General features: G+C 41.3%; 3 protein-coding genes and 1 long non-coding RNA gene across 8 annotated transcripts; 3 read left to right on the plus strand and 1 right to left on the minus strand.

Annotated features, from left to right (window-relative positions):
• Positions 1–25,508: 25,508 nt before the first annotated feature.
• On the plus strand, positions 25,509–95,004 carry LOC134031211 (carbohydrate sulfotransferase 15-like). 3 transcript variants are annotated; one of them, XM_062474756.1, is made up of 8 exons: positions 25,509–25,760; positions 80,912–81,543; positions 82,904–83,243; positions 85,711–85,854; positions 89,114–89,270; positions 92,628–92,784; positions 93,769–93,916; positions 94,660–95,004. In XM_062474756.1, exons 2-8 carry the CDS (start codon positions 81,109–81,111, stop codon positions 94,860–94,862), a joined length of 1,584 nt encoding a protein of 527 aa, XP_062330740.1. In that variant the 5' UTR covers positions 25,509–25,760; positions 80,912–81,108; the 3' UTR covers positions 94,863–95,004. The 3 variants fall into 3 exon arrangements, with proteins under 3 accessions (XP_062330740.1, XP_062330741.1, XP_062330742.1); XM_062474757.1 differs by lacking the exon at positions 93,769–93,916 and having other exon boundaries at positions 89,114–89,317; XM_062474758.1 differs by lacking the exon at positions 94,660–95,004 and having other exon boundaries at positions 89,114–89,317; positions 93,769–93,817.
• LOC134031233 (uncharacterized) lies at positions 93,207–94,726 on the minus strand. Its single transcript, XR_009931858.1, has 2 exons — positions 93,651–94,726; positions 93,207–93,481 (listed from the first exon to the last, which is right to left on the minus strand). It is a non-coding gene; the product is annotated as an uncharacterized LOC134031233 (long non-coding RNA).
• A 7,186-nt stretch (positions 95,005–102,190) lies between the features above and the next one.
• On the plus strand, positions 102,191–120,649 carry zgc:174164 (uncharacterized protein LOC570656 homolog). Of its 3 annotated transcripts, none has more exons than XM_062474746.1 (23): positions 102,191–102,368; positions 102,564–102,667; positions 102,765–102,841; positions 102,932–103,010; positions 103,824–103,900; positions 104,019–104,211; positions 104,342–104,404; positions 104,557–104,628; positions 104,746–104,915; positions 105,048–105,138; positions 105,469–105,599; positions 105,692–105,863; positions 108,237–108,326; positions 108,470–108,665; positions 108,770–108,878; positions 109,128–109,308; positions 109,404–109,490; positions 109,792–109,897; positions 110,064–110,202; positions 114,509–114,602; positions 114,853–114,890; positions 115,051–115,198; positions 115,446–115,659. In XM_062474746.1, exons 1-22 carry the CDS (start codon positions 102,290–102,292, stop codon positions 115,163–115,165), a joined length of 2,463 nt encoding a protein of 820 aa, XP_062330730.1. In that variant the 5' UTR covers positions 102,191–102,289; the 3' UTR covers positions 115,166–115,198; positions 115,446–115,659. The 3 variants fall into 3 exon arrangements, with proteins under 3 accessions (XP_062330730.1, XP_062330729.1, XP_062330728.1); XM_062474745.1 differs by lacking the exon at positions 115,446–115,659 and adding an exon at positions 120,450–120,649 and having other exon boundaries at positions 102,192–102,368; XM_062474744.1 differs by lacking the exon at positions 115,446–115,659 and having other exon boundaries at positions 102,192–102,368; positions 115,051–115,400.
• Positions 120,650–129,623: 8,974 nt separating this feature from the next.
• On the plus strand, positions 129,624–138,142 carry LOC134031631 (uncharacterized). The gene is made up of 5 exons (XM_062475338.1): positions 129,624–129,632; positions 130,906–131,099; positions 131,251–131,398; positions 131,737–131,941; positions 132,212–138,142. Exons 1-5 carry the CDS (start codon positions 129,624–129,626, stop codon positions 132,508–132,510), a joined length of 855 nt encoding a protein of 284 aa, XP_062331322.1. The 3' UTR covers positions 132,511–138,142.
• The last annotated feature ends 1,123 nt before the right edge of the window (positions 138,143–139,265 follow it).

A 139,265-nucleotide genomic window follows, 5' to 3' on the forward strand; every position in this document is an offset into this window, starting at 1 on the left:
TGGACGTACAGTTTTGCGTCTCGGTTAACTTGTGTGAGGTGTGGATTCTAGCTACATTTCTGTTATTCTCTCGTATAATCGAGCTAGCGCGATGGCTCTCCATAACTAAAAACGGTTCGACTTTTTTTCCACAATCGACCAAATTGGCCAAACAAGGTATGTACATTGAGCTTAAAGTGTACATAATCTAGCTAGATCGTTTTTATTTTAGCAAGTTTCACAGAAATCTGCAAAAATCGAGGCTCAAGACTGTCATAGCTGACCGTCACGAACAGCCAAAAACCGGGGCTGGGGCATGTGTTTGCTGCAGCTGGCGTTAATCTTACGAACAAACGCTTCCTAACTGGAAGGTTTTTACTTTTAATTGACGATATTGAACACAGATGTTAAGTAAATTGTCTTTACTCTAAATATCTTCTCCGTTTTCAGTTTGAAGCAGTAAATCTAACACAGTAGGAATTCTCCCACGACATCCGCTCGCTCTGCTTTGACTAACGAATATGTTCTCAGTCCACCATACATTAGACAAGCTAATTTTCGAGCACTTTCGATACAAGATACAGGCCATGTTAGAGTTGAATTGTGTGGGCAATGTAGAACAGCAGACAGATTTGAAATATGATCTTTTGTTATGGCCATTCTAGTGACACTACGACTGTCATTATACGGCGAAACCAGGTCACATAGCTAGCTACGTTTTTCCAGACATAATATTCGTTACCTAGCTACAAACAAATGCTTCTTAACTGAAGAGTATTTACTTTTTATTGGCGATATTGACAACAGAGGTTAAGGAACTTGTCTTTAATCAAAAGATGGTCTCCGTTTTCAATTTGAAGCAGTAGGTATGGCTTACTGTAGAAAGTCTCCCATTGCATCCTCTCTCTAGCTTAGCTTCGGCTACAGATGGACGACAATCACTATGCATGCATTATTCACGCCTACGGTGTTAATACAGTCTGTAAAAATACCACTTTGACACACTTGCAAGATGATCCGCTGGTTAGATGTAGCATGATCTTATTATTTAAGTATAAAAAACTCACTAGGGACAACGACAACCTTGGCAACCCTGCACTATGAATTATTATTTTGATGTCATCTTAAATTAAGTGTCTGAACAGGACTGGGTGTGCAGGCACACATGATTAGTTTCTCCTCCGTCTTGAACCTGAAACCTAGATTCTAGGTTAGAAATGTTGCCAGTCTGTTGCCAATGACCAACAGTTGCTACGTTTTTCCAGCAAGTTCAAGTCATTCCAGTGTTGTCCTTTTACCTTCAAATTCGTTCAACCCAGACTTCAGCAACTGGTTTTCTGCTAAATTTTCACATTTTCCTGCAGCTCATCTTTCTGAATTTTTGCCCTTATTGTTTTGCATTTTTCTTCTTCTTTTCTTCTCTTTTCTTCTGTTTTCTGCCTTCATCTTGCTCCAGGTCCTTTCAAAAATACCTTTCACAGCAGTACCTTCCAACTGCCAGTACTTTTGCATTTTTCTTCCCTTCTTCTGTACTTTTCTGCCTTCATCTTGCTGCAGGTCCTTTCTAACATACATTTCAGGCCTTTTGAAACTCCAGCAAATAATTTTCTGCTAAATTTTCAAATTCTTCAGAATTAGTTCTCTTTTTGCATTTTTCTTCTCTTTTCTGTAGTTTTATACCTTCGTCCAGCTCCAGCCCCTTTCAAAAATACCTTTCAGGCGCTTCAGCTTATAACTTTCTACTAAATTTTCACAATTTTCCGTTACTAACGTCACAACGTCACGAAAACACGCGTGACTACCTGTAGCAGAACATTCGTTTCGCATCTGTTAACTTGGGGGATAGCTAGGCTAACTATAGCTTTACTGCAAGGCAGCTGCAGAAACGCCACAAGCAAAGAGGCCAGGGTGATAACTATTTACTCATTTTACTTTGTGATGTGAAACACAATTGTGAAATGTAATGTACAATATTATTAAGGAAGTAGGCCCACATCTACTTTCGGAAAAGGTAGTCTACTATTTCACTGAAGCATTAGCATCATGATATTAGCTTCTGTTGCCCGGGCAACACATACTACAGTGGTCTATGATGCATCTGTTTTCAATCGTTATAATAAACATTCCTCACAAATACATTTTCGTTGTAAGATTTATTATGACATTACATTACAAGTAAATGATTTGTTGGTGAAATTATCATTACCTGTGGTTTCAAACCAGTGTTGCTCACTGCAATGCTGTAGCCTACGCGAGACACACTACAAAAAAATCTACACAACTGTTTAGGAAGTCAAACGGCGACAACATGTTCGGCACTCCCCTTAAATCAAAAGTCTCTCAATAGGTGAAACTATCTGACTACTAACCTGAACTTCATTGCCACCGCCTAAACTTTGTCAATGTGTTCATGAAAATAATTAATTTCAGCCTAAACCGTACAACGGAACGTTATCCAATTCAACCAACGCAATCGCTACCAAGACGAACACAGCAGTAGTCTAGTACTGTACTGTAGTTATGGCGTGAAATTAGTGCCAGGAGAGCGAGCTCTGTAAAAACGATTTGTAACTTGCAAAAAAGATTTGTGTCTCTGTAGAAAATGATTTGTGTACTTGCAAAAAAAAGTTTTGTGTCTCCGTAGAAGAAGGCAAGATTTGTGTACTTGCAAAAAAGATTTGTGTACTTGTAAAAAAAAGTTGTGTCTCCATAGAAGAAAAAGATTTGTGTACTTGTAAAAAAAAGTTTTGTGTCTCCGTAGAAGAAAAAGATTTGTGTACTTGTAAAAAAAGGTTTTGTGTCTCCGTAGAAGAAGGCGGGAACACTGCTCCCAAAACCATCTAAGCCAATCAAATATAGCCATTTCTGTGTCTAGTATCATTGGACATTTTCGTCTGTCTATCACACAAAGAACGTCAGCGAATAAGAACAAAACTAGAATGCTGATGATTTCAATGGCGAGTCATTTCGTAAGTAGTTCAAAATATCCATGGGCATGTATCTTTAATGCAACATTTAAAGATTATTCGGTTAGCACACTCTTAACAGTATAAATTAATGGATAAGAGTCGTAGTAAGTTGAATAGTTTTTTAATGTAAATATGTATACGGATATTTAATTAGACGACCAGTCATTAAACCTAGCATTAGTTGGACAATGTGCAGCGAAATGGCAGGGAACTGCCGCAAAATCACTCAATATAGTTAGTGGTTTTTAAATAATAATAATAAAGGACATTTCAAACATGCTGTATTAATTATTGAAAACACTATGACAATCACTCATCATAAATTGAAATCATCAGCATTCTAGTTTTGTTCTTATTCGCTGACGTTCTTTGTGTGATAGACAGACGAAAATGTCCAAACTTTTTTTTACAAGTACACAAATCTTTTTCTTCTACGGAGACACAAAACTTTTTTTTACAAGTTACAAATCGTTTTTACAGAGCTCGCTCTCTAATTTCACGCCATATGTAGTAGTACAATTTACCGGGGCAGCTTCTCCACACAGGGCTGTATCGCATTTTGCGTTGTTACTGACAATGATCGCTACCAGTGAACTTTTTATGAATGAGCGATTTTCCACTAAGTAAATGTCAAGCTTATTTACGTTTTTGGGGGCATATTTTAGTTAGCAGATGGTACTGTTTGAATCGTGATTCCATCTTCTACTGCCTGGTAACGTTGTAGAATAATCTTCAAAGGGGGTTCTTTATTAATGAATGAATTCAATATGAGTAGGCTAAATGCCTGAAAATATCACGAGAAGGGAAAAACTTAAAAGGACGTTTAAATCATAGAGATTAGGTCAATTTTTACACCGGTCTGCCAAATGTATTCATTTTGATTCAGCTATGAGGCTGCCTCTTGCAGGGGAAATGAGAAGACATCTATTTCATTCTACACTTCACTCGTATTTTGAGTTGTAAATGAGCAGCAAAAAAAAGATGCTTTTAAATCTATGTAATCTTTATAAATTTACATTTAGTCATTTAGCAGACGCTCTTATCCAGAGCGACTTACATTACAGGGACAATCCCCCGAGGCAAGTAGGGTGAAGTGCCTTGCCCAAGGACACAACGTCAGTTGGCATGACCGGGAATCGAACTGGCAACCTTTGGATTACTAGCCCGATTCCCTCACCGCTCAGCCACCTGACTCCCATAATAAGTATTATTACCCGTAATAAGCCTTAGCTCACACGCTCGCAACCATATAAATCTATGCTCGCGACTGGCTGTCGCAAAGTATGACGTGTACAGCTAGTTGCAAGCGTGCACGAGGTCTCGGAGCTAGGGAAAAAAAGAGCCACTGTTTAAAGCTAGACCGGAAGAGTCGGAAGTGGAAAGATGGCGCGGTCCAGTTTCGCACTCTCGCTTGCCTCACTGCGCCACTGAGCACTTTTCATAGAAATGAATGGGGACGCCATCTTGGAAGACAAAAGTTGCTTCCTCTAGTTATATTAACTCTATGATTTGCAGGCGTCAGGGAGCCGCTATTGAAATTTGCGGGAGACTCACGGACCTTCCGGGAGACTTGGGATGGCTGAGGTTGGCTTGTACCTGCATCATCGTATTTGAAAGCACGTTATTAGGCTAGCCGCTAGCGTTTGTCCCTGTCTTAATGCGATGTTGTGCGAACCAAAACAACGTTTAAAAAAGAATCCCTGCCTTAAAACAGTTTTTCATTTGAGCACTACATTATGTTAAAATTTAGGCTTTCCTGGGTTATGATCAATTACCCTGCCACACAGACTTCATAACATCTGATCTGGTACTCACTCTATCTAAAACGTAAATTTACAAACACGTATGTTTAATTTCAAATGGATCTATTCCGCATAATGTATATCTTAAACTTTTAGATTCCATTATATATTCCACAATTATCACCCTAGTTCAACTTGACTTTGGTGTTCACTGAAATGAAAATAGACTAACAACAAAGTGATTTTATTTAGAATAGAGTACGTTTACAGCACATAATTAATTTACTGTAAATGAGTGACACCATATTAAACGGTCACTGTGATCCCTATGCAATAACAGACGACAACTTTCTGAATACTTCCGGTGTCTTACTGTGACAACCCACTTGGCTCACCTCCATTTAAACTGTGATTTTTTTATGGTCGCATGACTAATCTCAACATCATGGTGTTGTCAATTACTTATGCCGTGCAAGGTACAAATCTTGTGCATTACTTGATTATTTCTATTTCATCTTGGATTTAAAAAAAACTCACCACTGATGTGTTTGGGAAATTGGCTTTAAAGATCCTGTAAAGCAAATTCCATGATTTGCTTCTAAGTACATTATATACGTGTGAAATTAGTTCCTGAAAGCATGTGCAAAGCGCAAAAACTTTGTCGCACTGAAATGTGGAGTTAGACCGTTGAACAGTTTCTCTTCCGTTTTCATCTCAGGTTTTGATAGGCAGAGCCAAAACCCACCGATCTACGTCACAGCGACCGATCTAAATTACGTCAGATCACAGACGGTTGTATTTTGTTACACAGCTGGTACGATGCAAAGTAATTAACACATAAAACACTCAGAGACTGCAGGTATGGCTGTTCTGATATCTGCAATTGATTGGCTGGACCTGATGTTAGTTTCCTCCAGGATCACAATGTCTCTTATTGAGAGACTTGTTGCTTTTGTTGGTTTGTTGTCACTGTCTTAAAATGATTGTACTCGACGTGAAATATATTATTGTTGCTTGCTTTTTTCCACAGGTACACTCTTGCACTTTTGAGGTTCTTGCTGTTTAATTGTAACTTGTCTAACTACATGATCTTATTGTTCTTCCCTTTGGGACTTATTTGGTTTTCACAATGTATGCATCATGTTTACTGCAATGTTTGGGGCTATCTCGTTGTTATGATCAGTGACCTATGCACTTTTGTCAAACTGTCTTGGAAGTCGCTTTGGATAAAAGCGTCTGCTAAATGCATAAATGTAAATTCAATAAATCCAAGGGGGCGGAGCTTCAGCTCCTTCAGGCGACACGCAAGCCCAGTCAAGTCAACAGTCACTAGTTATTGGATAGATGACCTATGGACGGGTACACCTTAATAAACCAAAATGGGGAGGAGGGAGAGAGAGCTTCCACACCCTGTTGGAAACTAGGCAAGGTGGCCCTGTGGGGAATTTTAATTTTTCACTTTAAACATCTACAGCTGCAAAAAATCTATAAACTGCTTGAGCAGGGATTGTGGTTACTTTAACAGTACAATGACTGCTTCTGTGTATTTGTCAAATGTGAGCTGTGAGCTTAAAAAATAATATGAGCAAAAAAATCTACTGTAATAACTTGATCAGGACCTCGCAGAGTCTATCTGCTATACTTATACAATATTTCCAGTAACACTTTATAATAACTCAACACTTTTTGGCATTTACAAAGTGTTAGCTAATAGTTAGTCCTTTATTAAACATTAACAATACATTATAAAACATGAAAATAAATTATTAGGTAATTAATAAGCTTTTATTAATCACTGTTATTCATTAATAAACACCGTTCAAAATGATGTGTGTGTATCTGTGTACAAATTAGAATGGGCTTTTTGTAATCCGACAGAGTGCAGTGCCGCGATTGACGTCTGAATAAGCATTTCGTCATTTTCCGAGAATTTCCATTGCTGCCGGTTTTGTACTCTTGTTGACTGAGCTGCACTAAGCTAGCTCTCACACGCTGGAACCATATGGATAGCGAGCCGGAAACGGGCATCCGAAAGAAATAATATTATTTATGTCAGTGCGAAACAGAAAATCCAAGACAATTTTACTGAGGAAATACTGGCTAGCTAACTAACAAAAAGACAATATTTAAAGTGAATAGTTTATTTCAGTAGGTATAGCTGTAAGGTTATTAGCTACAATTAGTTTGCAGTGCTGCTTTCAAAGAGTACCCTTTATGGATGAAATGATGTAGCTAACAGAATGACAGTATTTCAGTCAAGACAATCACGTATTAGATTTGAGCATTTATTGTTACATGACATGGAAATGTAGGTTTAACTTTGGCGGAGTGCAATAGAGATATAATCCCCCTGATGGATAGAACATCATGACAGCATGGGGGAGAAGGGGATTGTGGAGGACGGCAGCAACATGATCATACAACAAAAGGGCTGAGTGTGTGCGTGTGTGTGCGTATCCGCGTGGCCTTTTAATGCCGTCTTATCGGACGTGGCCCAATGGGCTTGTGCTGGCTAACACAGGTGTGGTAATGAGCGGATGATGCGCGCTGCCCGATTGCCCTGCCTAAACTAGCTGCGCTTATTTCAGTCAAGACAATCACGTATTAGATTTGAGAATTTATTGTTACATGACATGGACATGTAGGTTTAACTTTGGCGGAGTGGATGATCTAAGGGAAGCACTCCTTGCCTCCTCGATGCAACACATACACACATGACATATGAGGCAGGGAGCAATAGAGATATAATCCCCCAACACGCCACCACTCCACCAGACTGTGTAGAGCGGAGCGCCGCTGCTCCTGAGCCACAGGAGGACCCCCTGACATCCCACTATGTACGTACTAGTGGTGAAAAACAAGCGTTTTCTGGATGCGCGGGTCATGCTAGCATTAACGATGACTAAAGGCCGGTTTATACTACTCCGTTTTCACGGACACAGGGAACGCCCTCTCTGACGTGGAATGCCCTCTCCGAGCCCCTCGGAGCACCTCCTGATTTTCCTGAATATCCGTCCGTCCGTAATTTTACGGATACCCCTTGGCTGTGATTGGTCCGTATTAAGAACCGCTTGCGTCAGGGGCGGGGTTGCAGTGACCAACAAGACGAACATAATCCTTTGACCGCCATTGCTTCCACTGCGCCACTGCATAAGTTTTTACAATTCATATTTCAGCTAAACAGTACATGTAAATCAGCATCTGAATTAAAATGTGACGAGAAATGGGCAGTGTAGTTGCTGAAAATGTGCTTATTTTATTGATGAAACGGCTAATTTGCAAATTTGCTCAGACTTTTCGATAACCTAGCTAGCATCGCAGTGCAGCGCCACCTACTCTTCTGGCGGTGAATTGTTTTCAGCACCCACAGCCTTTGGAGTACTATAAATTCAACGAATCCGTCCGATTCCGTCCGTCTGTCTGTCTGTAACGGAGTCGGAGTAGTATAATTCGGCCTTAAGACTATGTGTGCATATCCGTCGTGTTACATACCATCTGATGTGCGGTTTTCCGAGCCGTCCCACGCGCACATCCCGTCCAGACCCGGTGCTGGACGGAAGGTGAATCCGCGACTAAGCCAAATACACCGACCATCTACCCGGTAACCTTTTCATCCGACAACGGGCAGATAGCTACCTCTAGAGAGCTGCCCCTCTTGCGCCCGTCAACGAACTCATCAGGATGTACACAAAGGCAGCACGTACGCTGGAACACGAAGATATTTTATCTAGTGAGAATGACTAGTGTCAGCAGAGCACCTGCTGTTTCCTGGCCAGTATCCAGGGTGTCTCCGCAGATATCTTGACTCGGACGCTTGATTCTGATCGATTGCTACCGAATCAGAGCACGTCTGCGGATCTCCAGTGCTGAGCCAAGATCTACGGAGACATTCTACCATGATTGTGATCCGGTATCCTCTCATCCATACAGGGCAGAGTTACAGCTGTCTCTAGAGACCCATTCCTCTACCGCCCTTCGGCAACCCCAAAGATGTATGCGAGGCGTGCATGTACCATCAATGTCACTGTGAGAATGAATAAACAAATGTGTCGGCAGAGCACCCGCCGTTCCCTGGCCGGTATCCAGGGTATCTCCGCAGAGATCTTGACTCGGACGCTGGATTCTGATCGATTGCTACCGAAACGGAGCACGTCTGCGGATCACCTGTGCTGAGCCAAGATCTACGGAGACGTTCTACCCAGTGGCAGCCGGGACTTTGCAGAGGCCCCCCCGCAAAGTTGGAGCTCGAGGCCCCTCCCCTAAATCCACTCAAAATGTATCTCCATCCTATCTTATACATTGCTGTCTACCTTTAAATATAGCCTATATTCACCAATGTGAGAGAGAAATAAAAAAGTTTTAAAATAACAAAAGCACAACAGCAGCCTATTTGTGTGGCGTCCTGCGGAAACCCGTCGGATGTCGCGGCCGCTCATTGTTGGCTATAAGCCATAAGAGATCGAAAATTGTTTTCTGTCAAAATTTAGATTTTTGATGTTTTCTATAGTTAACACCCTAAACTTCATTGTAATGTAAAAAAAGTATATAATTGCTTCCAGTGGCGGCTGCTGGTCTTTCAAACAGGGGAAGCTCATTTTCGGCCTACATCATATACATTTTCAGTTCACTGGCTAGTTCACCCCTACTACACTAGCCTAGCCTACTGTATGAATGAATGAATGAACGAACGATCTAACCAAAAAATATTTAAAACTGAAACAAGGAATGTGATGCATAATTGTATGAAATGTATGATGAAAATTGGCTAGCAATTTCGCCAAGCAAATACCAAGAAATAGGTTGCAGCCGTTTGTCTTTCAACTACAGTTGCAAAATCTGTGATGGGACTGAGCTTGAATAGCTTCGGCGACTTTTTATAGTAGAAAAATCGCTGTCAATCAAAAGGAGATGCAGTCTTTCGACAGACCCTCCAATCATCCCGCGGAAGCCCAGCGTCCAGGCCAGCCCACTCCTCCATTCACCCCCAGAGACGCTGAGCGTCCAGGGCGGGACATAATCGCAGCATTTATCCAATGACCGTATAGTTTCGAAGCACTGAAAAAAACTGTTCAACGCAGCCCCATTGAAGTCCATGGAAGCTGAGCTTCAACAGGGAAATGCACTGTGACGCTACGGGAATGTATGAGAAGGAAATCAGTCAGTCGACCTGCTAATATATGTAGCCAGCGTCGGAAATACACGAGGGCAAAGGGCAAAAATGCCCCTAAGAAATATCATTTTGCCCCTGATATCACTAGGAGAGGGGCAAAAATTGCCCCCAAAACAAACGTTTTGTAATTGTTTTAATCGATTCAGTATTTGCTTCAAAAGCAACTTAAATGCGATGTTTGCTCCGGAGGCAGAAGCGCTCATTGCCACAGGCAGCAGCACTAGCTGCTCGCTTTGTGACGCGTTTGACGTCAAAAGCAAGGGACTCAACAGAGGAGAGCCCAGGCAGATAATCCGAGTGCACCAGCTGGGCGTAAAAAAAGTTGGTCTTAACTCCTACGTCGGTTTTAGCTACGTCCGACTTTGTGATTTGAATTTACACCAAGTGCACCAAGCTTGACAGACCACGGTCGTAGCTACGCCTGGTTTTAAGATGCACGTCCTTGTTGAAAATGCGAAAGCGTTGATCGTTGCCAAGCAACCCATTTAAGAGCCTATCCAAAACGCACTCCATAGCTGGCCTATCTCCCTTCAAAACAAGCCATGGATTAAAAAAACAAAACAAAAGAAAATACATTTCTGATAGAGAAATTAGAAAACTTCTAGAGTTGTTTACTCAGAATAGAAGCGTGCTCACGGGGAAATTTAATAATAGGCTATCAACACAAACAAACAGAAACAATCATCTTGAAAATCGATCACCAATAAAATTAACAGTGGATTTGTGCGATGACGGACGAATCTTTCTCGCCTTAATGCCCTATGCCCTTAATGATATGTTGCCTATAAACAAGACGCGCTGCATGTGCGATCAAACTGTTGTACATTATAATTACCATGTAGCCTATATTAGTCCGATTTTCCAACTTACTTCATTACTTATTACTTCTAAATATAATAAGTAATAAAAAATAATTATAACTTAATAGTTGTAAAAAAACAAAACAAATATGATTGTCAGATTTTTTCTTTGTAAAAAGAATCTAAGAAAACACTTTGAATCTGTAGACTACTGCTTAATAGTCTTATTTTTGCCATTTGGTGACAATTGCTCATATACTGTTAGCCTAAATAAGCATATTTATTATCTTGAACAAAGGTTAAATGTTATTTCACAATTTTCAAAAAGTGCCCCCAATTTTTTTTAAATGCCCCTGGATTTCAGTCAGTGGGGGCAAAAATTGCCCCCCCCCCAAATATGTAAATTTCCTACCCTGTATGTAGCTGATTCTGAACAAACTCGTCTTCGATATGAACATGTTCTAACGCATTTAAAATGTTAACACAATCGTAAATATTTGACCATTAATATTTTGAATGTAATATTTGAAATGTTAGGGGAAACTGAGTTTGAATAGCTTCGGTGACTTTTTATAATACAAAATCACTGTCAATCAAAAGGAGACGCAGTCTTGCGACAGACCCTCCAATCATCACGCGGAAGCCCAGCGTCCAGGCCAGCCCACTCCTCCATTCACCCCCAGAGACGCTGAGCGTCCAGGGCGGGACATAATCGCAGCATTTATCCAATGACCGTATAGTTTCGAAGCACTGAAAAAAACTGTTCAAAGCAGCCCCATTGAAGTCCATGGAAGCTGAGCTTCAACAGGGAAATGCACTGTGGCGCTACGGGAATGTATGAGATGGAAATCAGTCAGTCGACCTGCTAATATATGTAGCTGATTCTGAACGAACTCGTCTTCGATATGAACGTGTTCTAACGCATTTAAAATGTTAACACAATAGTAAATATTTGACCATGAATTTTTTGAAATGTTAGGGGAAGCTGAGCTTCCCTTGCAGTCTTAAATAAATCGCCACTGATTGCTTCTGAAAAACAAAAAAGATTTCCAAGCCATTTCAAATCAAATGCTCAGTTTGCCTGCTCTTTGAGTGCTGCAGCAGCCCCAAACAACTGATCAATTAAGTCAGGCTGTTAAACTTAAAAATAACTTCCTGAGAAGTTATTAATGTAGCCTATACTTAAACTGACATTTACATTCACAATGTGATTACGAACAAAAGGATATCCTTTCCATATTCGCCACAGAATTAGAATGAAACGGAGTGGAATGCAATTTTATCGCTTATCACTTTTTGACACAGGTCAACTTTAAAATTATGTAACTTCAGTTGTGATAAAGATATCTGAGTGATTTAAACCGATTTGTATTCAGGATAGTTTGTAGTTTCAAAATATGTATAATACCAAAATGTTCATGATGTGAAGGGTTTCCGCAGGCCGCCACACATTTGTCATTGTTCAAAACCAAAGACAGCACTAGCCTTCTGATAGTTCAGCACCAAGGATAGCATTGCCGAAATAACACACAATCAATGGAGGAAAGGAAAACATTCATTCTTGCCAATAAGTAGGCTAAGCAAGTATATTTATTGTTGGTTGCTGGTGAAGACGTGCAGGCCCGTAAAGATTACCCTCGCAGCCCCCGCAGGGATGGGGGGCCTCGCGTGGCAGGCCCCCCGTTTTTTTAAATTTTTTTATCCAATTTGAATTACATGGGATGTCTTATTGTCTTGTCTGTGTTTCCAGAGTTGATATAAAAGTAAAGGAAAGTATATTTAATTGTGCTTTCTTTGTTAGCTAGGTAAGTGACATGACGAAGTAGGTCAGATGGTCACACAGACCGGCGAGCCTGCTGCAAATAGGTAGCTAACTGTAGCGTAGCGTAGGAAACGCACATTTAAAAGCCGTGCCCAAAAGCGGCATTCAAAACAGAAAATTTCTGAATTAAATGCCAAACTTCCCAAAATTACAAATTTCTTTTTTGACCAGCCGGTGAAGGATGCACTCATCTGCCAGAAGAGACAGGTATTGTACTGTTTGCTATAGCTAACATTACTGTACCACGTAGGTAACGTTAGCCTATACTTTGACAGCTGTACTGCTCTGTCTGTGTTGTGCTTCCTAGCGTTAACAGTGCCTCCTTTCCAAGAGCCAGGAAAATTAGCCTTGTTCCTTTATTGACTTCCTATCAAGCTGACAACATTGAAATGGAGTGAAACTACAAAAAAAAGAAAAAGTGCTTAATTATAAAATATATTACATAACTGACATTATTAGCAAACATAACGTATGCGACAGTAGTATCGTGCAGTTGCAGCGATTGCGTTTGACTATTTAAACATACAAAAAACATTATCAAAGTTACAATAAGTCATTGTATTTCAGGTATATACATATTATGATCGTGTAAAACGTACAGTCATTGCTTTCTACACAGGGCCGGATCTAGAAAATATTCATGGGGTGGAAAGAGGGTGGCAGGAAATTTTGAGGGGTGGCATCCCGTGGCAAATGTGTGTGAGATCAAAATGAAAAAACTAAAGGCTGTGCAACATGTATGCATAGTCAGTGAACACTGAAATGAATTTGAGGATTATAGGTCACATGACCAAAAAGCTATTGAAGTTTTAAGATTTATTTTGAATAAAATATTTTTTAATAACCTGAGATGAAAATTAACAAAATAAAGGCTTTGCAGCATGAATGCATACATCTTCAACAGTTTAACATTATTTTGACGCTCCTAGTTCATGTTGTTGAAAAGCTATTGACTTTTGAAATGTGTAATTTGTTGACGGTCCCTAAACGTACGCGTTGTTTAGGCAGCCAAAATCTATTGGCTAAGCGGACGGTCGTAGCAGTGCTAAATACCGGTTAAAATAACACAATACTGGGCGTCCGAATATCTGTTGAATATCGAACTTCAAACTAACTTTACCACAGTCATCTTTGTTGTTGCTTTGTTGCCCAAAGAATTCACGAGTTAATGTTATTAACCTTAATTCAACAGGAAAAGTAACATTGCAACTCCGTATAGCCCTGCACTTTTGTAATTATTCTTAGTCATTAATAGATAATTGCTTAACACCTCATTCCTCGGTGTGGTCTGCTGTCCGTGCCGACGATTTCTTCCTTGAGTTGAAGCCTTCTATGGTCAGTTTGCGCCTTCCTTGTGTTCAAATGAAAGCAACTTCGGTGGCGGTGTGGGGAGGGTGGATGGAGTCGTTTTTGTGCTGCATTTACTTGCATTCGGATATTAGAAATTCGCTCTCGCAAATGTCCGATGAGCCACAACTTTTCTTTGTTTTCAAAGCTGCCAACTGGGGTGGCAGCTGGGGTGGCATTTGCCACCCCATGCCACCCCGGTAGATCCGCCCCTGTTTCTACAAGATTCACACGACAAAAAATGGCTCCATTTATGATTTAGCGAACACGCTAATAATAAAACACAACTCCATACTATCAAGTGTGCCTGATGTAGCCACGGCCATCAAATTATTTCTGACAATACCCGTGACTGTCGCAAGCGCTGAAAGGTCATTTTCCAAGCTGAAACTGATCAAAACATATCTCAGAAGCTCCATGTCACAAGAGAGGCTGTCAGGTCTGGCCATCCTTAGCAAAGAAAAAGAATGTGCGCGTAGTTTAGATGTAAAGAGTGTGGTAAAAGACTTAGCACACAAATTTGCTAAAAGACGCGCACATGTGTAGGCTATTCACCTGCAAACCGTTTGAGCCTTTTTTTCTTATTGAATTTCCCTTACAAGACAAGCTTGAGTTTTGATATCTTGCATTTATTACACGGCTCAGAATGTTCCAAAAAGTTCAGTTGATCGCGTCGGGGTCCTGTTCGTCCCGTCGGTATTTGTATTACATTATCCGTTACATATGTGGTGGTGGGGGGGGGGGGGCTCTCAGGCTTATTCTGCGGGGGGGGGGGGGCCTCATGTGTTTCCGTTACGGGCCTGCGTGCTGCTGCTAGATACCTGCAGCTGCGGTAGTGTTTCGTCTGTGGAGATGTTGATAATATTCCTCTCTGGCTGGTCTAAATAAGTGTGTAATCTTCGGGTGTTTTGCTCGAGCTTGTTCAGACAACAGTTTATTGCTGCGCTTTTGAGCACCGCGTGCATATTTTCTTTTACTCATGTCTCTACCGTCATCTAGCAGAACGTAATGATTAGCATTTTTTAAATGTGCGCGTTCAATGGGCGTAATGGCGAAACCCATTGTTGCCAGATTCAGGGATTTTGAGACTATTAAGCCTACTTAGATCTGTTACGTTGCCTACATTACGGAATTCCTTTACCTGGCAGTTGAAACTTGGGGCTCTCAATGAGCGCCCTCAAAGTGTTTTCCTTTTTTTTTAATTTTTTTTTTTTTATATAGGCCAGTCTGTTTTATATGCAGGGCGGGGCCCTTAGGGCGTGGGGGCCCCCCGCCTCGCGGGGGCTGCGGGGGCTTCCCAGCCGCCACTGGTTCTACCATGATTGTGATCCGGTATCCTCTCATCCATACAGGGCAGAGTTACGTTGTCTCTAGAGACCCATTCCTCTAGCGCCCGTCAGCAACCCCAATGATGTACGCGAGGCGCCTGTGCATGTCCTACCATCAATGTCACTATGTGATAATGAATAAACAAATGTGTCGGCAGAGCACCCGCCGTTCCCTGGAGTCCAGGGCATCTCTAGAGATATCTCGATTCAGACACTATGGATTCTGATTGATAGCTACCAGATCAGAGCACGTCTGCGGATCACCACGCCTAAACCGAGATCTAAAGAGATATTCTACTGTTAAGGGTTAACAAGCCGACCCAGCCACCATCTGTAATGCAGGCTCGTGTATTGACACACTGCGATTAGTAATTTGACCACGTGGCCGGAAAGCTCGTTCACATCAAGCTCATACATCTCTGGACTCCTACAATGTCCAGGGCATTGGGGCGTACATAGCGCTCGTAAGCCGAGGACGACCAGTCCCCGTCATCTCAGCATGGCTATGCACTTGAAGATGCCCAGGTGGCAGCCCCAATCCAGAAGCAGTGCGATGTAAACAGCTCCAGGGACAGCCCACAGCGAATCGTTGCACGAACCAGGATTTTGTCATGGCCTTGCCGGCATCGATGTCAAACAGATTCGGAAGGCGTGACCAAGAAGGCTCAAGAGAACTGAGTAGGGTGCAAAATATTTAAGGGTTTATTACTTACATGAAGGGGTTGAACACATTAACAAAGTAAATAAAACCGGGTTTGTAAGGATAAAACGATACATGATAAACCAACCAATGCCTCATATGCTCAGAGGTCTTCCTGCTAGGTTGGTTTTCCCTCCCCTCCTCTCCTTGCTCCACTTGGCACTTATATAAGAGTGGGCTGCCACAATAAATATAGGGAGGGGACACAATACCTCCTCCCACTTGATAATTTGAGCAAAATTGGAGCAAACACCCCTACAGTCCAGACAGGGATGGAAGCTTCCCACCTACTCTGGAACCCCATTTAGACCTCCTGTTTTCAGCCGGAAACCCTTTACTGGGACACGGCAGCCATGCTGCCCACATGAAGATGAAACAAAGAGGTAAAAACCCTGAACCTAAACTAACAAAGATTTGTTAAACCAAAGGCAATAAAGATGACATGAGAACTAAGGAACCAAAAGCTATGTGACGTGTGTTATTTATGTGAAGACAGTTGTATGGTGTTGCTGAATGTTAATATGCACATAAAGGAAATAAGGATGTTTAAGTCCCTGTGTAGGCCGTTGTTAGGCGTCCATCACACATAGCAGGTACCGCGACATAGAGGAGAGTCGACAAAACGCAGTTAGTTTGAGCAATCACAATAGAGGTACCTTTGCATAGTATCAGATTTGGAATGTTCAGGACACAGTAAACATTCACTGCCCAATAAGAGGTGAATTCCCCACACCGTAAAACATTAAAAGGTTGTGAAAACACAGTATTATCGCCGTAGGGCCCGAAGTACCCTTGTTCAGTTGGACACCAGTAATTCGAGGGTATTGCCCTATAACAAGTCTTAAGTATTTAAATGTAAGATGCACAGACAACACAGGGTCAGACTGGACACTGAAATTCTTAAGACAAGACAAGCACCTGGCATAACATAAAAGTACACAGAACATAGATTACACCTATGATAAGCAAAAATATAGTAAACCTCCTAATATACAATAATATACCATATTCAATACCGTATACTAAACCTAAATACGCATAATACACATAACCTTATAACCTATACTAACCTAAGAAAAGTGAAGTACAACAGTGCAATATTGCTGATAGCAATGTCAGAGGGCTCACGTACGCCCACAGAACTGCCCCTCAACCAACCTAAACCCTCAGTAGGCATATGTGCAAGATGGGTAGTGATAGTAGATGTAATCTTGATTCTGAATGCTGCTCTCTTGGCCTGTTCACCAGCAGCTTGCTGAGGGCTCCGAACACCTACATTAAATTGAATACCCGATACAGTGTTTAACATACAACTCGATTCTCTCCACAGGCGCTAACATGTCTGCGCTGTGCACTCCTTCGCCCCTGCTTAGAACCACAAAATTGCATCTTTCATCCACCAGTGTGGATTGAAAATACCTTCCTCCTGTATTCGCTGGCAGACAACATAGGCCTACATGTGCACCGTGCACGCACCCGGGCCTAAGGTCTAGCACCGTCTGAAAAATGACGGTATGCTTGCCTACCGGAACTCTTGAAATTGAAACAAGACAGTGCGCCACACAGTCTCTATAGCCTGAATGAATGCGGTGATCAATGTGAGATTCGGGCACGTTTGTCCACGTCGGCAGTCTGACTAGATTGATAAGCACAGAACCTCCTTATGATGATGTGGACCTTGCTTCGATGTCACAACACAGTAACCTTCTCAAGTGCCAGGAAGTTGACTCCGTGGGCTATATCCGGAGACCGCGATAAACCCCAGGGAGCGGAATCGTGATAGAAGATACCGTTCCAACGGCCGCACAGCCTACTCAGAAACGCAGATCCGACCGCAACCGTCGTCTACACTATCCCGAAGATTAGCCACGCGTCGAGAATTCCAACAGACAAGACACGAACCCTGGGGCATGATGCATAGCGGAAGTAGGTGCCCCCGGGCCCCGCAACGAAAGCAGGTCATGCACAGCCATAGAAGCGGCGCCCGAAGCGGCTCTCACGACGCCCGCATGAAACGCTATCAGCAAAAGCCGAGAAACTCAGGTGAACGGGCCTACGGTCTACTCAAAGGACAGCGAAATGTCCATGCGATCGAACGGGTCCGAACACCGGGATGCAGTGCGGGCGGACATCCAATACCAAATCGTCCAGCAGGTGCACGATGCCGACTGGTGCTCATTACCAGGATCCAACACGGAGCCACCGACAGCTTGTCGATGTGCGTGGGCCGCTGCTGCAGCCGAACACCAACTCCACGGAGAGTAAGCCACAGCTGCCGCCCCACCGACACCGATTAGGTGCCACAGAGAGGCATACAGCAGAAAGCACGGACCAGGGGTCGTTGACCTGCAGGCAGGCTGAGAAATAGCTGTCTGCTTGAGATGTGAATGCTCGAGTTTAGTCCGTTTCCTCCAGAACAAGATGACACCAAGAGGGACTGTTGCACTCGTTGGTTAGTCGTAACTGATTGACTATTGTAGGCTACTCGCTGCGAATCGAAATATTACTTGAATGAAGCGTCTGCTAAATGACTGAATGTATACGCAGTCATAATAACACTGATAATATTGAACGAGTTCAAGCATGTAAAGCAGGCAGACGTCCCTTCATGCGATGATTCAACAGTACCCACACGTTAGCATCGACCCACTACTAGCCAACAACGTAGGGGCACTCTGACGGCCCATTACACGTCAATTACACTCGCAACAATTTGCATTGCCACACTCGGCATAACTTAGATGCGTGAGTCCGAATAGCCCTACGCTCCCACAGCATGAGTTATCCGTAACCGTAGCTAGCTAGCTAGCTTTAGTCCCTTCTGGGCAAGTACCTAGCATAACACTCGTAGCGCATATAGCTGGAATAGTCTGTTTTGTCTTTTGAAACATTCAGGTCCGAAAGGTCCGAAATCACACATCCGTGATGGTAGCCTATACTTGTGGACCCACACTCGAAGCAACAACCGACAACGCAGGAACACGAACAACATCGGCAGCAACATGATCATACAACAAAAGGGCTGAGTGTGTGTGTGCGTATCCTTGCGGCCTTTTAATGCCGCCTTATCGGACGTGGCCCAATGGGCTTTTGGTGGCTAACACAGGTGTGGTAATTAGCGGATGATGCGCGCTGCCCGATTGCCCTGCCTGAATTAGCTGCGCTTATAAAGTGGATACTTTCAGGTTACAGAAAAGGTAAGAGGAAGATTCAAAGGCAATAACATTGTATATAGTTGACAAACAGTAAATATAATTTGACAGCATGTTTAACAAGAAGACTAGCTAGCTAACCAGCAATGTCACTGTCCCCAAATCAATATTAAGATTTTCACAAATAAATTACCGGCCATGCATTTGTGTACAATGGGCCGCAACCTGAAGTAGCGAGTTGAATAGCATATGGGATGTGAGATGAATGCTTCAAATTTGTCATCTGTCAAATTTGTCCCAACATTAAATATAAAATGTACTGTATGTTTAACAACAAATATAGCTAGCCTTGTTGTTAAACATACTGTATTTTATATTTACAGTTCAGAAAATGTATATTCCACAAATAGGTTAAAAGAAATGAAGTCACTCAATGTTGGAATTAGATGTTAGCTTGTTAGTCTAGTGTTTCAATAAATTGTAAACAGAGGCTTTGACTGTGTCCCTGTTGCTATGGTTACTCATTTTAGACACAGACTCACACTATGTAGCCAGCGCATTAATTTAAAACGGTGAAAAGACAGTTTTACTGGAACTACTTAGTAGGGGAGAGCGGGTTAATGTGAGACATTGGGTAATGTGAGACACCCCATGTATCTAGGCAACGGAACACATTTGTGGTCATGTGACCATTATGTTTTCAAGCCCCTCCCATTCCCCCCTTGCCATGAAGGTGAAGTTGGTGCTGGTGCTGTGGTAAGTATGTGTTTTTGTATGTAAAAGTAAATTTTCTTGCTGTGAACTTAATCAACTGTTGTGTCAAAACAAATTGATTCAGGTAGAAAAACTTATATCATACATGTCGATGAACTTCCAACATATAATGATGCAACATGTGATTGATGCAAGCTGAAGATTAGCCTGAATTGCTAAGAGATGTTGTTTTTTCTAAAATAGTGGCTGTGGGGTAAAGTGAGACAAATGCTATGGGGTAAAGTGAGACACCACAAAGCACAAGTTACATTTTGTCTTAATCATATTTTAGTGTAATATTACATTACATATGTTTTATTTTTAATGTCAAGCCATCTTGGCAAGAAACTACACCAGGAAGACAACCTGGGGCCAAACACCCCTTGCAGAGATGGAGAGTGCAGCCGCTGAGGTCATGCAAGGAAACAAGTCCTTAAGTTGGAAGGGATAGAAATATTGACAAGACAACCCTGAAAAGATTCATAAAGAAAAAAGAGAAAGGGCAAGTAAAATCAGTAGCCTGGGGTGCAGTAGCTGAGGCAAAGAGAATTATTCACAGATGAGATGGAGGAGGAGCTTGCCAAACACTTGAAACAACTAGCTGACCAGTTCCATGGCCTTGCTCCAGTTAAGTGCCGTGAACTGGCATTTGAATACGCAGAGAAAAACAATATCCTTGTCCCTGCCAATTGGACAGAGGAACAATGTGCAGGTAGGCTAGTGTATGCAATAGATCACATGATTCTGTAGGTTAACTTAGGCCAACTGATCTTGCCACAAAGCTAAATCTTATAATAATGAATACTCTACTCTTTAGGAGTAGAGTGGTTTGGCAGCTTCCTAGCACGTCGCCATCTCTCTGTCCAAACTCCAGAGGCAACATCACTGGGAAGAGCTACAGGTCTAGTCCTGTGTTCTGAGTCCCAGACTGTTCTAGCTGGTTCTGATTATGGTCCCATGACTGTGTTCTAATCTAACTGGTTCTATCTGTTATTTGAATGTTAATTAAAACATTTTGAATTATATTATTTTGTATATGATTTTGTTCTGAGTTACTTTCAAGTGTTTAAATAAATGTGCTTAATTGACCAATCCCCATGATTCTGTTACTAGTCCGATATTAGTTTTGGAATGTGTGGTTGTCAATCTAGCTGTCAGGATTTTAATTATTACAACATGTGTTGTTATGGTAGTTTTAAAGTGGAAAAAGTAAGTGGATCAGTTTACCCCCATGATTTATCTGGTCTGTCTCACTTTCGATTCCCGGTCATGCCAACTGATGTTGTGTCCTTGGGCAAGGCACTTCACCCTACTTGCCTCGGGGGAATGTCCCTGTACTTACTGTAAGTCGCTCTGGATAAGAGCGTCTGCTAAATGACTAAATGTAAATAATGGACAACCCTGCAGCCAATCAAAATCGAGTATTCACCCAGACCATGGGATAAATGTGTTTAAATCGGGTGTTCTGTTGGGTTTTAATACATTTTCTGAGCTTTTTTAATCAATGCCATAATTACATTACATTTTGAATTTTTCATTTAGTTTTTATCCAAAGCGAGATACAAATTGTGCATATAGAAAATGCAACAGAAGAACATGGATCAGAAGTGCATAGTTGTAACCAGGGGCGCCGTATAGGGGGGAAAAGTTAGGACGATTCTAAGGGCCCCTGACTGACAGGGGCCCCAAAAAATAGGTTAAAACTAATATGAAATTACATTATATTATATACCATATAAACCATCATCATTGAGTATGTATACATTTCAAATACAATAATACAATTAATTATGTCTTTGTTTTTGCTTGTGTTTGGCAATAAAAGTTAAATATCCCCATTGACCAAAAAGTAAACATCCATATTGACCGACCAACCCCCTGTATGGGCATGAAATGGTTTGTTCCTGCCTTAGCGCACTTATCACTGAAGGTGTTTAGTTGCAGTCAGTAGACTATGGTAGACACGCTAGTCGCCAGAAATAGTGATCACAATGTCGCCTAGTAAACATAAATTAGGTTTTCAAAGGTCAGAGAAAAAAGAGAAATAGGAAAGACAAAGGAGAGGTTTTCAATCTGTAACCCAGTTTTTCACCCAAAAAGGTGGGTAGCCAGTAGTCTGTGGTATTAACCTGTTGGCTTAATGTCCATAGTGAAATAACATAAATAGATACAGAACAGTGTTAGCCTACATTTCATCAACATTTAATCAGTACAGGGAAACGTTTAAATCAAATCAAATGTATTTGTATAGCCCTTTTTACACGCAAGCATGTCACAGAGGGCTTCACATACGCCCACAGAACTGCCCCTCAACCAACCCAAACCCCCAAGGAAGACAAGAAAAAACTCCCAGAAAAACTCCCAACAGGAGAAAAAATGGAAGAAACCTTGGGAGGAGCAATTCAGAGAGGGATCCCCTCCTCCAGAGACGGTTGGTGAGAGAGAGGAGCAGAACACAGGCTAAACATAGTCATACAGTGTCAATGGGTTTTGAAACACCAAAATCCGTTGTTCAACTTTATAGATGTAGGACAGGACCGGGAGACTCGCGACCAGGTCCAGCGTTGGCCGACCGACGACCAGGCAGGTGCTGACAGCTCAAACCCCCCACACCACAAGGGATGTGTGTGTGGGGGGGGGGGGGGACAGAGAGAGGAGAGCAGGGATTAGAGAATGCCAGGAGCAGCTAACAGTTACAGTCATAATAGAATGAGATCCCCACCGGTCAAGTGTGGACTGGAGCAGCAATTTAACAGAGCAAAAAAAGGGGTATTTGATGCAGCCCCACACACCAAGACAGCGACAGCTCCCCTCGGTTGGAACATGAAATCTGTTCCAGGGGAAAGAACTCTAAAATAAGTTATACTTATAGAATAAGGATGAAAAGAACCCGTCCCCCGTTGCCTCCAACAAGTAACAGAAACAATAACAGTAACAATATACAGCAACGGAAACTATAACAGTGACAATATACAGTAACAGATTTACTTTATTTGTAACATCTAGATGTAACATCCAGATGGGGCAATGTGAACATATAAGCTATAATTACAATTTAAAAGTTACATGTGATACACACATAGGCAAACACACACCCCAGATTTACATAGAAGTAAATACACACATACTTACCTTTAACAATCGTAGAATTGACTAAACAATAACGTTTTTAACCTAATTTTGAATGTCAAAACAGTATCAGCCTCCTTAATTGAGACAGGTAATTTGTTCCAGAGAAGAGGTGCTCTATATGAGACCGCCCTACCTCCAGCTGTTTTTTTCTTTATTTTGGGAACCACCAGATAGCCGGCATCTTGAGATCTAAGTGTCCTTGCGGGGCAATAGGGTGCAAGGAGACCGGAGAGGTACAGTGGTGCCAATCCATGCAGAGATTTGTAGGTTAGTAGTAGAACTTTATATTAGCAAGATATTCCTATTAAATCATTGTCCCGTCTCCCCATAACTGTACTCCTCCCTGTCCCAGTGAAAAAGGTGAGCAACATTGTGTTAACGACATGCCAGTTAGCATCATTCCAGGGAGTCTGTGTGGATTTCTCTGTCTCTCTTGCTCTTTTTACCATAACAAAAAAGACAAATAAATATTTATTAATGACAGAAATTCAAACTAATTATTTTTTCACATAATGATCATTATGAAAAAATGAACTACTGTCTGTACTGGATGATGGAGAGTTGGAAACAGTGAGTAGTTTACTTCAGCCTGCATGTAAGTTACAGACATTTAAAATAATCCAGTTTGATACGTTCATTTAGATTTATGACTTTTAAGAATTATGGCTGTTAAATGACATCTATAGATATAGATTATTCCCATCATGAAGGGCAATTCATTTGAGAAGCTTGCACACACACACCAAAAAACTATTGGATCTAATGTATGTAATCAAGTGGTGGTGATACAGAACTGTACGTAATTTGGGTCAATGTTCTGTAGTGTCAGTGTCATTTATTGGTATATGGCATATTTTTATATATACTGTATATATGCATATATCACATGCATTGTCTACAGAGCCAGGGCCCTCTCAGGTAGAGCTAGAAGGAGGAAGAAGTGTGGAAGCACGGGAAGAAGGGAAAAAAAGTTACAGTGATGATGAGGGTGAGAGATGCATGGTGGAAGAAGACAGAAGTCATAAAAAGGATGTTGACCCAGGTTTGTGGCCAGCAGGTTTGACTGACAGGGACAGGGAGGCTTTTGTGAGGGCCTGCAGAGATGATGATGATGTACGTACACATGCAGACTTGCATTTACAAATCACCAGCAGTAAATATTGTGCTAGTCCTAGTATTGAACTACAAGAAGCAAAACAGTTGCAAGCCTTTAATTAGAGTCATGTAAAGCTTTTGATGGGACAGTTAGGTCCTAGATTTGTGGTGACAACAGCTGCGCAGAGGGGGCCCAATTAGATTTTTTTGTGATTGGGCCCAAAATTCCTGGCAGTGCCCCTGGTTGTAACAGTATTTTGTTAGTCAGGGTCAAGGAACAGTCTGTATTTACTAGCTGCAGCTCAAAGTAACCACATCTCAGGTATCAGGCACAATGAACAATAATAACAATATATTAACTACAGTGCAACAATAACAGCTCAACTACAATAGGGCACATTACATTGCGACAAAATCAGTCTCATATAAGTGCAACATCAACTTATTTTGTGTGCGTAATCTCTTACCAGACATTGGTACAACAGGATCTTATATTTCAGAATATGGGTAGAGTTTCCATAGCTACTGTGTGGTGAGAAAGGTTGTCACCCAGTGACAGCACACTGGGATGACTGGATGCAGACACCAGGCAGACAGTAGACTGAGTCTGTGGCCACAAGAATGGAGCACTATCTGCAGGGTCACTGCCCACAGCTGTAACATATTATCTTGCTACTCATTGATTAGTGGGGATTACCAAAAAAGCAAAAATCTACTTACTGTTAATGGATTTGCTAAATCATTCAACTGTATTCACATTTAGTCTTTTCTTGTATGAGATGATACAATAAATTAATCAATGTTTCCTCATATAACTGAATATCTGGATGAAATTACAATGAGGCCATTGCCTAAATGCATGTGCCTGAAAGCCTTAATGACTAAAATAAATGAGTGTTTAAATTGTTTTAACTCCCCCATGTCTGTGTGGAGATAAATCATCAAACAAGATTTGCTGTTGCTCCCCAGACAAGTTGATTGTTTGTGTGCCAGCTAGACCAGGGAGCTGTGATATAAAAGGCGAGCTTGCCTACCACTCTGGACTTTCTAAAAAGAGATGTGGGGCCCCTACACAGAAAATGACAGGTGTGACAACTGGCCCTGACAGGTCATCGATGATTTGGCTACTTCTGTAACAAAACCTTACATTACTTGTCAGTTGTCACAGTAGGCCTAAGTAAAATTTGAAGATGGTTTGAATTATTTAACTAAAAAATATATTGTTCTATCTCCGTTTTGATCATTGTTAAGGTTGTGCTTACTATTAGGCTACCTTGGGAGACGTCAACACAAATAGGCTAGTTCTAAAAAATTATTAGCCTAACTGACCTGCAAATACGTTTTGGTATGATATTTTTTTTATTCACATTATACCAATGTATAGTTTATACATACAAGCTGTGAGCAGCTGTCCATTTTAGTTGCCCACAACCCCCCCCCCCCCCCCCCCTTTCAATCTAGCCGGTCTAGGCTTCAACTTGGAAAATCACCGAGCTACAGAAAGAGCCTCTCACTGATTCAGAATTTCACACACAGAGCGTGAGATAGAGGACAGTGCACGAGCTGTCACTGAAGAAAGACGCACATGTATCAGGAATCTGTTCTTCTGCTCGTGGACCGTTAACAGGAAAATTAACCATATTACTCGTACATGCCAGATCTTTATTTTATAGTGACTGTAAACCGACTGGTATGGAAGTATTTGTGCCGAACATTTTAAAACTTGACTAAGGTCGATTTGAGAGGGGTCGACTACAGGAGAAAACTCATGGTAGGCTATGTTTATTTTAGGTTCAATCCATCGTTTTTTACTTGTATAATTGTTGAGCTATTTATTTTGTCAAAATGAGCGAAAGCGGGGGTGGTTGGAATGCTACCTCCCTCAGTGTGGTTGTTTTATGTCGGCCTACATATCCGTTGTTTGAGATGTCGGTAATTACCACTTTTCCCTGGTAGCGCAGCGCAGATACCGTTTCGTACAGAAACGTTAGACGGTGTTATCGCCGCTGACTAACAGACAAGCCAGCAGAACGGGCTCCTTTCACAGGGGTACCCGCTGCTCGTTTGGGATGAATGAGTTACGTGTTCTGAAACTCCAGAGTTGGCTTTGGCTAGTTCTCTTCTAATCAACTGCTAGATTGCTTCTGAAATGTTCTGAAGTAACGACACGTGGGCTTTCCCCATTCTTTAAGTGCGAAATGAAACGCCTCGCGTTATGTTAAATATTTTTAAGACAACCTTTAATCGTAGTAATTCTGGCTCAGTTTGTTTTAACAAAGGCGATACTTAACGTAACAAGAGCATAGTCTAGTGATAGCCAGCACACACCAGGCTTGTTGGATCAACTCTAAAATAATAAAAGGTTTTTCTTCTCAATAAACGCGTACCAATAGAAACCACACAAGAGCCAAACAGACGAGGGGCGCATCTCTTTGTCCTTAACCTTGAGCCATATGCAGAACAAACACGCACACATTCTCAGTGAAACCAAAACCAAAAATACTACCAAAAATAGCAAAGCAATGTATTTATTTTTAGGACTGCTGGTATAGAGCGCCTATTACATGTGATTTGAGTCAGTGTCTTTCCCCATTGTTCTTATTTAATTTACCTTGGTCTTCTGTCTGACTTCTGTTGGAAGGAAAGGAAGTTTTTAGGAAAAATTGCCTTTCATTTTTTCATGCAAGGTTAGGGTCAATATAATTACCATTTGGTCAGTTGAGGAAGTATTTTAAATTTAGAAAAGTATGTAGGACTAAGCATTGGCTGTTTTGGCATTTAATCTGAATCCCTGAAGATATTGTTAGCAGTCCCCTGATACAGGGATAACAATCTGAACCAGCCCAATTTTAAGGTATTTTTAGGATATAGGGCTCATATAGATGGACTCTTGTGGTCACTTGTTGGCAATATTGTAGTCTGTTAACCTCCAGGTCTTGCCTCAGAACAACAGTCCTCTCTGATGCCCTCTCACAAGAGTTGAATTTCTTTCCTCCGTTGCGAGGATGATTTTTTTGGGGGAGAGAAATATGGATGTTGTCATGGAAGATTTAGGTAATGATGCTGAGGTGTACTTAACCCTAACCAAACACATCGGGTATCATTGTGTTTCCATTGCATGTGATTGGCTCGTTATTAAGGAACAATGCAAGATGTTAGGCGTAGGTGCCGACTGCTTAAGAACAATTGCGAAGGGACACAAAGTGATCTGACAACACACAGGGACCTTGGTTTCTTAAGTGATGCAGGTCAAGCAGGGGAAGCATGCTCAGAATGCAGTACTGGAGAGCTTGTGGGTACGCACACTGTAGCGGACTTGTTCTTGCAAAGGGAGCGGTGTCTTCAGGCACATTTTTCCTTCTAGACCTCATCAGTGTTGTCACAGTTACTTTGAAAAAGTAATCTGATTACTGATTAGTCCTTTAAAAAGTAACTTAGTTACTTAACAGATTACTTGATTTTAAAAGTAACTAAGTTAGATTACAAGTTACTTTATTAGTTACATTCAGCAGCTGCCTCAACATAAAAATGACAACCGGTTTTGCCAACACACACTTTATTCATGTTTCTTCAAATTTGACGTCATGTTTTTGTAGTTTGATAGCACTTTGTCGCCACCAGCACAGAGTGTACAACGAACCTTGATATTTCCATCTTTAGCTGACAAATACTCAAAATAGTGATTGTATTTCCAACTCGAAAATGTGCATCTTTCTCTCTCCTCTATTGTTTGTGTCGCTGCGTGGTAGGTCTATACACGTGAACCTCATGCTGAAAACGGGACTTAATTGTCGCATAGTCTACATGACTTAACTCCCAGAGACGCAAGAAGAAATCAAATATATATTTTACTATTAATGACAAAATAGTAACGCACAGTGACTTGGACAAGTAACTTTAATCTGATTACTGGTTTGGAAATAGTAACGCGTTACCGGCATCACTGGACCTCATGTAGGCTAGACCTCATGTTTATGTGCAATAGTTAGGTATGCCCATTTTGTCCACAACATTCCACAGTGGATATATTGGGGGGGGGGGGGGGGCGTGGGAGTGATAATTATACTGGGGATTCTATGCTCTGTGGAATATTTAAGCAATACGGTACGAGAGGCAGTACTTTATCGCCAATAAAGTACGTGTTCAAGGGTGTTGTTAGGCCCGACGCGCAGCGGAGGGCCGGCAAACCCTGGAACACGAGTACCTCGAGTACCTTATTGCTTTTATAATACGGTTGCCAGCGAAATTATAAATAGTAAATAAATAGTAAGCTGCCTTTCAGCACAAAATAGTTATAGACAACAAACATTGTGTATCGCATTTCAGTAGCCGAGAGAAAATAGTCCCTGTAAACAGTGGCTGTTGCTATGCAACGGACAAACAGCATTGTGAAGTTCACGTTTGTTAGCCTAGCTAGCTAGCTAGATCTCGCAATTGACTTTGCTCATTTCATAAAAGCTGCCTTTAAAATAACAACAATGACAATGGGACACTTTCAATAAAATAATATTTATTTTAAACATTAGGTCTAAACATGTTACGGTTTGCTTATATTGATTTGGATATTTCCACTAATTGTGCATCCATGGAAAACGTTTCTCATGTCCCCTTCGTCTCTGATGACATCGCTTTCGACCACTCTTGCTCACTCTTGCTCTCTCATCTTCGGCTAACCACTCATAAAAAGTTCTTCCCCCCAAAAGATCGAAGTTAACATGAAACATGTTTGCTTACTGTTAATCTTGAAATTACAACAAAATGACAACGACAACCAAGTGACAACGAAAATTACCAATGACAACCAAAAATGTAACCGTTATTTTGAGTGCGCACTAATATGGAACGCTCCATTTTAAGGCAAATGTAAACAGGCGTACTGTAAACACCTGTACACCGTACAGTACTTTATGCTCAATAAAGCACACCCCGTGACTCACTCTCAACCAATCAGAATGCTTGATTTCAACCACCCGTATTATAAATGCTAGTGGGTGGGTTTGCTGATTATGATGATTTTTATGCCAGCATCTGTTCTTGACTTCTTACAGGCTCTCTGTATCCTCTTCTGGGGTACTTTTATTACATCTTTCCTATTATCCTAGCAACTCTTTCAAAGTAAAGGCTCTTCTTTAATATGTCGGGAATATTTTTTTATCTGAATTGAAAGTGAAACTATTATTGTAAGCTGTTGTACTTCACCGTGTTTACATAAAGCATCATTTGGTGTGCGGAAATACACCACCAATCAAAAGCTCCAACAAGAGAGCAATAAACAATGAACCAAGCTGATTGCGCATTTCACAACATCAAATGTGATAGCACATCATCAAACATCTACCTATTAAGCAGTATTTTGTAGGCCTAATTATCTGCAGCAGGGAGACACTTAAATATTCACAGAGGACTGATCCATAAATTAGTCCATAACATGTATAAGTGATGACACCTCATGAATTATGAAAGAAAGCAATGTCTCTGTTTTTCAGCTGCAGTTGTATTTCATATGATGTCATCACTATGACCAGAGAGTTGTGTGATGTTCACTGACTGAGACATTGCAGAGATGCTTGTGATAAAGTCCCTTTCAGCTATGGGTGAAATCCAGCACTTCTAATTAGCCTACGTGCACAGATACGTGAACAAGGTAATGTTGTTATTGAAATTTCTGCTGGGGAATTCACTGTACAGACATAGTGATTTCCGTTTTTTTTTTTATGCCCTCTCTTAATGAAAAGCGTAAAGAAAGGTGGCCGCTTAGTACATGCAATGAACAGCTGGCCCTTCTGCCCTCATGACCACTGGTCATGAAAGCATTAAAGCTTGCCACCAAACACATCGAGCAGCCTGATACGCCTCAGGCAATGTGATTGTTTTGAAGTGGATAAAGGCATTACTATATTGCAATGAGGAGCATGCAGTGTTTCCAAGAAAGGAGTAATGCATAAAATGTCTAGATCATCTGGGATAATATAGCTTTGTGTAATTTCAACGTCACTGTGTTAAGGGAACTGTATGTCTTCTTGTTATTGACAATAGGCTGGACTGTACTTGATTCCTCAAGAGACTTTGGGTACAAATAAAGTATTTCATATGAATGATTCTGTATTGTCCCTTTTGGCCTCACATTGCTGTAGCATAACTGCAAAACAAATAATGTGCAATTTTTGGGGTCTTTGAATGAAATGAAAGGGGTCAGTATATTCCAGACAAAAGCTTTGGATATAAAAGGAAAACACTGCTATTGTTCCTGTCTATAACCCTGAAGAAATCAGGATTATTTGAGAATGGATTACACTCCCCCAGGCTCTGAGCATATTTGTATAGTGGCCCATCCACATTGGTTGGAATTCAAATCCACTAATAGTCATTGTGTTTCTATTACCATTATCTTGGATCTTGAGTGCCAAAAGCCATCCTGCGATGTCTCCCAATTTGACTTTGCAGTTGAACACAGGCCGGTCAGAAACACTTTGGAATCAGGCAGGGGATGGGAAGGGTGGAGTTGTTTGCCAGTGGCCTCTCCCAGCGGCATCCAAGCTTTGACACCTAAACTCTGCAGAAGGAATCAACATATCTGAATAGATCTTTAAATGTCCTGGATATCCTGAATCCCACACACATCCTCCTCTCACAACCCCTAACCCCAAGAGCAGGCTTTTTCTTTCTTCGCCTCCTGATGCATGTTCCCTTTTTTAGTCCAAGAATCAGTCCTGTGTGATTTCTAAATGATGCATTTGCCCTTGTTTTTTCTAGGCTCTAGACCTAGCCTTGGGAAGTCCCCCCCCCCACACACACACACACACACAAACCCCAAAATGTGCATCAGTGATCAATGAACACGGCTTTACAGATTTGGCCAAAGGCACGCAGCACACGGACCATTAACCTCAAGGAGTGAGAGGACATGATATATATTAAAATAAAGTCAAGCAATTTGTACAGATGGTAGTATACCAATAGATTACTGATTTTCACTACAACCATAACCGCTCTGTCTAACACATGAAATTCCCCAAACTGTGCTTTTCTAGATATCTTTCAAAACAGACAAAAACTCACTCTCAACCTGTCATCATGTCTAGAGTTTGTGACAATTACAGCGGACAAAGAAATGCATTTATAATTTGTGCTTGACCACACTAAACTATGTTGGACATGCTTGTTTTCCAGACAACCAGCTTGGTTTTAGAAAAGGGGTGTTTGCTTATCTTTAGGACTAGGCTACTCTTTTTGAGTAATCTTCCATGAGAACATACAGTTCTGTTTGTGCAGAGGTGAGATAGCAATCATGTTTCTACAAGTACAAGAAAGTACACCCTGGTTGGACAGCGATGCCACTTTTTCAGCTCAATACAGCTGGTTTCCTATTACCATAAATACAACGAGGAGAACTTGGTAGTTTCTTTCAAAACATGACAAGCCTTAAAAGGAGCTGCCTTTAGTTCTTGACTTATTGTCAAAAAAGTAAAAAATGTTTTCCATTGCACATATCTGCTGTGCACGTCTGTCTCCGTACAGCAGGCAGTGTATTCAGAGGAAGTGCTCTGTGGCAGAAACAACATTTGACAGTGATGCAGTGATGTACAGTCAGACGGGGACTGTGACTGCCAGAAAATAATTGTGCATGAAAGAGGTTTGTGATTGATAGGTCTTCTAACGACGTGGTGTTGTTTTTCTGATGAGAGTCGTAGATCACTACAGGCCTTAGTTTATGTAGACATGCGGGGGCCCTCTTCAGAAAGTGGTTTAAGTTTCTGCCTAATGCCACAATTCAAGGCCATTTGTCTACTTGATTGATGAACTTCCAGTGATTAAGTTAAAAGGCTGTTTCACGTTAATATGCTTCATCTCTTGAATGATCTGAGAGGGAGTCTTTTATTCAATGTAATGTGGTGCATACACAAGACAAAGCGTGATAGCATCCTCATCCTCATGTTTCATAATGGTATCTTACCCTTCAATCAAGGAACAGAGAGCAGAACAAGGAAAATTTCCTTTTTTGTGACCTTTTTACATACTTTTAGCTTCATAATAAAATCCCCCATGTATGTTTATAGAAAAAGATTTTAGATGAAAAGATTTGAGTAAGATGGTGGTAACCTTCCGTTCCCACATAGCACTGCCAAGTTATGTGTTATTACTTGAATTGATAAAAACCTGCTTAAAAATCTGTAATTTTGTTCCTTGCTAATATACATTTGTATTAACAAGGTCCCATTGAACCATGTGTCTAATGTAGTTTGACAAGAAGGGGAGTGGCTCTATTGTTAATTTACCCAAATACAGCACAGAGTTGATAATAAACATTGATATTTTAGTTGTCTGTATATTTGCTGTGGCATGTCAGGAATGCTTCTAACAGTGTAATGAGACCCATTATGAAAACCACTAAACTCTAGTTTAGGGGTGGCATGTGTTTCTCTGGCTGCTTTTTCTGTCTTAGCAGTGTCACATAGCCCTTAGCAGCACAGGATATGTGGGGTCCTAGAATTGTGCATCATGAAAGAGATGCACAATCCTCTTTCATGATGCACATTTCCATTTTCCAATTACCTTCAACACTGCCGTCATTTTTCTCTCACCCGAGTTCCCAGACGATCTACAAACTGTTGAGATTGTTCTTGACGCTTCTACACAGCTGACCCACTTTTTCATATTATCTGTGGAGAATCTCCATGAGAGCTTTGGAATCAGTATTTTTCTCTATCTTCTCCATGCTCCTTGACCTTTTTGTTGTTGGTTGTGTGAATCGTGGCACAAGGAGTGGCTGTAAAAGGACGAGTTTCTGTGTATCTTTTTTTCGTCCGGTAAACAAAGCAATGACGGGCACTTGCCAACCAGCCTCATGTCTGCAATGGGTCAGAGGTTAGCATTCAGTCCTGTTTACCAGACAGGCTCAGAATGTCCAGTCAGAGTGTCACACTTCCCGTGGGAATGTTTACGCTCTGCTGGGTGTAGAGTTTCAGGATAACATAATGTGACAGGGTTGTGTATGACTGTGTTTTTTCTCTTTGATCAAACAAATAATTTTATGGGATTAGCTCCACTAAGATCATGTGTTTCGGGCAGTTTGAGATCAACGCAGCTTGTGCCAGTCTGAACATTAGCAAACCAGTAAAGGGCATGCACTTCTAGATTCTACACTGGGAAAGATGTGCAGCTCCAGTCAAAACTTGTTCCCCCACCTCTTGTATCGTAAAGACTTGGCCAAGCGATTCAATTGCTCTTTGCTACAGTCTACCTCCAGAGCAAACCAAATTGATTGATGCGCTATTGTAATTTATGCTCTGCAATGTACGCAAATGACAATGTAAGTGATCCTTCCACAAGAGAGCTGGAAAATATTGGAAACCTTAATTGATATGCCAAATACAAATGCCATGGTAATATATCCTCCCTTTAAAAAGGGCCCCTCATAAGTCTGTCAGGGGCCCAGTGGTTATACACCAGAATGGTACCCGCAATCAATTTACCACTGGGTTAACAGGATCGGACAAGAAATCAGACTCTAATAAATTAACCGTGGCCTTGAATCAGCTGTTTTTTGAAGTTCCATTTTAAAGATGATAATCTACTGGTTCATGGCATGGGTAATACATTTTGTTTATCCACACACACAAATTTGTGTGCTCAGCCCAGTCAGTCTGGCAGGGGAGTAGGCACTTTGACGGTCTGAGCAAACACACCAAAAGCTAGATTTTTTACTAGAAGCTCAGTTACTCAGTATAGGCTGTCTGAGACATGAGCTGTGGAATGAACAGGTTTCTTGAGAACAGCGTCTCTAAATCTTTGATAAAATAAGTGAGGTCCATCATATTAACCATGATAACCTTTTTACTGCCACCTACAGCAGGGCCACTTTGTCTCTGGGTAGCACCTGCCAGACTAGTCTGAAGGTTGAGTGTGCTGAATGCGATACATTTCTGAGAACATTAGACCATACTCCTACTACCCTGGATGTCTTCCCTCATAGTGGTTTTAGAGAGTGGGAGGTCCATTATGAGCACATCAGCAGCACACACACTTTCACAGACACATATAGACGATAACTCACATCATAAAACCACTTTGGGCCTAAACTAACTCATATGTAACATGAAGAGTTTTGTACGTCCGTAACATGAGGTTCAAATGAGGGGTCAGTAAGATGTCTGACATTCCAAAGGTGAACCTGAGGTAGGGATGGGGATTTGAAATGATTTCACTATTCGAGTAGTATCCGAAAAGATTTTTGAATATCCAGATAATCTATTTTTATTAATGCGGTTCCGTTATGTAATTAGCCTGACATGACACAAAGCATACAGTAAACACATGAACCACCACACATTCTGGCAATAATTGTGACTGTCAAGCTATTAGATTAAATAAGGGTTAAATAAAGTAAACAAATGAAAGATCAATTTATTAACTTAAGACAATGAACTTGAAAACGCTGAGTCTTCAGGGTTTTTCTTGCATAGAGAAGTGAGAGTGTGGGTGATGCCGATGGAAGATAGCCTGTGGAGGAGGAGGGTGGTGTGACAGATGTAGGGCTGTCCCCGACTAAGATTTTCTTTGGTCGACCAAGACTCGACTAAAACGTCTGAAAATCGACTAATCGAAATTTGAAACGCTTAAAAAAATGTTTTCCCGATCTGACTCAATGGCTGCTGGACATTCCAGATTCAGCCGCTAATAGCCTACTAATAATAAGACTCGTATCACCAGTCCTGTTGTAACCGAATGTATCTCTTACAATGTACTACTCGTACAAACTACGAGTGCGGAACGGTGCAACAGAGAAAGATTTTGTTGTTTTGGCCGGAGAAGATGATGTCATTCAATTTGGATGTGATTCTTATAATAGGCATATTCATTTTTCAACCCAGCGCGTTAGCATGAGCGAAGTAGGGCTAGGCCAACTTACGTTTTTCAGGTGGTAGGCTACATCATGTTCGACGTCGAACTATGAAAAATAAACCGTAGTTTGCATTCAACGTTTTTCGAGTCACCCGGTACTTTGTATTTGTACTTTAATGAAATGCTGCCATACCACAGATTTCTTTGCCATTTTGACTAATAACACCGACAAAGTAGGCTATGGCAGAGTTTATAGTTCGGCAGCCAATTGTGCTTGTGCCGTGTGCAAAATACCAAAACAAAACAAAGCGCAGATTAACAAAAGGGAAAACAGTAACACCTTTTCTTTTAAATTATATATTTTTAGAGTTGCCCTTATTTGTCTTAAATAATATAATCTACAATTTCTGTAGAACATTTCGTTAATTCAGCAATGATGACACAAGCGGGAATCAGATCTCACACTGCCATACAGCAGCTCGACTAAAAAATCTTAGTCGACCAAGAGCATATCGACCAGAAAATTGACTAGTCGACTGAGTGGGGACAGCCCTAGACAGATGGCATCAAAGGCTGCACTCAGGTCGAGGAGGATGAGGATGGTTAGTAGTCCTGAATCAGCTGCCATATAAGATGCCATATTAACTTGGAACCGGAATCCAATAGGATACGGTGCGCCACCACACAATGCAACAATAAATAGCCGATTACGCTACATGGCTACTGGTAAAAAAAAAAAAAGAGCCACAACTGCATTAGCCCTACGCATTTTTATTCAGGAAAATGAGCATATAAACATGCTCAGGGGAGAGGCGAGTACGGAGTCGATTTACGAGCAGGCCGGCGTAGAAAAGACTCTGCAGGAACTGAGGTACTGCTTAGCAAGGACACTAAGCTTCTTGTAGAGCCAAATGAAATGAAAGGAGACTCGCAGCAGAACGCAGGGTCACGTAGCCTACCTTTTTTTATTATGTTTTCATAATTTATAATGTCACAGCTATTAGAATTCACAACACAACGGTTTTTCATTAAAAAAACTAACTTACTTTAGGGTATCCGAATATTCGATTAACCACGCCCATCCCTAACTTGAGAGCCTTATGATAGACAGTTTACTTGGATTTGTCTGGGCACTGGTCCTCAATTGAATAACATGCTACAATACAGTCACTAGCCATCACAGTATGGTGTGATGAGGCCAAATAGATATCCTGAAAGTGTAACTAAACACCAAAACCTCTGTTGAATCCTCTGTTAGCCGATTTCACAGCTTTTTTCTTTGCAATCAAAAAACAAAAAAATCTGCAACACAAATCGAGGCTTCAAAGCAAAAAAAATATTTTGCAATCAAATATTTTGTAGTGGCGTGCAACACTTTATGCACTTTATTTTTGTTTAATTATTTTTGCATTAGAAACTTTTTTTGCTTTTGAATATTTTGTTTTTGCATTTGAAACTTGATACAAACAACAGAATATTGCAGGGGATTTTGGGATTTTTTTTGGCCCACTACCCACACGGTTAGCTGTGTTGCTCATTTGACGAATGTACGATCCTTACAAGTTGTACGTCGTTGTAAAGGTGACTAATCAGGCTTTCCAACAGTATGAAATACAATACCAATTGGTATTATTGAAGGGGAGGAATAATGACTAAAGAAGGACTAAACTGACATGCACCAACTCAGAGAACTGAGTTTCAACATCCATTTACACATTTAGTCTCTATTTTTTACTCTACTCTTAAGGCATGACTATGTTTAACTTAAAGTCTGCACCTCTGTCACCAACTTTCTCTGGAGTGGGGGGTGGGGGCTTCACAGGGTGTTTACAGGTATAAACAAGTTAAATGTAAGACTTTTTACGACCTTTTAATACCACTTCCAAATGAAGTTAAAGACCAAACTTACGATGGAAATACAATTCAAAAGTGGAAATATACAGTAATCTTTCCAAGTAAACACTGATGTCTGTTCAATATTAACAGTATGGTACAATTACAATAATTGGTTGAGTTTCCGAACATTGAATAAATGTGTGTAATGGGAAAGGATGACACAAATTTAATTGCTGTCCTAAATTATATTTATTATTACACTACGGTGGAAATGGTGGAGCAGAAACTAGCAATTCCATGAATCCCATGCAAACAAAGGCAACTGTGTGAAATGTACTGATGTGGAGCACAAATCATCCAAGAAGCAGTAATTCTCTTGAGTGTTTTTTATTCAGATGAATAATCATTGGATTCAGGTCAAAAGTCTATCACTTGAACTGGTTTCATCACTTCAGACACTCAAAGTCAGCAGCTTGGCCTGCTGGGACATGCAAAGGATTAAACATTTAGACTTTCATCAAGGTAGAAAATGTTAGTTTGTCCTTTTTCATCAATGTCCTCAAAAAAGCAATCTGCAGAGCCAGTAGACATAGTAGTCTGTGGGGTGACTGTCTCTGGAGCGCGTGCAGGCAGAGCAGGCCAGCTGGATGAAGCGGTCTTGGGGTCAGGGCTGAAGAGAAGCTGTCCAGCTAGAGAGGGGGAAGTCCAGCAAGGGGTCTGTGTTGCTCTCAGCATCCTCTGTTGCACTCTGTTGAGTGCTCTAAACTTGTCAATATACACATCTGACCAAAGACCAGCTCGACCTTTGCCTGTAATCAGTGATTCTGACTGCCAGAGACCTTTAAATAGGATGACCGAGTGAAACTAGCCTGGCTAACGTAGGTCTCTTTCTCAGGTGAAGGAAAAGGATGAAGGAAACAGGATTGCTTTGAAAAATCCTAGATACTGGCTATCTTCAGCAGACTCTTGTCTAAAAAAGCAGTCCTTCCTGACGTTTTTGGAGTAGAATTGAGTGAAATACAGTCACTGCCAGTGAGCGAACCAAGTTTTCCACACACAAAAATAATAGGACCATCTGGCTAAAAGCACAATTCCCACATCTCTCGAGGCTGCCCTGCCCTTTTCGGGGGTAGAATTTACCAAACTGTAAATAAAATGGTGAACATGATGCAACCAAAACATGGCTGCCGCCTAAGCCTAAGCTACGGTGGCCGACATGTGCAAACGCGCTGCAAATTAAGAAAACACATGCAAATAAACAAAACACAAGCAAATTAAGAAAACATCTTCATTAATTTTACAACATATGCGCGGCATTCAGCAAACGCGCTGCAAATACACACAACACAACCAAATACATAAAACGCGCTTCAAAAACATAAACGCGTTGCAAAAACGAAAGCACGCAAACCAAAAACGCTGCAGTACATAAACGCGCTGCAAAAATGAAAGCACGCAAGCCAAAAACGCTGCATCCAGTTTTCACAAAGGAAGTTCTCCAGGCCTCTGGGGGAGCGCTAAATGGAACAGCTTTATTTTTGGCCCCACGGAGCGAGAGAGAGAGAGAGAGAGAGAGAGAACATATGAGAAGTTTGTTCAAAATCGAAGTTGCTCTTTTGAAAAACTTTAAAAGAGGAAGGCCACATGTAAAAATTAGTGCTGTCAGTTTAACGCGTTATTAACGGCGTTAACGCAAACCCATTTTAACGGCGTCAATTTCTTTATCGCGAGATTAATGTTCTTTTTGGACTAAAAAACGTTGTAGTTTTTTTCACATGCTGTTGTAACGGTTGCAACAAGTACTGACGTTAGAAAAACTACAACACCACACCGGACCTAGCTAGACCGGAAACAAAACAACAGGCACGCTGCACACACTTGTTTGGGCTTGCGAGCCGGCTAAAGAGTAGTAGCAGAGCCTGTTTAGACATATTAGACATTCTCTGGTAGTAGGCTAACGTTACGTTTTGAGTGGATGGTGAGCGCGAGACGCCGAAATGGATGCCAATAAGATTGTGAATGGAAAGTTTACTTTTAAAAAGTTGACAAATGGTTCCATTGACAAGACCAAAGTGATCTGTGTGTTTTGTCGTTGTGAACTGAGCTATCATCGCAGCACGTCCAGTCTGAAATACCACTTGATGGCCAAGCACACAGCTGATGCGAATTCTCCGCCCCCTTGTGAAAGCCAGGCAATTGCAATGCTGTTTTCAATTTAAAAAAAACATTTACACCAAGCAATCCGATCCACTTTTCAATGTTGATAAGAGCATTAAAATTAGAAAAAATAATGGGACAAAAAGAAATCAAGGGACATTTACAATAGTTAAAAATGTGCGATTAATCGCGAGTTAACTATGACATTAATGCAATTAATCGCGATTAAATATTTTAATCGTTTGACAGCACTAGTAAAAATGAATACTAACCTTTTTATGTCTCCTCTTTACTTCGATGCTGGTCCAAACTTCTCATATGCTCTCTCTCTCTCGCTCCGTGGGGCCGAAAATCAAGCTGTTCCACTAAGCGCTCCCCCTAGAGAACTTCCGTTGTGAAAACTGGATGCAGTGCTTTCGTTTTTGCAACGCGTTTATGTATTTGCAGCACGTTTATGTATTTGGTTGTGTTGTGTGTATTTGCAGCGCGTTTGCTGAATGCTGCACATGTGTTGTCAAATTAATGAAGATGTTTTCTTAATTTGCTTTTGTTTTGTCTATTTGCATGTGTTTTCTTAATTTGCAGCGCGTTTGCACGTGTCGGCCACCATACTAAGCGGGCTCCCTGGCGTCCGAACTCACTCCAATTACAAAGACTTTCACGACCCAAATCAAAATTCTGAGCCTACAGGTCTGTAGGGAATAGCTTTGTCTCCGAAAGGCTGCCCTCCTCAACCTTTTGGGTGAAGAATTCGCCAAGATGCAAAATGATTCACTAATTATAAACACAAAGGGGAAAAGCTAGCTACTTTTCAAGTTCGGTTTTCCGTCACTTCAAACTCACGATCTAAAGGTTTAAAAGTGCTCAAACCTTCACCATAATTCAAGAGTAGTGTACTTTCACAAACCCAATCATTGATTCTATCTTAACATGTGTAAAAATAGGACTTACCGAACGTGGCTGCCTCCAACACGGCTATCAGGCGACTCCAGTTGAAAACAACAATGGCCGCCGAAAATGAATTTATATTCGGAATGGCGAGCTGCGATTGCAAGCAAAATGAAACAGGAGCTAAAAACCGAGGGTGGGGTCTTGGTCAGCACACAATTTCCAGAAAGCCTGTGTGTGTGTCTCGCCAAGATCGCTCGTGTGTCAAGGGGCAGGATGAGTGTGCGCGTGCGCTGTGGAGCCATTCAATTGAATAATTCAATCATATATTAACATATCAAGGTAAAATTGCGTATGGTACTTCAGAATGATGTCAACTTGAAGGCACTAACGTTTGAAAAACCGTCAAAATTATATTTGATTTATTAACACAAAGATATTGTGGCAATGTGTACATTTACATAAATACACTTCTTTCAGCCATTTTGTAGTGCATCCTTTATTCAATTTGACCCTATAGAAAGACATGTATTCTACAAATCTGTAACAAATGTCAAGTCGATTGGATCTATGGTTCATGAGGAGAAGGGTTTTGAAGGTTGTACCAAATAGAACTAGAGAGGGTACAATTTCTGGGGAAATTGTAGGGTGTGCTTGCGTCGGTTGCACAGGGGTCCGTTTTTTAATGACATTTTTACAACTGATATTTCTGTATTTTATATAAAAATGCATACTTATTATTTATAAAGATTACATAGATTTAAAAGCATTTTTTTTTGCTGCTCATTTACAACTCAAAATACGAGTGAAGTGTAGAATGAAATATGATGTCTTCTTATTTCCCCTGCAAGAGGCAGCCTCATAGCTGAATCAAAACGAATACATTTGGCAGACCGGTGTAAAAATTGACCTAATCTCTATGACTTAAACGTCCTTTTAAGTTTTCCCTTCTCGTGATATTTTCAGGCATTTAGCCTACTCATATTGCATTCATTCATTAATAAAGAACCCCCTTTGAAGATTATTCTACGACGTTACCGGCAGTAGAAGATGGAATCGCGATTCAAACAGTACCATCTGCTAACTGAAAATATGCCCCCAAAAACGTAAATAAGCTTGACATTTATGTAGTGGAAAATCGCTCATTCATAAAAAGCTCACTGGTAGCGATCATTGTCAGTAACAACGCAAAATGCGATATAGCCCTGTGTGTAGAAGCTGCCCCGTAAATTCTACTACTACAGTACAGTACTAGACTACAGTACTGCTGTGTTCGTCTTGGTAGCGATTGCGTTGGTTGAATTCGATTCAACGTTCCGTTGTATGGTTTAGGCTGAAATTAATTATTTTCATGAAGTTTAGGCTGTGGCAATGAAGTTCAGGTTAGTAGTCAGATAGTTTCACCTATTGAAAGACTTTTGATTTAAGTAAGGGGAGTGCCGAACATGTTCTGTCGCCGTTTGACTTCCTAAACAGCTGTGTAGATGTTTTTGTGTCTCGCGTAGGCTACAGCGTTGCAGTGAGCAACACTGGTTTGAAACCACAGGTAATGATAATTTCACCAACAAATCGTTTACTTGTAATGTCATAATAAATCCTACAACGAAAATGTATTTGTGAGGAATGTTTATTTTAACGATTGAAAACAGATGCATCATAGACCACTGTAGTATGTGTTGCCCGGGCAACAGAGGCTAATGTAATGCTAATCATAGACATACATACATGTCTATGATGCTAATGCTTCAGTGAAATAGAAATAGACTACTGTTTCCGAAAGTAGATGTGGGCCTACGTCCTTAATAATATCAGCTAATTTTGTACATTACATTTCACAATTGTGTTTCACATCACAAAGTAAAATGAGTAAATAGTTATCACCCTCGCCTCTTTACTTGTGGCGTTTCTGCAGCTGCCTTGCAGTAAAGCTATAGTTAGCCTAGCTATCCCCCAAGTTAACAGATGCGAAACGAATGTTCTGCTACAGGTAGTCACGCGTGTTTTCGTGACGTTAGTAACGTCAGTGATTGTGGCTAGCAAATTAGCCACCGTTAGCTTCACTTTTCGCCACAAAAACTTAACTTGAGCCTAAACCATGCAACAGAACGTAAATAAAAATACAAGCAACTCAATTGCTACCAAGACGAAACTTTTGACACCTAGGTTGTCTATGTAGGCCAAATATTGACTGAGATTTAGGGGGGCAAAAATAAGTAATAACTAGAAACGGCTGTTCCTGCGAAACAGCAGTGAGAATGCTGAAAACCTGAATGGGGATAGCTGACCATGCTAAAAAAGCTGAAAATAGTGAAAATTTTGTAGAAAGTTATAAGCTGAAGCTTCAAAGCAACCGAAAGGTATTTTTGAAAGGGACTGGAGCAGCATTCCAACAATGATTTGAAAGGATTTACCATTACTTTTAAAGGGAGAATAATTTGCACAAAAACCTTAATATTTTAAAAAGTATAAAAGTGAGAAATGAGAAAATACCCGCAAGCTGAAATGAATTTCAAAAATGTGTGAGTCACACAAAAGAGGCAGTGTGGAAGCTGAACTGCATCATCTTAACAAAGCTAAGAGCTAAAATAGCCTACAATGTGGGAGAAGCTGAAAGCTGAACTGTTAAACAGAAGAAGAAGTAGGCTAGCTAGTCATAACAAGAATATTATCGTTTTAACAGATTAAATTATAGTTGGGATAGTATTAGCAGTAGCAGATGTAGCCTATGCGTTTACTCGGCTTTCTTAGTTGGATTCAATGTGTTGATGGAATGAAACATACAGCAGTAGGGCCGATACAGGAAGACACGGCGACACTTTGTTGCAGAAGGATGATGGTGCAAGTTTTGTCCGTGGAGCATACAACGATTAATAAAAAAGAATCATGTAGACGTGTTTATTGAGTAATCGCATAACTAATTACACATGTAAACGGAGTAATCGTATTATTGGCATAAACCGACAATTGCTAGTAATCGTGTTTCTCATGGTCAAGTAAACGTACCAATCACCTGTGTGAGAGACTGAGTGGTGCGTGTCTGTCGTTACGGTGATGGTGCAGCTATGATTGCTAATGCGCTGAGGGCAGAGAATAAGAGAAATGTAGCTATAATCCACACCTCAAACAAGATAACCTAGACGCAAAACTGTACGTCCAATCCAAAATATAAGGATATTTTCCGAGACCCAAGACTCTGCCGAAACCAGAGATATTCTTTATATATCTGTGCAGTCAGAAATACGACTCTACCTGCAGTTTCAAAAACGTGTTCCTTTTGCTTTCCTGGTGCTTGTTTGTTTGGTTGCCACGGTGATGGCGCAGCTGTGATAGCTAACGAGCTAGGCAGAGAGAAAAACGAACATTTACCTAGCATCCACACCTCAAACAAGTTGACCTAGACGCAAAACTATACGTCCAATCCAAAATATAAGGATATTTTCCGAGACCCAAGACTCTGCCGAAACCAGAGATGTCCTTTATATGTCTGTGCGGTCAGAAATACGACTCTATCGGCAGTTTCAACATCTTGTTCCTTCTTGCTTTCTCTGACTGATTTTACTCACCTCTCCATTGAAGTTAGTGAGAGAATTTGAAAGGCTGCTCTCATTTCAAGGCTCATAGCTGAAAATCTGTAAATGTGAGCTCTTTAGTAGTTACATTGGATGAAAGAGGACAATTTTTCCTACATTTTAAGGTATAAATTGTTTCTGTAAGTTAAACTATATGAACGTTAGAGGAATTTGTTTGACAAATTAGTTGAATATCAGAAAAAGAGCAGCAAGCAGTGTGTTACTCTGCTTGCTGCTCATTCATAAAAATCAAGAAGGAGCAAACATTTTAATGTATTTCAAACTGTCATAATTCAAAATTGGCTGAACATTTGAAAAAGCTGAATCATTTGGGAATAGCTGAATGTCTTGTGAACATTTTAAAGGTTGAATGGTGTCTCTAGCTGAAAGTAAGCTGAAGTAGTTACGTTTGAAAGAGGAGGAAGCTTTTTAATGATTTGAAAGGATTTACCATTACTTTTAATGGGAGAATAATTTGCACAAAAAAGTTAATGTCTTAAAAAGTATAAAAGTGAGAAATACCAAAAGTCATAGGCATCATCTCCTGAAGGAGCTGAACGTTTTGATACAAAAGTTGTAGGAATCGGTTAAAGTATGCAGAACGAGTTAAAGGCCAAAAAACGGCGGAAGAACTGAGAAGTTGAAAAGCAATAGTGAGAATGCTTAACAGCATTCTCACAACTAGAAAAGGCTGTTCCTGCGAAACACCAGTGAGAATGCTGAAAACCTGATTGGGGATAGCTGACCATGCTAAAAAAGCTGAAAATAGTGAAAATTTAGTAGAAAGTTATAAGCTGAAGCTTCAAAGCAACCGAAAGGTATTTTTGAAAGGGGCTGGAGCAGCATTCCAACAATGATTTGAAAGGATTTACCATTACTTTTAAAGGGAGAATAATTTGCACAAAAACCTTAATATTTTAAAAAGTATAAAATTGAGAAATGAGAAAATACCCGCAAGCTGAAAGCTGAAATGAATTTCAAAAATGTGTGAGTCACACAAAAGAGGCAGTGTGGAAGCTGAACCGCATCATCTTAACAAAGCTAAGAGCTTAAATAGCCTACAATGCGGGAGAAGCTTAAAGCTGAACTGTTGAACAGAAGAAGAAGTAGGCCTAGGCTAGCTAGTCATAAAAAGAATATTATAGTCTTAACAGCTGAAATTATAGTTGGGATAGTAATAGCAGTAGCAGATGTAGCCTATCATTGAGTGCGTTTACTCGGCTTTCTCAGTAGGATTCAATGTGTTGATTGAATGAAACATACAGCAGTAGGGCCGATACAGGAAGACACGGCGACACTGTTGCAGAAGGATGATGGTGCAAGTTTTGTCCGTGGAGCATACAACGATTAATAAACATAATCATGTAGACGCGTTTATTGAGTAATCGCATAACTAATTACACATGTAAATGGGGTAATCGTATTATTGGCATAAACCAACAATTGCTAGTAATCGGGTTTCTCATGGTCAAGTAAACGCACTCAGTGGCGTAAATAATAGAATAAAACAGTTCCATTAGCAATAGTAGTAAAAGAGATATTAGCAGCACTTTGCAGTCACCTCTTGTAAATTGTATTAGGTTGAAATACTATCAAACTCTGTCTTGTGACTCCACTAATCAGCTAATACCAATCACCTGTGTGAGAGACTGAGTGGTGCGTGTCTGTCGTTGCCACGGTGATGGTGCAGCTATGATTGCTAACGCACTGAGGGCAGAGAATAACAGAAATGTACCTAGCATCCACACCTCAAACAAGTTAACCTAGACGCAAAACTATACGTCCAATCAAAAAAAATGAGGATATTTTCCGAGACCCAAGACTCTGCTGAAACCAGAGATGTCCTTTATATGTCTGTGCGGTCAGAAATACGACTCTACCGGCAGTTTTAAAATCTTCTTCCTTCTCTGACGAATTTTACCCACCTCTCCATTGAAGTTAGTGAGAATTTGAAAGACTGCTCTCGCTTCAAGGATCATAGCTGAAAATCTGTAAATGTGAGCTCTTTAGTAGTTACATTGGCTGAAAGAGGACAATTTTTCCTACATTTTAAGGTATAACTTGTTTCTGTAAGTTAAACTATATGAAAGTTAGAGGAATTAGTTTGACAATTTAGTTGAATATCAGAAAAAGAGCAGGCAGCAGTGTGCCACTCGGCTTGCTGCTCATTCATAAAAATCAAGAAGGAGCAAACATTTTAATGTATTTCAAACTGTCATAATTCAAAATTGGCTGAATATTTGAAAAAGCTGAATAATTTGGGAATAGCTGAATGTCTTGTGAACATTTTAAAGGTTGAATGGTGTCTCTAGCTGAAAGTATGCTGAAGTAGTTACGTTTGAATTATTAACAGCATTCTCACAATAAGTAGCAGAATAACAATAGTCTTTTAGCTTGCAGCAAACACTAATAATATATATGTGAGAGAACAAAGGTTGTGCCCTTGCCGAAGGCAAAGCACACCCAATAAAACATAGGACTGGCACCAGGCATGTTACATGTCCATGGCAGAGGCCAGGGTTCTCTTAACCCTTGTGCTGCCTTCGGGTCACATGACCCAAAGGTTCATAACGAACCATCGTTGTGTTTACCCAATTTTACCCAATACAAAAACAAATAAAAATCATTTTCTTTTAACCTTCGCAATGTGGAGGGTCTGAGACAGCCCGACGGTTAAAAGAAAATGCTTCACTTTGTTTTTGTATGCGGTAAAGTTGTCACAATACGACGGTGGGTAACAATGACTGATGGGTCAGAATGACCCGAAGAGAACACAAGGGTTAATAACTGACTGAGACTAAAAAGGTGGGGGGAGTGGGGCATTCACACTGGATGGAGGGGTATTCCCCCCGGGGGAAGGGTCATAACTTTTCTCTGATCTCCAGTCAGCTCTGGTCAGAGTAGCTTGACCAGTACAACCAAAATGGTAGATGATTCAACCAGTAGTTTATGTTGAATGAGATGCTGAAACCACAGCCCCATTGGTTTGGACCAGGCATTAGCCAGGAGGAGGAAGTGGCACTGTTGTCAAGTCATAAGGGTTTGTCAATGTCATGCTTGACTGAATCTCATCCCTCTAAGTTGTATTTACACCAGCACATTTTGCTCTATAATACTCTCTTAATTCTAATTAGGCAGCTTAATGTCTGTTGGCCATGTGGTGGAAGAAGCTTTATGACCATCCAAATGTGAGGGGAGATAGTGGCACTAGAGAAGTGCCACTATTTTTCTGAGTTTCAGCAGCCATTAATCTTCTTGCCTGGACTATGGGAGCACTCAGTGGCAGCAGGGGAATATGCTCCAACTCCAGCGTGACCTCACACAGATCTTTAATTACCAAGAGTGTTCTGCAGAAAGACATTCTGTCTGGGCCTGACAGTCACAACCACACTCAGCCCTTTGTGCACTTTGTGCTTCTATCACACTCCAGACAAGGCCTGCTCTCTGCGCTTTGGGTCAATGTGACCAACACTCCATTTCAGGGCCTGGATAATATGTGTTTGTGTGAAGGAGTGCAGCTCAGAGGTCATTGTGCAGACTGTGGTTGCAGACACTCATTTGTTCAGTCAGATAAAGCAAATCATGACTATAAAATCAAGACGGAAGTGATTTTCCGCTTGCAGTTTGAGAGGCATCATTAGTTGCTTCCTCTTTCTGCTTTTTTAGCTTGTTTGTTTCGTTGGGTGGGTGGTGGTGGTGGGGGCAGGGTGGAGCGTTCTATAAGTGGTCCTTAAGAGGATTTGGCCTCATCATGCATTGGAAGAGGCATGCTTGTTTTCTTTGATAAAGCGTTTGTAAGGCAGCACGATGTTTGGGGTTGATTCTGCCTGCTGCAGAGAGCAAGATTACAAGTCCTCTTCAATGTTCACTCAGGAACAGTCTCTCTCTCTACATGGACAGGACAGACTTATCTACTTCCAATACCGATCAATACCAGAACAGTATTTCAATCCATCTCATTGTGATTTGTTCCATATTCTTTTGTCTCAATTAGACAAGTGAACCCAGATTGTCTGCGATGTTGCTTCACTCCTTATGCCTGGGACACACTGGCTGCGAAGCGCCTGGAAGCACCGCGCAGCGCCACAATCGGCTACGATCGGCTACGACTGGCTCAAAGCTGTTCACACCAGACGCGCATTTCTCCGCGCCGGTCACCAAGCCTTTCCTTTACGCTGACATGGTACATAAACATGGCATTGGCTATATCCCAGCATTGATCCTTATCTACGTTGTCCTTGTCAAATTGGTGCTGGGGGTCATACAGCTCCCTGTGCTTTTCAACTTCGAGAATTAATTTGATATTGTCCATGTCCTTGAATTTCTCGCTGATTTTAGAAATCGACTTGGGGGTTCTCTCTCGGTAGGCTATATCTGCACGCGTGTGTGTTGCGTACAACACGTGACAACTCGTTTCTCTCAAACAAATAAAACAACTACGGGCATCCTAGCTCAACAGGTCAATCCGTTTATTTTCATTTGTTTTCATCAGGGTAACCACATGGAAAGGCCGTTCGTTACCAACATTGTGTAGTTAGGTTTAATATAGGATGAATATTGGTAAAGTACTACGTAGGCCTCCTAAGTAATATTAAAAAAATTATTATAAAGTCTACAACTTTACAAATGTTCACCGTAGTCTACAATTAATGTAGCTAGTAAAATCTTAACGCGGGTTTTTATTCAAATATATCAACTAATATGGTGTATTTTATCATTCTGGTAGCACCAGCAAAAATGTAGGAGCACCCACCAAAAATGTACATATCTTTTCAGCTCTTTAAATTTGCAGCACGAGTTAGCTCCCTGTCCTGTGACAACGGAGCACAGTGACAAGGAATGATTGATGGCAAATTTGAATCTATAATCTATAATCTGCATTAAAATTAAGAACGTTAAGATTAAGTTTAACTGGTTATATCAGGTTGGATAGAACGGTAGACAGGTCACTGTATCAGCTCACAGTAGGCTGCGCAGTAGCGAACGTTTTGTAAAGATATTAAAACAGGTCGCACCATTACGATTATTTGCATTGCAAAATACAGCATTTTCAATAAATAAAATTATTCAATAAAGCCAAAACAAGATATCATGATTTAACATGTTCAATCAAAACAAGTCGTGTGCACAACGTACAGCATCCAGATGCTGTAATCAGTATCCAGATATTTACAACTGTAGCGTCGGCTAGCTGTACGAATTGGAGAAGAAGATTGCTCGCCGCACGTTTTTCTTATAATACATGTTAGATCGCCATCTAACTGGGGAGTCAGGTGGCTGAGCGGTTAGGGAATCGGGCTAGTAATCTGAAGGTTGCCAGTTCGATTCCCGGCCGTGCAAAATACATTGTGTCCTTGGGCAAGGTACTTCACCCTACTTGCCTCAGGGGAAATAGCCCTGTACTTACTGTAAGTCGCTCTGGGTAAGAGCGTCTGCTAAATGACTAAATGTAACTGGACAACATTTACACTCAGGGTGAACACTTAATTTATTCAAACTACAGACCATCACATTACACATATCAAAACAGAACGAACAAAACTCCAAACAATGCTTATCTAACTAAGCTCAACCCTTTAACTCTGTAGCTTTTCATCTTGCCGCGGGGAATTCTGGGTAACAGGAGCGTTGCCGCTACACAACTATCTAATCAACGTTCCTTTGTCCTACTCTGGAGTCTTTACATTTATTCATTTAGCAAACGCTTTTATCCAAAGCGACTTCCAAGAAAGAGTTTTACTAAAAGTGCATTGGTCAATGATCATAAACAACGAGATATAGGCTAGTGACAAATGATATAAAAGGGCTTTAGTTTTTGAGATACCCCTACCGGAGGTTGAACTAAACCCAACATTGCTTTTCGTCATCTCTAAGGTTTCCCATATATGAAATGGATTCTTGGCAAAAAATATTTTACTGCTAAGATTGTTAAATTAACAGATATTGTTATACACCCCAAAACCAAAAAAGGACTCAAATATAGCCTGTCCGTATGGGAGTTTAGGCATATAAACTAATGCAGATCAATCACACAAGCTCTGAGAGCTTTGAAACTTGGCATGTTCTTAGTTAGGAAGTTGCTTCACCTACTATAAAAGACTAGATGTGAATATCTTAATGTATGGAATAAATAGACATATAAACACATACCTAAAATAGGCGAACATGCCAAAAATCAAGATCTATGCTGAATGTTTTCATTTACTTTGTGGTTACTTTGCCAGGGATTATCATAGAAACACATACGGCCTATTGGAAAGGTGGGGTTGTGGTGAATCCAGCAATACCAAATATGTAAATATAGCATCACAAATCAGGGTGTTCTGTCACCCAATGTATGAGGTGTCCAAAATGAAAGAAAACGGAAAACTAACATAATTCTGTCCAAAGTCCAAAGCCCATTATCAGTGGTGAGAATAATGTTTAGAAATTCAAATATAAGATACATTTAATAATGAAACATTTCATATGGCACTTTGTACTACACAGTTCATATGGAAACAAAGATTGAAATTGAAAGATAACACCTTACCATAGCACAAACAGGAGACTATGAGTCAGGATTGCAGTTTGACCTTAATGAGCCTTTTAATAAAACTATGACTTTACATTTAGTTACATTTAGTCATTTTAGCAGACGCTCTTATCCAGAGCGACTTACAGTAAGTACAGGGACATTCCCCCGAGGCAAGTAGGGTGAAGTGCCTTGCCCAAGGACACAACGTCAGTTGGCATGACCGGGAATCGAACTGGCAACCTTCGGATTACTAGCCCAGTAAGTCCAGGGGCCTCATGTATAAAAGATTGCGTAGTTTTCATACCGGAAGATGGTGTACGGCCAAAACTTGAAAAAAAAACAACGCACAGAAATATTCACATGTATAAAACCGGTTGTACGCCAGGTCCTGCGCACCTTTCCTTTATAAATCACAATCAACGTGAGATTGACCGCACGTGAACAAGCCACTGACCCCGCCTTGCCTCCTCCCATAAATGAATATGCAGATGGCTTTCGGAGAACCGGACCATGGTAGAAATTAAGAAGAAATGGTCCGATGTAAAACTCAAAATTAAGAAACGAGTGGTGGAGCATCGTAACAGCATGGCAGCTATAGAGTTAGCGTGACATGCATTTCCTGAGTGATTTTGTCGTTCGTTTGACACCCTCAAGTTTAACAGAAGTTATTAAGTGGTGGCGGATTAAACAGTATATAGCATTGGCGGTTTGGGTTTTGGCTGTTTGATGTGATCATCTACATTAATGATCAAACTTTTATTTTATGTTTTTTGAATAGTAAACGTCATAGACGTATGACAGTAACTGTTGTAGAAAATTTATTTTGTAATGTTTGGTGAGTTTCGGCACTTTTCAGTTCGAATTCGCCACTGTACAGAGCCAGACAAGACTTTGCGGACGGTCCGCACATTCTCACGTCTGCTCAAAAGTTTCTGTGACGGCCTGCAAATTCTCACGTGAAAACCAGCGTACGCAAGCTTTTCGTGCATACGCAACGTTTATACATGAGGCCCCAGCTCTTTTAAGGCAGTTATTTCTAGCAGCAACCATTTTGAACATGAACTGCTTTTGGTAGCCATTCTGGGGGTTAGGCCGTCTCCAGTGGCCACTTTGGGGAGGTCAGCCCCCAATGATGTTACAACTGCAACAGACCACTGTTACTCATCCACATTGTCATCAGTGACAAAAATGGTCATATTTGGACAGTCTGGGAAAGGGCAAGAGCAAAACTCTGTGCAGGTCAAGCCCACTGAAAGACAATGGCATTTGGTGGCATTGTTGCAGTTCCCGTCTTTATAGTAGAGGTGGGTGATGTCTCTAACTTCTTTAAGTGCTGGTGCCTTCTGGAACATCACAGTTTCAATGCACCCATCTTCTCTGAGCCTCCATCCTCTACCAACTGGGTTCCAGAGAAGAGGTTTGACCAGGTGGCTGTGACGCCACACCGCAGTTTGGTACAAGGCTGTCAGCACATGTTGCTGGAAGGCATCTTCTGTTGGGGGTAGATTTGCTGCTGTTGAATCTGTCTAGATGCTAGTGTGTACTTCAGCTCATCCAGGTTGGTGCAAGGAAGCCCATCCACCTTTTTCTTTTGGCCATACAGGAGGAGGGCATACCTTCTAGCCACAGGCAAAGCCTCTTCCAGGCTACCAGAGTCCAAATTTGGTAATTTCCTGTAACTCACAAAGATTGGTCTTCAGTCTTGTGAGGGCAGTGGCCTTCCCAATTTGGTACAAACTGCTTGTGGTGTCACAACCTGTGAGGGCGTGGCATGCAGGTAAACACTCACAAAGCACTGCTCCAAGCTTCTGAGCGATCAAACTGATAGGGACAAATCTTTCCTTCCTAATCTTTCCAGAGTGCATAAGCACTGCTGAGGATATAAACATCCCTTTGTTTGAATAGTTCAGAAGCAAAACTACTACATCTGTATCATCACATTTGACAATTAGACGAGAATGTGACTGTGCAAGGTGTATTGCATGTAACACCAGCCTTGTGTCAGCCTCCTCCTGATCGCTGTAAAGATCTGTCAAGCAGTCAATGCCTGACTTGCTAACCCTCTTAACCTCCTGACCATTTTCAAAGCCACCTGCTAAGATGACAAGAAGATGTCTTCCCTGAAGAAATTCTTGTTGGCCCAGTACTGGCGATGTAGGTGATGACAAAGCTACTTAGAGCAGCCTTGTTTCCACTGATCCTGAGGTATTTTCTGTAGTTTGGAACACTTGTTTATCCTGTGATGATATGTAGGAATGGGTATCGGTTCTTGTTTAGAACCGGTTCCCAGTGAACCGATTCCTTGGAATCGTCAGCCAAATTCTTTAACGGTTCTCTGTGCCGTTGCGCATGCGCGAACTTTTATAGTGTATTCAGACTGCAGCAAACTAGGCAGAAGCATTCTAAAGTTTGGTTGTATTTCACACGACAAAATGACAACAACGCCACTTGTAACGCGTGTAAAAAGTCTATTTCGTCGAAGAGAGGAAATACAACAAATATGAAGAAGCATTTGAACACACAGCATTGAATGAAGTTACTGGAATGTCATGTGTTCGATGCAACGTTCGCGCTTCATCTCTAACTATTCAAGGGAGAGCTAAACTGCTCAAAAGTGATCACAACCACTTGTTACTGTGTGAAGCAATTTGCCTTTATTGTGTGTAGTTGATCAAGTTATCTTCTGTCCCGTCGTTTGAAGCATACATTTTAGCTCCGGCATTCGTCTCCCATTATTGATCACTTCACGTTATCGGAGGGCATGTGTTATCAGCAAACGTTTGCGTTGTCGTGTTAACCCATTATTAAACTCAGCATATCGATTTTTAATCCATTATTAAACTTAGCATTTTAATTGTTTAACAGAATGGCCGATGTTTGACACTGTCATATTATATGGTCAAATAGAAGTGTAGAAGAAGAGCAACGGAAACATTTAAATGTGTATGTATACATACTGTATATGGTATGCAGCATTATAGAATATTATATAAAAGCAAATTTATGTAAATAAACCTGTTTGTGCTCCCCCCCCCCCTTGCCCAATAAGAATCGATAAGATAATCGATAAGGAATCGAATCGATAAGCAGGAATTGATTAGGAATCGGAATTGTTAAAATCTTATCAATACTCATCCCTAATGATATGTAAGTAAGTAAGTAAGACTTTATTTATATAGCACATTTCATACAAGAATTGTAGCTCAAGGTGCTTTACATAAAATCAATAAAAACGATAATACAAGTGATAAAAGTAATAATTCAAATAGCAAATTATAAAAACAATAATATAACTAGTAAAAGTAGTAAAACCCTTCTGAGATAAAATTACTTAAATGCTTCGGTAAAAAGGTAGGTTTTAAGCTGTCTTTTAAAAATGTCTAGCGTATTTGCTTCCCTAATATTTATGGGTAATTTGTTCCATAGTTTTGGGGCGTAATTGACAAAGGCTGAATCACCAATCTTCTTATGACTGCTTCTGGTGACCTCTAATAGGCCTGCATTTGATGATCGCAGTGTTCTAGCTGGTGTGTAGTTTATAAGGGAGTTAGCAATGTAGCTAGGTCCTTGTCCGTGTAGAGCTTTGTATGTGAGGAAAAGGACCTTAAAGTCAATTCTGAAGGTAACGGGGAGCCAGTGTAAAGTAGCTAGGACAGGACTAATGTGTTCTCTCCTTTTAGTTTTGGTTAATAATCTAGTTGCAGAATTTTGAATGAGCTGTAGTCTTTCAGTGGTTTTCTTGGGAAGACCAGTGAAAAGTGCGTTACAGTCGTCCAGCTGGCTGGATATAAAAGCATGAATTAACTTCTCTGCATCATTTTGGTTTATGAATGGTCGTACCTTTGCTATATTCCTCAGGTGAAAGAAAGCTGTTTTGGTCACTTTATTAATGTGAGAGTTGAAATTCAAATCTGAGTCCAGGATTGCACCGAGACTCGTCACCTCTGGTTTAAGACAGGGGGTTAAGCCTCCTAGATTCTTAGTAAGCATCTCTCTTTTGGATTTGGGGCCACATAGTAGGACTTCGGTTTTGTCTTCATTTAATTTAAGAAAGTTATCATTCATCCATTTGTTTATTGCCAACAGGCAGTTCGTAATGGAATTGATGGCCGTTGCATCGTTGGGTTCAGTGGATATATATAGTTGTGTGTCATCCGCATAGCTATGGAAATCTATGTTATGTTCTCTGATTATGTCGCCGAGTGGTAACATATAAAGAGAAAAAAGTAATGGACCTAAGCAGCTTCCTTGAGCAACCCCGTAGCAGTTCTCATGTTTCTTGGACCTATGGTCTCCTAAACTAACATAAAACTTCCTTCCTGTGATATATGATTTCATCCAGTTCAATACACTATCCGTGAACCCAATAAGCTTTTCCAGTCTATTGATTAGGATGTCGTGATCAATGGTATCAAATGCTGCACTGAGATCTAACAGGATAAGGATAGAGACTTTATTTGCATCAGAGTTTAGTCTGAGGTCGCTAATTATTTTGGTGAGAGCAGTTTCAGTACTGTGATATTTCCTGAAACCTGACTGCGAGACTTCCAGGATGTTATTTTCTTCAAGAAAAGAATTTAATTGGACTAAAACTATCTTTTCCAGTACTTTACTAATAAATGGAAGGTTTGATATTGGTCTGTAATTTGCAAGTAGACTGTTATCCAATTTGGGTTTCTTTAATAGGGGCTTTACAACAGCTGTTTTGAAGGCATCTGGGAAGACGCCAGTTCTAAGGGATGTGTTTATAATATCTAGCACCGGACCTGAGACACTATCAAACACTCGCTTAAAGAATGTTGTGGGTATAGGATCAATATCTGAGGTTGTGGAGTTAGATTCGCTGACAATTTTGGAAAGTTCACTAAGTGTGATACAGGTAAATGTGCTCATGGTTATGTTGCAGAATCTACTGATGTCAGTTTTGACCCCACTATTAATAATACTAACTCTGATCAAAGTTATTTTGTTCTTGAAGAACAAAGCAAGCTCTTCACATTTAACTGCTGAGGATGGAGGTGGAGCAGGGACAGTGTTTAGCAGCTGGTCAATGGTGGAGAAAAGAACTCTGGAATTTCTGGCATTTTCTGTAATAATGTTGGAGAAATATTCTCTCCTTGCTAGACGGATGGTTTTGTTATAGGTGGTTAGTGTATCTTTGTAGATATTGTAGTGGATAGGGATCTTTGTTTTCCTCCATTTTCTCTGTGCTGCACAGCATTTTCTTTTCGTTTCACTAACATTTTTATTTCTCAGCCATGGGGAGGTTCTGCTTGTGCACTTCTTTTTGGTTTTCAGTGGTGCAACAGAGTCTAACACAGATAATAGTGCTTCATTGAGGTTCTCTACCATTTCATTCAGAGAGCAATTATGGTTAGTCGGCTCATATAGAGCAAATTGTTCAGAAAATGTCATCATAGCTGTATCGTATAAATATCTTCTATGGACTGAGAATTATTTTTTGTTTTTTGTTAGGATAATTTCCACATTAAAAAGTATATAATGATGGTCTGAGAGGGGTAGATCAGTTATTGAAATATTATTGATATTTAGTCCAGTTGTTATCACTAGATCTAGTGTGTTTTCGTGCCGGTGTGTTGGGTCTGTTATGTGTTGAGTTAGATTGAAACTGTCAAGGAGATTTAAGAGCTCAATAGTTCTTGGGTCTGCTTTTTTATTTACTTGGATATTTAAGTCTCTGTTTAAAACTACTTTGTCATATCTAGTGACACATAGTGATAATAATTCAGAGAATTCTTGTATGAATATTGGCGAGTGCTTGGGTGGCCGATATATAATAACAAAAAGTATTGATTCGGTTTTGAGCTCTATAGCAAGATATTCATATGATGTGAATTCACCTAGCTCAGTGATTTTGAACAACAGTTTAGAGGAGAAAATAGCTGCGACTCCTCCACCTTTTTTTGATTTCCTAGAAACTTGGTGAAAGCTGTAATCGAGCGGACACGCTTCTATCAAAGTTGCTGTTGCCGTGTCATTGTTTAGCCAGGTTTCTGTTAGACAGATGCAGTCTAAGTTGTTTTCTTTGACCAGATCATTAACTAGAAATGTTTTGTTATTTAGTGATCTAACATTTAGAAGGGCCAGTTTCATCTGTGGGGTATTAACAGATAAAACAGGGGTAGATAAATCTGTTGGAAGAATATGGATAGTTCTGTGACTTCTAACACTAGTTTCAGGTTTGTAACCTTGCATTTTACCATGCCATTGTCTGTTTGTGAAGATGACCGGTATGTCCAATGAAATAGCATGGTGGCTGTCCTAGCGTAGCTTTTCTTTGGGAAAGTTTATGTCACTGAGCTGTTCCATCACAAGGGAATTCATCCGGGGGGTGCAGACCTGTGCAGGGCCCATGTCCTTGCAGGAGGCTGTTTGAATGTTCTGTTCTGTTCCATGGGAGGTTGTTTGGGATGCGTCAGTCAGCTTAGACACAACAGGGATAGGGAGAGAAACTTGATTTGTGGTCAGGAGCACGTGATTGATGTTTGCTGTTAGTAGTCGAGATCCTCTACGGTTTGGGTGGAGTCCGTCAGCTTGAAAACGGTCTGCACAGTTCCAGAACACATTGAACTTATCGATAAATCTCAGTTTGTGTGTCAGACAGACAGATGCCAACCATGTGTTGAAAGATAGTAGTCGACTGAAGGCTTCTTTTCCTCTGCGAAAGCATGCAATTGGTCCACTGATGAATACATCTTGATATCTGTTGAGTGTGTTCAGTAGCTGGGTGAAATGTTTTTTAAGTATCTCAGTGCCAGTTTTCTTGTGTAGGATATCAAACGAGCCAGTGTGGATGATAATCTTAGGGTTGTTTGGTTTATTGTTGAGGATTGTTTGTACCTCTGACGACAGTTCCTCGACAGATGTGTTGCTAAGACAAATATTTTCTGTCTTTGCCAGTTTAACATGTGCTGTCATGGCATCTCCAATCAAGATATATGTGGTGTTGTGTTTGCATTTCTAACGTGTGCCTTATCAGTAGCTGCGGAGCCAGTTCTTATCTTATTTGGGTTAGCAATGATAGGACCTTGTGCTAGACCAAGGTTAGCCACTGCGTTAGTTCTAGCAGTAGATTCTATAGTGCTAGCAGTGTTAGCTCCTCTAAGTGTTGATGGGCTGTGGGTAGTCTTAGCATACCTTGGATCTTGATAATCCTGTGATATTGTTGTCTGATTAGGCTTGATAGGGGGTCGAACAGCGCCCCGAGTGGTCCGAGAGGGGCTTGGAGTGAAATGGGGGACTCCCGGTCGCAGCAGACGATGATGTGTTGGATTTGCATGTGTGTAGTAGCTACCATCATGGTGTGTCGGCGATCTGGGCCCTTCATGTTTGTTAGCTGCGTGGCTAGCACTCCTGTGCCTCTTCGCCTTGGATTCCACACACAAGGGAGAGAAAGTTCCCAGTGGTTCGAAACTGTTTCTGAGTGTGACAGGAGGAGAGGTGATGCGGGAAGAGTTTCTGCCTCGCTTTTTTTGCTGTTTATCCTTGGTGACAGTCCTATCTCCGATGAAGGTAGAAGCGGCGCTAGGCCTCTTTGGTTTAGTGCCGAGAGCAGGCCATGACTCATCCGGTCCAACAGCCGGTGGAGAGAAAGCTGGTTCCAAGGGTGGCTCATTGGCAGGTAGCTTAGCCTCCGGGCTAGGTAGCATGGAATCTATAAAGTCTTCGGTCTATCCTCCGAGTAAGTTGTTTGCAGTCATTACAAGCCATAGTTCTACAGGGAACAAGCTTTAGCTTGCTTGCCTGTGGTCAATCTTGGAGGGCAGCCCAAAATACTTCTGTTCTCCTTGGGCTTCAGTCCTCTCAGGTTGTTCCTTTTTGTGGTTGTAGTCGATCCACTTTGCCCCTGTCCGAAGTATTTGATTTTGAGTAATATCTTCAAAAACTATGGTTGGGAGCTGGTTAGGAGTGCGGTGACTGTGGTGGAGATAAGGAAGTGGGGCAGGCTCTTGGTCATCGTGGGCGCTGTCGGTCATCCCCTCCGCCATGTCCTGGCAGGACAGTCCAGCAGCCTCCGTAGCGTGCGGCTCAACACGTTCTCGGATTGGTCAGCGTCTTGGGAGGTCCTGTGCATGGGCTTATTGTGTTGTATTGTCTGTTTGTATTGTATCGTGTTGTCTGTACATGTTGTCTGTAACTGTAATTATTGTTAATATGGGAGCTGTGAGAGACACCTGAATTTCCCCACAGGATTAATAAAGTATATACAGTTAGGTCCATAAATATTTGGACATTGACACAATTTTCATCATTTTGGCTCTGTATACCACCACAATGGATTTGAAATGAAACAATCAAGATGTGCTTTAAGTGCAGACTTTCAGCTTTAATTTCAGGGTATTTACATCCAAATCAGGTGAACAGTGTAGGAATTACAACACATTTTATATGTGGCCCCCCTCTTTTTAAGGGACCAAAAATAATTGGACAAACTAACATAATCATAAATCTAATTGTTACTTTTAATACTTGGTTGCAAATCCTTTGCAGTCAATGACAGCCTGAAGTCTGGAACCCATAGACACCACCAGATGCTGGGTTTCGTCCCTGGTGATGCGCTGCCAGGCCTCTACTGCAACTGTCTTCAGTTCCTGCTTGTTCTTGGGGCATTTTCCCTTCAGTTTTGTCTTTAGCAAGTGAAATGCATGCTCAATTGGATTTAGGTCAGGTGATTGACTTGGCCATTGCAGAACATTCCACTTCTTTGCCTTAAAAAACTCTTTGGTTGCTTTCGCAGTATGCTTCGGGTCATTGTCCATCTGCACTGTGAAGCGCCGTCCTATGAGTTCTGAAGCATTTGGCTGAATCTGAGCAGATAATATTTCCAGAAACACTTCAGAATTCATCCTACTGCTTTTGTCAGCAGTCACATCATCGATAAATACAAGGGAACCAGTTCCATTGGCAGCCATACATGCTTACGCCATAACACTACCTCCACCATGCTTCACTGATGAGGTGGTATGCTTTGGATCATGAGCAGTTCCTTCCCTTCTCCATACTCTTCTCTTCCCATCATTCTGGTACAAGTTGATCTTGGTCTCATCTGTCCATAGGATGTTGTTCCAGAACTGTACAGGCTCTTTTAGATGTTTTTTGGCAAACTCTAATCTGGTCTTCCTGTTTTTGAGACTCACCAATGGCTTACATCTTGTGGTGAACCCTCTGTATTTACTCTGGTGAAGTCTTCTCTTAATTTTTGACTTTGACACAGATACGCCTACCTCCTGGAGAGTGTTCTTGATCTGGCCAACTGTTGTGAAGGGGTTTTTCTTCACCAGGGAAAGAATTCTTCTGTCATCCACCACAGTTGTTTTCCGTGGTCTTCCGGGTCTTTTGGTGTTGCTGAGCTCACCAGTGCGTTCTTTCTTTTTAAGAATGTACCAAACAGTTGATTTGGCCACACCTAATGTTTTTGCTATCTCTCTGATAGGTTTGTTTAGATTTTTCAGCCTAACGATGGCTTGCTTCACTGATGGTGACAGCTCTTTGGACTTCATATTGAGAGTTGACAGCAACAGATTCCAAACACAAATACCATACTTGAAATGAACTCTAGACCTTTTATCTGCTCCTTGTCAATTAAATAACGAACTCCCATGAGGGAATAACATACACCTGGCCATGGAACAGCTGAGCAGCCAATTGTCCAATTACTTTTGGTCCCTTAAAAAGGGGGGGGCCACATATAAAATGTGTTGTAATTCCTACACCGTTCACCTGATTTGGATGTAAATACCCTGAAATTAAAGCTGAAAGTCTGCACTTAAAGCACATCTTGATTGTACCACCACAAATCCATTGTGGTGGTATACAGAGCCAAAATGATGAAAATTGTGTCAATGTCCAAATATTTATGGACCTAACTGTATCTATCATTAAAGTTGCAATCTTTTTCCAGACACACACTCCCAGTTCATTGAACGTTTGAAAGGCTGAATCATTGAGACTGTAGAAGAGCCATGCCATCGATGATATATGCTGATGGTTCTTCAACATTTGGCAGCTGCTGTGTCTCTTCAACGACTCGGTCCATTCTGGATGCTCCTTGTGTGCTTTCGGGCTCTGATCATCAGTGTCACAAAGCTCTTTCATGGCATCCACATATGCTGTGGTCACATGTCTTGTGATCAACCATCTTGTGAGAGCTCCTTTTCGTAATGTGAAGCCAACAACTCCACCCTCACTCTTGCCTTCTCGATTAATGGTTTGCTCCAGTGCCTGATCAGTAGCCACACAGTTGAAGCTTCGATGCTCAGACCGGCGAACAACAAACCAACCTTGCTGCATGAATGTGTATGCTTCTGGTTGTTCTTGTTCAAGTGCTTTCATTTCTGCAACAGACTGGCATGTACTTGCCATAATTGGTCCTTCCAACAGCTCTGAACCACGGCATAACTTGACACATGCAATTCAGGTGAAGTTGAAAATCAGCTTCACGCTCCGAACGAAGAATCTTTAGCAATAGATCAGCACCATTGAGGAACATTAACCAGTATCCAAAGATTGCTGATTGCTTAACTCCCTCATTTGTGAACATCTGGATTCTCTTCTGGATCTCAGGAAGTTCAGTCTCCACCTCACCGATGAGCTGCTGAGCAGTGGCCCTGTCATTACCATGAAATGCATGCTGTACATCTCGTAGGATTTGTTCTTGTGCTTCAGTCATTGCACATTGGCCTTGTTTTTCAAGCCATGATTGCATGGCTTGCCAGAAGAGCCTGAACAGAGCCTCAGAGGCTAGCTTTATGCTTCTTACTCCTCTTGCCAGTTGTTTCCCTTGAAGCAACTGTCGAGCTGTTCCCTCTGCATACACATCTGACTCAGTTAGTATGTCAAAGAGTCCACCATCGCCATAGAGCTTTCCGATGTTTGTTAGGTAAGCCATTGTGATATGCATACCTCCCAGTCTCATTGTGATCTTTCCTTGTAAGGGTGATGGTTTGCTCCACAAGATCTGTTGTGCTTTACTATATAAATAGCAAGATCTGCTGTCACAAGAATGAAGCACAGAAAATGAAGCACAGAAGTATGATGCAAGGGAATGTGAAATCACCAACACGTGACTAAGTAAGGACACGATTTATTGTAAATGGCTAAAACGTCCATTCGCGTCATGAGATTGACTCCTGCCCATGCATTTACCTTTTTTTTTTAACAAACAGCTGGCAGGTTTATTCCACAATCATCAAGCAACACACTATTCAACGAAGTGCTTTATCTTGCATTAGAAAATCCCCCAAAATAAAATAGAGCTCTTTGATTAGAAAAATGTATGAAAACAAAATAGATTGTCCTTGGGCAAATGGAAAATCACTCTACCCGGGTAGTAAACCAAAATCACATTCAAGTGTTCCTTATCTGGAATCCAGAATTCGGTACCCGAGATCTGGATACAAATCTGTTCAGTCACTATAGGAAAGGATCCGACACAGCTGGCCACACTGTGTCCAAACGTTCCTCCTGTAGAATGTCGTTCACTGGGACAGGCTCGCCATCTAAGTCGTTATGGTTTGGAACCAACCTAAATCCAGGATCAAATAAAAACCAATCTGTACGTAGTAGTACAGAATGAATAAAATAATTACAATAATTTCTATTTCCTTTTCCATATATGTTTATTTTCTTTTCTCAATAAACAGTTACACATTTAAAACCATTTGCTATGGTTATACAAGAACGGTTCAGCTCACCCTACAACTATGCGCCAAGTCTGTTTGACCAGAGACCATAGTTTGCATTGGCAAAGCCAAAGCATAGAGACCATAGTTTGCATTGGCAAAGCCAAAGCATGGTACAAAATTAAACAATAACATTTCCACAGTTCTTATCCTAAATAAATTATATTCCTTACAGGATTAATGCATTTTCCTATCATAACTTAATTAACTGTATGCTATTTAACTATTAAACAACATGAAATAAGGGGAGTCAGGTGGCTGAGCGGTGAGGGAATCAGGCTAGTAATCCGAAGGTTGCCAGTTCGATTCCCGGCCGTGCAAACTGACGTTGTGTCCTTGGGCAAGGCACTTCACCCTACTTGCCTCGGGGGAATGTCCCTGTACTTACTGTAAGTCACTCTGGATAAGAGCGTCTGCTAAATGACTAAATGTAAATAACTACTCTATTTCTCCCATAGTAATTTTCCTTCCGTAACACATTTAGAAAAACAGTATTTAGCTGAATGCTCAGTTCAGCAAAACACAAAACTCACACATTATGAACCATATATATATGGTTATAACCATCTTACTATACTCTCATGGAACTCCGATTGGTTTTATTAAAATATCATGAGTTCTTAAAATCTACTATTGTCCATAGGTAGCATTACATCGTGTTAGCTAGCAATATGGTAAGCTAATGAGCACGTTGAAACAACTGAAACTCACCGGAGGTTTCGGCAAAGAAACGCGGCAAAGAAACAACACAAACGTGTCTCCCACAATGCAGTCCTCGGATTACTAATAGGTTATCTTATCCACACAATTCTTGATTAGAATTTACTAGATATTACACTGTTTTCTAATTTATTTTCGCCACATGAACTCGAGCTTCGTTCTAATGCAACTTGCTACAACGGAGAATCCCTCATCAAAAACCAATAAGAACCGCGCTAGCGAGCCCTCTACTGGTATCATGTAATTTGACACTTGACTAATTAAACCTTTAGTGACAGCATATTCTATGTGGGTTACACAGGCATTAATAAACTGAACTAATATACTCTTTATTTAGAACAGTGTATTCACATTACAGAAGACTTGTGTCAGTAAGCAACATAATTTTTCTCATGCGTAGACTACATGCGGCAATCCTTACAAAACATGACAACATTTTCATTGTCAAACACAAGCCATTCCCGACCCGCCAGCCGTTTGGCATTACATTTTCTTTTCTTCGTTTCTCTAGTGCTATCAATATCCTCATCCCCTGCCTCATTCCTCTTCTCACCCCCAGAAGTTTGTCCTAACCACCGCTGCATTAAGTTAACTTTTTACTTGACTTTACTACTCTAGCTAGCTCTTATTACCTCCTATGATCCGCTATGCTTCGTTTTACTTCTTCCTTGTGTTTTCTGGTGGATGCTCCGTTCGTTTCCACGGTTTCTAGCGCTGGTTTAATTTCAACTGGGTGCAGCCAATGGGCGTATAAAACGTTATCACGTAGCATTACGGCACAGTGTTCATGGGAAACTTAGGAAGTACTGCCAGGGGGATAAATGACCGAGAACCATGCCGAGAACAGAGCCTTATGTATCATTCATGTAATGCCTTATGTATCACCGGCCAAACTGGCTAGTGAGTTTTTATTATAACCCGCCAAAATGAATTTTAACCCGCATTTGGCGGGTTGGCGGGTGTTAATTTAGAACCCTGGATACGATACTCGCTGTGCAACAGCACATCAATCCATGCGTCGTTGCTAACATGTGCTGACGTGGTGACGTAGATAGCACTGAGTACCCTTCGTCGACTAAAGGCACTTTTTTGCCACAAAAACGTTGTAACCTCCTAAACCGTGAAACGGAACGTAAATAAAAATACAAGCAACGCAATTGAGACCAAGACAAACATTTTGACACAGGCGTTGTCTATGTAGTCCAAATATTGACTGATCCTTAGGGGGGCGAAAATAAACAATAAATATAGCTGCAAGCAGCGATGCGGATTCCTCCGCAAAATATTATAAACATGTACACTGTAGAAGATCGAGACTTGGACAACAAGAGAGCAAAATTACTTCATGTTTGGCCAACAACAATAGGCTGAACGGGGATTTGAACTCATGAGCATAAGACTACTAGTCAGTCTCTCTAGCCTCTCTGCCACACACCAACAGCTGAGATTTTATGATTAGTAAGGGCTAAGTAAAGAGTATTAACTTTTTATAGGATACTGAAACTCTTCTTGAGTTGATCTCTTTCCAGACTCTCAGTCAATGCACAACTAACTATATTCATGTGGGCAACTGGGCTAGGGCAGCACTCATATTCAGCTCCTTGCGAGAATAGCCTGTGACAGTACAGCAGCCAACTCTCTGGTCCCATTAAACTACACAACATGCACAATCAGGGTGACCAACAAGATTATATTAACTAACAAACAATAACATTACAAACATCTAACTGAACGAACACAACAACTGAAATCCCTCGCACGGCTGTTGTAACCAAACTATTTTCCACAAGTCTTTGTGTTTTTTGACATGCCGCACTGCATGCTGGGTACCCAAGGGTGCTGACGCTGATTATCTAGCTGTGCTCCGACTGCGTGATATGAGTATTAGTTTTTGGTCAGCTTTGGGACAAAGGTTAAGAAACGGTTGACATTTCAAGGTGAAATTGCATGAAATTGCGCATGGTATTTCAGAATGATGTCTGCCTGTTTAACTAAACAAGTAATAAAAATTATGACAGGCCAAAAGACTGTGCCTGGATTCAAACCTGTGACTTGCACTTTGTAGGACACCGTTTCAACCCATTGAGCTACCCTCAAGAATGAGAATACGTGGTCAGTTACTGTACAAAAAAAAGAAGCCGTTTCTCCTGTAGCACGGATTGTTCGATTCGGCCAAAGTTTAAACAGCTGTAATTCAATGATCTTTTGACATATCAAGGTGAAATTGCGCATGGTACTTCAGAACGATGTCATCCTGTTTAACTAAACAGATATTCAAATTTAAGACAGGCTCAACCACTGTGGCTGGATTCGAACCTACGACCTTATACTTAGCAGGTCACCGTCCCAGCCCATTGAGCTATTCTCAGTGTTGAATATTGTCATGTTCAATTACTGTATGAAAAAGTAAGCTGTTTCTCCTGTGGTAAGCATTGTTATATTCAGCCAAGGTTGAAACAGCTCTAATTCAATGATCTTTTGACATATCAAGGTGAAATTGCGCATGGTACTTCAGAACGATGTCATCCTGTTTAACTAAACAGATATTCAAATGAAAGACAGGCTCAACCACTGTGGCTGGATTCGAACCTACGACCTTATACTTAGCGGGTCACCGTCCCAGCCCATTGAGCTATTCTCAGTGTTGAATATTGTCATGTTCAGTTACTGTATGAAAAAGTAAGCTGTTTCTCCTGTGGTAAGCGTTGTTAGATTCAGCCAAGGTTGAAACAGCTCTAATTCAATCATATTTTGACATACCAAGGTGAAATTGTTTATGGTACTTCAGAGTGATGTCATCTTGAACCCTATTAGGTTTGAAAAAACATCATTCAAAATGACATTTGATTTAGTGACACAAACGTATTGAGGCAATGTGGACATTTACATAAGTACACCCCTTTCAGCCATTTTGTATTTGATTCAACTGTCTTAAGTGACGTTTTTAGATACATCCATGATACATATCTTTTCAAAATTTCAAGTCAATTAGAGCTTTGGTTCAAGAGAAGAGGAATTTTGAAGGTTTTCCCAAATTATCACTGTACGGGAAAATCCATCATGGCGGACCTTATGGGTCCTTGAGGCTTTTTTGTTCCTCATGAAAAATGAGCCATGCACACCAAGTTTCAGAAGAATTGGAGCAATGGGGTGGAAATGCCATCACTTTGAAAATTCGGACTTTAGGGCGTGGCCTGTGGCGCCCCCTACAGTCGAAGGTGTCCCATATTTGGTGTGGGGGTACCCACTTGGATGTAGTATCAATGTGCCAAATTAGAACATTTGTTACCAATAACATGTTGAGTTATTGTGGCGCAAGGAGAAGAAGATTAACTAGAGAGGGTACAATTTCTGGGGAAATTGTAGGGTGTGCTTGCTTGCGTCGGTTGCACAGGGGTCCGTTTTTGAATGACATTTTTACAACTGATATTTCTGTATATGTTATATAAAAATGCATACTTATTATTTATAAAGATTACATAGATTTAAAAGCATTTTTTTTTTGCTGCTCATTTACAACTGAAAATACGAGTGAAGTGTAGAATGAAATAGATGTCTTCTCATTTCCCCTGCAAGAGGCAGCCTCATCGTTGAATCAAAACTAATAAATTTGGCAGACCGGTGTAAAAATTGACCTAATCTCTATGATTTAAACGTCATTTTAAGTTTTTCCCTTCTCATGATATTTTCAGGCATTTAGCCTACTCATTGCATTCATTCATTAATAAAGAACCCCCTTTGAAGATTTTTCTACGACGTTACCCGGCAGTAGAAGATGGAATTGCGATTCAAACAGTACCATCTGCTAACTGAAAATATGCCCCCAAAACGTAAATAAGCTTGACATTTATTTAGTGGAAAATCGCTCATTTATAAAAAGCTCACTGGTAGCGATCATTGTCAGTAACAACGCAAAATGCGATATAGCCCTGTGTGGAGAAGCTGCCCCGGTAAATTGTACTACTACGGTACAGTACTAGACTACTGCTGTGTTCGTCTTGGTACTGTAGCGATTGCGTTGGTTGAATTGGATTTAACGTTCCGTTGTACGGTTTAAGCTGAAATTAATTATTTTCATGAACAGATTGACAACGTTTAGGCTGTGGCAATGAAGTTCAGGTTAGTAGTTAGATAGACTTTTGATTTAAGTAAGGGGAGTGCCGAACATGTTCTGTCGCCGTTTGACTTCCTAAACAGCTGTGTAAGTTAGATGTTTTTGTCGTGTGTCTCGCGTAAGCTACAGCGTTGCAGTGAGCTACACTGGTTTGAAACCACAGGTAATGGTAATTTCACCAACAAATCGTTTACTAATGTCAGAATAAATCCTACAACGAAAATGTTAACAGATGCGAAACGAATGTTCTGCCAAAGGTAGTCACGCGTGTTTTCGTGACGTTAGTGACGTAGTGACGTTAGTAACGTCAGTGACTGTGGCTAGCAAATTAGCCACCGTTAGCTTCACTTTTCGCCACAAAAACTTAACTTCAGCCTAAACCATGCAACGGAACGTAAATTCCAATAGAAGCAACTCAATCGCTACCAAGACGAAACTTTTGACACCTACATTGTCTATGTAGGCCAAATATTGACTGAGTTTTAGGGGGGCAAAAAGAAATAAAAATAATAATAATAATATATATGTGAGAGAACAAAGGTTGTGCTCTCGCCGAAGGCTTGAGCACACCCAATAATAATAATAAAACTAACGAATACAATAGGTTCCCTCCTACCGGAGGAACCCTAATAATAATAAAACTAACGAATACAATAGGTTCCCTCCTACCGGAGGAACCCTAATAAATATATATTTGAGAGAACAAAGGTTGTGCCCTTGCCGAAGGCAAAGCACACCCAATGAAAACATTCTGCATAGATCTTGATTTTTGGCATGTTCGCCTATTTTAGGTATGTGTTTATATGTCCGTCCGTCATCTGCTGCTTGTCCGGGGGTCGGGTCGCGGGTCGCAACCTAAGCAAGGAGGCCCAGACTTCCCTCTTCCCGGCCACTTCCACCAGCCCTTCCTGGGCGACCCCGAGGCGTTCCCAGGCCAGCCGAGAGACATAGTCCCTCCAGCGTCCTGGGTCTTCCCCGGGGCCTCTTCCCAGAACACCTCACCAGGGAGGCGTCCAGGAGGCATCCTTATCAGATGTCCGAGCCACCTCAACTGGCTCCTCTCGACGCGGAGGAGCAGCGGTTCTACTCTGAGCCCCTCCCGGATGACCGAGCTTCTCACCCTATCTCTAAGGGAGAGCCCGGACACGCTGCGGAGAAAACTCATTTTGGCCGCTTGTAGTCGCGATCTCGTTCTTTCAGTCAGTACCCACAGTTTGTGACCATAGGTGAGGGTAGGAACGTAGATCGACTGGTAAATAGAGAGCTTCGCCTTTTGACTCAGCTCTTTCTTCACCACGACGGACCGATGCAGAGCCCGCATCACTGCGGATGCCGCACTGATCCGCCTGTCGATCTCGCGCTCAATTCTTCCCTCACTCGTGAACAAGACCCCGACATACTTGAACTCCTCCGCTTGGGTCAAGATCTCCTCCCCGATTGCACTCCACCCTTTTCCGGTCGATAACCATTTCCTCAGATTTGGAGGTTCTGATTCCCATCCCAGCTGCTTCGCATTCGGTTGCGAACCGCTCCAGTGAGAGCTGAAGGTCACGGCCCAATGAAGCCAACAGGACCACATCATCTGCAAAAAGCAGCGACCTGATCCTGAGGTCACCAAACCGGACCCCCTCAACGCCCTGGCTGCGCCTAGAAATTCTGTCCATATAAATTATGAACAGAATCGGTGACAAAGGGCAGCCCTGGCGGAGTCCAACCCTCACCGGTAACAAGTTCGACTTACTGCCGGCAATGCGGACCAAACTCGGTCGTACAGGGACCGAACTGCCCCGATCAGGGAATCCGGTACCCCGTACTCCCGGAGCACCCCCCACATGAGCCCCCGAGGGACACGGTTGAATGCCTTTTCCAAATCCACAAAACATGTGTAGACTGGTTGTTCGCACTCCCATGCACCCTCCAGGACCCTGCCGAGGGTGCACAGCTGTTCCACAGTTCCATGACTAGGACAAAAACCACATTGCTCCTCCTGAGGTTCAACAATCCGACGGACCCTCCTCTCCAGAACCCCTGAATAGACTTTCCCAGGTAGCCTGAGTGTGATCCCCCTAAAGTTGGAGCACACCCTCCGGTCCCCCTTTTTAAGAGGGGAACCATCACCCCGGTCTGCCAGTCCAGAGGCACTGTCCCCGATGTTCACGCGATGTTGCAGAGTCGTGTCAACCAAGACAGCCCTACAACATCCAGAACCTTAAGGAACTCCGGACAGACCTCATCCACCCCAGGGGCCCTGCCACCACGGAGCTTTTTAACCACTTCGGCGACCTCAGCCCCAGAGATAGAATGGCCTTAATTGGTGGAATTAAGGAGGTCTTCAAAGTATTCCTTCCACCGATCCAGGACGTCCCCCGTCGAGGTCAGCAGCGCACCATCCCATGTGTTTATATGTCTTTATTTATTCCATACATCAAGATATTCACATTCAGTCTGTTCTAGTAGGTAAAGCAACTTCCTAACTTCAAACATGCCAAGTTTCAAAGCTCTCAGAGCTTGTGTGATGGATCTGCATTAGTTTATATGCCTTAACTCCCATACGGACAGGCTATATTTTAGTCCTTTTTTTGTTTTGGGGTGTATAACAACATATGTTCATTTAACAATCTTAACAGTAAAATATTTTTTGCCAAGAATCCATTTCATATATGGGAGACCTTTATACACAAGTTTATGTAAACATAGCAAACACCTCTTAGGCAGAACTGTACATGCAAGCGCTGTATGGTGAATTAGGCCTACAATCATGACAACTGGCTAAACCATTGTGCATGTAATGACTTCTGTTATTAACTAAATGTCTTGATGTTTGTGGTGGTAAGACGATTTAACAGAGCCAATATAATACATTTTGATCAACATAACATAAGCAATTGATAACATAAGAAACAGCAGACAAATGAAGGCTATGTTATCATTTGCATGAATGTGGTTCAATGACATGACATGCATATTTTTGTGTCCAAGTGCATTATTTCCTATTTTTTTATGTAATCAATTCATGACATGTATCAATGTATTTTATAAAACGTAATCAGTTTTAATACATTTTCAGTACATTCAAATAATAAAAAACGTTGGCATTAAGTTATGTTTGAAACCTTTTAAATGAACCAAATTTAAAAAACACCAATAGTTTTAAAGCCGTTGAGATAACTGAAGAACTTTTGTCCGGTCATTTGTATGTCCTCAAATGTCAGGGTGGCACAACCCGTAAACGTGGGATTTTTTATGGGGAAGTAAACAGTTAAAACAGTAAACTGGAAATTGCATCATCAAGAGGACCTCAAATGACATTGAGTGAAAAGGTTTTTTGAGCTCTCTCAAATATTGATAAAAAGAGCTACTTTCACCCCATAGGTCGGCTGGTAGGCCTACACTTTCCATGTCAGGTGGTACAACCAATGTACCTGGAATATAAATGTTCTCTAAGCCAGAGCCTGTTAATTCACGGCACACACAGCTAACTCATGCAGACTGGGACTGCTTTTGTAAGCACACCTGAAATGGGATATTTGCGCTCTACCATTGTTTAACAAATATTAAAAAATAATAATAATTATGAGTTGTCAAACATGACTTCATTGTTGTCAAATCACAATAAAAAAAATTGTATGTAGTTATTACATAGTATTCCTATCCAGTTACCATGAATTTAATAAAAAAAATCTAGGAATACTTTTTATGATGCTTATTTGAAATGTTTTCTTTCAATTAACTGAAGCTGATTTTATTTTCCAGTGAATCAAACTGTCAAAATCATACTGTTTTTTGAGCTTCATGTTATATTGTTTTTATGTTTTAGTCAAAATAAGATGATCGGTAGGCCTATCATGTAGAAACTTTCTTTAGTTTTGTAATGTTTTCTTAGCCTACCTCAATTCTGACTTGTTTTCCGAGTCCGACACCTGGACTTCTGTGTGCGTGCTGTTGTGGCTATTTGGCAAGCTCAGAAGAGCGCGCTGACATGGAATTCTGCAGGCATCAGTTTGTGTTTTCGGTTAAACTGCTTTGATTTTACAAGTGTTGATTGGGATACTTTGTTTATTTTTTCTGTGATTATCAATCTAAATGAATGCACTTACTAATAAAGTAAATTGTTAAAACTCAAACTTTTGATTTTACTGGGGCACAGCAGTTTTTTACTGGAGCAGGTGCCCCAGTAAAAAACTGGTCTAACGACTCCCCTGACTATAGCCTATTCGCCTAATGTGATCTCAAGTGATGTATCCCGTTTCTGATCAATTTACTACTTTTACTTTAATAGAAACATTTTTTTTGTGTTTGAAATATATATATATATATTATTCAGCACATTTGATGTCATTACTAATATTGTCAGGTGGCACAACTGATAATCGTCAGGTGGTGCAACCATGTAAAATACTAAATTCAACCAATAAATAATAGGTTGTAATGAACAAATGGTTGATAATATGATGTGAATATCTATTGTATTGAATGCATTCATTTGTAGAATTATATTTATTTCTTTAAATGTAAAATCGGACGCTAAATATACTAAATACCTGCCCACTAGAATGCAATGATCTTAAATTGTTATAAATACAAAACAACCAACTCAAAATAGTAATGTGTTAGGGGCTGTAGACACTAAGGGATACTTGTAAAAAAAAATCACTTCAAATAAATAGTGGGAAGATAAATATATATTAACAAATATTTGGTTGCGCCACCTGACCTGATATTTTTGGTGGTGAAGTAAAAAATACAGTAAAAAAATTATTTAAACACTTTGAAATGTTATTTAAGTAACGGAAGTTCCTTAAACACACTGTTCCAGATGTAAAAATATGCATTAAATCCATTTTGAAAATACTTTATAAAAATGCTTTTTTAGAAACCTTATTTGTCATTGACCCAGGTACTACAGCATTGGCAATTTGTTTAAAATAATGAGAAATTGCTTTTATGACGTGCATAAGTGAATAGATTAGGTTGAAAAAGTACTTCAGAGATGACAGAGAATTTCAGTTGTGATCATCACTGTGCAATCTCTGGGCCTCTTTCTTGACAGAAATACAGTCACAGAGTGAGTGTTTCTGGATTTAGACAAATGATGCCAAACCCATATCTGAATTAGATTTTTCCCGGCCGTAGAAATGTGTGACTGAAGCTAAACACACACTCAGTTTTTATACCAGCATTGCCAAGGCAGATGGCAGGATCTGACAATAGATTGGATGGCACGCTTGGAAAAAAATTACCTATCTACAACAAGCACAAGACAAAAGCAATTTTGCTCACAAAGGACAAGATGTCTGCATCTTGTGATTTAACCCTCGTGCTGCCTTCGGGTCACATGACCCAAAGGTTCATAACGAACCATCGTTGTGTTTACCCAATTTTACCCAATACAAAAACAAATTAAAATAATTTTCTTTTAACCTTTGCAATGTGGGGGGTCTGAGACAGCCCAACGGTTAAAAGAAAATGCTTCACTTTGTCTTTGTATGCGGTAAATCTGTCGCAATACGACGGTGGGTCACAATGACTGATGGGTCAGAATGACCCGAAGATAACACAAGGGTTAAGCAGATAATTTAATTGACAAGGGGGGCAGTGTGTGGGTGATGGGGAGCTTATGAGAGACTGGCAATTAGCTGCTAGTGATTGGTTTTTATGTGAAACCGCTCCCTTCGCTGAAGGCTGAGCGGAGGGCAGTGAATATACAAAGCCATCTGATTCACTATCCATTGGTTTGATAAATGAGAGAGTGGTTTTACATGACTGGATCTTTCTGTCGCCTGGAACACACTGGCAGCGAAGCGCCCGGAAGCGTCACAATCGGCTACGACTGGCTCAAGGCTGTTCACACCAGATGCACATTTATTATTGCCGGTCACCAAGCCTTTCAGCTACTCTGAGCTTTCCTTTTTCAGATGTTACGCTGATGGTACATAAACATGGCATAGGCTATATTTAGAAAACGTGTTATTCCAACAGCCGCCCCAACAGCATCCCAGCATTGATCCTTCTCTACGTTGTCCTTGTAAAATTGGTGCTGGGGGTCATACAACTCCCTGTGCTTTTCAACTTCGAGAATTCATTTGATGTCGTCCATCTCCTTGAATTTCTCGCTGATTTTCTAAATCGACTTAGGGGTTCTCTCTCGGTGGGCTATGTCTGCATCGTGTGTGTTGTGTGCAACGCGTGACAACTGGTTTCTCTCAAACAAACAAAACAACTACGGTAATGCTGGCTCAACAGACCAATTATTTTCATTCGTCTTTATCAGGGTATACCACATGGAACGGCCGTTCGTTACCAACATTGTGTAGTTAGGTTTTATATAGGGTGAATATTGGTAAAGTGCGTAGGCCTCCAAAGTAATATAGAAAACATAATTAGTTAGTCAAATCTTAATAACATGTTTTTTTTTTATAAAATATATAAACGAATATGGTGTGTTTTATCATCCTGCAGCCGATTTCCCAAGCGTCTCGCAAAAAAATCGACCAGCTGCCGAAACGATTGCTGCAGAGCGCGAGCAATTGCGGCGCTTCGCAGCCCTTCGCAGCGCCGTGTTTGAATTGAAACACAGGTTATTTATTTGAATGAAACACAGTCAGGAACATGAAATAACATTAGCCCCATTGCCAATAAACTAGGCTAAATCATCACACATTCAACCTATGCTCTTGCGTTACAGTCTAGGTGTTTTCGTTATCTAGCTGTTCTTGCATTCCTTGCAAATCACCGTTAATAAAAAGCAGATGAGCTGGAGTAGTTAACATTGAATAGACGGGCATGGCTGATGTTTGTCTATACCGTAGCGTAGAAGATCTCTGTGCAGTTCGACCCTGGACACATTTGCGCGAACCATTTCACCAAGGACGATTTTGAAAACCTGGGAAAATGTAAAGTGGGATTTGCTATGAAGCTGTTGCTGAAAAGAGGTGCGTTCTGACCTTATGTTCACCACAACCGCAAGCTGTAGTATGATTTTGTCGGTAACAGTTATTAGCAATGCATTCAAGGCCGAAATATGCCCGCCCATCCGTTTACAGATGGGCGGGCGGACGGATACGGAGGGATACAGACTGATAGACTTTGTTGATGGTTCTCCATAGGCTGTGGGTGCTGAAATAAATTTACCGCCAGAAGAGTAGGTGGCGCTGCACTGCGATGCTTGCTAGGTTATCGAAAAGTCGAAGTAAATTTACAAATTAGCCGTTTCATCAATAAAATAAGCACATTTTCAGCAACTACACTGCCCATTTCACATTTTAATTCAGATGCTGATTTACTGTTTAGCTGAAATATGAAAAACAGAAATATGATTGCTGTAAAAACTTACAGCAATGGCGGTCAAATGAGTCTGTTCGTCTTGTTGATCACGGCAACCCCGCCCCTGATGCAAGCGGTTCTTAATACTGACCAATCACAGCCAAGGGGGTATCTGTAACTATCCGAAATTACGACGGATAGTTAGGAAATTCAGGAGGTGCACGTTGAGCTCTACGGGGCTCTCCGAGGGCTCTCGAGTCTGACTCTGAGGCTAACGTCAAAACAATGTACCCCTGGTTTTCCACAAATCACAAAAATACTCTCAGCATCTGGCTAAAAGCACAATTCCCAAATCTCCTAAAGGCTGCCCTCCTCAACCTTTTTGGTGAAGATTTCGTTGAGATGCAAAATGATTCACTAATTATAAACACAGAGGGAAAAAGCTAGCTACTTTTCAAGTTTGGTTTTCCGTCACTTTAGACTCACGATCTAAAGTTCTAAAAGTGCTCAAACCTTCACCATAATTCAAGAGTAGTGTACTTTCATGAACCCAATCATTGATTCTATCTTAAAATGTGTAAAAATAGGTGACTTGACTTACCGAACGTGGCTGCCTCGGCTGTCAGGCGACTCCAGTTGAAAACAACAATGGCCGCCAAAAAATAATTTATATTCGTACCGGCGAGCTGCGATTGGAAGCTAAATGAAACAGGGGCTAAAAACCGGTGGGGGCTTGGTCAGCACACAATTTCCAGAAAGGATGTGAGTGCGTCTCGCCAAGATGGCGCGTGTGTCAAGTAGGGCAGGGGTTCTCAAACTTTTCAGCCCACGACCCGTAAAATAATGGTGCCAGTGACTCGCGACCCCCGCATCCACGGACGTGGTTTACGTATACGAGTAAAAATAGGCCCTGGACTTTGATCCAGACCGGCCCAGCAGAACCGGCCCACGCCACCACAGCTAACCTGTTAATGCATGCACATTCTGAGTTTGATGTGATGCTAGTTCGGGAGTTCCATAGTTAATGCAAGCACGCATAGCGCGCAAGGCACATTTTTGGGCCTTTATTTGAGCGCAAATATTTTTTGAGCTTTGTGTAAAATAAACATAGCCGTTTTTCAATTGGTAAAACCTTGTCTAGTGAAGGTGATGTCTTTTTGTCTCTTCAGCCCCACCCTTACGTTTCTTAGCCTGGTTTTCCATTGTTATTCTTCTCCCGGTGCTCCCGATGGCCAGTCCGCTGCTGCGGGGCTGTGCCGAGGTGGTGGATTTTCAAGTCATATTATTTTAAATTCTCGTGCTGTCAGGGGGTGTTGCAGCACTCTCAGCACCCATAGTTCCCGCGGCCATGGGTATTCCCTCTCCACTGAAATCCAAAAATTCAGCCAATGTCGTGGCTGAGAACGCTGCCTTTAACGTTAGGTCCCTTGACAGTTCAACTAATGCGTCCTCCTGGTTGGATGTCAGATGCTTTGCCGTACTTACAGTGAATGGAAAATCAAAAGGCTGATGGATTTTTTATTTGCATGCATTAATTTAACTACTATTTTTTACTTGTTAAAATCTTGGCTAAAATATGCTATTTCTAATTGTTTTAAAATGTTCCTTGATTTCTGGAAATCATCTTGCGACCCCCCCTCGCTGTCTCACGACCCCCACTTTGAGAACCACTGAAGTAGGGTGACCACCTGTCCAGTTTTGCGCTGTATCGCACAGCATTTTCAATATGAGACGTGCGGGACAAGGGGTGAAAATGCTGTGCGACACATCGCAAAGCGGGACAGGTGGTCACCCTAGTGTCAAGGGGCAGGATGAGTCTGTGAGAATTTGGAGCGCGTGCTGTGGAGCAATTAAATTGAATTCAATCATATATTGACATACCAAGGTGAAATTGTTTATGGTACTTCAGAGTGATGTCATCTTGAACCCTATTAGGTTTGAAAAACCATCAGTCAAAATTATATTTGATATATTGACAAAGATATTGAGGCAATGTGGACATTTACATAAATACATCCCTTTCAGCCCTTTTGTATTGCATTTCTTATTCAATGTCACCCTATATAAAGACATGTACTACACATATGTAACACATTTCAAGTCGATTGGATCTATGGTTCATGAGGAGAAGGGTTTTGAAGGTTGTACGAAATTTGGAAAGTACAGCAAAATCTATCATGGCGGACCTTATGGATTCTTGAGGCTTTTTTGTTCCCCATGAGAAATAAGGAATGTCCACCAATTTACAGGCATTTTAAAGTAATGGGGCGCTGGGGAAATCACGTAGACTTTGGGCATGGCTTATAGTGCCACCTATGGGCGTACGTGGGCCACTAGCCGTCTGGGAGTAGTGAGTGACCTGTTGTATCATTGGGCCAAATTTGAAAAAATCGGCTGAAGGACTTTTTGAGCTATTGAGCCATTTAGGTGGAGAAGAGGAAAAATAATAATAATAGAAATACTAACAAAAACAATAGATTCCCTCCTACTGGAGGAACCCTAAATAAACGGATTGATCTGTTGAGCCAGCATGCCCGTAGTTGTTTCTGAACGGTCTGTCTATTGGCAGAGAGAAACGAGTTGTCACCTGTTGCACACAACACACACGTGTGCAGACATACCGAAAGAGAACCCCCAAGTCGATTTAGAAAATCAGCTTAGAAATTCAAGGAGATGGACGTCATCAAATTAATTCTCGAAGTTGACAAGCACAGGGAGTTGTTGTATGACCCCACCACCAATTTTACAAGGACAACGTAAAGAAGGATCAATGCTGGGATGCTGTTGTGGCGGCTGTTGAAATAACACGTTTACTGAAAGAGCTGAAAGACTTGGTGACCGGCGCGGAGAAATGCGCGTCTGGTGTGAATAGCCTTGCACCAGTCGTAGCTGATCGTGACGCTTCCAGACGCTTCGCGGCGCTTCTCAGCCAGTGTGTTCCAGGCGTTATCAGATGCCATTTAGCCTCTGAACGTGTTGACTCAAATGCCCTCATTTATTCAGTTATCCTGAGGAAAGTCGATATTTCTTTCCCTCTGACAGACTCTGGTCTGAGGTGTTGATTCATGTTGAAGGCACTGAGATAAACAGGCATAACACATTCTCTGCTAACTGTCCAATATAAACCTTCGTATGTCTATTAGTGTGACTTTTTTGTCATGCAGTGAGTCTGGAGTCTGGAGATCTCTACCTTGATGTAAAATCATCCTGTGTCCTCCAGCTTTGTCAGACCAGGTTACATAACCTGTTTGATGGAACATATTGGGTATATGAAAAGACCAATCTGTCAGTCCATTCAGCTACCTGACTGATTGATGTAGACCCAAGGGGCTTTGAGACATCTCTATCTCTCTCTCCTTCCCTCCACTCTCTTTTCTCTCCCAATGTTCTGTCCATCTTTTCTCCCTTCTTTCCATTCACTTTCCTCTTCTATCTATCTTATTGCCTAGGGCATGAGCATCCCATTTCATGCAACCTTGATGAAGGACACAAGAAGTCAATAGACACTGATGGTATGAGGACTACAGATGAGTGCCTTCTTGTCCTCCCCATTAGAAACGGCCAGCGCACAAGGGTACAATCCAGAAAATGTCAGACTGACAAACAAAGCGTTGATTACACTGTCTATGTGTCCCCCACTTCTCAAATAAAGCGTGCTAAATCACGTTTGTTGGAATTAAATTGCTTTTTCGTCAGTTACATTTAGTGGGGAAGAATTCGTTGGTCCTGGGGTTTAGTCAGAGAAAACTATTAAGCAGCTTATAACATTTAACTCCCATCACCACCCTTCTTGCTTTCACACTGAGGCCCTCATGTACGTACATTTGCAAACGTAGCGTTATCAGCGCCATTGCCAACCCGCAGATTGTGCATGCTGTGATACTTTTAATTTACTTCGTATTTACCAAACCTGGAGTTCATCGGGTAATCAGCGACTTTCTCTGCCCACTATACCGTAAATTGCGAGCATTTAAACGCGCAATTGAATGGGCCGCCTTCTCTCTTTCTATCATGGATCAGCCACCAGTAAAAACAGCGAAAACAAAGATTTTGTGATAACGAAATTTATGTGCTTGTTCATGAGGTAACAGCGAATTTAAATATTATACAAGACCGGAATTCCACACCGACACCAAAAAAATGCCATCTGGACCGAAATTATAAATTCCAGTAACTGTAATATTGGCCAATATGGCCTATGTCTTCGTCTTGCTCGGATTACTGCTGCCATTTCACCAGGAGGCATATGCGAAACAAATACACCGGAAGTGGGCACAACAGCGTTAGTACATAAAAGTTAATGTATGTCACTTAGCTTTCGGGGGGGGGGTCACTGTCGGAGAAACAGACAGACAGGCAGACAGATAACAGAAAGGGCGAGACAGAGAGTGGGGGCCGTCTGTAAGGTTGCCCAGGCCCCAGCTGGGGAATTACATTATGTGGGCACTCTGACTCCATCGACATCCCCTTATCTTTCGTTCCCCTGACTGGGAGATAGGCAAGGCAGGGTAGCAATATCAAGAGTAAGGATGCTGTCCTTATCTTAATACATGTGTGAGGGGGACCAGCCGGCTATACAGTATGACAAGACCGCAAGTAGCTGTGTGTATTTGTGTTGCCCCCTAACCACACCCCCACACACAATTAATCACTGTTCTGCCCATCATCTGAAAATTCATAGATGGATATGGACAAGCAGCCTATCGCGCTCCAGGTGTGAGTTCAGTCTGGGGATATTTCTGGCTCCATTATCTCAATCCTGGCACCCTTAGAGTCCCTGCACCTTTATCTACAGGGGCCCTGCGGTGCATGGGTGCGTAGGTGGGCGGACCGTGCAGCCTCATAATCAGGGATCCCACCGCTCAGCTCCTGAACTTGACATCGATTTAGCAATATTGTTAAAATAGCGAGGGATTGTGCAGTTTATGGGTACCACCATTCTCCGGGCATTTGATATATTTCCTGCACCTCAGGTGCGTTTGCGTAGATTGCGCAAAGTCTGCCATGGAGAAGTACTGTAAACAATTAGGCATCATCTTTGATCCCTCCCTCACCTTTAAACAGGGCCGGCCCAAGCCTTTATGGGGCCTTAAGCAGAATTGATTTGGGGGCCCCTCCGAATTTGTATAATTATCATTAACATAATATATATAATTTTTTAATTAAGCTGTAATTGTGCTCTTGGGAGCCCTCTGGTGGCTACGGGGGCCCTAAGCAGCCGCTTAGTTCGCTTATGCCTTGGGCCGGCTCTGCCTTTAAATCACACATAAACTCAATTTCTAAGATTGAGTTTATGTGTTAAATTCAAATCACAATTAAAAACATATCTGTTTTCTCAATGTTATTTGTCCTAATCTGTTGCTTTGTATTTTCTCTGTTTCATTTTTGTGTTTGTTGCTTGATGCTTTTTACATTTTGTGTGTTTGTCCATGTTTTTGTTTTATTGTACTGTATTACCATTGTAAAGCGTCTTTGTGCTATGGAATGGCGCTATAAAAATTTAACTTATTATTATTAGAAGGGATCACAGGTTATGGTGTGTAGGGAGGAGATCACAGGTTATGGTGTGTTGGAAGGAGGGATCACAGGTTATGGTGTGTTGGAAGGAGGGATGAAAGGTTATGGTGTGTTGGAAGGAGGGATCACAGGTTAAGATGTGTAGGGAGGAGGGATCACAGGTTATGGTGTGTTGGAAGGAGGGATGACAGGTTATGGTGTGTAGGGAGGAGGGATCACAGGTTATGGTGTGTTGGAAGGAGGGATGACAGGTTATGGTGTGTAAGGAGGAAGTGTCAGAAGGAATAGTGGCGCATTAGAGCCATGCTGCTCCTCCTCCAAAAAGGCATCTTCATCACCGATTTCTTACACAGCGTAATTTATTTCCAAATTCAAATAAAGATCATCAATCAATCAATGAAGCACATTTACTTAAAAGCACTAATCCATCAGAGTAAATTCCAAGTTTTTTCTATTGCTTAAATGCTCAGGTTGTTTTGAAAACAAAGGTATGTCACTCATGTATCCTATAACCCTGGCACAACACATGAGACATTGATTATCCATTAAAAACCAGACTCATCACACCATACTGTACATAGTACCGAGTCCTCTCAGAGACAAAATGCATTCAGTCAATGTTGTCAGTGTCCCGAGTCATCAATATCAAGAAAGAATATTCTATAATCTAATCTAAATCTAATAAACCAGTGGACAATTAGGGATCCTTTGGCCAAAACGTTTATTAACATAAAAAGAGAATCTTAGAATTTGCATGATCTCAGGGCATCTAGTGGCTCACTGGGTAGAACATGTATCACTTGGTCGTAAGCCTTAACGCAGGGGCCTGGGTTCGATTCAAGTAATTTCCTGCATGTCTTCCCCTCTCACTTTCCTGTCTCCCTCCAACTGTCTGTGTATGAAGCTGGAAAAGGCTTCTTAATTTTAGTTCTTTATACATTTCATAAATGTGCCACAGGAGATTGAGGTGCAACAGAACTAAATCTCGCCGATGGTTGTGAAAATGGCACTATTCTGTCTGTGTCAAACCCAACTGGCTGGCCTCGCAGGCCGAGACAGAGGCGCCTTAGGGAAATTACATTAATGATATACATTTAGTTTGATTTGAAGTGTATTCATTATCACGGCAGTTTAAATTAGGCCTAATCTCATCAGTGTGAAGACTCACACAATTTGCACAGTTATTGGTGGTTTAGCGTGTCGATTTGACTAAGGTTCACATCAACCAACAGAAGTTTTTCATTAAAGGAAATATACTGTATGTCTGCACAGTATACCTGAGTTCTTGTCTCTCTCTCTCTCCCTCCAATATTTCGGCCTATGTGGCCTTTTTTGCAGGTGTTGGGTAATCTCATACACCTTTGTGGATAGGGATAGGGTTGCACAAAAGCTAGCTAAGATAGAATGACTTTCTTTCTGTGCTGAAATTTACACTGAAATGCATTTAAATGGAATCACTGACTTCAGTGTAATCTGCCCTGGTTTTGACCTGGTGCGCAGAAATGCAAGTCAGCACTTCAAGAGGATGTGACTAACATCCTAAGCGTAGCTCGACCGGCCCAGTGGTAGAATCTTGCATCAATAAAAATGCAGCCTCACACACAGCACATGTTCTCTACATACCTCTGAGAGAGCTCTCTGACTATCGATTCGATACAGTTGGAGGAACAGACATTTCAGGTAGTCGAATGGTTTTGCATGAAACTCGGCTTACCTTCGTGTGATCTAGTGAGTACAATTATCGGTTCCTGACTTCCTTATATGTCCTTTCTGTAATCCTTCTCTCTGTTGTTCTAGGGCTACAACAGTGGTTGAGGTGGGCTGTCCATAAGAGCGTCCTACCTCCCAGGATGGATGACAGTCCTGGGCCTGTCCTCCTACCACTACACTCCTCCTACTGGGTGTCTGGCTTCAGCTGCCCTCCTTCCAGCGTCTGAGAGCCTGGCATTCCTTACCTCCTGGGCCCCAGCCACTCCAGCACCTCCACCTCCACAATGACACAGATGGACTACAAATACAGCCTGCTGGGCCCCCCGGATGACGACTACAGGAAGAGGCCCCTGCTCCTTCAAGTGGACAACCCCGTCAGCCTGTTTGCTGTGCTGCAGGTAAAGAGGGAACCACGGCACCACTGGAGCACTCTAGGATGCTTCCGGAGAGCAAAACTGTACAGTTTCCTGTTCGGCCTGGCAGTAATGTTCCTCATCATGGCCTCCTATGTCCTGACTGGGGATAAGAAGAACCTGCTCCTCACCCCCTCCCCCTACAACTTCCCCAGCCTCGTCAACCCAGGACCATTCCCCTTCAACCTGTCCTCAGCCAAGGACTACGCCAACATCAAGCTGTTGGTGAAGACCATCACCTCCAAAGTGGAGTTCATCAGTCGCCAGCCGCCAGATATGAAAGCACTGGTACACAGTGAACCCCATGTGAGTAGCAACCTACATCTTAGTCTTAGAGCCTTTGCTGACAATTGCAGTCAGTGGTGGAGCCATATTTTTTGTGAACATTATTTTCAAGGGGAGAACCTATTGTAAATTTCTGAATGGATTTCTATGTTCTATGACGCTTGCATACAACAGTGATTCTAGAGGAAATCAATCTAGATTTTAATTAGAGGTATCAGAGACTCTAATGAAACATATTTCCAGATGTCTGGATAACTGAAATCAGTATTCATGTGTTTAATGCTATTGACGTAATTCCCTTTAATAATAATTTAATAATAATGTTTCAGTTTCGTTCATTCAGATTAAAACAGACTTGAAGCCGGCTTTGTGACATTCAGGGTTATATTAAGCTAGTTACAAATTAACCTTAATTGTCTGGTTTCGGTGGTCCACAAGGGAATTAAAGCTCAACCCCCAGATTGGCCCTAGAACTTCCCTCAACTGCCTGTCTCACCTCAAAGCCTATTTCAATTAAATCGTTTATCCAAACGATAATGGCCGGGTTTCCCAGATTCGTTAAGAAGCTCTTAACGCTAACGAGCAGGTTCTTAGCGTTAAGAGCTTCTTAACGAATCTGGGAAACCCGGCCAATGGCGTGTGATGGGGCTATTTGCATCAAACCTAAATTCTTATTGAACCCACTAATACAATAAATTAATACCGCATGTCTACATGAATCCGTGAGTAATTGTCCTTAAACTGTGTTACATAGACAGACACTAGACAGCGTGTGATTCACAGCCTGGCGGTATTTCAGGCAGAGAACTGTGTGTGAAATGTGAGGGGTGAGAGGAGAAGACGGGAGAATGGGAGTTGTCAGCATTGCTGGCTCAGCTGTCAAGGGGTCAGCTCCCTCCACACCAGACCTGTGAATGAATCATCCCCACACCTCCAAATGGAGAGGGGCGGGCGAGGGGCAGGGAAGAGAGGAGGAGTGGAGATGAGGGGAAGGGCAAGAGGGACAGGCACGGGATGAGAGGAGCGAAGGAGATGTAGAGGGGCAGAGGAATGAAGAGATGAGAAGTAGATGAGAGGAGAGTCAAGTCAGGTCAGTCTCCCATCGACAGGTGTCAAGTCCAACACACACCCATTTACATCCCTTACAGATGGTGTGTGGCAGAAAAACCCATTATATCACAGCCCAAGTGTATAGCTATACTGTACACACAATATCTAGGCATATCCATCCAAACTTAACTAGAAGAGCTATGTAAATGAATGGGGAAACATATATTGTTGGCAATTTATTCTGTTTGAATTCATGGTACTGTTTCTGTGTTCAGCATTTTGTTCTGAATGAATCACTGAGTCATCCCTTTTCTCCTTCGCCTTTTCACAGATGTTTTCTGTTATCCCCCGCAAGTTCCTGCCTGACGTCAAGAACCCCTGCTGGTATGAGGTGCACACTGGGAACATCACTGCGGACCCCTACAGGGCCAACCTGTACGCCCGGTACTCACGGCGCTTCCGAATTGTGTTTGAGAACCTGAGGAACGCATTCAGGGAACACTTGTACCGCCGGGCGGGGAAGTACTACCGAATACGGTGTCTGCCTTACTTCTACATCATTGGCCAGCCCAAGTGCGGCACAACGGACCTGTATGACAGGCTAAGGCTTCACCCGGATGTCAGGTTCACCACTTTTAAAGAGCCGCACTGGTGGACAAGGAAGAGGTTTGGTGAGTGGCCGACACACTGTTTATGTAGAATCTGTGTCAAAGGCCTTTCTAACAAACTTGTCTAGTTTAGGGTGGGGGTTAGGCTAAAGGTCCATATTGAAAGTCACAGGGCAATGGCTTCTAATGTATGATCTCACAGGTCACTCCAACAGGGAGGTCAGAGACCGGTTGGCTGGATGGTGAATTATTAAAGTGCCCCAGGGTCGGACAGAGGGTAGGGTACTGATGTGATCAGAATACAGAGCTGTGAGGCAGAGGAACCTGTGAAGACAATAATCAGAGAGTCACAGAATGCAAGATATGCACTGTGTTGTGCCCAGGGAATAAGTAAAATTTAACGATTTTCAACCTGGATTAATTATGCAAGAGGCTGCATACGCTCCCTATATTGCATGACAATATGAACGGTTTAGTTTTACACATTGTATATCTTCTCCTAGTAACCATCAACCAGTGCCTGTTTCCCCTTTTGAACCTTCTATAGTACATAGTGGCAACATGTGTGTTTAGGCTCATTAAAATGTTGGTCTGTGACACACGTTAGAGTTTTGCATCTGCCCTATTTATCACTGTCGCTTACATTACTTTGAAGATGGGCCATAGACCACTTGAAATACACAGATCACACAGTCTGTCTTTGAAGCCTCTGCACACATTTTATCAAGGTGCGGATATGTGGCACTCCGTTTAACTGTGGTTTCCTGTTGTGATTACTTAGCTGCATCTGTTTTTCCGGTGAAAGCTATAGTAAACTACTATACTAACTAGCTAAAGACCCAAACAGATTTCTAAAGATCCAAACATTTATTTTAATTTAGCACATCTTTGCCTTTGCTGGCAAAGCTTGAGATCCATTGTGCTTTCTTCTGTTCCTTGACTGTTTCCCCACCTCCTGTTTCAGACTGCTGTATAAAATCCTGACCACACACCACACCAACATGTCATTGTGGTTTAAAAAAAATATATATATCAAAAGAGACTTGGAGACTCCAAAGTCCACTAGTTGTGTCAATGGATAGTAGTCGTCAGAGAGTTACACACGGCAAGGCTTTGATGGCTGGATCCCATGCTCAATCTCCACTGGGACTCTGTGTGTAGGTTTTGGATGTCTTTTTTCTCACTGTGCATCTGTGATGTTACATGGCAAGCGGCTACCACAGATGGGATTAAAAGTAAGAATAGTAAGAAATATCCTAATTTGCCCGAAATCAGCATGTCCACGGCTTCTCAAAAACAGGAAATGGGTTTTGGTAGTGAGTTTCTGTTTTCTAAATTCTTTGAGCTATCTGTGATATTTAATTTTCTAATCTTATATGTAAATTTGTATATCAAGGAATGTCAGTGTAAATTGGGTTAGGCAAGTCACAAAAGTGGAAAAAGGCTGACCTCTGTGAGCTTCCTTTGTTTGTATTTCTGTCTGCAGTAATTACATAGATTCTGCAACAGCACAAGCAGCAGCGCACATGTGTGAAGAGAATGGACTTGTGTGTGAAACCCAATGTGTGTGGAAAGAAGAGTGTGTGGGAGGACAAATGGGATGCCAGGCAAATATGTGGCAACAAACTGCCTGGAGGCTGATGGCTCTATGTTCAAAGTCATCGTAGATTACAAAGTTACAGTGGAAAATTACATAATGGCTTTGTACTTAGAGGTTGCTCTATGGAGATTCATATAACTTAATCACAATGTAAGATAACTCTTAAGACGTTGACACACAGTACAAGTGATTGTTTTTAAAATAACATCAGTGGCCAGCTAACATTTGAATGTAGATGTAACTCCACATGGTGAGCACATGCTGTAGCATCTTATATAATTTTCTATATTTTATAAAGAATTTAAAGAAAAAGCCAAATTTCATATGTGTTTCATGTATCGATTTTTGGGGAGATTTTTCATTCAGTCGACTTTCTGTGTTTATACTTCTATTGTGGACTACCATTGAGACAGCTGTTCTCCAAGGATGCTGGTTCAGGCTCAGGACAATGATGGTGCTCTTTGTTTATACCCATTCTTGATTTTGTTCTCTTTATTTCTTTCTCTCTGGTATTATTTTCTCTTTTATTTATTTATTTCCTGGCGAATCAGCAATGACCCTGTCTGTTGGTGAGAAAGATGTCTCACAGGAAATACGTGACACCCGTTTAATGTCAGACAAATGCAAATACAAGCCACCTTTCATGTTGCATTTCTTTTCTGCATGTGATTGACAATAGTAGTTTACTGCAACTGAGCTTCAGGAAACTGATATTGTCAGAAATTGACTGAGCAGCCTCACAGAACATTATATCCTTCCTTGCACTCCCTGTCTCAAATTAATGTGTGCTCTTTCTATTCTTTAATGTCACTAAAATGAATAATATGTCATACAGTTACCAGCACGGTGACTTTTGACCCTCCAGATTGTTTTAAGAATGGAAAGACTGGGGATTAGGCCTTTGTCAACTTATTTGCTCTGGTCCTTCAGGTATTATTCGTCTGAGTGATGGATTCCATGACCGCTACCCAGTGGAGGACTACTTGGACCTCTTTGACCTGGCTGCCTACCAGATCCAAGACCACCTACTGGTCAACTCCTCTGGAGCGCCTAAGCAACACAACATTATCATAGGTGAGTTTTTGTAAAAAGGAGTTGCTCTGATAGGTATGTATATATGTATATATGGATATATATGGATATATACACAGTATCAATGGTTCGGACAACTATCCATCTTTGTCAGGTCAAAACTTTATATTTGGTATTGTGTACTTGGAAGCAGTGGTGTAGTATAAAGTAGTGAACATACTGTAAGTAAAGACCTCCTCTCCTTCCTGTGCAATCCCCAACCCATGATTCACTGCCCATTTTATAGTGGCCATACAGGAAATCCTAATATACTCATACAGCGTATGCCTGCATGTCATGTAAGACTGATTGGCGCTAGTGTGTGTGGCAGCTCCTCAAGAGGAAACTCTTTAATGCAGGTGTATTTCCTTATTGTTACATTTACAATTATTCAAGAGCAGATATTTTTGTCAAAGGGTGTGAAAGAAAATTCTAGTGGCACTGTGTAGATCTGAATAGTCAAGAATGGCGGTTTCAATACAATTTATTTAGTTTGTACAAACTTACATTTACATTTAGTCATTTAGCAGACGCTCTTATCCAGAGCGACTTACAGTAAGTACAGGGACATTCCCCCGAGGCAAGTAGGGTGAAGTCCCTTGCCCAAGGACACAACGTCATTTTGCACGGACGGGAATTGAACTGGCAACCTTCAGATTACCAGCCGATTTCTTAACCGCTCAGCCACCTGACTCCTAAACTTAAGTTTAACAGAGCACTCTGTGATCAGTCATGACCGAAGGACGTACTACAGGTCGTTCAGTAGAGTGATAGAGAACAGGAGTTATATTGAACTGAGAACAGATGGTCTTAATCAATCAATACAGCGGTCTCCATGATTGGCCAGCACTACTCAGTGACAGTTTGACTCCACATCAAGTGTCCCACAGTTCTTTGATGTCACAGCTCCCTCTCTAAAAGAGGATAGTAAAGATACCTTTAATGAAACACAAACAGAACACAGGACACAATCTCCTTGGCCAAAAGGTCAGAACAGCTGGGTCAACTGACTAAACCCTTAGGTCACGAGAACCCAAGCTGACGTCCTCCTTCTCCATGCCCCTGGCTCTTAGTTAGGTATGATAAATACCTTAAGACAATCTGCCTCCAGAGTTTGTATCCTACAGAGCCTCAGTTTCCTACATTCACTGTCTAAATAAAACACATACATTTGTAACTATGTCCTAAAATTCTATGACAAGGGATATACACATAGTGCACATTGTAAGTACAACAGATATTTAAGGACTATAAGTACACTGTTCTAATATCATGACAGTGATTAGTGCCAGTGTTCAGTCTGTATTTTTCAATACACAGTGCAATAAAACGTCAACTTCAATATTACAAGAGTGTTACGTAAGAGTGTTACAAGACGGTTCTACAAGAAAAACTCAAATGCAAAGTACAACATGCACAAAAAATACTGTTTATGACTAACAGAGAGTGCTAATGTTGCCTTTGCACCCATAGTGTCTGAACAGCGGGTGGAATTATTGCAGAACTCCATACGATAAAGGCAAATTTACATCTAAGACATGATACCACCAATAGGAATCTAGATAATTAAATTAGAACTGTAATCATCCTTATCTAATTAAAGTTATTTCGCTCAAAGCGGTTTCCTGTATGTCAATAGTGAACTTGTCAGAGGACAGTTTTAGTGTGACCCCTTCTCTCCCTGACCTGTCATGTGAGTCATACAGGTTGTGTGTCAGTCTTGTGATCACGGGCAATTATATTATGCTCTGCCCTCTCTTGCAGCCAATGGGCATTTACTGGTGGGGACCTGACACCCAGGGAGATGGTAGGACTGCTTCACTCAATCTAGGAGGTTCCGGGGTTGATAAAACAGCTTCCTTTGTGGAAGGTGGAGTTGTAATGCTCATGGCTATCATTATATGAATGATGACAGGGGCCGGGAACGTTCTTTATGAAGAATAATTATCTCTCCAGTGCCTATCACGATAGAACACTACGGTCCTATACTCCAGCCAGTGCAGTGTCTGCTGTGCCTCAAATGGAATAATGGAAGAAAATATTTGCTTTGGTGTATAGAAGTCTCAATCTCCACATCCCTTTCCAAGTCTCCTCTTCCTCTCCCATTCTCCCTCCCTTTGTTCTGTTCCTCTCCTTTTTCACATAGAAGTGGCCCATAAGAAAGAAACTCAAAATTTCAGAAGCAACAATAGCCTTTTCAGACTGGGCAAGACAGAACATTGAGAGTGGTTTATCACTCCTCCTTCTTTTTGTTTCCCTCTTTCAATAAATAATCCATCTAAGGAGGAGCGTGCCAATGGCCTCTTCAGTATTCCCACCATGCACTGGGAGAGCCCAGCAAGGTGCAGGCCATCATCCAGGATATCCGGCCCTAACCTCCCCAACAACTCCCTCACCCTCTTTCCCCCCCCATACCTGGTCTTGAAGCCATTGAAACTGCTACTGACCTGTCATGCTTGGCTCTGCTGCCTGTTTGCCCTGCTCCCACTTTCCTCATTAGACCAAATTAGCAGTTTTAATAAACTATTCAGGGCCCCTTGACTCCAAAGACTGGAAGCTCAAAGCGAATGATAATAATATGTGAATGCAGTTTCATTACTGACGTAAAAGCGTTAACAAATATCCTTTTCACTTGCTCTGCGGTGTGAAAAAGAATTGACAGGTCCTGGCAGCTACGACCATATCCAAACTAGGAAAACAAACAGGCAAGAAAAAGTGCTTCCTTCTAATGTGTTACACACAGAGAAATGGAGGGAGAATAATGAATGTTAACATAACCTAATATATCCATGATGAGATTGTTCACTGGTCTGAAATTCTGGTCTGTTCTGGAATACTTTGAGGAATGACCTTGCATGATTACTTTGTGACAAGACAAAGTAACGATGAGTTAAAGTAATTAATTCCAGTATATCACTCACAGTTGGAACATTTCTGAGTTATTTTTTTGTTGAATTAACTTGTTTTGTCTTTCTCCCTTGCTATTGTTTTCACTGCTGAGCTTTGTGACCACTATTAGTTTATCAAAATTTCATATGCAATTATGGTACTGTAGCGTCTGCAGTATATTCAATTAGAACAAGGAGAGCACAAACGTGTTTCGAGAGTTTAATGTTTAAAATGTGTTTGTGTGGGTCTGTTCTTTGTGTGTGTGCTTGCTTGTTTGTGTGTGTGTGTTTGTGCCTTCCTGTATGTGTGTGTGTCTCAATGTCTGTGTTAATGCATGTGCATGCTTGTAAATGTGCATGTGTTTATTTCCCAGGAGAAGCCAGCGCATCCACCATGTGGGACAACAATGCCTGGGTCTATTTCTATGACAACACCACTGAGGGGGAGCCCCCCTTCCTCATCCAGGATTTTGTCCACGCCCTGCAGCCCGATGCCCGCTTCATTGTCATGCTCAGGGACCCTGTAGAGAGGTGGGAATCTCTCCCTCCTCCATCTCTCACTCAATCTCTCCTTCCAGGTCAGAGTAAATCAAACAGATGAATGGCCCAGACACGATCCAGCCAGACCCCCATACACGGTGCCCTGGACCAGTAATCCCCCTCACAGTTGACACTGCACAGAGCACAGACCAAGAAAACCTAATCTCTCGCTTGTTTGAATTTCTTGAAATATTCCAGACATGTTGTTGCTAAGGATTTATAGCCACAACTCAGTCTGCATCACCTAGGTTTTGATTTGATGTGTTTGACAGAGTTTATTTGAGTTGATTGCCTGTAGCTGCTGGGTGTCCTCCTTAACCGAGGAAATGTATTCCCCCACACATGGCAATTAGTTTACTGGATGTCTTAACATGATTGCGGTAATGGGTTTTGCATGTCTAGCCCTCCAGCCAAAGAAGACATTTCTGGGGAAATTAATGACACACAAAGCTATTGCTGGCATTTTATATTTAATTTCAATGCTATGCACTTCATCAAAACAGAATGAGGTAAAGACGTACAGTAGTACAGTAGATCACATTACTTTTCAGTTTATTGGGTGTGCTTTGCCTTCGGCAAGGGCACAACCTTTGTTCTCTCACATATATATTTGGGTGTGCTTTGCCTTCGGCAAGGGCACAACCTTTGTTCTCTCACATATATATTATTTTTATTCTTTTTGCCCCACTAAAACTCAGTCAATATTTGGCCTACATAGACAACCTATGTGTCAAAAGTTTCGTCTTGGTAGCGATTGAGTTGCTTCTATTGGGATTTACGTTCCGTTGTATGGTTTAAGTGGAAATTAAGTTTTTGTGGCGAAAAGTGAAGCTAACGGTGGCTAACTTGCTAGCCACAGTCAATGACGCTACTTACGTCACTAACGTCACGAAAACTCGCGTGACTACCTCTAGCAGAACATTAGTTTAGCAGCTCGTTAACTTCTGGGAGATAGCTAAGCTAACTGCTTTACTGCAAGGCAGCTGCAGAAACGCCACAAGCAAAGAGGCCAGGGTGATAACTATTTACTAATTTTACTTTGTGATATGACACACAATTGTGACATGTAATGTACAATATAAGCTGATTTTATTAAGGAAGTACATCTACTTTCGGAAGTATTAGCATCATGACATTAGCCTCTGTTGCCCGGGCAACACATAGCGTCACTGTGTCCAATCCCGACCGGTTTTTAGCTAACATTCTGATAAAATGCCACTTCAAATATTGATCGCCACGCTTCAACATCTCCAAACTATGCGATAAAATCTCAATTTGACTGTATACCACCACCTGCTGGATGTTTTGTTGAACTCTTCTCAAAGTTTGCTAGCCCCCATCCCTTCCTCCCCTCGACTACAGATCACGTTACACATGATCGTGTATTTTCATTGGCAAGACAAAGTAGTGTTAAGCTAGCATTGAAATACATTTATATGCTAACCCATAGTAGCAGTACGATGACAACACAGACACACTTGTCAGAGTAAAGATCATCGCCCAAGCGTCGCCCGAGTGTCGCCGAGTGGTCTTTCGGCCAAAGTAACTTTCCTATATTATTTAGACATGTAAACGTCCATATATGTTCATGAAATTTTACACGTAGATTGTTTGGTATGCCTGAAATAATACTACTTACACTTTGCTGGCGATAGCAAAAGAAAATGCTGGCAAAAAGACCGGAAACTGAGTGTCCAAACCCTGTTCGGGTTTGGACAATAGTAGTTTACAGCGGTCGGGATTGTACACAGTGACGTTACTACAGTGGTCTATGATGCATCTGTTTTCAATCGTTAAAATAAACATTCCTCACAAATACATTTTCGTTGTAGGATTTATTATGACATTACATTACAAGTAAACGATTTGTGGGTGAAATTATCATTACCCGTGGTTTCAAACCAGTGTTGCTCACTGCAACGCTGTAGCCTACGCGAGACACTACAAAAACATCGACACAGCTGTAGGAAGTCAAACGGCGACAGAACATGTTCGGCACTCCCCTTACTTAAACCAAAAGTCTATGTAACTACTAACCTTAACTTCATTGCCACAGCCTAAACTTTGTCAATCTGTTCATGAAAATAATTAATTTCAGCCTAAACCGTACAACGGAACGTTGAATCCAATTCAACCAACGCAATCGCTACCAAGACGAACGAACACAGCAGTAGTCTAGTACTGTACCGTAGTAGTACAATTTACCTGGGAAGCTTCTCCACACAGGGCTATATCGCACTTGGCGTTGTTACTGACAATGATCGCTACCAGTGAGCTTTTTATGAAAGCGATTTTCCACTAAATAAATGTCAAGCTTATTTACGTTTTTGAGGGCATATTTTCAGTTAGCAGATGGTACTGTTTGAATCGCGATTCCATCTTCTACTGCCGGTAACGTCGTAGAATAATCTTCAAAGGGGGTTCTTTATTCATGAATGAATGCAATATGAGTAGGCTAAATTCCTTAAAATATCACGAGAAGGGAAAAACTTAAAATGACGTTTAAGTCATAGAGATTAGGTCAATTTTTACACCGGTCTGCCAAATGTATTCGTTTTGATTCAACTATGAGGCTGCCTCTTGCAGGGGAAATGAGAAGACATCTATTTCATTCTACACTTCACTCGTATTTTCAGTTGTAAATGAGCAGCAAAAAAAAGATGCTTTTAAATCTATGTAATCTTTATAAATAATAAGTATGCATTTTTATATAAAATATACAGAAATATCAGTTGTAAAAATGTCATCCAAAAACGGACCCCTGTGCAACCGACGCAAGCAAGCACACCCTACAATTTCCCCAGAAATTGTACCCTCTCTAGTTTTTTATTGCTGTCTGTTTCATTATTGTCAGTAGTTCCAAGTTAAAACCACAAGGTTTTCAGATAACACGGTAACATGGATGCCCAATGGAGTTTTTTTCAGCACAACTTTGACACCTGTTACATTGTTGTTTATATGTAGACTGTTTATATGTAGTCTACTGTACAATAATCATCATGTATCAAACACTTTGCAAGCTGTTTTCAATTTAAACTTCTCAAACAGTAATTAATACAGTTAACGTAGAAAAAAAAAATCTCCAGTTTATATTTTTTATCTAACATATTGTATGAAATTAAATTAGGGATGAGAAGTGCATAGTTCCAACAGTACTTTCATATATATTACACAGATACAATGTAAGTGCAAATTGATAAACAATTCTGTTGGTGCAGTCAGATCTCAAATAAATTTCATTGTCATCAATCTCAAATATGTTTTATTCTTAACATGTCAAACTCTCAATATGTACAATGTATTTGAACATTAACTTAATGTCTATTCCTGTCTGATTTTCTGTACCAGGCTTTACTCAGACTATCTCTACTTCGGGATTGCCAATAAGTCTGCAGAGGACTTCCACGAGAAGGTGTCAGAGTCTCTGCAGCTTTTTGAGGGGTGCCTTACAGAGTACAGGATGCGTGCCTGTGTGTACAACACAACACTCAACAATGCAATGCCAGTGAGTGGAGGTGTCTCTCTTGTTGTTTCTCTCATGTGGCTTCACACTAAAGGCAGGGTGGGCAGGGATTGAGATTGTTCTTCATTAGCACATGTTGTATGTCATGTGGAGTGTTTTCCATTAGCAAGGGGGTTGAGGCAACACCTGGAGAAATTCTCTTTCTCTCCTCGCCTGGCCCTTCCCAGCTAGGTCCAGCCCGCTCTTGTGAGCGAGTGACACCAACTTCCTGTGGTCTCACGTGTAGGAGCTCAATACTAGAGTTCAGCCCTGGGGTTGAAAACACATCCAGTTTTCCGCAGATTGAGGCCCTATCGTCCACTTGCTGAGTCTCTTGCCAGACCTATAGTTAGACGGCCTCTTCCCTCCCTCCTTCCATCTCTACCCTCCAACTCTCCCCTTCATCCCTTTTTGGCCTCCACCCAACCCACCATCCCTCTCTGCTGGCTTGAGAAGCTTTTATTTTCCCCTTTAGGAGCTGGCACATTCTCTTCTCCGGGCCTAATTGTGCATTGGCTGATATATCTCTGAGTTATTAGACCATGTGAGCTGCATTGTGGGGAGCTGTTGTGCTTGTGACATATTTGATAAAGGCTTGAGAACAGACAGCTGAGCAAGGAATTTAAAGAGGAATCAACAACAACAACCGAGGAGAATCATATGCTGTCTGATGAACCTCCAGTTTGAGTGGCCATTTAGCCTGGAAAAGATGTGAGAAGAATGTGTTTAAAGATGAAAACCATTTTTGATATTCTACTTTGACAATTACACTTTTATTTTTCAGCTACAATCCGGCCCAGATTAGCTATAAAACAATCAAATGTCAATAATCTCCTCTAGCCCCTCACTCTCTCCTCCAGTTCCCTTACCCTCTGAAGACTTTGTAACGCGCCTGTGTTCCTTTGTCAGTTGTATTTCTATGCTGAACAGGAAATTGCTTGGACTGGGAGAAGTCTTTCAGACTCTGTCTCTGATGTGTGTCCACAGGTCAGGTTGCAGGTTGGTCTGTACATTGTGTACATATTAGACTGGCTGACGGTCTTCAGCAAAAATCAGATTTTGGTCCTGCGCCTGGAAGACCATGCCTCCAATCGGAAATACACAATGCACAAAGTCTTTAATTTTCTCAACTTGGGTAAGTTCAGTTCAACAATAGTCTGTGTAAAGATGCCAATTAAGGAACAAAGCTACTAGAGACACACAGTATATGTTGTCTTTAGTACCCCCCTTATGAAGGTTACTATAATATTGCAACCCACAATGCACGGCATACAGTGTATTGTTATGTTTCTACAGTATACCGTCAGGAAGCGGTCAGTTCTAGTCTAGCATCAAACCTGCCTAGCAACAGACTAACAATTATCCTGTCCACAAGAAGAACAAAACCCCTGGTTTCCATCACCTGACCTGCTCACACTCAGCAGTCAAGGTTTCACTCTTAATTGGGGAGGTGTGTGCATGTGGTGTGCACGCTTGCGGCCCTCCTGTCACACCTGCTCAACCCAAGCTCTAATTGCCCCAAATCTCTGCCTCCACTCTTAAAAGGGATGCCGGCACCAGCAATGGTGTGATTGGCTCCACAAAGTATTAAGTCTGTATAATGCTGCGCTAAGCTATGTGGTGAACTAGCAGAGTAGTTTCCAAGTGCAGAGGTAATTGAATGTTGTTGTACCAAAAGCTATTGGCACAACAGGCCACTTAGCAGCCCTGATAATGGAAGATGTCTACGGAGACCTCATCTAGGAGGAAAAATAGATGGTGGGGTAAGGATGGGTACGGACCGTCCTGAGCAAACCTTTTTTTAACACTCTTTAAAAACTCTCTGTTTTTCTCTATCTCTTTCTCTCTCTTACATATGTGTGGGCATGCATGTCACAGGACCATTGACGGAGCAGAAGGAGGCAGAGATCACCAGAAGCCCAGCGTCAAACACCAGGAGACCAGCCGACAAGAACCTGGGACCCATGCTGCCCATCACCAAGGAGATCCTGAGGGACTTCTACACGCCATTCAATGAGAAATTGGCCAAAGTGCTCCGGAATGACTCGTTCCGCTGGGAGAGCTATTCAAAGCTTGTGTAAAGAATGACCACCTCAAAAACCACTGACACATTTAGTAGTCCCAAATAGTTTTTGTTTGTTTCATATCTCCTAAAGTGCCCATGAGAATTAAAATCCTTCTATTTAAATGAATACTTAAGTTATGATGTGGAGATGAAACAAAGATGGGGAAATAGCACAACTCCTTTTTGTACTGGATTTTTTGTGGGTTGGGGGTCTCTTTTCGAATTCAAAAAAGCAAGCACGCACCTTATTCTGACCGGATGAACATTAAACAGTGGATTCCAAGTGGAACAGGCTCTGGTGTTATCTTTTTAAAGATGAGTGTGATATTTGGGTGGATGATTGCTTTGAAGGAGCAAAGACAACCAATCAGCGTTGAAATTATTGGGTGTGCTCAAGCCTTCGGCGAGAGCACAACCTTTGTTCTCTCACATATATATTTATTAATATTATTTATTTTTGCCCCCCTAAATCTTTGTCAATATTTGGCCTACATAGACAACCTAGGTGTCAAAAGTTTCGTCTTGGTAGCGATTGAGTTGCTTGTATTTTTATTTACGTTCCGTTGCATGGTTTAGGCTGAAGTTAAGTTTTTGTGGCGAAAAGTGAAGCTAACGGTGGCTAATTTGCTAGCCACAGTCACTGACGTTACTAACGTCACTACGTCACTAACATCACGAAAACACGCGTGACTACCTGTAGCAGAACATTCGTTTCGCATCTGTTAACTTGGGGGATAGCTAGGCTAACTATAGCTTTACTGCAAGGCAGCTGGAACGCCACAAGCAAAGAGGCCAGGGTGATAACTATTTACTCATTTTACTTTGTGATGTGAAACACAATTGTGAAATGTACAATATTAGCTGATATTATTAAGGAAGTAGGCCCACATCTACTTTCGGAACGGTAGTCTACTATTTCACTGAAGCATTAGCATGACATTAGCCTCTGTTGCCCGGGCAACACACACTACAGTGGTCTATGATGCATCTGTTTTCAATCGTTAAAATAAACATTTATCACAAATACATTTTCGTTGTAGTATTTATTATGACATTACAAGTAAACGATTTGTTGGTGAAATTATCAGTACCTGTGGTTTCAAACCAGTGTTGCTCACTGCAACGCTGTAGCCTACGCGAGACACACTACAAAAACATCTACACAGCTGTAGGAAGTCAAACGGCGACAGAACATGTTCGGCACTCCCCTTACTTAAATCAAAAGTCTTTCAATAGGTGAAACTATCTGACTACTAACTTGAACTTCATTGCCACAGCCTTAACTTTGTCAATCTGTTCATGAAAATAATTAATTTCAGCCTAAACCGTACAACGGAACGTTAAATTGAATTCAACCAACGCAATCGCTACCAAGACGAACACAGCAGTAGTCTAGTACTGTACTGTACAGTAGTAGAATTTACCGGGGCAGCTTCTCCACACAGGGCTATATCGCATTTTGCGTTGTTACTGACAATGATCGCTACCAGTGAGCTTTTTATGAATGAGCGATTTTCCACTAAATAAATGTCAAGCTTATTTTGGGGGCATATTCAGTTAGCAGATGGTACTGTTTGAATCGCGATTCCATCTTCTACTGCCGGTAACGTCGTAGAATAATCTTAAAAGGGGTTTCTTTATTAATGAATGAATGCAATATGAGTAGGCTAAATGCCTGAAAATATCACGAGAAGGGAAAACTTAAAAGGATGTTTAAGTCATAGAGATTAGGTCAATTTTTACACCGGTCTGACAAATTTATTCGTTTTGATTCAACGATGAGGCTGCCTCTTGCAGGTGAAATAAGACATCTATTTTATTCTACACTTCACTCGTATTTTCAGTTGTAAATGAGCAGCAAAAAAAAATGCTTTTAAATGTATGTAATCTTTATAAATAATAAGTATGTATTTTTATATAAAGTATACAGAAATATCAGTTGTAAAAATGTCATTCAAAAACGGACCCCTGTGCAACCGACGCAAGCAAGCACACCCTACAATTTCCCCAGAAATTGTACCCTCTCTAGTTATTATTATTATTATTAATCATCTTCCTCTCCCATTGGAGTCTATGGCAGCCCCTAGAACCGTACGGTAAAAAGTTGTGAAATTTGGCACACTCTTTGAGGACAGTCCCCTCTTTATTTTCACCAAGTTTCATGTCTCCCATTCGAGCACTCTAGCGCCACCAACGGGTCAAAGTTGGACTTGTGTTTACACACGTAACTTTTGAACCGTATGACCGATTTTCCAATATGAGGTACCGTTGGATTTCCTGGATCAAGACGAGTTCAACACACCCTATGACGCCAATTTCCGGTTCCGCCATTTTTAATTTTAAGGAAAAACGTTTTTTCGCTTCTCCTCCTTCAATTTTTGTCAAATCTTCCCCAGAATTGGCACACATTATCGTCACAGCAACCCTCACTAAAAATTTCGAAAGGATTTTTGATTTTCAAAAACGGTTGTCCGGTACAGCCAATCAAAATAGGCAGCAAAGACACCAAACAGGAAGTTGGGTCATATCTCAGCCAATCCTTGAGAAATCAACACCAAACTTGGTATGATGATTCGGAACCCTCATCTGAGGGTCAAACAATTTGGTGTCATGTGATCACTGGGCGTGGCCGCAGGATGAAAAAATGTGTTTTGGCCAATAACTGTTGATTTGTTTGCCTTTATTAAATGATTCCTTTGTCTCATGATATCTTGGGACATCCCATGTGTGACACATGATAATTTGTGATGACAGCCGAATTGATCCGGCCGCCATTTTGAATTACTGAAAAAAAAAAATCTTTACTCCTCCTACAAATGTATTCCAATCTTCACCAAATGTGGCAGAGATCATCTTCAGACCAAGCCTCACAAAAGCCATCATATGTTCTTTGGATTTTCAAAACCGTTTGCCCGGTAAGGCCAATCAAAATGTGCCGTTAAGCCAGCAAACAGGAAGTTGGTATCTACATCGTATCTACATTTACATTTATGCATTTAGCAGACGCTTTTATCCAAAGCGACTTCCAAGCGAGAGCTTTACAAAAGAGCATAGGTCACTGATCATAACAACGAGATAGCCCCAAACATTGTGAGCAGCCAAAACATGAAGCATACATTGTGGAAAACCAAATAGGTGCCAAAGGGAAGAACCATAAGAGCATGCAGTTAAACAAGTTACAATTGAACAACATGAAACTCAAAAAGTGCAAGTGTACCTGTAGAAAAAACAATCAACAGTAAAAATATTTCACAGCGAGTACAAGAATTTGAAACCGTTACAACTAACCAACAAGAGCAACAAGTCTCTCAATACGAGTCATTGTGATCCTGGAGGAAACTAACATCAGGTCCAGCCAAGCATTCCTAAGTGCCGTTGTACTCCCAGAACAAGTGCGTCTTGAGCCTTTTCTTGAAGGTGGGGAGACAGTCAGTGTCCCTGATGGAGGTGGGGAGTTGATTCCACCATTGGGGGGCCAGACAGGAGAAGAGCTTGTGTTGGGACCGGGCGCTCTTGAGCGGTGGGACCACCAGACGGTTGTCAGAAGAAGACCGAGGTGGGGGGGGGGGGGGGGGGGGGTGTAAGGCTGGAGGAGACACTTGATGTAGTCGGGTGCAGTCCCGTTCACCGCTCGGAAGGTCAGTACCAGAGTCTTGAATCTGATATGGGCCGTGATGGGAAGCCAGTGGAGGGAGATGAGGAGCGGGGTAACATGAGAGCGTCTGGGTAGATTGAAGACCAGACGGGCCGCCGTGTTCTGAATCATCTGGAGAGGGCGGGTTGCGCATGCTGGGAGACCGGCGAGCTGGGAGTATCTCAGCAAATCTTTGATGGATTCACACCAAACTTGTTGCGTTATCTCGTAACCCTCTTCTGAGGATGTCTAACATGTTTTATGGGTCATTTGACTGCTTGGCCACCTCATTGCTGCTTGCAGCTATATTTATAATTACATTTTCCTAAATAAATCATTGTGTATAATACTCGCTTATCTCTCACGTCTCTGATCTGCCCTACTGTCATAGAATTCACTACTTAAGATTAGACTGATTATTACGAAGGCTATTATTCAATAAGGTTAAACAATGTTTCCTGTGTCCCTTTAACAAATAAGAGGTGGTGCCCCCAAGAACTACATACTTTATTATAAATTAAGTATTGCTAATCTTAACCGTGCAAACCCGCTACAATACATATTTGGAAACTACAAACTCCCCTGAATACAAATCTGTTTAAATCACTCATATCTTCATCACAACTGAAGTTACATCATTTAAAAGTTGACCTGTGTCAAAAAGTGATAAGGGACCAAATTGCATTCAAAGATTCCACTCCGTTTCATTCTAATTCTGTGGCGAATATGGAAAGGAAATAATTTTGTTCATAATAACGTTGTGAATTTAAATGTCAGTTTAACCTTTCTGGAATCCTGTTAAATTTGCCTGAAAACGCCTAAACAGCATACCCTAAGTAAATTGAAAGCTGTTGTTGAACCATTTGGAGTACATGCATGTAAATGGTCTCTTTTGAAAGCTGACACTGAAGTTATTTACCCTGTTGTCAGGACCCCTGTTAGTCCTACTAGTGTTGAGTAATAGAAGCTTGAACACAAGGAAAGTTAAAGTTTCTATTTCCGCCTAGATTTTGTATTGAAAACAGAGGCCTGAAGAGGCCTAGAGGTGGTAGGTATTAGCTGGAAGACAAAATTGGACCACAGGTTGAAGCCTTACCCAATTCAAATCAAAAGTCAAACATAATACCACAATATATTCATATTTGACACATGTTTTTATAAGAGTACATCCAGGCGTTTTCTAAAAGGGCCTTTTGGAGACTCCAAAATGACCCTTTGTAACCAAGGTCAAATACTTAGGATAAAAAGTTATTATTTTTCATAATTGTTATCTCTAATGAAAGGTGGTACTTACAACGATCATATACATTAGCTAAATCCCTAATTAGTATTACTGAAACACAAAAACTGAAGCATGAACACATTGGAGTGCTTTATCTGATTCCCAGGATTGGCGCACAAAGAACACTGATTCTGTCAACCATTCAACCATATTGCGCAATCGACTTTTATTTTGAAGGCTCCACAGAGGCTCCACAGAGACATACATAATACATATGAGGTATTAGCATGGGGGGGGGGGCGTGCGGGGGGGGCGGGGGGGGGTTGGGGCAGGACGCACAGACCTAGTTGGCTTTAGAGGGATGTCAACGGGGCATGGAAGCTCCTATTGGGTCAAACAAGGTGTCAATCGAAAGGGCAGAGTGTAGCGGACATTTTAAGACCATCCACTCCTAAATACTCGAACCACATCTCCTCCTATTTTTTTATTTCTCTCTCACATTGGTGAATATATAGTATATATTTACATTACATTTATTCATTTTAAGGTAGACAGCAATGTATGAGATAAAGGATGGAGATACATTTTGAGTGGATTTAGGGGAGGGGCCTCGAGCTCCGACTTTGCGGGGAGGCCTCTGCAAAGTCCTGGCCGCTACTGCCCCTGTCCTGCATGTTTGAGATAGTTCCCTGTTCCAACACACCTGATTCAAATGAATGGTCGTTAACAGGCTTCTGCATAACCAGATAACGACCCATTCATTTGAATCAGGTGTGTTGGGGCAGGGAAACATCTCAAACATGCAGGACAGGGGGTACCCGAGGACCAGGGTTGAGAACCACTGCCTTAGCTCACACGCTCGCGACAGGTTGTCGCAAAGTATGATGTGTACAGCTAGTTGCTAGTGATGTGTCGTTTGTGAACGATTCGTTCATTTTGAAAGAATCATTAGTATGACTCGGGAGTAACGAGTAGTCTCAGAGAATGATTCGTTCATTTTCTCGTGGCCGAGATTTTTAAAAAGTTAAAATAACAAAACCTGTCATTATCACTCTAGCTACCAGCACTGAGCCTATGCAGGTCACGTGAAAAATGATCCAAAGACTCGTACCCGAACACACGGTCGGCAGATGAACGAATCATTGATCCGAAGACTCGGTCGGGTGGTGACATTTCGTTCCTCATTTCAAGTATCAGCCTTTGGATCATTTTTCACGTGACCTGCATAGGCTCAGTACTGGTAGCTAGAGGAAACAGAAATGATTTGTTCATTTCCCGACTGGGTCTTCGGGTACGAGTCTTTGGGTCATTTTTCACGTGACCTGCATAGGCTCAGAAGAGGAAACAGAAAGGATAGTTATGGATCTGTTAATTCAATACATTAATAAAATATGGTTCACATCTCACAAGTTCCTCCAAAAGCTTATTTTTTGTGGCCTCACTGTCAAACTTTGTTGGCCTTGAGTCGTGATAGAGAGAGACTGAGTGCATCTGTTCACACTGATTTCAATAGCAGATATCTTTTTATAATGTCCATGTATCAATCTTAATATTTTTATGAAAACATGTTTGAAGGAACGCCTGCCCCCCTGCGGCAGGTGTCCCTTATTCTTCTGTGTTGAAGGTGGCAACCCTACCCTAGGTGTCAAAAAACTACGAAAAGGGCGGCCCCCGGCGTCAGTATAGTGACGCCAAAGGTGTCTGCTCAAGCGTCAATATTTGACGAGTTGGGATGAGATTGGGTTGCTCGAAAGGTAAGGGCATATGACGTGTCATAAAATGTAAAGTCAGTTCTAACTCAGCCTACCGTGGAAGAACTGGGTTGGTGAGTTTGGCATTGTGTTGAGGTTGACTCTTCTACAACGTAACGCGTCCAAAAATGACACGTTAACACGGCAAACATTTACATTACGTATTTTTGGACATGTTAACATGCTCTTCTAAGACGTTAAATGCACTAATGGCCTTCCATACAATCACTGCGCTTCGCAGCCAGTGTGTTCCAGGCGTTACGCGAGCATGTGGGCGTGTCGGGAGCGGAGATTATTGTGTGTCGGTCTACCCATGTCTCGGTTTCAGTTAAACAGTAGGACAAACTGGTTTATTTGACTAAAACCTGCCAGCAAACAGGTTATGCTCACGGAATATGTTGCTGTAGTAACTGAACGCTGAACTGGCTCTTTGAAACCTTAAACTCAAGAGTTTATTTTGCTGAGAGTCAACATACTCAGTTTTCTCTAAACCCGATTTCTGAAACACCCCCAACATGCGAGGGAGCGAGGGAGCGAGGGAGCGAGGGAGCGAGGGAGCGAGGGAGCGAGGGAGCGAGGGAGCGAGGGAGCGAGGGAGCGAGGGAGCGAGGGAGCGAGAGAGCGAGAGAGCGAGAGAGCGAGAGAGCGAGAGAGCGAGAGAGCGAGAGAGCGATTATGTAGTTATAAACTTGAAGAACTGGTACAAATATTCAGTTGGCTCTCTTGCTTTCCCAGTTTTTTTTTCTCTCTCACCTGTCGGCAACGCACCTTACACCTGACTTCAGAAACCCGTCAACAATAGGCTACTCGCAAATGGAAATTTTGTAGCAACGATCATGGTCGGGAAACGAAGTTCCTTCAGTCTTCTGACTTTTGTAATTTTACTTAGTTACATCTTAGAAATTGAGAACAATGGTAGGTTATATATAATTTACAAATAGTAGCCTATAATGTGGTCTGAACGCATCACATGCGATGGTTTAGCCTATTCCCGAAACTTACAATAATTTTGTAGGCACTGGAGATCATAAGAGGCTACGCTACTTTTATTTGGCATACAGGTGTCCAATACACTTCAGTATGTAATAGGTATTGTCTTTTTACTTTCAGATATTTTCAATAGACAGACATCTAAACCCGTCAGCTACACTGTGGTGAAACCTCAACTGATTCGGAGATGGAAAAGAAATGCAAACATCCCCAAAGAAAACAAGGTACAAACTTCATAAACAATTTCACACTAGTTATATTTATATAGTTATATTAAACTAGTTATATTTAAAGTTACATTAATGATTCATTCTATTCCAGGCAGACGAAACAGATCACCTGGCTTACACTTTGAACATAAATGACAACAAGCATATCCTCTATCTTAAAAAAAACAAGTATGGTTTGAATTTGCTGAACAATTTATTAGTCTCAAACGTTTCAGCAAAAATGCATATTGAAACATTTGTATCCGTTTTATCCACCAGAGACTTTCTATCACAAGACTTTGTTCAGTATTCTCATGACAAAAGTGGATCCCCTAAAACAACATATCCAAAACTAAATGTGAGTAAAATGTTTTTTTTCTTGCAAGTATTATCTTTCTTGTAATTCCAGGAATCTCTATGTGTGTGTGTGTGTGTGTGTGCAAACAAATTAGAATGGGTTTAGTTTCAGATCAGAGATCAGATCAGAAAAGAACCGGGCACTCTGCAAAGTTAATATCTTGCAGATGTCCTCTTTATAACCCAACGGAGTGCAGTGACGCGATTGTCGTTGTTTGGATAAGCATTTCAACATTAAATAATGAAAAACTTATTTGCCACAGCTTGGCTTGCTCTCTTCGCGTCACAGCCCCTTCACTCTAATTGGTCCTCTGGTCTGCAGCAAGTTTCCTATGAGATTGTCAACTCAAGAACCGGGCACTCAGCAACGTTTATAGTTTGAACAAGTACTTCAGAGATGACAGAATTTCAATTGTGATCTGAGAAATATAGGTAGGATACCAAAACCACTGAGAAGAACTGTCCGCACCAACTGCATCACGGGCACTGCACTGTCTACATTATCTAAAATATCTAAAATTCCAGAAATCTGTGTGTGTCACCAACATCATCGCAGCACTGTGCTCTATCTATAATTCCAGGAATTTGTGTGTGTGTGTGCCACTAATTTAATTACATGCACTATGTATTATCTATAGTTCAAGTAATCTGTATTTGTGTGTTTCACTGACATCTTAATCACTGACTGCATCACAAGCACGATGCACTAGTAGGCTATTATAAAATAAAGCAAACATTTGCTTGTTTCAAGGTCCTCCTGACTGATAAGGTCTGTCAGAAACTGTCTTGTTTAGGATTATATTATTATTTGCAGGACCATTGCTACTACCATGGGAAAGTAAAGGGACATGATGACTCGCTGGTTGCACTCAGTACCTGCTCAGGTTTAAGGTACAACATGTCTGACTTGTCTACTGTGGTGACTTCTCTCCTGTTGATTCTGAATGTAAAATGAATTACAATGATATAACAAATTTAGTTTCCTGTTTTGTCTGTTTATCTCAATCAGGGGTGTAATTCTTGTTAACAATGAGTCTTATGGCATTGAACCAGCCCCACCGTTTACAGCCAACAAGCACCTTCTGTACCACCTTAAGCACAGCCACTCTGAGGCCTTCGCCTGTGGAGTGACAGATGAGGACTCACACAATGAGAGTCACTATGTCTTTGACGCCGCCATGTCACTGACCGCACTTATACGGGTGAGGATGCTCATCATACAATTTACAGTTATAAACTGAGATTTAACCATTCCTGTAGTAAACAGTTACCAATTACGGTTCGGCCTGTAAAAATGCAAACAAGAACTTGTCTTCTACGCTGCCTTCACAGAGAAAACGTAACCTACCTCAAACTAGATATGTGGAGTTGGCATTAGTTGCAGACAATCTCAGGGTGAGAAACCAATGCCTCATTGTACAGTATGTGTAAATTGATTTCACTGCAATAGAATAACAAAATAATCTGTATTGTATTTAGTTGCTTTATACACGGTCGCAAGTACATCCATATCTTAAGAGATTTCTCCTGTACTACTATATTTACAGTATAAATTCAAGAAAGAAAATGAGAGCGCAGTGCGAGAGGAAATGGTAGAATTGGCAAATCTACTGGACGGGGTGAGAGGTTACATTAATTAATAAACATGGTATCATTATTTCCTGATCCATTGATGATTAACTGAACTTATATACTCAGTTTTTTATTATTATTGGGTTTTGAATGTATTATTCCAGTACTACAAGCAGCTGAATATCCGGGTGGTTTTGGTTGCTTTGGAGATATTTAAAACCGGGAATCCTTTTGACGTGGAAGGTTCTGCTGGGGAAGTTCTGGGGAGGTTTGTGGCCTGGAGAAAAGAGACCCTCTTGCCTAAGAAAAGGAATGATGCCAGTCACCTCATTGTGTGAGTGTTTTCTATGAATGATAAATATTCACTCGAAGCCTGAGTTACAAAAGTGCTACATAGTTGAGGTCTCATCTTAAACACAAAAACTCTGTCAGCCTCTGTCTTACATTTCACATTTTGTTTCTACAGTGGTCGACCCTCTGCATATAGGGGTGGGATCCTGGGAATGGCGTTTGTGGGAACAGTGTGTTCGGTGGCAAGCTCTGGAGGAATTAACGTGGTCAGTTCAACACTATACTTTTTAACTTCTAACGCTATTTGATATTATGGTCCTATCAGAAAACCGATACCATCTGCAATATTCATGAGCAACTCTAAATGGCAACAGTGCCAATTGTTATCCCAGACAACATGAATAACAGAGGAGTCAAACACGTTCGTTAGGTAGGAAACAGGCATTCAGGTTAGGAAATGACAGTGCAATGCCTTTGGGGATTTTAACATTCCAGATTCCTGCTGTGTACCCTTTGTGTAAATATTTTAACAAAAATGTTGTGGAAAATGTGTTAAACAACTTTCAGTGATACCTTCAACAAAATCCTCTCAACAGTTTAGTGACAACAGTCTACCCTACTTCTCCACTGTGGTGGCTCACGAATTGGGCCACAACCTAGGAATGAACCATGATAATGGCCGCTGCTCTTGTAATGGAGGAAGCTGTATCATGGATGCCTCTGCCACGTAAAAAAAAAACCTCACCTTAAAAAGCATTTCTGTTTTTTCATAGTAAATTGGTTGTGCAGAGTTTTTCATTTTATTCTTTTGTTTCACAGCGGTTCCACCAGCTTTAGTATGTGCAGCGGGGCCGATTTCGAGAGATTAGTTCTACGTGGAGGCGGGGTGTGTCTGAAGAACCAGCCCTTGTTGTCAGATGTGGTCAATGTGGCTAAATGTGGCAATGGAATTCTGGAGGAGGGAGAGCAGTGTGACTGTGGATCACCAGAGGTACAGCTTACCACAGACAATAGGGCAAATGTGTCATGCCGAAACATGAGCTCAGACACAGGCAGTTATGAATGTGTGACTTAGTTAATAATTAATCATCACAGGGGTGTCAAACATACGGCCCGTGGGCCGGATCCGGCCCGCCAGGGCGTCCATCTCTGTTGGATGTCTTTTGCTAAGTTTGTAAATTACAGAAAGACATAAATCGCAAGTAACTTCTATTCCGAATCCAAATGTCTATTAAGAATATGCAGGTTTATGAGTACAAATGTTTTGTAATTTTTTTAATCGATCCAGTATTTGCTTCAAAAACAGCGTAAATGCGATGTCTGCTCCGGAGGCAGAAGCGCTCATTGCCACAGGCAGCAGCGCTCGCTCCCTGTTCGCTTTGTGACGCATTTGACGTCAAACGCATCACAAAGCAAGGGAATCAGCAGAGGAGAGCCCATGCAGATAAAAAGTGGGCTGATGTCTGAGATTTTGGTCTTTATGTTTCTAGTTGGGTGTGCTTTGCCTTCGGCAAGGGCACAACCTTTGTTCTCTCACATATATATTTATTTATTATTATTTATTTTCGCCCCCCTAAGAATCAGTCAATATTTGGACTACATACACAAAGGCGGTGTCAAAAGTTTCGTCTTGGTAGCGATTGAGTTGCTTCTATTGGGATTTACGTTCCGTTGCATGGTTTAAGTGGAAATTAAGTTTTTGTGGCGAAAAGTGAAGCTAACGATGGCTAACTTGCTAGCCACAGTCAATGACGCTACTTACGTCACCAACGTCACGAAAACTCGTGTGACTACCTCTAGCAGAACATTAGTTTAGCAGCTCGTTAACTTCTGGGAGATAGCTAAGCTAACTGCTTTACTGCAAGGCAGCTGCAGAAACGCCACAAGCAAAGAGGCCAGGGTGATAACTATTTACTAATTTTACTTTGTGATATGACACACAATTGTGACGTGTAATGTACAATATAAGCTGATTTTATTAAGGAAGTACATCCACTTTCGGAAACAGTAGTCTACTATGTCACTGAAGTATTAGCATCATGACATTAGCCTCTGTTGCCCGGGCAACACATACTACAGTGGTCTATGATGCATCTGTTTTCAATCGTTAAAATAAACATTTCTCATAAATACATTTTCGTTGTAGGATTTATTATGACATTACATTACAAGTAAACGATTTGTGGGTGAAATTATCATTACCTGTGGTTTCAAACCAGTGTTGCTCACTGCAAGGCTGTAGCCTACGCGAGACACTACAAAAAAATCTAGCTTACACAACTGTAGGAAGTCAAACGGCGACAGAACATGTTCGGCACTCCCCTTACTTAAATCAAAAGTCTATCTAACTACTAACCTTAACTTCATTGCCACAGCCTAAACTTTGTCAATCTGTTCATGAAAATAATTAATTTCAGGCTAAACCGTACAACGGAACGTTAAATCAAATTCAACCAACGCAATCGCTACCAAGACGAACACAGCAGTAGTCTACTGTACTGTACAATTTACCAAGGCAGCTTCTCCACACGGCTATATCGCACTTGGCGTTGTTACTGACAATGATCGCTACCAGTGAGCTTTTTATGAAAGCGATTTTCCACTAAATAAATGTCAAGCTTATTTACGTTTTTGGGGGCATATTTTCAGTTAGCAGATGGTACTGTTTGAATCGCGATTCCATCTTCTACTGCCGGTAACGTCGTAGAATAATCTTCAAAGGGGGTTCTTTATTCATGAATGAATGCAATATGAGTAGGCTAAATGCCTTAAAATATCACGAGAAGGGGAAAACTTAAAAGGACGTTTAAGTCATAGAGATTAGGTCAATTTTTACACAGGTCTGCCAAATTTATTCGTTTTGATTCAACGATGAGGCTGCCTCTTGCAGGGGAAATGAGAAGACATCTATTTCATTCTACACTTCACTCGTATTTTCAGTTGTAAATGAGCAGCAAAAAAAATATTTTAAATCTATGTCATCTTTATAAATAATAAGTGCATTTTTATATAAAATATACAGAAATATCAGTTGTAAAAATGTCATCCAAAAACGGACCCCTGTGCAACCGACGCAAGCAAGCACACCCTACAATTTCCCCAGAAATTGTACCCTCTCTAGTTTATTGTAGAAATACCTTAAAATAGGGTTTATCATCAAAAACCTTCACCAATGATTTAAACATCAAGAAATATTGTCGTTATGTATGCGTTATTATGCTATGATTTTACTGGTCTGGCCCACTTGAGATCCAAGTGGGCAGTATGTGGCCCCTTACCTAAAATGAGTTTGACACCCCTGATCTAGAAGCTACTTAGTTTCATTGTGACCAGGGACAGCTTTGTGTTTTCTATTGTTTTATAGGTGTGCACAAATAAGTGCTGTGATGCAGCTACCTGCAAGTTCACCAGGGGGTCTTCCTGTGCTCAGGGAAGTTGCTGCAACAACTGCCAGGTGAGTCTGTATCTGTATCCAAAAAAATACGGTATAAATGAGAAAAATGATACATAATTGAAAACATAGCCATAGATGTGTCTCAAGTTGTTCTTAAATTCTGATACAGTACCATGTGTAAATTCTGTATTGTTGTGTTTTAGGTCAGCGTTTCAGGAACACCATGCAGAAGCTCTGTAAATTCATGTGACCTGCCTGAGTTCTGCAATGGGAAATCTGCCTTCTGTTCCACTGACCACTACATTATGGATGGCCAGACCTGTGAGAGCAATGCAGCTTATTGTTATGAGGGTCGTTGTCAGACATATGACTACCAGTGCAAACATCTATTTGAGAAAGGTAATTATATGTATAACTTGAAGCACTTACTGCTCTCTTGTTACTGTCTAAAGATCTTTTGAGGACATGATGAAGCATTTTGTAACCTCTAGTTTGACTTCTAGGTGCAACGAAGGCAGCAGATATTTGCTTTCAACATGCCAACACAAAGGGGGATTTGTTTGGTAACTGTGGGATAACCAGCACAGGAGCCTATATCAAGTGTAGTGTGAGGTAAGAAGGCCTTTGAATGCCTTGTAGCTAGGTAGGGGTTGAGGACCCTTCTTGACATTTTAGGGTCGCTGGTTCTGGCCTCCACCTCACCTTGCTTTAATCCTTCCGATGTGCCTTTGAGCAAACCACTAAACTCTTAAAACTAACTCAATCCATTCAGTGGAGTGCACAGTGGCTTTCTTGTAAATGACAAGCAGTGCATTTACTGTAACAATGGAATAATTAATGATGTAATCTCCTTTGCTGCAGCAATGCCATGTGTGGAAAGGTTCAGTGCACCAATGTAGACACAAACAATCCCCCTCCTGGTGCGCAGGTCAGCATACAAGTGATTGATGGGTCTTCGTGTGTGAACGCAGACTTCAACCTCGGAAGTGATGTGCTGGACCCTGCTTATGTGAATGAAGGGAGTCTCTGTGACAAGGGAAAGGTGTGTGTCACTACAAAAGGATTTCAAAAAATACTGACAAAGACATGTAAACATATTGGTTGAAACAAGTTAGTGAGATGTTTAACTTCTAACAGGCCTGCATTGACTTCAAGTGTGTGAACGCCACGGCTCTGCTACCACAACTGAACTGTGATGCCCAGAACACCTGTAATGGTCGTGGGGTGAGAGGCACATTGTTTGAGGGGAGCCGTTTTTATTTTATTGATTTTTATTTTGTTTAAGGTACATTTTTTAAAATAATTGTTATAACAAAAAAAAACTTTTGGTTATATTAGGTTGTTCTAAAGTTTGTGTAGCTAGTTTGACTTGTTTTGTGGTTTTCATAGATCTATTAATTATATATATAGTTTTACTTTTTGTTTTGTTTTACGGTACTGCACTGTACAGTATGCATTGATGACAGTCTTGATTTTTTGTGATTTCCTGGCTAGAACTTATCTGTGTATTCTGTGTTTTCCTCAGTGGTGTAACGACCAAGGGCACTGCCATTGTAATGATGGCTGGGCCCCTCCCCTCTGTGATAGGTCTGGGAGAGGAGGCAGCATAGACAGTGGTCCTGCCCAGATAGGTAGGCCAACCATGTCTGTTTTTAAAGTTATGTATACCATTTTTCCATGATATGTGTATTTTGCATGTAAAGTATCACTTCATGACTTGTTGGTCACAGTCATCTTCACAGACCTTTGATCTTTGTTGGTCAGTCATCTCCACTGACCTTTTATCTTTGATCTCAGACTACTCCCTCAGGAACGGCTTGCTAATCTTCTTCCTGTTAGTGATACCCATCCTGGTCCTGCTGGTTCTAGTTCTGCTGTATGTGTTCAAACAGGATACTCTGAAGTGTGTTAAACAAAGTTGTGCTACTCGCCACAGGTAATCATGCTCTAAAGACAAAGTAGTCTAAACACTTAAAATTATGTATTCATTTAGCAGATGCTTTTAACCAAAGGGACATAGAGTGAGGGAATTTTTTTTGTATACGTTTGCCCACTGTCAAAGAAATGATCAGTCTATAATTTTAATGGTAGGTTTATTTTAACAGTGAGAGACAGAATAACAACAAAAAACATTTTTATAAATGTATTTGCATTTTAATGAGTGAAATAAGTGTTTGACCTCTCTGCAAAACATGACTTTGTACTTGGTGGCCAAACCCTTGTTGGCAATCACAGAGGTCAGATGTTTCTTGTAGTTGGCCACCAGGGTTGCACACATCTCAGGAGGGATTTTGTCCCACTCCTCTTTGCAGATCTTTTCCAAGTCATTACGGTTTTGAGGCTGACGTTTGGCAACTCGAACCTTCAGCTCCCTCCACAGATTTTCTATGGGATTAAGGTCTGGAGACTGGCTAGGCCACTCCAGGACCTTAATGTGCTTCTTCTTGAGCCACTCCTTTGTTGCCTTGGCCATGTGTTTTGGGTCATTGTCATGCTGGAATCTCCATCCACGACCCATTTTCAATGCCCTGGCTGAGGGAAGGAAGTTCTCACCCAAAATTTGATGGTACAGTGCCCCGTCCATCGTCCCTTTGATGAGGTGAAGTTGTCCTGTCCCCTTAGCATAAAAACACCCCCAAAGCATAATGTTTAAACCTCCGTGTTTGATGGTGGGGATGGTGTTCTTGGGGTCATAGGCAGCATTCCTCCTCCAAACACAGCTCCATTTTGGTCTCATCTGACCCGACCATAACACTTTCACCCAGTTCTCCTCTGAATCAATAACAAGTGTCTTTTAAACAGGTAACGAGCTGAGATTAGGAGCACACTCTTAAAGGGAGTGCTCCTAATCTCAGTTTGTTACCTGTATAAGAGACACCTGGGAGCCAGAAATCTTTCTGATTGAGAGGGGGTCAAATACTTATTTCACTATTTTCTGGATTTTGTTGTTGTTATTGTGCAATGTTGCCACAGTTACTTTGAAAAAGTATTCTGATTACTCCTTTAAAAAGTAACTTAGTTACTTGACAGATTACTTGATTTTAAAAGTAACTAAGTTAGATTACAAGTTACTTTATTAGTTACATTCAGCAGCTGCCGACAACACCCCCGCCGCCTCAACATAAAAATGACAACCTTTTTTCCAACAATCACTTTATTAGAAGTGCATTTTTAACAGTAATGTACACAACAACAATGAATGTACAACGAACCTTGATATTTCCATCTTTAGCTGACAAATACTCAAAATAGTGATTGTATTTCCAACTCGAAAATGCACATCTCTCTCCTCCATTGTTGTTTGCGTCGCTGTGCCTACTTCAATTGTCTCCAAACATCTCCACTGTAACTTAGCCGATGAGAGGCAAGACACTAGTGTAATGTTGATTTATGGTTTCTTTTGAAATGTGGACCTAAGAACGCACTTGGTAAAACGACTCAAATCGTAGGCCTAGCCTACTTGGGGAAAAAAACACACCAGAAAAAACACACCAGAAAAAACGCCCCGAGTACAGTAAATCTGAGATCATTTGCGAACCATTACTTTTCGAAAAAACATGGATTTAGTTGCGGTTCGTCGCATTTGTTCATGAAATAGTTTATTAATCTTATTTGTCTTTCTTATTTGTCACATATAACCAAATCGAGATGGCACCGGAGCAAAGGGGCTTGAGGAAAGTGGCGACTCAGTCACTGGGAGGGAGTGGTAGATCTATATATATATATACACATGACGTGACCCTCATGCTGAAAACGTGACTTAATTGTTGCATAGGCTACATGACTTCACTCCCAGAGACGCAAGAATAAATCAAATATATATTTTACTATCCATCTATCCATCCATCATCTTCCGCTTATCCGGGGGTCGGGTCGCGGGGGCAGCAACCTAAGCAGGGAGGCCCAGACTTCCCTCTCCCCCGCCACTTCCACCAGCTCTTCCTGGGGGACCCCGAGGCGTTCCCAGGCCAGCCGAGAGACATAGTCCCTCCAGCGTGTCCTGGGTCTTCCCCGGGGCCTCTTCCCAGTGGGATGTGCCCGAGCCACCTCAACTGGCCCCTCTCGACGCGGAGGAGCAGCGGTTCTACTCTGAGCCCCTCCCGGATGACCGAGCTTCTCACCCTATCTCTAAGGGAGAGCTCGGACACCCTGCGGAGAAAACTCATTCGGCCGCTTGTATTCGCAATCTCGTTCTTTCGGTCACTACCCACAGTTCGTGACCATAGGTGAGGGTAGGAACGTAGATCGACTGGTAAATAGAGAGCTTCGCCTTTCGACTCAGCTCCTTCTTCACCACGACGGACCGATGCAGAGCCCGCATCACTGCAGACGCCGCACCGATCCGCCTGTCGATCTCACGCTCCATCCTTCCCTCACTTGTGAACAAGACCCCGAGATACTTGAACTCCTCCGCTTGGGACAAGATCTCCTCCCCGACCCGGAGATTGCACTCCACCCTTTTCCGGTCGATAACCATGGCCTCAGATTTGGAGGTGCTGATTCCCATCCCAGCCGCTTCGCATTCGGTTGCGAACCGCTCCAGTGAGAGCTGAAGGTCACGGCCCGATGAAGCCAACAGGACCACATCATCTGCAAAAAGCAGCGACCCGATCCTGAGGTCACCAAACCGGACCCCCTCAACGCCCTGGCTGCGCCTAGAAATTCTGTCCATATAAGTTAGGAACAGAATCGGTGACAAAGGGCAGCCCTGGCGGAGTCCAACCCTCACCGGGAATAAGTTCGACTTACTACCGGCAATGCGGACCAAACTCTGGCACCGGTCGTACAGGGACCGAACAGCCCCGATCAGAGCACCCCCTACATGAGCCCCCGAGGGACACGGTCGAACGCCTTTTCCAAATCCACAAAACATGTGTAGACTGGTTGGGCGAACTCCCATGCACCCTCCAGAACCCTGCCGAGGGTATAGAGCTGGTCCACAGTTCCACGGCCAGGACGAAAACCACATTGCTCCTCCTGAATCCGAGGTTCGACAATCCGACGGACCCTCCTCTCCAGAACCCCTGAATAGACTTTCCCAGGGAGGCTGAGGAGTGTGATCCCCCTAAAGTTGGAGCACACCCTCCGGTCCCCCTTTTTAAAGAGGGGAACCACCACCCCGGTCTGCCAGTCCAGAGGCACTGTCCCCGATGTCCACACGATGTTGCAGAGTCGTGTCAACCAAGACAGCCCTACAACATCCAGAGCCTTAAAGAACTCCGGGCGGACCTCATCCACCCCAGGGGCCCTGCCACCGCGGAGCTTTTCAACCACCTCGGCGACCTCAGCCCCAGAGATAGAAGGGCCCCCCCCAATGTCCCCAGACTCTGCCTCCACGTCGGAACGCGTGTTGGTGAGATTAAGGAGGTCTTCAAAGTATTCCTTCCACCGATCCAGGACGTCCCCCATTGAGGTCAGCAGCGCACCATCCCCACCATATACAGCGTTGACAGTGCACTGCTTCCCCCTCCTGAGTCGCCGGATGGTGGTCCAGAACCTTTTCGAAGCCGTTCGGAAGTCATTCTCCATGGCCTCGCCGAACTCCTGCCACGCCCGGGTTTTTGCCTCCGCGCCAAAGCCACATTCCGCTTGGCCTGCCGGTACACATCAGCTGCCTCTGGAGTCCTACCAGCCAACAAAGTCCGATAGGCCTCCTTCTTCAGCTTGACGGCTTCCCTCACCTCCGGCGTCCACCACCGGGTCCGAGGGTTACCGCCGCGACACGCACCGACCGCCTTGCGTCCGCAGCTCCGGTCAGCCGCCTCAACAATGGAGGCCCGGAACATGGCCCATTCGGACTCAATGTCCCCGGCCTCCCCCGAGACATGATCGAAATCAAATATATATTTTACTATTAATGTCAAAATAGTAACGCACAGTGACTTGGACAAGTAATTTCAATCTGATTACTGGTTTGGAAATAGTAAAGCGTTAGATTACACGTTACTGAAAAAAGGGGTCAGATTAGAGTAACGCGTTACTAAGTAATGCGTTACCGGCATCACCGTTATTCTGTCTCTCACTGTTCAAATAAACATACAATTAAAATTATAGACTGATCATTTCTTTGTCAGTGGGCAAACGTACAAAATCAGCAGGGGATCAACAAAAACAAAAAAACTCACTGTATGTGTACAAGGGAGATTTGAACCTGGGACCACTTAATCTGCAGGCAAATGCTCTACCATTGAGCATTGCAGATTTTTATAATTGACATAGTTATTTTTGTATTGTGAACACAGGTCCCACAATGCTGCTAATGGTCAAGCCAACAGCAAGACAGATGTTCCTGCTAACCCCACTGCACAACCTCACAAACATGGCCCTCCTACTCAGGTAAGCTAACTATTTAGTTGGGAGCACAGTTTTTACAAACTGTACTAGTAGAGTTTGTAAAAACACGTTTCTATCAGCTTACTTATTAGGACATCATGTGTACATGTAAGTCTATCCATAACTAGCATTAACTGAACATGATCAGGAACCAATAGATTACATGACTATGATCTATTTTCAAAAGCTTCTAGCAATGCTATTTTATGTTACAATTACAACTCTAATATCTTTGTTTCTGATTTTATATCAGACTATTACCCCAGACCCTGCCTTAGAACAAACATCCAGGTATTTATCTGTACATTACATATATATATATATATATATATATATTATATCTGTTATGTATGGGTTGTAAGGATATTTCTAGTTTGACCAACACGTTATTCTTGCATATTCCATTATTTTCAAGGTGTGTTCAATATATTTTTTGACTGGTCCATTTCAGGAATGGAGATCTGTATCCCTGGAATACAGAATCAGCCTCTGTCCCCAATCCACTTGTTCACCAGCAGGGCCCAGGGGTCCCCAGACCCATCCCATCCAAGCAAATAACACACTGACATCCTAGGTGTTTTGCTGTGCTTCCTTCAAAGGTAGTTCCACTACGTTCATGTCCTTATTTGTACTTTAAATCTCAAAGGGTTAACATTTAATAAGGAAAAACATTTTGGGGCATTACTTAAACAGAACTTGAACTCCTAACTGTCATTTTTGTTGTACTGCTACAGAAATTATTTTAGCTGATTTAAATAGTTAAATCTGACTCAATGACAATAAATAATAATGTTGTGTAAAGTTTGCCTTACTCTTATTCATGTGTATGAACCTCCTGCCCATTAGGTTGCAGTAAAAGGTCACATTCAATACTATCAACAACCACAACATAAACAACTCTGTTGAAAAGATTGTATGTGTCCTTGATAAGATCTGTGTTGGATTACAGAAGTGTTACATACGGTTCAGCAGCCAGGTTTCTTATAAGGAAATTGGATGTGATTCAAGGACAGGCATTGAAAGTGTGCAGTGTGAAATTTGTGAAAACATTGCCAGTACCTGCATTACTGGTAGAAATGGAAGAAATACTGTTGTAACTAGAGAGGGTACAATTTCTGGGGAAATTGTAGGGTGTGCTTGCTTGCGTCGGTTGCACAGGGGTCCGTTTTTGAATGACATTTTTACAACTGATATTTCTGTATATTTTATATAAAAATGCATACTTAGTATTTATAAAGATAACATAGATTTAAAAGCATTTTTGTTTTTGCTGCTCATTTACAACTGAAAATACGAGTGAAACGTAGAATGAAATAGATGTCTTCTCATTTCCCCTGCAAGAGGCAGCCTCATCGTTGAATCAAAACAAATACATTTGGCAGACCGGTGTAAAAATTGACCTAATCTCTATGACTTAAACGTCCTTTTAAGTTTTTCCCTTATTGTGATATGTTCAGGCATTGAGCCTACTCATTGCATTCATTCATTAATAAAGAACCCCCTTTGAAGATTATTCTACGACGTTACCGGCAGTAGAAGATGGAATCGCGATTCAAACAGTACCATCTGCTAACTGAAAATATGCCCCCCAAAACGTAAATAAACTTGACATTTATTTAGTGGAAAATCGCTCATTCATAAAAAGCTCACTGGTAACGATCATTGTCAGTAACAACGCAAAATGCGATATAGCCCTGTGTGGAGAAGCTGCCCCGGTAAATTGTACTACTACGGTACAGTACTAGACTACTGCTGTGTTCGTCTTGGTAGCGATTGCGTTGAATTTGATTTAACATTCCGTTGTACGGTTTAGGCTGAAATTAATTATTTTCATGAACAGATTGACAAAGTTTAGGCTGTGGCAATGAAGTTCAGGTTAGTAGTTAGATAGACTTTTGATTTAAGTAAGGGGAGTGCCGAACATGTTCTGTCGCCGTTTGACTTCCTAAACAGCAGTGTAGATGTTTTTGTAGTGTCTCGCGTAGGCCACAGCGTTGCAGTGAGCTACAGTGGTTTGAAACCACAGGTAATGATAATTTCACCCACAAATCGTTTACTTGTAATCTAATGTCATAATAAATCCTACAACGAAAATGTATTCGTGAGGAATGTTTATTTTAACGATTGAAAACAGATGCATCATAAACCACTGTAGTATGTGTTGCCCGGGCAACAGAGGCTAATGTCATGATGCTAATACTTCAGTGAAATAGTAGACTACCGTTTCCGAAAGTAGATGTACTTCCTTAATAATATCAGCTTATATTGTACATTACACATCACAATTATGTGTCATATCACAAAGTAAAATTAGTAAATAGTTATCACCCTGGCCTCTTTTCTTGTGGCGTTTCTGCAGTTGCCTTGCAGTAAAAGCAGTTATCTTAGCTATCTCCCAGAAGTTAACGAGCTGCTAAACTAATGTTCTGCTAGAGATAGTCACGCGAGTTTTCGTGACGTTAGTGACGTACGAGCATCATTGACTGTGGCTAGCAAGTTAGCCACCGTTAGCTTCACTTTTCGCCACAAAAACGTAATTTCTACTTAAACCGTGCAACGTAACGTTAATCCCAATAGAAGCAACTCAATCGCTACCAAGACGAAACTTTTGACACCTAGGTTGTCCATGTAGGCCAAATATTGACTGAGTTTTAGAGGCGCGAAAATAAACAATAATAATAGCTAGAAAAGGCTGTTCCTGCGAAACAGCAGTGAGAATGCTGAAAACCTGAATGGGGATAGCTGACCATGCTAAAAAAGCGGAAAATTGTGAAAATTTCGTAGAAAGTTATAAGCTGAAGCGCCTGAAAGGTATTTTTGAAAGGGGCTGGAGCTGGACAAAGGTATAAAACTACAGAAAAGAGAAGAAGAATGCAAAAAGAGAAATAAAAGAGAAAATTTAGCAGAAAATTATTTGCTGGAGTTTCAAAAGGCCTGAAATGTATGTTAGAAAGGACCTGCAGCAAGATGAAGGCAGAAAAGTACAGAAAAGATAAGAAAAATGCAAAAGTACTGGCAGTTGGAAGGTACTGCTGTGAAAGGTATTTTTGAAAGGACCTGGAGCAAGATGAAGGCAGAAAACAGAAGAAAAGAGAAGAAAAGAAGAAAAATGCAAAACAATAAGGGCAAAAATTCAGAAAGATGAGCTGCAGGAAAATGTGAAAAATTTGCAGAAAACCAGTTGCTGAAGTCTGGGTTGAACGAATTTGAAGGTAAAAGGACAACACTGGAATGACTTGAACTTGCTGGAAAAACGTAGCAACCGTTGGTCATTGGCAACAGACTGGCAACATTTCTAACCTAGAATCTAGGTTTCAGGTTCAAGGTGGAGGAGAAACTAATCATGTGTGCCTGCACACCCAGCCCTGTTCAGACACTTAATTTAAGATGACATAAAAATAAAAACTTAAATTCAATCACGTCACATTACGTGACTTTGTTGGTTGTGCAACTGCAAAAGCTACTTGAACTCAGATTAAAATGCTGCTGCAAAAAAAGCTGAACTACAGTATTGTGGGTATTAAATAAGATCATGCTACATCTAACCAGCGGATAATTTCTTGCAAGTGTGTCGAAGTGGTATTTGTACAGACTGTATTAACACCGTAGGCGTGAACAATGCATGCATCGTCATCGTCGTCCATCTGACTTTAGCCGAAGCGAAGCTAGAGAGAGGATGCATTGGGAGATTTCCTATAGTAAGCTAGATACTGCTTCAAATTGAAAACGGAGAATATATTTGAGTAAAGACAACATACTTAACATCTGTGTTCAATATCGTCAATTAAAAGTAAAAACTTTCCAGTTACGAAGCGCTTGTTCGTAGTATTAACGCCAGCTGCAGAAAACACGTACCCCAGCCCAGGTAGCGAGGTGAAGTGAGTTTCATATTCGACATTCGACATTCGTCTCACATTCGGAAAACGCTACTTTGCAGCGTCGAGTTAGGGACCGGGTGAAAATTACCCATACAATTTTGAAAAATGTCTTTTATAATATTTTTATGGATATAAAAACCAAACTGTCACCAGATTATTCTAATAATGTCTGGCCTGCTTCCACACCCTTTATTTTTTCAATAACGTTTTGAATAAAATTCCAATTAATCGCTAATCTATGAAAATAGCATGAAATCCTCGCTAATCTCAATATCTTTTTCAAACTTGTATCAGAAAATCTCAAATATACACCATTATTCTAATAATGTCTGGCCTACTTCCACACCCTTTACTTTTTCAATAAAACTTTTTTTTAAATGATAGAAAATTGCTAATCTCTGAAAATAGCATGAAATCCTCGCTAATCTCAATATCTTTTTCAAATTTGTGTCAAAAAATCTCAAATATACACCCGATTATTCTAATAATGTCTGGCCTACTTCCACAGCCTTTACTTTTTCAATAATGTTTTTAAAAGAATGATAGAAAATCGCTCATCTCTGAAAATAGCATGAAATCCTTGCTAATCTCAATATCTTTTTCAAATTTGTGTAAAAAAATCTCAAATATACTCCAGATTATTCTAATAATGTCTGGCCTACTTCCACACCCTTTACTTTTTCAATAAAGTTTTGAATACAATTCCAATTAATGGCTAATCTATGAAAATAGCATGAAATCCTCAATATCTTTTTCAAACTTGTTTAAAAAAATCTCAAATATACACCAGATTATTCTAATAATGTCTGGCCTACTTCCACACCCTTTACTTTTTCAATAATAAAATTCCATTTAATCGCTAATCTATGAAAATAGCATGAAATCCTCGCTAATTTTATAGAAGACGAGTAATCATTTCATACAAGACGACAGGATCACATCTACCACAACGGTTCCATTGACAGTCTCAGCTGTCAAGTCTTAGGTAAAACACTTTATATGTAAGGAATATTTTGAATCCAGTCAATACTGAGAGAGAGAGAGGTATGTGTAAGATTACTCTGATGTAACCCCTCGACACACCCCATCACATGGAGTGTCTGCCTGTCAGAAAAATTGAAGATGTAACTTTTTTATTCTGTATAAAATGATACTGTGTTCAGCATTACTTGTGTGCAAAGAGAGGCCTACCCCCAAATCTGAACTCTGGGTACACACACAATACCCTTATCTTGGAGCTGAGGACTAAGGTTTTTGTTTTTTGTTTTAAAGAGATACTGTTTGACAAGGGCTAGATGGAGACGCAAACTCTGGTGACCATTTGCTTGACCCCTATATGGTTGAGTTTTTACGACACCAGAACCAGAGATTCAACTAGGGTTGATGACGCAAACACACACGCGCGCGCGCCAGGTCTATGCAAGGGAGCCAATGAAAGAAGAGTGTGGAAGAAATTGTCAAGGGAGTCAAGTGGCTGAGCGGTTAGGGAATCGGGCTAGTAATCAGAATGTTGCTGGTTCGATTCCCGGCCGTGTCCCTGTACTCACTGTAAGTCGCTCTGGATAAGAGCGTCTGCTAAATGACTAAATGTATGTCTCCACTGGAACTGCATGACTATTAGTTTAGTCTAGAAATGTGTAACTACAAAGCAACCAGATGATTGGAGAGTCTCTACATACTTTAAAAACAATAAAGACCAGGCTAAACATACAGTGATAATGGCAACATATCTCCCTCTGGCATGAAAGTCAGACTACAGTATTACAAATTGCATAGTCCCTTGCATAGCTTGTAATGAGAAAGTATAACTAGTCTTTTGAAATTGGATGATGTTAATGCCATAGTAATGAACAGTTTTGCTATATCTTAAACACAGTTTTATTCAGTGAATAGTGTTTGGAATAATCCTTTGACGTCTGAATGAACAACAATTGCTACTCTCATTAATACTCTTCTACTTGACATTATATAGATTGCATGCTCTGAATGCATGAGGTGGTATCATGCAGAGTGCTTGGATATGACCCACAGAGAGTTCAACGCCGCAAGAAAAGAAACAGACTGGAAATGCCTTGCCTGCAACAGACGGTGTCTGAAAATGTCCTGCACTAAAAATAATGTCTTTGTTTTAATAAATGACTAATACAACAGTAATAAAGACTTGAGTTATGATGTTTAGCGTGGATTTCATGCTATTTTCAGAGATTAGCGATTTTCTATAATTTTTTTTAAACATAATTGAAAAAGTAAAGGGTGTGGAAGTAGGCCAGACATTATTAAAATAATCTGGTGTATATTTGAGATTTTTTGACACAAGTTTGAAAAAAATATTGAGATTAGCAAGGATTTCATGCTATTTTCAGAGATTAGCGATTTTCTATCATTTAAAAAAAAAGTTTTATTGAAAAAGTAAAGGGTGTGGAAGTAGGCCAGACATTATTAGAATAATCTGGTGTGCATTTGAGATTTTTTGAAACAAGTCTGAAAAAGATATTGAGATTAGCAAGGATTTCATGCTATTTTCATAGATTAGCGATTAATTGGAATTTTATTCAGAACCTTATTGGAAAAGTAAAGGGTGTGGAAGTAGGCCAGACATTATTAGAATAATCTGGTGTATATTTGAGATTTATTGACACAAATTTGAAAAATATTTTTTTTGTTTTTTTTAACATTATTGAACAATTAAAGACTGTAGAAGTATACCAGACATTGTTGGAATACTCTGCTGTTTGTTTGAGGTTTTATAGTCATAAAATCATTATAAAAATCATCATTTTTCAAAATTGTATGGGTAATTTTCACCCGGTCCCTAACTCGACGCTGCAAAGTAGCGTCTTCTGAATGTGAGACGAATGTCGAATATGAAACTAACTTCACCTCGGTAGCCCCGGTTTGGCTGTTTGTGACGGTCAGCTATGACAGTCTTGAGCCTCGATTTTTGCAGATTTCTGTGAAACTTGCTAAAATAAAAACGATCTAGCTAGATTAGGTACACTTTAAACTCAATGTACATACCTTGTTTGGCCAATTTGGTCGATTGTGGAAAAGAAGTCGAAACGTTTTTAGTTATGGAGAGCCATCACGCTAGCTCGATTATAAGAGAGAATAACAGAAATGTAGCTAGAATCCACACCTCAAACAACTTAACCTAGACGCTAGGCCGGATTAACCATTAGGGCAATTGGGCACTTGCCCAGGGGCACATGACATCTAAGGGGCCCTGGACAATGTCAACTAAAATGTTATATCACGTTATGAACGCAGTCCTAACTTTCCTTAATGTGAGTACTTTATTGCAACTCGTTCGATCAAAACATTATGTTAAATCACGTCAAAAACAGTGTTTGTGTAGTCTAGTAGCCAGTGCCGCCGCTCCCATAACGCGCACTACGCGCTGTGCGTATGGCACCAACTCCTGAGGGGGCACCAAAAATTAGCCAACTGAAAAATCATCATAGTTATAATACTTATAATGCCGATATTATTTTAGTATAGAAATATTAGGCACGTATATTACAAACCGGCAGAACAAGAGATATAGCCTAAAATGCTCAAAAAAAGTTACGATGGTGCCCCCCCCCCCCCACACAAAAAAAACAAATACACACTCAACTTCCCAAGCTCGCTGTGGGTGCCCTTCCGTATCTCAGTGGCCTGACGAAGTTTGACAGTAGGCTAGGTCAACTTTTCTAAAATGGGCTTAAAAAGATAACAGGAGTCAGGGGAAGAAAAAAAGAAAGAAAGAGACTGCGAGATGGTGCCCGTGCATCACTTTCAGGTAAGCCCATGTTTAATCATTGTTAAATATGGGAAATGTGCTGCTAATGGTTAGCCTATGCATACACCTCAAACTAGCTGACGTTATTGTTAATGTTAGCACACTCAAATATGTTTTAACTTAGGTGCAAGCTAAATTGAAATTACTTTACATTCTATGATGCTTTTATATTCGATTTATAAAATAGTTTTTAAATTAGTAATAAAGGTGGAGAGCTCCTTGGCTAAACCAGGCTAAGAAACGCAAGGTACGTGGGGCTGAAAAATTAAGAGACGTTGCGCGCTCGCATTAATTTTAAAAATCCGTAGGCTCAAGCCTACCGTAGCCTTCCGTAGGCTCAAGAATGCTGAACAGCATTCTCACAATAAAGAGAAACAGGAAAACAATATCACAACTAGAGAGGGTACAATTTCTGGGGAAATTGTAGGGTGTGCTTGCTTGCGTCGGTTGCAGGTGGGTCCGTCCTCTAAGTTTTTCCCTTCTAGTGATATTTTCAAGCATTTAGCCTACTCATATTGCATATTTCATTAATAACACCCTTTGAAACAGCTGCGAACCCCCTTTGAAACAAGCTACTGTAACAACGTTGTCACTGGCAGTATGGAATCACGATTCAAACAGTACCATCTGCTAACTGAAAATATGCCCCCCAAAACGTAAATAAGTTTGACATTAATGTAGGAGGAAATGGCTAATTCAAAATAAGTTTGCTAGAGGCAAGCTAGCTGCTGTTGCTCCACATTTCACTGATTGTTTGAAAGCGCCGGAAATTAGAACGTTTGTTTTGACGTAAAGTTTAGCTGGGGCATTGAAGACAGTACTACACACTGCCAGTGGGCGAGCCGAGTCTGACTGAGGCTAACGTCAAAACCAGCCGCGGTGTCACTCAAATTCCAAGTTTTACACAAATCACAAAAATATGCTGACCCGCTGGCTATCTTCGCAATCGCCATTTCTTTAAAACACTGCCGCCCTCCTGATTTTTGATGTAGAATTGACCCTGGTACGAAATTAAGAAAATACTCATCAGAGATCGACAACAGCTGACGCAATCGTCAACGGAGGCTGACGGGGCTCTCACGTAGCAAACCAATCAAATAGTTAACCAACACTACTTATTTATAAAGAAATAGGGCAAATTATGACTTAATTGCACAATAAAAAATGGTCTGTTTTCTACCTCTGCAAATCATGCAGGTAAAGTACTCTTTCAGGTGGGTAGCCTGGGGATGCGGGATGTTGATGGAGTCTCTGGTGACCAGAGTGGACAGCTCCCTCATTTGGTTAGCTACAGCCTCTAGACCTTGGGAGGCCTCCAGCACTTCTTCAACTTTGTCCAAGACCTCCTGCAGTCCAGAATTGTCATCTCTTTGGGAGAAGTAACATAACAAAACAGGACAAAGTCAATAATTTAGTTGTTTTTGATAACTTGGACAGTGACAACAGTCCAAAAGTGTCAAAAGTCGGGAGAAAACTACAAATTTCCTTGCATGAGAGAATGTGTCAAAGCAATTGAATGGTAATATATACACTGCTCAAACAATTGAGGGAACACCTAAATCACACATTGTGTCTTGATGAAGGAAACATTTTCAAGATGAAAATCGTTATTGTACATTGTGTTATTCATTGAGAACAAAATGACATAACAAAGATCAACGGAAACCAAAATCACCAAATTGAGGCCTGGATTAAAATGAACCAAAAATCTAAGTAAATGATTGAAATCAGTCTGTTCCGACTCATAATTTGACTTATATCAATAATAATGTGGAAAGTAGTGTGTATGGCCCAAATGTGTTAAGCAAGGGATACCATAGATTGTAAAAAATGTGAACTGCCGCCAACGATATGTTTCTAAAGAGGACCCAAACACATACCTGGTCCTTTTCCTTCTCAGTCGAATAAAATCTGAGTTGGACACAGCATTCATTTTGTGGGAATTTTGCTTACAATACATTGACCCTGGGAAAGACATTGAAAACAAACCACACAATGAAATGTATACTCAGTTCTGAAAAAGTGTTTTACCACCATAGCCATTATTGAATGACTCAATGTAACATAATGTGATAGGAAACTTCAGGTAAAATACAGAATCATAATTTTATTGAATCAGTATTTAGCATTATTGAGTTAAATACCTCTTGTTCCTTCGGTGTCCAACACTTCGCACCAATTGGCATCCGTCAGCACCATTGACTCAGTTGTCTTCAGACCCATCATCACTTTTTCAATGATGCTCGGTACGTTTGCCTCCATTTATGTGAACCGTACCGTCACCACACTTACTGCGACTGGCTTTCCATTCTGTACCTCACCAATGCTGATTGCTCTATAACACAAAATAGAATAAATATTATACTTCATTAGTATGTGATCCCATGGCAATGAAGTGTCAGTGGATTGGAAAATATTTGTTGACACTTATTTGTATTATATATCAAAATACTAATAATCAATAGTATATCAAATTAAGTTAAACCTTGTCCAAGACTTCACAGTGCTGGCACGGGGGTACTAAAGGCAAAAGCAGAGCCAGCTGATGGTGATGGCTGCGATGAAAATGTAAACCTTGGTCCCGATCCTGAGGTAGGAGTGATGGGTGGAGTGGTGGTGGTGGGAATTTCACTCTCTCCATGGACCTCATAATGGGACCTATAAACGAGGTCAATGGCGCTGAAATAGCCTGGCTCTCCAGGGAATATGGCAACGTTGGCATCCCCAGCTAACACAGTTACGTTGCCGCAACGTCACTCGATGACCAAACATACGTTGCCGCAACGTCTTTGGCGACGTTGCGGGACCGTGCATCTGTGGGACGCCAGAACGTAACCGCAACGTAATCTTGTGACGTTGCCAGTCCGTAACCGCGACGTCGTGGCAACGTTATTTTCCGACGTTGCCAGTCTGTAACCGCGACCTCCTAGCAACGTCATTTTCCGACGTTGCCAGTCTGTAACCGCGACCTCCTTGCAACGTTATTTTCCGACGTTGCCAGTCTGTAACCGCGACCTCCTAGCAACGTCATTTTCCGACGTTGCCAGTCCGTAACCGCGACCTCCTAGCAACGTAATTTTGTGACGTTGCCAGTCCGTAACTGCAACGTTAACTAAGTAACCTATATTTCTCAATTCTACTGCTTATATTGGGGCGGTTCATATGCAGACCTCATTTGCCCAAAATGCTACTTGTTCTTGTATAATAGGCTACATGGTAGCCAACTTTAGGAGGACTATGTTTGTGTGATGTGTAGCCTAACTCCAGCTAATCATAAACAAGGCAGCATTTCCATGTAACATTGTCATTTTATTTCAAACAAAGTGCCAAACAGTGAATTAAAATCTTCTGCCAGTCCCCGCTACAGGTCCTGTCTGTTGGCCCTGACAATGAAGCACAAAATAAGTTAGTGTTCTATCAACATAATTGCACATGTAAAAAGGCGCTATACAAGTCATAAAAAAATCACATCTAAAATAATATACATCATCAAAAAAATATGTGATTCTAGATTTTTGTCACATAGCCATGTGAAAGGTTGGATATGGAAGCTGCAATCATGATTCATTCACCTGGCTTGTTTTGAATGGGCTGCCGGGGCGTGTTTGAGTGTCTCCTCTATGAGGAGCTCCACAGCTTTCTCTCCCAGTCCCGTCTTCCACTTCATCACAGCGTCTGGAATTAGAAGTCATGAACTTATTGTCAGCACCAATGTGAACGTTGAACGCTGCGTATAAGCCATAGTTCATGGCATCTCCAAACACTTACCACTCTCTTTCGCAACTCCAGCACCTTAAGGCACTCCTCAAGGTCTTGGAGTTCAGCCTGTGTTTGGGCCACCTGTAGGTCCATCACTGGCACCTCTTCAGTGTGTCTGCCCTGTAGTCGCCTGAATAGGAGAGCCTCTCGCTGGTTCTCCTCCAATGTCTCCATCTTCCGGAGCATAACCTGTAATGTGTCTGTCATTAAAGACAAGTAAAACAAGTTTACAAGAGTTAGCATGATTGGCATACACGGTGGTTCTTCTAGATTAGCTGTAACAATGATGTAAATAACAAATGTTACCTTGAATGGTTGTATACAAAGCATTTTTTTTTTGAGTGTCTTATATTTGCACTTGCCTGGCTGCCAGCTGTTTTCCTGGGCCCCCAATTGGTTCACCTCCACCAGACCAGAGTTGACATCTAGGGGTATGGAATCTGGTGATGCAAAAGTTTTAACCCTTGTGCTGCCTTCGGGTCACGTGACCCAAAGGTTCATAACGAACCATCGTTGTTTTTACCCAATACAAAAACAAATAAAAATAATTTTATTTTAACCTTTGCAATGTGGGGGGTCTGAGACAGCCCGATGGTTAAAATAAAATGCTTCACTTTGTTTTTGTATGCGGTAAAGTTGTCGCAATACAACGGTGGGTCACAATGACTAATGGGTCAGAATGACCCGAAGATAACACAAGGGTTAAGTCATGCTTTTGCTTCAAAACATAGCCTTTAGGTTGCCATGGCTCATATCAATTATTGTCACTGTTTTAAACGGTCATTCATTACTTTACCATCATTTCCCAGGGACACAGTGCAAGGCCGTGTGACGGTGGTAGGATAATCTGTACAGAAATGATAATGGAATGTAGTTTATGTACATAGTTATAGCATATTGATATTAAAAGAGTAGCATTGCACGTATGTGACCGTTCGAAAGCAGGGCCCCACATCGTAGCGTCGCACATGTGTGATTCTGAACATTCCAACCGACTGTTTTCCGATAGACAAAAACTATATGACAAACGCTATAGTAAGGCTTCAAAATTTACAAATAGTAGGCTAACAAGTAACACTAGCAGGTGGTAGCATTGCTACGAGTATTATGCTAGGTTGCTAGGTAACGGAAGCTAATTAAAGCTACCTAGCTGCAGTTTTGGAAAAATAACTGGTGGAAGCGTCGGAAATATTTAGAACTCACGCATCTAAAGATTAAAACGAATAAACTTATCCAAAAACAGATGGCATGTACAAATTGGAAAAATGAGTGACGTGATACTTTTATAGACGCCATTGCTGTGCATGCCATGGCCGACTGATTAAAACGTGATCAGCCACGCTAGCTCCACAGTCTTTGAAAATTCCGGGCTAAATAAACTATTTTGGGACAAGTTTTTTTTAACAGTTCTGAACATTTATTTTCACTGATTCTTTTGTGGGTGATTTGTGAGACGCTAAACTTTGATAACATGTAGGCCTATGCATTTTCAGTATTTCAACATAACTTTCTGGAGGGTTTAACCTCTACTGTACTGTAGTTACTGTAGCGAAATCCTAACGTAAACAATGTGAATCTGATAGCACATAAACAGGCTAAATGGCCTAAATTTCAAACATATACGTATTAGCATGCCCCATCCAATTTCTGAAAATATGTTTATATATTTAAACTATTTCTGTAAAGAAACTCACCTTTGAAGTAGCTAATTTCCAGTTGAAATCCAATGCGTACACGACGGTGAACCCCTACAAAATCTCTTCTGAAACCCCAGTTTCAGCGATGCGTTGAAATGGGCATGCGCAAAGTTGTTGCTCAGGGGCAGACTGAGGGGAAGGTTTGCTAAGGAAGAATTGTAATATTCTGTGATTACTTGTCTTTGGAAATGAAACTCTTAAGAGTCACTTACCTTTTGGTCACATTTAACAATTTTGTATCACAAAAATTATTGGAGCACAAATTTGCAAATTTGTATGACACAAATTTGTGTGTCATACAGTTTGGTGTGCTATACAAATAATGTTTGCTTAATCATGTTATACATCACACATTGATTGCTTTTGTACATGTTTATAGTAAAGAATGAAAGACTAAATTATATTCCAAATTCAGTCTTTTATTTATTAAAGCTATGTTTCTGCATATGAGAAAATTGATGACCAATGACATGCTGGGGCTGAGCTGCACATGAATTACATGCATTGTCTACATTTATACGTGCTGGGTGCAACATTTAATATTGTGTGTGATTGAAATTCATGTAGACTATACATTGCAAAGGTGTCAGAACTGAGAGCAGTCCAGTGTGATCTCTCCATCTCTGGATAAACCACTATATTGCACTCGAGATCCGTTGTCCTGCGACCAAAGAGCGACTTAACCGCAACTTAACCCATGGTACCAAAATTAATGTATCCAGCCGACCAAAGTACAACGTCACGGCAACGTTGTCCACGGGACCAAAAAATAATGTAACCAGCCGACCAAGGTACGACGTCGCGGCAACGTTGTCCACGGGTCTAAAAATAAGGTAACCAGCCGACCAAGGTACGACGTTGCGGCAAAGTTGTCCATGCGACCAAAAAATAACGTAACCAGCCGACCAAGGTACAACGTCGCGGCAACGTTGCCCACGGGTCTAAAAATAACGTAACCAGCCGACCAAGGTACGACGTTGCGGCAACGTTGTCCATGGGACCAAAAAATAACGTAACCAGCCGACCAAGGTACAACGTCGCGGCAACGTTGCCCACGGGTCTAAAAATAACGTAACCAGCCGACCAAGGTACAACGTCGCGGCAACGTTGTCCAGGGGACCAAAAAATAACGTAACCAGCCGACTAAGGTACGACGTCGCGGCAACGTTGTCCACGGGTCTAAAAATAACGTAACCAGCCGACCAAGGTACGACGTCGTGGCAACGTTGTCCATGGGACCAACTGGCAACATTCCCTTTATAACGTTGCTACGACGTTGCCACAACGTTAAGGTAACGTCGCGGGTTACCAACTGAGCACTTACTGGCAACGTTGCCGCAACGTCATGTGTTAGCTGGGTCGTCAGTCAAGTAAAGACTGCTACCTGTGACCTAATAAAGAAGCACATTTTGTTATAGTAACTACAAAGCTGGGGCAGCACGATAGTGTACTGTAGCTACTAAACACGTGACTAGCTACCAAACGGTTGCAAAACAGAAGCGTATGTTCTATACATACTTCATGGGTAAAAAAAACATTTACTATTCTTTATAGGCTACTTTCTTTAACAACAGTGTGGACATATTTTTCTGAAAGAGCAGTGGGCTGGGTTGGACCAACCACGATGTATAATTACTAAACTAGCTAGCAGTTATTTCTGACACCCGAGCCCACGCTGAAATTAGAGGTTAGTTAGCTAACTAAGCTAGTTGCTAGCTAACTTAGCTAGCAACTGCCCCTTAATTCAAAATCTTATGATTTAACAAAATACCTGAAATATGCGGGTGATCTTCTCGACCTGCATGTCCTCCTTTTGTCAGCCTTTTGCTGCCACGGTAGAGGATATATGTATCCATATTACTCTTTTTTATAAAGGTAGCTAGCCTAACTTTTTTGTTGCACGTTGACGATGGTGATGGTGAGTTCTTTCCAGTGTTGCGTGGTCAGATTCGTCACGTGTTGGAGTTCTAACTATAATCAGAGAATAATGTTGAGGGGGCACGTTCGGTAACTTCATACACTGTTTTATTTCAGTACACATATACATTAAATTAATCCAATAGTAGGCTACCTTAATTGTTTTTTTTTTTTTTCAATGTTTAAAAGATTTAATTAAAAACCTATTGAGCGGGAGAACCATGGTTGAAGTACATTTTTAGCAGACCCTGTGTCAGTACAGCGTTTCTACTGAATGTTTAAGAATCATATTTTGGGCTGGGAATCTGATCTTAGATCTGCAGCTATAAAACAATAATAATAATTAACACATTAAGTTAGCTTTGAACAGGCGACCGGTTACGTAGACTACATACAGGAAGTTCATGTGGCACTAGACTCGACGTACCAGGCTCTGAACGTACCTCAAATAGGCCTACCTATGAACCATAGATAACGGCAAAATATTGAAGCCTGCAATGAATTCACCAACACTTGAACCCGCGAGGTTATTAAAGAAATGAAGATGCAAGGGAAGACATACAAAGAAATGTCGTCATTCCTGACTTCCACTGGTGTCCAAAGAGGGTGTTCTATAGACAACATAAAGCGGTTTTGTGCTGACAATAACTTTTTAAAAGGAGTTGTGTCGGCCACTCATTTGGAATTGGCAGTGGCCAAAGGTATACAGGAGGTGGGTACACAAGAAGTATGTTTCTCTGTGTCATGAACCACAGAACTAAATTAATATATAGTGGTGATATAAATATTTACTTCACATTCAATAAAAAATCTAAACATATATAAAGTTGTATTTCAATATACATATTTCTAAACATATTTATATATGTTCATATTTTTACATCTGTCATATACATACACATCAATTTTGCATAAATGTATTGAAACAAATTACTTCTAGGGTCTTTAAGCACCAGGTAGTGTGTCCATCATGAAAAAGGTCACATAAAGAAGGCTTCTGTCTAATGTCTATTGGTGTGTTTGTCACTATGTCACAACAGACCGGACCCACATTTGGACGTAAAATGATGACTGGGTACCTGACCACCAAGGGTATTCATGCGTCTGAGGGTCGAGTTGGGGCTGCGCTAAGATCAGTCCAGCAACCAAAGCACGTTGTCATGTAAGTATTTTGCCCAAAGGGCCTTAATTGTTATCCCACATGTGCTGATGCAAATGTTTTTTCTTTACAGAAAATGGTTATGCTTCAATCTAAATAAATATGGTTGTTTTAGGGGGCACGGAACTTAAACCCATTTCCCTACCATGCTGAATACATGGGACACAAGCTTCACATGGACCAGAATGAAAAGTTGGTGATGTTTGGGGCCACACATGTCTTAGCCATTGATGGCTTGACTTCTAAGATTGTTGGTCATTCAACCATGCCTGTGAAAAATAACCTCATAATTTATGAGAATGTTTACAGGTAAGCAGTTATTGATGTTGTATACATTTTCAATTTGTATTTAATACACATATATAACTATTAGTGGTATCTTAAACAATTATTTGTTGTCATGAATGTTTAAAAAAAAAATGGTGTTTGTGCTCTTTGTGTTGAATATTTGTTTTAACAGACCAGCGGTTTTGGAATATGGAATGTGGGATCAAGTAAGGGTAGACCACGGGAAAGAGTTTTACCTGACTCTATTTATCCAACAACAACTGTCAGGTTACAGAAACAACCTGGACAGAGCACCTTACCTACAAACCAAATCAACAAGGGTAGGTTGATGCCATGAGTAAATAACTCACCAGTACATGTGATGAATGAGCTGCCATTCCAGAAACCCCCACACACATACAGAGACATGGAATTCATCAGTGTCATACCAGTACTTAATACAAATAAACTCAACAATTCTTGTTTGTCAAATTGGAATGTTGGTATTTAATTACTTTAATTAATGTACAAAAGGCACTTTGGAAAATAATTGCATTACATTGCTGCAGATGTTCAATCAGTTTTGGAAAACAATCTGCAAAAATAGTTTGTTTACAGTATATTCTCAAATTATTCAAATGTCAGGGATACTACATATTTCTTTCTTCTTGATCTACAGAATCACAGAATTGAGCGGATTTGGCCTGAAATGAACAACAGGGTCAACTACCCAATAAAGACAGCTTTAGTCAATCTACTTGACCAAGAGCGGATCAACATGGAAGACAGTACTGTGAGGTTCTGTGTTTCTAATCTGACATGTCAGATTGCCAGCATTGGGATCAACAGAGTTGTGGACTCATGGAATGCCCATAGAATTCCAGGTATTTTAATGCAGTCTTCTCACATCAGTTCATGTCAACCTTTAACATTATGAGGAAAATTATGCAAGCAGTCATTTAAAGCTCAAGTAATTAACTACATTGCTCCAATGAATATACAATGCATGCAGTTACATACAATATATTACTTCAATATTCAAGGATGTGATTCTAAATCCATACCACCATTTCAAGATGTGCATTTGTGAATCACGATTGAATTGTTATAAATAAAAAGTGTATAACAATGAAATAATAAGAGTTTCACACCAGGCAGAGGAGTTCCAAACATTTTGGCACCACATGGCTGTGTCAAGAAGGTCACAGAGGATCTCCTACCCTGTGCCTCATCAGCAGCGGATCTTTATGAGGCAGACACCAGATCGTCATTGACCAGATCCTCAACATTTGGCATCTACCCGTTTGGAAATGCAGAAGAGCAAGCCCAAGTGGAGAGACACTTTGAAGAACAGTTTCCAGACATGACAGTCATGTATGACAATGTAATAAACAATACATATACGCCCTTCCAGGATGCTCTTATGCATCTGATCCATCTTACTCAACTGTAAACCTATGAAAAGATAACTTCCTCTTACCGAGGTTCAAATTTTCGGTCCTAAAAAATATAGAAATAATTTTTCCAATCTGACCTTAGACCTAGACGGCGTCAAAGTCTCTCAAAGCCAGCTAGTAAAAAATTTAGGAGTCACAATGGACCCAGACCTTTCGTTTGAGTACCATATTAAGCAAATTACTAGAACTGCATTTTTCCATCTACGTAATATTGCCAAAATACGAAAATTTCTCTCAAAGGATGATGCCGAAAAACTAATACATGCATTTGTTACGTCCCGATTGAACTATTGCAATGTGTTGTTCTCTGGCCTCCCAATTACCCACCTAAAATATTTACAGCGGGTGCAAAATGCTGCTGCTAGACTATTGACCAGAACAAGAAAGTTTGATCACATAACATCTACTCTTGTCTCTCTACACTGGCTCCCTATCCAAGCCAAAGCTGACTTCAAAGTTCTACTACTAACCTACAAATCTCTGCATGGATTGGCACCACTGTACCTCTCCGGTCTCCTTGCACCTGAAGGATTCTTATTCTATGTGTCTATTCCAATATGTAATGATGGTATTCAATGACACAAATCTGTGTTCTAGAAAGAGTGGTCTGGAGTCGCAGAGGTCCGATAATATCAGCTTTAATGCAGCAGTTGGAAATCAACAAGTACAGAGCTCTGGGGTTGTCTAAGTTTCCCTACCCGCAACAGAGTTTGGGCTGGTTCACGAAGTCCAACTGGCTATCTGTCCCTCCCCAGCATATATTTATACAGTGCAATTGAAACACAAGTATCAAAAAAGGGTTGACCTTGTTCTCTCGTGCATCAGGGAGTTGTTCTTGCCTACGCGTCCCACCTGCTCGGGTGCCGTCTCCACCCGGTTTCAAGGTTGTTTCTAAAAATGAAGAGATAGAGACACAAAGAACAGCCTGCTTCCCACACTCAGTGTGAGACCCAATGTTTAAGCCTGAGCACACTTCTAAGTTCATAACTTTAATAAGCACAATGCATAACTTTAATAAGCACAATATATTCTTTAATCCCTCTTTTGATCTCTGAAAACACCAGAGATCAATCAACATAGCCCGGACCAACCACCGCCTCCTCGTCCTGGTCAGCCAGCCCCAGCAATGGCATTTGGAACCCCTTCGTCGGGTTCTCCTCAGCCGAGACAATGATCCTGTTACACAGGGACCTGATACATGGGATACAGCAACAATCATGTTGATATTGATATAGCACACTCTTAAGTAAAATAGCGGAAACCTACTTAGTCCAGTACAATTCTAGTGTGGTCAAGCAGTATCACTCTTGACCTAGTCGTAACCCTCTTTTCTGGACTCTCTTCGTAGCAATAGCAAAAGGTTCACTGGCCCTTCTCCACCAACTCCTGCAACGTACGGCTGGATTCTGGAGCAGCACAACACATGCTCCAGTGGTACCACGTACTTCCTTTCCCCAGCACCCTTAGGGCGTGCAAGGTTCTCTCGATGACCTTGAATGGTCATGTCCATAAATGTACAACAGGCTTCCCCGAACATCTGATGATGTATTGGGGCAGGTGGGACAGGGTCTTCAAGGGAATGGGGCCTTAGAACAGGGGTTAGGTAGTCAGACCCGCCGGTCTGACTCGTCCTGAAGCAGAAAAGAGTTACAGTCCCAGCATCACCTTATCTCCCATGATCAAGCAGTAACTGAGTCAAATGAGATGCAAACAGTCGAACACCAATGATTAAACACAGATATTGAAATCAAGAACCCATTTCAGGATTTAAAGTGGATATTTTTAAAGTTCAAATAAATCCCTCCTTTCACACCCTTATAGGGTGTGACAACAAACCCAAATTCAAAAAATATCCCATTACCGATTACACAATGTTGACATACAATAATGATGAGACTATGCAGCGTTATAGCCAAGTGGTGTGGACACACTGGACACAGTGGGAAAACCCTAATGATGTTATAGGGGAAAACCCACCGTCACTCCAGAGTGGACATTCGACATCCATGTATCCACGGCAGACCTGGACATGCTCACAGGCCCCCTTCACCACATACATACAACTTTAGCCAAGCTTTTAGAATTGCAATAAAATAAACTAAATTCGAAACAAATAGAAAAACCAGAAATTAGACAGGATATAAGTTCTCATAAGATCCCTCCTTTCATTGATAACTTTAATCAATACCCAATCTCCTCGTTTGACTCCTCCACTCTTTGGTTTACTGCTTCATCTGGAACAGAATTTAGCAGGACGAGCCCCCACTATTAGTCATGCCTAGAAATGACAATTTCTTTGTTCCCTTCTTTAGAAAATCAACTGGTAGTCTAATTTCTTTCACTCCAAAAAACCTTTTCTGTCTGTTAAAACAGTTAAGTTTAAGACCAATATTGTTTTAGATTCTCTATTTTACCAAATCACAGCTCTTTTTATCAAAGATATGATAAAAGCAATTTTCATTATGCCAAACCAGAATCTGTATGCGTCTTAAATGAAATATAGACCAAATAATGTTCTTAATGTAGCTATTAACCAAACATTTTTCCCAAATATATTTTCTATAAAGGTCAGATAGGTATAACTTCATAACTCGTTTTGCTGCAGTTCAAAACGAGCCAATTAGCTTAAACCATCATAACCACAATTTATCAGACTTGATGAGTCTTCCCAAATTATTTCAGAACTGAATGTTATAATATTCCTCTTCATGCACTAATACCATTTATCAATACAACATTATCACAGCCTAACTGTTTATCCCAAACAGTATGCCAGGCTTTGATAAAACTCTCAAATAAAACTTAAAACCAAATTACAATTAAACTCCAAATAAAAGTACATTTAGTTATTTTCTCTTTCTCATTTTTAACCAAATTACATCTAATACCTTTATCAAAACTCTTAAAAACCCTAGATTTTACTATTTTGACTTAAAATGTTATCCCATATACCTTTCCAATTGCTTCCTCATAATTTTTCACATACATTTCCTCAAACCATTCTTTGACCAACACAGCTGGTTTGCTCTAGTATAACTCTTCCAATTGTATTAGAACCAATTTATAAACCAGGGGTTCAATTTCTGCATTTTAACTGAATACCCTCACACATCACAGATTTTCCGCCTATAAATCCAAGTTCTGGTCGGAAAGGCTTTAAAAAAAAACCCTCCCTGTTTGGCTAGGAATTATAACAAATGTTGATCACGCATTTGTTAACCACCAAACTTGGGATTCATCTAAACGAACACATCTATCAGCATTAATACTCACATAATTATGCAGAACTATACCCTCTGGGATCACCTTTGTAAGATCTCAAGTAACAGGACTCTTTTAGCCCCCACCTTTCTCCAACTCTCCTCGGGATTTCTGTAACTTCTTGGTCAAAGAAAAAAGCACGAGATTGATAAAAGTGAGTGATTTCACAATTTAAAAACTTGTTAGACTTTGCACCGAAGGCAATTACGGTCCTTGGAGGACACCTAGTGGATCTTTTTATTTTTTATTTTATTTTTTAAAGAACGACAGATCTGTTTAAAATACCGTTCAGCTCAACCCGACTCCACACAAATAGACAGTGAAAAAGACAAAGACAACGAGTTTAGGGACTCTAACCCCTGGAAAGGACTCTAACCTCCCCTTGGACAAGGACAACGAGTTTAGGGACTCTAACCCCTGGAAAGGACTCTAACCTCCCCTTGGACAAGGACAACGAGTTTAGGGACTCTAACCCCTGGAAAGGACTCTAACCTCCCCTTGGACAAGGACAAAACACAAAAACGGTTGATTTCCCACCACTGTTGGTTTGACTAGGTACGATGAAACATAGTAATCGTCTAAATTTGGTTCTCAGTTCCGAATAGCAGTACTTTGAATTAACAGGTGTCTGCTTACCTTTTTTTTAAATGTTGAGGCGCCTCTGACGATTACGTCTGCCTCCTCGTACCGGTGTATGGGTCTCTCTCCCGATCTGTCGGTCGGGCCGGAACCCTCTGGACTCCCTCTTTTCAGCGTCGGGGTCACCATTTGAAGGATTCTTATTCTATGTGTCTATTCCAATATGTAATGATGGTATTCAATGACACAAATCTGTGTTCTAGAAAGAGTGGTCTGGAGTCGCAGAGGTCCGATAATATCAGCTTTAATGCAGCAGTTGGAAATCAACAAGTACAGAGCTCTGGGGTTGTCTAAGTTTCCCTACCCGCAACAGAGTTTGGGCTGGTTCACGAAGTCCAACTGGCTATCTGTCCCTCCCCAGCATATATTTATACAGTGCAATTGAAACACAAGTATCAAAAAAGGGTTGAGCTTGTTCTCTCGTGCATCGGAGTTGTTCTTTCCTACGCGTCCCACCTGCTCGGGTGCCGTCTCCACCCGGTTTCAAGGTTGTTTCTAAAAATGAAGAGATAGAGACACAAAGAACAGCCTGCTTCCCACACCCAGTGTGAGACACAATGTTTAAGCCTGAGCACACTTCTAAGTTCATAACTTTAATAAGCACAATGCATAACTTTAATAAGCACAATATATTCTTTACACCCTATTGCCCCGCAAGGACACTTAGATCTCAAGATGCCGGCTATCTGGTGGTTCCCAAAATTAAGAAAAAAACAGCTGGAGGTAGGGCGTTCTCATATAGAGCGCCTCTTCTCTGGAATAAACTACCCGTCTCAATTAGGGAGTCTGATACTGTTTCGACGTTTAATATTAGGTTAAAAACGTTATTGTTTAGTCAATTCTACGACTGTTAAAGGTAAGTATGTTACTAGTTGGAGGCAACGGGGGACGGGTTGTTTCCATCCTTATTCTTTAAGTATAACTTATTTTAGAGTTCTCTTCCCCTGGAACAGATTTCATGTTTCAAATGAGGGGGGCTGTCGCTGTCTTGGTGTGTGGGGTTGCATCAAATTCCCCTTTTTTGCTCTGTTAAATTGCTGCACCAGTCCACACTTGACCGGTGGGGATCTCATTCTATTATGACTGTAACTGTTAGCTGCTCCTGGCATTCTCTAATCCCTGCTCTCCTCTCTCTGTCCCCCCCCACACACATCCCTTGTGGTGTGGGGGGTTTGAGTTGTCAGCACCTGCCTGGTCGTCGGTCAGCCAACGCTGGACCTGGTCGCGAGTCTCCCGGTCCTGTCCTACATCTATAAAGTTGAATAATGGATTTTGGTGTTTTAAAAACCCATCGACACTGTATGACTATGTTTAGCCTGTGTTCTGCTCCTCTCTCCCACCAACCGTCTCTGGAGGAGGGGATCCCTCTCTGAATTGCTCCTCCCAAGGTTTCTTCCATTTTTTTTTTTTTTTTTCTCCTGTTGAGAGTTTTTTGGGAGTTTTTCCTTGTCTTCCTTGAGGGTTTAGGTTGGTTGAGGGGCAGTTCTATGGGCATATGTGAAGCCCTCTGTGACATGCTTGCGTGTAAAAAGGGCTATACAAATACATTTGATTTGATTTGATCTTTCCCGGAGACAAACAACTGCATGCATACACACACACAAACGCGTTAACACCCTTAACATCTGTTGTTGCCTTATTAAGTGTTGACATATACAGTTTGTATATAAAAAAGTTCAACGCCATGTTGCCCTTTTGCATTTGTCTGTAATAAAATTGATTTGAAACCTGAAATGACCCTTCTTCAGAAATGATATTTTTTATAAAGTTTAAGTGCATGAATGTTTGTTTGGATTTCAGAGTTCTTAAATGAATGTAGTATAACTAGCACATGTATCTGGATATATTTAAGATACAGTATTTCATGCAGAAAGAGAAGGTGCAGTTAGGTGTTGAAATGTATTTGACTTTGTATGGTACTTGAATGTTGCATCACAAAGGAACAGAGAAAAGTACACCATGTGTGTGCTAGTTAGTTGTGCAACCACTCACTAACGGCAGCCAAGGCCGTGTGGAGTGAAACCTATACACAAAGGGAGCTCTCCTGCAACAGGATTGGTGACCACTGGTAAGGAATAAAAAGGTAACTATCCTTGAGTGACCCCAACCTATATCCAATGAAAGATGTGTGGCATGTCTTGAAGATTGCTCTCCATCAAAACTACCCATGCAACTTGACACAGCTTTTGTATTATTAATAGTGCGGCTTATTTTTGACACTTAAAAGTAACCATTAAATTAGTGGAGTATGGTGTGTAGATGAGTGGGGGGAAATTTGCATGCATGACACTGTGTCAGTGACAGACTACAGGGAGGAGGTCAAGCACCTGGCGGCATGCACAAGCTGTGTCTGAGCAGGTGCACAGGATCATCAGTGCATAAGAACCTCACATGCACAAGCTGTGTCTGAGCAGGGTGCACAGGATCATCAGTGCATAAGAACCTCACATGCACAAGCTGTGTCTGAGCAGGGTGCACAGGATCATCAGTGCATAAGAACCTCACATGCACAAGCTGTGTCTGAGCAGGGTGCACAGGATCATCAGTGCATAAGAACCTCACATGCACAAGCTGTGTCTGAGCAGGTGCACAGGATCATCAGTGCATAAGAACCTCACATGCACAAGCTGTGTCTGAGCAGGGTGCACAGGATCATCAGTGCATAAGAACCTCACATGCTGCTATACCTGCATTTCAGTTGCACATACTCCTTGCACATTCCATTTTGGTCTGCACATTTAGAATTGCCATGTATATATTTTTACAGTTGTTACATACGCATGTCTACCTCGGGGACCCGACGGTGGCTATCTCCGCATCCCGGGTGCCCATACAACCTTCGCCTTCATTT

The sequence above is a fragment of the Osmerus eperlanus genome, chromosome 12 (assembly GCF_963692335.1).
Source record: "Osmerus eperlanus chromosome 12, fOsmEpe2.1, whole genome shotgun sequence".
In the NCBI taxonomy this organism is placed as follows: domain Eukaryota; kingdom Metazoa; phylum Chordata; class Actinopteri; order Osmeriformes; family Osmeridae; genus Osmerus; species Osmerus eperlanus.

What these genes read in the sequence shown, in the direction of transcription:
- LOC134031211 (XM_062474756.1), top strand. Translation starts at nt 81,109, where the DNA reads ATGACACAGATGGACTACAAATACAGCCTGCTGGGCCCCCCGGATGAC. An exon ending in GTGGACAAGGAAGAGGTTTG is followed by an intron (nt 83,244 to 85,710) that starts GTGAGTGGCCGA and finishes CTGGTCCTTCAG; the next exon opens with GTATTATTCGTCTGAGTGAT. An exon ending in CACTCAACAATGCAATGCCA is followed by an intron (nt 92,785 to 93,768) that starts GTGAGTGGAGGT and finishes GTGTGTCCACAG; the next exon opens with GTCAGGTTGCAGGTTGGTCT.
- zgc:174164 (XM_062474746.1), top strand. Translation starts at nt 102,290, where the DNA reads ATGGTCGGGAAACGAAGTTCCTTCAGTCTTCTGACTTTTGTAATTTTA. An exon ending in CTTAGAAATTGAGAACAATG is followed by an intron (nt 102,369 to 102,563) that starts GTAGGTTATATA and finishes TTTTACTTTCAG; the next exon opens with ATATTTTCAATAGACAGACA. An exon ending in ACATCCCCAAAGAAAACAAG is followed by an intron (nt 102,668 to 102,764) that starts GTACAAACTTCA and finishes ATTCTATTCCAG; the next exon opens with GCAGACGAAACAGATCACCT.
- LOC134031631 (XM_062475338.1), top strand. An exon ending in ATTTATGAGAATGTTTACAG is followed by an intron (nt 131,100 to 131,250) that starts GTAAGCAGTTAT and finishes TTGTTTTAACAG; the next exon opens with ACCAGCGGTTTTGGAATATG. An exon ending in GAATGCCCATAGAATTCCAG is followed by an intron (nt 131,942 to 132,211) that starts GTATTTTAATGC and finishes GTTTCACACCAG; the next exon opens with GCAGAGGAGTTCCAAACATT.